Source organism: Myxocyprinus asiaticus, chromosome 43 (assembly GCF_019703515.2).
Source record: "Myxocyprinus asiaticus isolate MX2 ecotype Aquarium Trade chromosome 43, UBuf_Myxa_2, whole genome shotgun sequence".
NCBI classification, from domain to species: Eukaryota; Metazoa; Chordata; class Actinopteri; order Cypriniformes; family Catostomidae; genus Myxocyprinus; species Myxocyprinus asiaticus.
The window spans coordinates 6,360,158-6,504,336 of NC_059386.1; the positions used below are offsets into that span (position 1 = coordinate 6,360,158).

Genomic DNA, 144,179 nt, shown 5'->3' on the forward strand with positions numbered 1-144,179 from the left:
TTGTGCATGTATACTAAGTTTTGTTAAGTTTGAAAAATTGTGCTCACATGATGCGGGTCAATTAGTCATTATGGGCCACAGTCCAAAATGTATTTGCTTATATCTTTGGAATGATCTGACATATCAAAACTGTTTTGATACATTTTTGTCAGGAGGGTCGGTAGATGATGTATACCAAGTTTTGTGCGAATCGGACAAACGCCCTAGGATGAGTTCGTAAAAGTATGCTTTTTGAATAAATCGAAATTGTAAAAAAACGTTTCTGAACAAAAAGCACGCAGAACACCAGAACCCCCACCGCCCAAATAAACTGAAGTTTGTTGGAATAAAAAGGACCATCTATCACAGAGATCACAAATATAAATGTGTTTTGCTCCAAATTGCATTTAGACTGTGTATAATATGCGAATTTTACCATTTGCTATGTAGTAGATATTAAAATTAATCTTCAGTTATTTGTATTTTTTATGAGCATATGAATATAAAGCTAATTTCACCATATTATTTGATATCCTAAAAGTGTAGTAAAATATTTAATTTTGTAATACTTTTAATTTATTTACTTTTCTTTATTTTTAAAATGTAATTCATGTTCATATTAATTTACAAATTAGTTCATTCAATTTGGGACATTTATTTTGAAAAATTATGTTGACAACAGATGTCCAAATGTAGCCATTTGCTTTCTACTTTGGTTTTGCTTGTTGTCAGTCCGCACTGAACTTCAGACTGTTCACGGGACAATACAATCATAGAAACCCACACAGATCCGCAGCAGCCAATAAACAAGCCAAATTCTGCACACACTTAATGCAGATGTGCAGCACTGAACAGCACCAGCTACAGCAACATATCCACAAATGTGATATGCTCCATCATTTGAGTAAGAAGTAGATTTATGAGAAACACGATTATAGCTTCAGCTTTCAATTGATCACTTTTATCACCAAATTCAAACAATAAATGTTTTATTCATGCTCATTAATGCTGTGTGTGACAGACTGCAGTAAAATTTCAAATGGAGCAGGGCAAAATGCTCTTGCTCTCCAATGTCGAGCACGGAGCAAAAAAAGCAAATGGACATCAGAGGGTATGTTGAAAGAAACAAAGCCATATAGTTTCACTACTTACATAGTACATGGCACAGACTGCTGAACAACTTGATATACGTCGAGCCGCGTGCTGCTCCTCTTGATACGTGAGTCCCGCCTTCTTTGATTTGATTGGTCATTTCAAATGACATTGACGAGCGGTTTTAAATCACCGACCATGTTAAAATGAGCTGAATTAAGATGCACAGAATGTTTAACCATTATGTTATCCTTGCAACATATATATATATTAAAGATAGATAATAGGGGGGCCTGGGTAGCTCAGCAAGTAAAGACACTGACTACCACACCTGAAGTTGCAAGTTTGAATCCAGGGTGTGCTGAGTGACTCCAGTCAGGCTTCCTAAGCAACCAATTGGCCCAGTTGCTAGGGTGGGAAGAGTCACATTGGGTTAGCCTCCTCATGGTCACCATAATGTGGTTCTCGCTCTCGGTGGGACGCGTGGTGAAAAATAGCATGAAACCTCCACACGCGCTAGGTCTCCACGGTAATGCGCTCAACAAGCCACGTGATAAGATTCATGGATTGACGGTCTCAGATGCAGAGGCAACTGAGATAAGTCCTCCACCACCCGGATTGAGGTGAGTCACTTCACCACCACAAGGACTTAGAGCACATTGTGAAGAAAAGGGGAGAAAAGGAAAAAAAAAAAAAAAAAGATAGATTTTGTTTCTGCCTCCAGTGAAAGGTCCTGTAATATGAGCCGCATGATGTGATGAGGCAAAATCAGATCACCTCAGTATCACGCATAGCACTAGTGTGCTTCATTGTTCAAAAACAGGAGCGAAAGCTTGAGCATGTCGCTTGTTTGCAGAGATTGCTCTTTTTATATAGGTGTATCGACATTATTACAAATGAACAAGGTGAAGTTCATCAAAAATGTGGCAGCACGCTGCTCACTGCGCACTCACTCTAAACTCCACGTGTCCATTGAGCCACGGACTGCTGCGAGAGAAGCTGTAGCACTGATGATCTAAGGCTACATGCACACTGCAGCTGAATGTGATGCTGAAATGACTTTTTGCTCAAATCAGATTTTTTTGTTAGGTTGTTCACATGACATTTTAAATGTAGCCCATATCAGACACTGGTCTGAGCAGCCGACACACTTAAACTGACCCACATGTGTTTAACACTCCTTGAGCATGCGTATAACAAACTCCGGCATGTTCATCGTTATAGTAAGAATAATTAATTCAGTTATAATTAAAAATGTAATTATCCGTTTTTAATGCAGATAGGACACATGCCTATCTGATAATATATCCTTACAAAAAAAAAAAACTACAGGAATCCTGCAGGAATTTTATGCAGGTATCCTACAGGATTTTCGGCTCATTTTCCTGAAGCAATTCCTGCAGGAATTTTATTCATTTTCTGCAGGAATTGTGTCCTACATGTAATATTTATGGGATATTCCATTTCTATTATGGAAATTAACTAAGTTCAAGTTCACTGTTTGTGGAAGTGGATAGTTTGGAGTGTGCTGTTTAGAGAAGTGCTATTATCATCACCTGTCTTTCCAAGGGACTCACAATCTCCCATGAACCATCTTTCCATATTGGTTTGGTTCTCCAAAGTCCAATATCTAGTCAAAGACAAAAGAGATTAAAAACTGTACAGATCAGACTACAGAGCTTCTTTGACTATTTGTATATCATACTTACTGTGCAGTGGCAGTGTTGTGTGTCAAACAGTGGCTTTATAGTGTGAGAACATTTTCAATAACAAACTTTATTTTCATTCAAAGTCTAATATTTTTAGAATTTTTGGCAAAAAAGACAGATGACTGGAAGGAGAATACAGCGAACATGCAGAACAGTTTTCTTATTATGAAGAACATATTGTATAATGTATAACTACATCAAAAGTATGTTCTATACAGGTAGAATGTGTACTAATGAAAGATGCATTTTGATTAAAAAGAGAGGAAAATTATCTTATGTATGTGCATATGCAAAACAATGGCATGAATAAATGGCCTTTGGCAGTGTGTGTGTGTGTGTGTGAATGTGCTTAGAATGAAGCATAGAAGTAGGCAGGATCTACTCTATTTTCCTAGAGGGGGAAATGAAAACAAAAAGTTAGCTGTAATGTTTCATTACATTGTATGTGCTATTTGGTCAAAGATATCAATAATAGGGGCCTGGGTAGCTCAGCAAGTATTGACGCTGACTATCACCCCTGGAGTCGCGAGTTCGAATCCAGGATGTGTTGAGTGACTCCAGCCAGGTTTCCTAAGCAACCAAATTGGCCCGGTTGCTAGGGAGGGTAGAGTCACATGGAGTAACCTCCTCGTGGTGACGATTAGTGGTTCTCGCTCTCAATGGTGCACGTGGTAATTTGTGCGTGGATCACGGAGAGTAGCATGAGCCTCCACATGCTGTGAGTCTCCGTGGTGTCATGCACAATGAGCCACGTGATAAGATGCGCAGATTGACTGTCTCAGAAGCAGAGGCAACTGAGGCTTGTCTTGACCACCACGAGGACCTAGTAAGTAGTGGGAACTGGGCATGCCAAATTGGGGAGAATTTTTTTTTTTTTTTTTTAAGATATCAATAATAAATTATTACTTATTTAATTTTTCCCTGATAGCTGCCCTCATAAAGTTTCTTGGAACATCTGGGAACCTTTTCTGTACTGTTTCTGTAAATAAGATTCCAGTTATGGACCATTAACATTTTGCTTAAACATAGTTTTACTCACCCATGATCAAGAGCTGGCTTGTGCCTTTACTGGCATTATCAGCCCTTCCAGAGAGCCCACGAATAGCCAAAGTCTCCCTCCCAAACACAGCCACTGCCAAATCTTTTACCATAGAGGAACATGATGTGCCACCCCCGCCCACAAGATTCCAGTAAAGAAAAAAAAACAGGTTATGGCACTAAAATTAAATCCTGTATTTGTCAAGAAAAAAAAACAGAGTATAGGGTACTAAAATTGTTACTAAAACATGTTAGTAATGTGCTGTAACCTGTAACATTGGGTTATTATGGCTCGGATTGTCTTTAGGTTTAGGATTGTGAGTGTCTCAGTTCATGCTTTCAAGCCTTGGAAGAATTACTTGGTGAAAAATAAAACATTTAAAAATGTAAAAATTATTATAGGCTGATATTATTATACATTATAAATTGGCTGATAAATTGATATATATATATATATATATGGATAGACAGAGAGAGATAGATTAAAGCATACTTTGTTGCAGAGATATATTTAAAGCTCTTAGAGCCTCGTTTTCCTTCCGCAGAAGCGCAGTTTCTTTTTCGAGTGTCCCTCTGCTTGAGTGTTCTGTGGCATGACTGCCCTTGTTGTTTATATCTTCCAATAAGATATTTTTATTTTTGTCAATAACCTAAGGACAGACATACACTATTAGCATCCCTGTGTTATTTAACTTGGTATGCTTTTAATTGAATAATGAAGAGTAAAAGTATTATTTGACATTTCAGTGGAGACCCTTCATCTGATGTTGGGGACTGAGGTGGACTGTAAATTCTCTTTTCTTTTAATCACTCTTTTCTCAACAGTTGGCACACGTGGGTGTTCTTTTCCTTTCCCCTCCAGCCTTCACATCCTCCTTCTGATCCTGTCCTTGTTGTCTAAAGTGGAAAACATAAACATCAAAGTAGACGTTAAAATATGTGCCATATCTACAGACAAGATTACACTTTCTTACCGTTTATTTCAATAATTGTGGCTGATGAGCTTTCATCCTCATAGGCCACATCCACTACATCTTCAAGTTCCAAATTTTCTTTTAGTATGTCCTTTCTAGGAACAATGTCATAAGTGGGTGGCTCCTCTCTCCATTCAGTTAGAACCCACTTTCCCATTTTCTTAACAGAAAACATATTATATTAATATATATTATTACTCATATAATTATAAAGAATTATATATATGTATATACAATTTTTATATATTAATTTTTATTTATACTGTGTGTGTGTGTGTGTGTGTGTGTGTGTGTGTGTGTGTGTGTGTGTGTGTATACTAACATCAATATCCTAAATACATTTATTAATTTAATATATATATAAAAATGTCTACAAAACTGCACTGTGTCATTCTCATCTGTTGGCTACAGCTAATTGTATCCATGACAACAGTACCTTAACAACTTGCATTCCTGCCGTTGGAGACCAATATGCTTAGGTAACAAAAAAAATTACTCTTTCCACTTTTAAAAACACAAAAAACAAATTTAGCTGTATATCTTTGAAAACATTCAGGTATTGATGTTTCAGTGAACACAGTACTTAAAGGTGCAATATGTAATATATTTACTGTACTAAAGCATAAAATTATCATAATATGTTATCAGAGATTTAGGAAACATGGTAAGTTGAAATACTGGCTTCTCCGAAAACAATACTACAGCCAGTATATTCTACTTTGAAATGTCCGTTCCAGGCCGGAATTTCTGTTTGTGTTTTGGCCTGTGTGATCCTGCCCACTGCCCATTTCCCAATAGTATTTCGACACCCCGGGTTGCCAGATTTGAAACAAGTTAGCGGGCAAACACAGCGCGCTGCAGCCATGGAAGCCAGCAATACATCTAGCTAACATTGACAGAGTTATAAAAAATCCACATGAGCTGGTTTATAATTTGCAAATGTATACATTAGCTGATCAATTTACAATGTAAGGCTTGTCACTTGCCATTGTCAGTTTGCTCGTTCCTGTTGCGTGTCCTCAACCTGGCAACTTATGTGAGCTTGGAGTCTAGGGAGGAGGGGGCGGGGGGAGACAACTCTCTCCAATATTTCGAATTTGGACTGCAGTATCCATTTTAAACACTTGATGTCAATGTTACATATTGCTCCTTTAACAATAATTTTACAAAAATGGCAAAATCTCGACAAAATAGCTGTACCTAAATATTAGCAGTGTTACAAATACAGAATTGAACGGACAGTATTTCATTAAAATGAATAAATAAATAAAAATGTCTTACCTGTATGAAGACGTACGAACTCACGGCGGTTGGTGACGGTTAAATTCGGCTGCGCGCGGACGCCGTCAGAGCACAAGGGGTAGTTCACAGGACGCGTATTTGATTCCACGTGCGCTGTTATTTTTTCTATTTCAACAGGTGCTACATGGACGTTTTTGACCATTGCGACACATCTTGTTATTTTCTTCAGCTTTCCATGTCGCAGTAGGATGCCGAGTCCATTTTAAAAGTTTAAACGTTTTTTTTCCTCAAGACACGTTTCGCTGCGTCTTGCTGTTTTGAGTGTAGGACACGTCCTTTGTGATTACCCTATTATGGTCTGTATCACCCAGTGCATGCGCTTAACAGTAACTAAGCAGTTAATAATATTGTCAGAGAGTATTTTAGAAAGTTTTACAGCAAAACAATGTTAGAATATATGTAGCACAAGAGGCTATACATGGGAGAATTATTAAGTAAAATAGGCTATTCTTATTAAAAGTGAGGTCTCAGTCCACTATTGAAAATGTTTATCTTTAAAACAATATTTCAATTAAAATTTTTATTAGCAATTAAAGGTTTAACTTTCAGAATTTCTTAGTATTTGGTATGTGCCAAATACCCTCAAATTGGCATGCATGGACCCAAAAAGTAGTTTGAAGTTGTTCACACCTGATAATCAAGTTATTTCAGCATGGTTTGAGAATGTTCCAAAGAGCATATTGTGTGCCTCGATGGAAGGAAAGAAATCTGACATTTTGTACCAAAGAGTTAACATGGCCTTTGGTCAATGTCATTATCTTGCTTACATGTAGGCCTAATGGAATTATAGGTGTTCGTGTAAATCTCCCAAGGTGATAATACAATTTGTAATGAAAAAATTTGGATTAAATTATAAAAGAGTGCAAAATAGAAGCATTTTCACCAGTGAACTCAGAAGCTTTACTGATGATGAGGATGAGGCAGTTAGCACAGCTAATGAGACCTTTTCAGACACTCAAGTGAGAATACAGTTCAGAATTCCTCCCTAGTTTATCTTTCTAAAAACATGCATCCTTTTTTGAAGTACACACCACTAATGTGCCTGCATGGATGTAATTAATACAATATCTTTCTAGTTTCTCAGAAACAGGAGTGGGTGAAAAAATATACCCAAATTCCAAAATCACAAATGAGGAATCGTTACTCTGTATACTCGCCTATAGCCTCAGACATACAACATCCAAAGGAGCTTTGAGTGACTTGTTGGATCTTATCAACCTCCACTGTCCTGATTCAACCAATGGTGTTCCAGAGAGCTTAAACAAGTTCTTGAAATCGTTCCACTGTGACACATATGAAGTGCAGTATATTTGCCAATCATGCCAATTTTTCTTTGGGAATGAAATCCCCACCCATTGTGCTTCATGTTATTGTATACCCAGGGGACATATCAGACTTGATCAAATCTGGGTCTGTCTTTATCAAACTATCCATTGCAAAACAACTGCAAGGTAAACTTCAGGATGCAGATTTTTTTCACTCTTTAAATTACAAATGTTCAAGGATAAAGAGCAGCTCACAAAATGTTGAGGACATATTTGATGGTGCTATGTACAAATCTATCAGTGCACTCATTGATCCAGATATGTTGAACATCTCGGTTTCATGGAATGTTGATGTTGTTCCAGTTTTCAAATCTTCCCCTTTTCACATCTGGCCCCTTCATTTCACGATCAGTGAGCTCCCCCATAATCTGAGGGCAAAGCATGTCTAATGGTGTAAAAGGTCCATCTCCTCTAATGCTGCTGACATTTTTCAACATGGTTGCTGGTTTTGCATTTGAGTATATGCATGGCATATTACTAGGAGTTTGTCGCATAATGACTACACTATGGTTTGACTCCAAATATCACAAAGAGCCCTGGTACATTGGGAGAGAAACTGAGCAAATTGACAAAAGGTTCCTTACCATTCAACCACCCCGTTCAATTAGTTTGCGAAAATTTTGGAAAGCTTCCGAATACAGGCACGTCCTCCTATTTTACAGCCTCCCCTGTTTGTTTGGCATTTGACCTCGAAAATATGGTGAGCATTTATTACTTCTTTCTCAGGCCACATTCTTCCTCCTTCAACACTCAATTTCACCTCAAATCACTGACACAGCTGACAGTCTTTTAAAAGCATTTGTATGACGTTTTGAGTCTTTGTATGCTAAGTGCCATGTGTCTTATAATGTCCACAAACTTGTACATGCAGCAACTTCTGTAAAGAATTGGGGTCCTTTATAGAGCCAAAGTGCATTCTTATTTGAGACTCAGAATGAACAATTTCAAAAACTTTTTTATGGCACACAAGCTGTACCAGAGCAAATTGTGAATATGTTTAGCCTTTTCCAACATGTTTCACGGACTGGATGCCCATATGTAAGACAGCCAACACCAAGAGAGTCTTATCTCCTTTAAGAGTCCAGTTTTTGTACAGATAATGCTCTCAGTTTTTACTCTAGGGCTGTGGTTAATGGCAAGCTGGTTCATGCAAAAGGGGGAAAATCTCTGACTAAAAGAATTAATCATGCCGTTCATACCAAACATGGAACTGTAGGATTAATATGACCATTTGTAGCATTAGGAAATGGCAATAGAGAGGGGCATGTGTTCATTGAGGTAATGAAATCGACAAGTCATAACATCACCAAGGACAGGAAAACAGGAATAAAGGCATCAAGCATTTTAAAAGAAAGAGGCATAGGTTCAGTTGCCCTTATCAAATGCACAGAAATACATTCAACTTAAGGGACCTACCAGATCTTGCAGATATTTTTTTTTGTTTTTTTTTTTTGCATCCAGCCAAATAGATGGGAGTTGGATTGAAACATCTGATTGTTGGACTGAAGTTTTTAATGATACAAGTCAAAAGTACTGTACAGGGAGGGTTACTTTTAAAATGTATTCCGCTACAGATTACAGAATACATGCTGTAAAATGTAATTTGTAACATATTCCATTAGATTACTTAAGGTCAGTAACGTATTCTAAATACTTTGGATTACTTCTTCAGCACTGGTAGATTTTTTTGACTTGTTTTGACTATAAAAACTCTGCCAGTACAGTAAGACAAAATACACATTAAAAATACATTCTCTGAAAAACCTAAATATCTTATGCAGTGTTGCTTCTAAAGCAAGATAAATCAAACTGATCATGTTTTAAGGATTCTCATCAAGAATAAGATTTTTGTCCTAATGTGAAATGTCTTAATAGGGAGAAAAAAATATAATCAAATGTTTATTTTCTTGATAAAAAAATACCACCGTACTTGGAAACGAGTGCATGTAAAATGGCTAGAAAGAGCATTTTAGCTTAGCATAAAGATACATGTGCACATGACATACACAAGGTTTATTTCTATTTCTACTGCTCCAAACTTACTTCAAACTTACTCCTCTGTCTGTTCGTATGAATGTAACACATCATAAGAAAGTGTTTCACCGCTGTTCAAATGCACTTCATATCGCATCATTTATATGTATAAATGTTTTCCATCTGAAAGGACTAAATATTAAATGAAACAAATGACAATAAAATGCAAAGTAATCTCTTCAGTAATCAAAATACTTTTTGAATGTAACTGTATTCTGATTACCAACGATTTAAACTGTAACTGTAGTGGAATACTGTAAAAATAAGATGAAATTGATTTGAAATCAACAAAAGCAGGTAATTCTGGAATGGTTCAGTGTTATTTTTCACTTTTAGGATGTTTAATTTGAATGCTCTGTCCATATTCATAGTGTTTTATTTATTTACTTATGTACATAAATAGTTATCTTTTTCAAAAAAGCATTGTGTTTTAAAATATTTAAAACACTAGTATTATATTAAATGTTCTAGCAATTGTAACTCAGTTTAGGTCATACTGGAAATATTGATATATGTTTAAGATTTGGATCTTTTTTTTTTTTTTTTCACCCAATTTGGAATGCCCAATTCCCAATGCGCTTTTAAGTCCTCGTGGTCACATAGTGATTTGCCTCAATCCGGGTGGCGGAGGGTGAATCCCAGTTGCCTCCACGCCTGAGACCGCCAACCCACGCATCTTATCACGTGGCTTGTTGAGTGCGTCGCCACGGAGACATAGCGCGTGTGGAGGCTTAACACCATTCACCGCGGCATCCATGCTCAACTCACCACTCACCCCACCGAGAACGAACCACATTATAGCAACCACGAGGAGGTTACCCCACGTGACTCTACCCTCCCTAGCAAACGGGCCAATTTGGTTGCTTTGGAGACCTGGCTGGAGTCACTCAGCACACCCTGGGATTCAAACTAGCGACTCCAGGGTCAAACTGATTAAAAACCAATCTGCTTAACCTTGATACAGTTGTAATTACATACACTGGCAGCCAAAAGTTTGGAATAATGTACAGATTTTGCTGTTTCAGAGGAAATTGGTACTTTAATTCACCAAAGTGGCATTCAGCTGATCACAAAGTATAGTCAGGACATTACTGATGTAAAAAACAGAACCATCACTATTTGAAAAAAGTCATTTTTGATTAAATCTAGACAGCAGCCATCACTCCAACACCTTATCCTTGAGTAATCATGCTAAATTGCTAATTTGGTACTAGAAAATCACTTGTCATTATCTCAAAAACAGCTGAAAGCTATTTGGTTCATTAAATGAAGCTTAACATTGTCTTTGTGTTTGTTTTTGAGTTGCCACAATGTACAATAGACTAGCATGTCTTAAGGGCAATATTAGGTCAAAAATGGCAAAAAAGAAACTGAATTGGTGTGTGTGTGTGTGTGTGTGTGTGTGTGTGTGTGTGACAGACCTCTGACTGACAAGCACAACAGTTGGTAGATGTGACACCCTTGGCCAAAATCAAGTTGTTCTGGACTAGCTAGTGAGATGCCGGCTTTAATATACTGTTATGAGAAAGATTTTAGACCCATGAGAGTTCTTTTGTGGATGGAGCTGCCCAGCACAATGTCGCAGAAATAAAACCAAGTCAAAGATAGAAGTACCTGTCACTCATCGCATGTTGCATGTCGCTGGGTAGACCAAAAACTCTGATTAACATGAATAAGATACCTTTTGTCATGTGTTGAGCCATCTGATTGCCTCTGGTTAGGACACAGGGTTAGGAATGCACTGAAATTTCGGCCAAAAACCTGAACAGAAACCGCTACTTTCAAAGATCAGATAACAGAAACTTTGGCATGGATAAAGCTGAGTATTCATACGTTAAATGATCCAGGCTTATCAGATTTAATGTTACAGTTGATGAGACACATATTGAGTGAAAACTGGGATGTCTACTGATTCTGGTATCTGAATCTGGTCCGATACCACTTTTTATAGCAGATGACAGCAAGCAGAGTGCTAATTCACTTTGTAGCGTAAGGCACATACAGACTACATATTTATTTAATTAAATAGCAGTCTTTTGTGGTTTAATAATCGTATTGGGTCACGCAATGAACTGCTTTTCTGAAAGTGAGAAGCTAACGTCAAAAAAAATCATAACTTTTCCATTTAACTAGACTCTTCAACAATTACACCAACCAGGACAGCCAGAAATATCAGGGTTATGGTATGTTTGACGATCAGTTGAACTTCATAGACCACGTTGCAATAAAAGTCAAATCATGCAGATTTGCACTGTATAACATAAGGTGGATCAGACCCTTCCTATCTGAGCATGCTACTCTACTCCTTGTCCAGACTTTTGTTTTATCTAGACTGGACTACTGTAATGCTCTTCTGGCAGGACTTCCTGCATGCACAGTCAAACCTCTGCAACTGATTCAGAATGCACGATTGGACTTTAATGACCCCAACAGAGCTCATGTCACGCCTCTTTTCATCAAACTGCACTGGTTGCCAATGGTTGCTTGCATCAAATTCAAAGCATAAAGGCTTGCCTACAGAACAACCACTGGCTCCGCACTCCCCTATCTACTCTCGCTACTTCAAATCTATATGCTCTCCACAAGATTAAGATCAGTGGGTGAGCGGTGCCTCAAGGAACCGCCTCACAGAGGAATAAAATCATTTTCCCGGACCTTCACTTCATCCATTCCTCACTGGTGGAATGACCTTCCAAACCCCATCCGAGAAGCTGATTCTCTAGCCATCTACAAGAAAAGTCTAGAGACGCATCTCTTTCGCAAGCACTTAACTCAATCCCACTAATTCTCTTCTTTCTTCTCTACTAAAAAAAAATCTAAATTCTTTCTTCACTGTCCCTCACCTTCCTCTCTACTTGTGCTTCTCTAAGCAATTTGCAACTTTGTATTACAGAACTTCTCTTATTTCTGCCTCCTTAGGATGAATCGTTTCTATTGTACTCCTCATTTGTAAGTCACTTTGGATAAAAGCATCTGCTAAATGAATAAATGTAAATGTAAAAACACACCGAAATGCAAGGGCTTCACTCCAAAACAAAAGCTTCGGCAAAATAAAAGCTAAATTTAAATGGAAAAAAGTACGACAGAAATACATATATCACTACTGTATAGTTATGTCGTATTAAATAGTAAATAGTAACTGAAACTTGAAAGTTAAACTTTCACCTCTAGTACAAGGAGTACCAAGTTCTAATCTGCCCTAATATAACTTTTTATTTTAATAAACCAAGATTGCATCTGTACATCAGTGGATGTATATCATGAGTTGGGACGCATTTGTTTGCATTTTGCTTAACAATTTAACTAGACAGGAGCACAAACTGCAGAACAACGGACCGAGAAGATTACGCATCTGTGTGCACAAGACACCATTGTCGCAACGTCTCTTATAATAGCCGCAACAAAAACATATCATAACATTCAAAATAACACTTTCAGCGCCGGATTGCCACTCATTATAACACACATGAATCAAAATGAAATCTCCTACTCAAGAACTGGAGGTGTTTCTTCTGCATTAAACTCTTACCTGATCAAAGCTATTTCAATAAGTGGTGGGGACAAAACTGGCCAAGGCAAAAAGTGGTGGGGACATGACCCACCGGTCCCACCCATACATGACGCTAGTGCTGAGTGGGTCAGGTTGGGTCACATGGTCTCAGGTACAGACTGAGTTGTGCTTCAACTTAATGCCCATGCAGACCTCTAAAATCATATGGGTTTGGATGAAAGGACATGAGGGTGAGAAAATCATAACATGTTTTTTATTTTCGGGTTATCTATCCCTTTAAAATAAATTAATGTGACATGAACTGAGATTACTGGTTTCTCCTCTACTTGAACTCAGATGATGTAAGAGCAATCTGTACCATTTCCTTGAGTCTGTTTTTCTTGTTTGTCTGGTTCTCAAAAACCCAGGAGGAATTGCATCACCTGGACTTTCCCATGAATAGATCAACTTTCAGACATATATTCCAGCTGCCAAACTGCTGCTTTCACTTTATGCTAATATTTTATCACTTTATAGAACAAGTTTTTGCATTGTTATTGCCAAGTTGGTCTTGGCAGACACTGGCAGACACTTCTGGTTTGCAGTGAAATATTTTTGCCAAATTAGTTTACTTAGTTTACGTTTACTTTGGGGCTTTTTTCCAATTCTAAAAAAGTGTGTTCATTTTTAATTCTGAAAAGGTTTTCTTTTAGGGGTAGGGTTCGTGTTTGGCTTAGGGTAGCAATTACTTCGCTTTATATGAACAATGCAAGGCTACAGCATGTCCTCATTTAGAAAGCTAAGTAAACATGTGAGCATGTGTTTGGTGATGAATCATGACTAACCGCTGAAAGTATTTCAGAGTGCTACTTCCCCATAAGACAATGACGCCATGGACTTCACCCAGTGAGTTTAAGCTCCCTAAATGTTGGCGTATCGACGAAGATTAAAGACATTTTTGGACGTTTTCATTCGTTTTCAAGATTTTTTATAACTGTCATGATGTCCTGCCGTCAATACATTGCACCTATGGTCTTCTGCGCCCAAGTGGCCAGCTCGTTTTTTGACACTGCTCTCCAAATGGTCGTGAAAGAAAGATGCGCAAACGCCACCGATCCGGACAGCGAGCAGAAAGCCATCACCAACTTTAACATGATTTTCAATATGATATTCAAATTCATGCCCATTGTGCCTGCGATCCTCTTGGCAAAGGTTGGCGACAAAGGTTACAGGAAAGTGCCTATTTTTGTTCCTCTGATCGGTTACTTGGTGTCCAGAACTTTACTTTTGCTCGATATCGTTCTGGAATGGCCACTCCAGGTGTTGTACGCGGTACCGGTTATTCATGGACTGTGCGGAGGGTTCGCATCATATTGGGCCGGTGTGATGGCGCTTGTTTCGGTGTGCGCAACTGAGGATAAGCGCTCGTTGCGCATCATGAGGACCGAGCTGGTGTATGGAATCGCTGGTTTCATCGGCAGCTTGGCTTCTGGTCACCTGTTTAACCTATATACTGTAGATCTCAAGCATGGGGTCATTTTATCTGGATTGAGTGTGCTTTTCTATTTCTTCTGTCTGATTTATGCGGCGTTTATCTTGCGGGTGGATAATCTAGTGCTTGAAGACAGGCAGGAGAGACGCGAAATTATCGGGATCATAAACCAAGAAGCTCGTGATATGATGAATATCGTTTTGCTCTTCGCCAGTGGGATTTTGTATGATATAGCAGTGGCAGGAGGGATAGAGATGCTGGCGGCGTATGTGCTCAAAGACCCGCTGAATTGGGGCGCGACAGAGGTGGGTTATGGAAACGCGGCTGGATCTCTGCTCTTCATCACCAGTTTTGTGGGTGTGAAGTTCTTCACGAGGTGTTCTGTGAGAGATGAGAGTATGATCATGATCGGGATGGTGTCATTTGCCGCCGGGATTTACTTCATGGCATTTGTGACCACAACTCCACTTTACTTTTTGGGTAAGATCTAAAAGGCTACATTATTATTTGTTATTATCATTTACTTGATACTTTCTTGCTTTTAAGCACTTAAAAAAAAAAAAAAAAAAAAAAATAATAATAATAATAATAATAATATATATATATATATATATATATATATATATATATATATATATATATATATATATATATATATATATATAAAATCTAATTATTCATGTTAAGAGTTTATGTTAACCTTTATATGGTATTTCAATACCATATAAAGGTTAACATAAATTCTTAATATGAATAATGGCCCCTGCCTTTGGTATTCGCTGTCGGAAGGGTCAAAAGTCAAAAGTTGTTTTTTTTGTTTTTGTTTTTGATGATGATGATGATGATAATGATGATGATGATGATACAATTTCTTCTTTCCTGAAACAAGAACAATAAAATTATGCATTTCTTTTTGGGCTTTATGCTATTTTGAAATGTTACCATTAATTTGCATATACAGAAAAAAAACAGAAATGAACTGCAAAATTCAGAAAATTCAATTAGAGTTTAAAACAGAAGAATCAGAGTAAACATTTTGCAATTTCAAATTTCTATAGTAATAATTTATTTTGCAAACGTGTGTGTGTGTGTGTGTGTGTGTGTGTGTGTGTGTGTCAGATTACTGTAATCAGCTGGAAAACAACAGATGACTTGTAATGCCAACAATGATCAAAAGATGGCTGTAGAGCTGCATTTATTGATGCCCTGGTTCTGTGAGTGTGTTATCATCTCACCCCTTCATTTATAAGTGTGTGTGTTTAGCATTGTGACTGATTGGTTGGTTTTTCTGACAGTAGTCTCACCATTTATGTGTGTCTGTGTAAGTGTGTTTGTGTGTATGTTTTGCACTGAGGATGTTTTAGAGTCTCACCATGTAATTTCAGTCTGTTTTTTTTTCTGCATTGTGGCTGATTTATTGATTGTATTTGAAAGATTAAAAAAAAAAAAAAATGCTGTGTTTTTTGGTCTTTCCCATTAATTTTCAATGGTTGTTCAATTTTGACTTTTGAATGTTTTTTTTTTTTTTGTTGTTTTTTTTTGTATATTCATATATCAAATGCAAGAAAAGTCACCAAATCTTGTACTGCTCAGATAAAGGAAACCATTTTTATTAAATGAGAAAAATGTATTTATCAAAAATGACCGAATACCAAAGGAGGGTTAATTGATTGATTCAGTTTAAGTATTTGTACTCTATGCTCTCAAATGACCCTGAAACAACACTTGTTTTGTTTTTTTACCTTTGAGGTATACAGATAATTTCTGTTTCTTTGGGAAACTTGTGCTAAATGGCATCTTCGTATCCTGACTGAACGTTAGCATGGTCAGAATATACAACTTCAACAAAACCACATAAACTGGAATTAAATAACAGATCCTCAAATAAAGAACTAACGTGGAGACCAGTTTATCAAAAAGTGTAAACATTGCATAAAGCAGGAAATCTCTATCTATAAATCACTCCAATCCGCTTTTCTCCACTAATGTAAAATATTGTTCTGTCTTCTCTAGCTCGCGCTCTCACTCTGTTTGCTCTGATTCCAATGCCCACCATTCGCTCGCTGCTGTCCAAACAGGTCAAGGGAACCTCATATGGTAAGTCTTTCTACAGTATTCTATTCTAACAGCATACACCATGATCACAAATGAACCTAGAAGAGCATTTATCGTGTTATATATGAGATGTTGTTGATTATTTATTAATTGAATTGATTCAATTGAATAAACTGAAAAACAGTTATCCTAGAATTGAACCTTAAATTGAACTGAAAAATAATTCCAATCTAAATCATACAATCTAAAGCAGAGTGTATCTGTATATTGTAAGACTGTCACAAAAATTGTCTGCATCACTTCCGGGAAAGTCAAAGAACTCTGCGAGAACCACCGTCATAAAACTCTCACACAGAGGAGCATCTCCACCTGAGAAAACACACCCCACTGATTGGGGACCATAAAACGCAAATCACACTCACATCTGCTCTCTCTCTCTCTCCTCAGGTCACTTTAAGGACACTAAAAACTAAGTTATGACTTATCCTGTTTTGTAATGTAAAAGGTTTTCTGATCATACATGTTTGGTATCATTCAAGAGGTAACAGTGCAACTGGTAAAACGGTCTCATTCCCTTTCAGCAAAGTCAAATCATAAGTAAGATTTAAGAACTTAGTAAAATACAGTATTCTATCCAGGGCATGCCCCTCCCAAGTCTCACACAGAGACCAGATGCTGTATGCAGATTAGGTGTATTCTTTGTAAACATCAAACATCCTGCTTAATCAAAGGTCGACTTACAACTCCCTAAATTGTAAACCAAATCCTAAATAACATCAAACACACACATCTGAAATAACAATGGAATCATTTGGTACTTAAGGAAGGACGGCAGAGGAGCTCGGGGAATCTGTAAGTCAGATCTCCCATGCTTCGTCGAATGCATGTAGTTTTTCTCTACCAGGTATTTCTTATTATTGATAAATGTTTGAAGGAATCTGAAGGCAGATCTCCCATGCTGTACCGCTGCATGTAGTTTATATTTATCAAAGTCTCTCTGTAGCCAGATGATCCACACAGTAAACATTGTGTGTAGTTTTTTCTCTACCAGGTAATTGCAATTTGTATGACTTATGTTTGGTAAATGTTTGAATGGAATGCAACTTTAATTATATTATTATGCTTGGTTCACCAATAGCTTTGAGTTTGATTTATTATTCTAATTGGATTGTTTGAATGTATTACTATTACCTGGTAAATAAATTGTCATTATGATTCATTCTGAAGGACTGTTTTCTAGTATATTTCTTATTAACTACAAATCTATGGACAGAGTCAGCTTAATTAAGCTACTTCAGAAGTAACCCATTAGTTAAGTATGTACAAGGCTAAACGGTAAACCGAGAATCAATAATAGAACTTAGCCAAGTAGAATTAAATGGGAATACTAAGGGTAGGACCGAGAATCTGTAAAACAAAACTTAATTGACTGGGGCTAAACGGTAAACCGAGAATCTATATGAACTTAGTCTAAACCTTACTAATATCTGAAACTGATGAATTTGTAGTTAAAGGGCCTGTGTCCGGCCAGCACAGGACCCAAATAACATTGAAATAATAAATGCAGTCTAGAAGAGAGAATTACTAAAATTCAGAGCATAGATACATCAACGAGGTTTTTCATATTTGGAGTCAGATAAAATAAAGAAAAGAATTAATGATAAGATTAATAAAACATGGAACTCAAATCAAATAATCAAAGGATTATTTAATGTTGTGCACGATAAGACAGAACATGCAGGAGACCTTCAGCCATGCCACTGGATACCGTCCTTGGACCAGTGGGTGACTTCCACCTTACAATATGTTAGTAACAAGCCGAGCTGTTTGGAACACTAAACTGTTCTCCAAAGCTCCTCTGTTCATTTAGCTGTCCTGTTAAGCCTATCAGTATCTGGTGTTTGTGCTGAGGAAATGAAGTAAGTACAACACAAACAAAACAAGAGAAATTAAACTACATGTCAGTGCATTCAAGGGTGGATGCCATGAGAGTTTTGATGTTCCTTTGTGTAGGAACAAGAAGAAACTATGGGCAGGTGAGGAATTATTATTCTGTTTCTGACCTGGTATCTGTTTTCACTAGGGCTGTACCACTACACAGTCCAGCCTGATGTCATGAAAATTCTGTGAATGTGGCAACATTGTTACAAAATGACATTATGCGGTTCATTACACATATTGCGGTAGGTCCAAGGTTAAATATCCACTGTGTGGCACTATAAGTGAGTTAAATGTTCTCACAAACAAATTAGGTTTTTAACTGACCTCCCTACCGTAAACCTTAAACCTAAACCTAACAGATAGTGTCATAAGAGCAAATGTGGGATGAAAAACGCAAGTGCTTATGAACTGATAATCTCCTGTTTTACATGTGATTTGTGTAAAAGTGATTGTTGTTGTAGCACCTAGTGTTCATTTCACCAGAAAACTGCCGTGATAAATACAACGTAAAAATATGTAAACGTACAAATGTAAAAATAATTGTGCAAAAATGTAGGTATAGTACTGTGATTCTATGAGACCATGTTCTACAATTATATATCAATATGCAGCTATTCTCTTTCTGAAAATATTGTATCAATACTTTAGATCTTTTTAACAATTTTTTATTTATTTATGGGCATTCATATAGTTTCTTATACAGTTCATTTAATGAAGGAGCAGGTCGTCTAAATCGAAACTCTGAAACCAGCATTTCTATAATAACAACATTCTGGACATATTGAAGTGAACTACGGCAAAAAACAAAATTTATTGATCCCAAGATTCAGTCTCACTCATGGACACCACTAGGTCTCTTGTGTGCTTTTGCCGTAGTTTCAGTTATAATCCAAATATGATATCATGATGCCTTATATTGAACCATGACATGTGAATTGCCAGATGTACAATGAGTTAGTTGGTGATACACAGCCCTTAAAGGATGCAGATCCAGAGGCCCATCTAAACACAAGCATTAGAGCCTTACATTTGATGCAGCCACCTACAAGTAGCCAGTAGAGGGAAACCAAGAGGGGTGGGGCATGGGCCCTCTTTGGTTGGTTGAATACCAGAAGGGCACCAACATTCTGGATCATCTGTAGAAGCTTATTTGCGCTAGCCAGCTAATAAAACATTGCAGTAGTCCAGTCATGAGATGACAAGAGCCTGGTCCAGGAGCTGCACAGCCTGTTCAGACAGGTAGGGTCTGATTTTTCTGTTGTGTGTATTGAAATAAGGAGGGGACCAAGAACTGAACCCTGAAGTACCTTGGTGCCTAGATCATCTATAGAAGCATATCTGTGCTAACCAGCTAATAAAGCATTACAGTAGTCTAGTCTTGATAACAAGAACCTGGTCTTGGAGTTTAACATCCTATTCAGAGAAGTAGGGTCTCATTTTTATGTTGTGTATATCGAAAAAAGGAGAGGACCAAGCAATGATCCCTGTGATACCTCTGTGCCTGGATCATCTGTAGAAGCTTATTTGCAATAGCCAGCAAATAAAGCATTGCAGTAGTCCAGTCACGTGATGACAAGATCCTGGTCCAATAGCTGAACAGCTTATTCAGACAGGTAGAGACTGATTTCCATTGTGTATTGAGAAAACGAGAGGGCCAAGTACTGAACCTTGAGGTACCTTGCTGGTTAGTTGATGTGACTTAGATACTCTCCGCTCTAAGATACCATGAAGAATCTGCCAATTAGGTAGGATTTAAGTCAGTGAGGGGCAGAGTGGACAGGACTAGCAAAATGTGTATGAATTCTTCAGAGGTAGCTTTGGAGATGGCAATAAGGATATATAGAAGATGGATATTTTGCCCAATGCTAGTATTTTAGTGAAGCATGTCTGTTGGAATTTTCAGTTAGTTCCTTTTGTTCCTGTAGGCATTACCTTCGTACTACTCCAGTTGTCCTTTAAACTTGCAAGTTTGGTGACCACACCCATTTACACCAAAATCTACCAGGCCTACCTTGACACCTTCCCAGGGTTTGTCTTCATACTGTCCAGCATCTTCACTGTTCTTTCTATTATACCCATCAGGTAAGTGGAGATTCTTTGGCATCCTTTCATACATTTGTCAGAAATCAAATTTGCAAAATTGTACCTTTAGGGGTACAACATCTTGTCACTTGGGCAGTACTGTTAAAGGTACACCCACTGTACTTATAAAGCATTTGTACCTTATCTGTCCCTAAAGGGTACATTTTAGGACCTTAAGTGTCTTATCTGTCCCTGAAGGGTACATATTACCTTAAGGTTTAAAGAGGATACAGTGGGTGTACCTTTGAGGGTACTGACCAAGTGACAAGCCATTGCACCCCTGAAGGTAAAATTTTTTGCAGTTGTGTTTCTGACAGTGTAATATTTCTTTCATCATTAAATTCTGAAAAATAGTAATTAATGTTTATTGATTTTTACACAAAGTATTGTAGGATGTCGCTCTGCAAGACACAATGGATATGAGACAATTCAAGGGAACTGACAGCATCAGGAACCATTAACGGAAATACAAACATGACGCACCTCTCAGAAAAGTGTTTGAAATATGCGTCTTTGCACAATAAATGATTTGTAGAAACACACTGTTACATAATATAGCAAAAAAATAAAAAATATAATTTACTCAGGTGACTGGTAGGTAATGGTACATTTTGTTGCCTATAGTTACACTTTGCTTTACTGGTAATGTAATCTGTTTAGTGTCATATATGGCATGTGTATGGGTCTTAGTATAACAATGGACAGAAGGTGTGCAAAATACTGCTGACATTTGCTGATATTCTGTTAATAGATATTTCTGAGAACTGCACTGCTTATTTGACATTTATAATGGCATTTTTAATTAGAATTATTACATTGTACAGTTTTGTAATAAATTCAGTTATTTGTACATCTGCAGGAATCTTATTAATCACATTCATACTTTTGTTCATGGTTGAAGTTACTGGAAAATATAATAAAACTATACACATAATTACCGTAATTAGTTCATGTATCCAATGGAAGTTCAGTTTAGACTTTAGTTCTGCTTGTGCAAAGGCACAAAAGACAATGAATGAATGTTTTTTTTTTTTTGTATTGGTCAAATATTTAAAATCAGTTGAGGTAAAAGTAACAGCATCAAACAACAACATTGTTCCTCTTTTTGGAGACCCAATTTAAATTTTTTATCAATAAACGGTTTATGATAAGGGAAGCCAGAAGAGCTAGAAAACAAGCTGCATTTGATTTATAAAAATACAAATTGAATAACCTTTTCATAAACATACACCATCAGTACTTGCTTTAAAGTTAAGTTTAATTTAATTTACTGGAGGAGTTTAATTATACGCTTCTATACCCCATGGACTGATCTGTAAGTAAACAAATGACACTCATGCTACAATGATTAAATGTTATTTCACAGCAAGAAATGGTTTTAAACACAATCTTGAAGGATGTAAAATGTTAAAATCACACAACTGGACCACAGCTATTTTAGCTGTTCCAGTCGACAATTCATTTAATCACTCGACAGTGATTACACATTTACTTAAAATTAATCATTGCCAGTATAAACAGTATTTTACATCGTTATAAGCACAACATGCATCAAAGCAACACAAAGTCATATAGCTGCCTTTGTAACATAAATAGATCATCTGATCAAATCAAATGGAAACTTGAGATAAACGTAAGGCTTATTGGTTTTGACAGGTGAAACTTTAGGCCAAGCATCTTTGCTAAAATTACATGAATTAGATGACTATAAACAAAAAAATCATTCAGCCATACAGAAACAGCCTATATGCTTTTAAAAATTATCGTTTTATTTTACTTTGGGGATTTGCTCCTGTTTGGTGAAGGGATAAAGGAAAAGAAAGTCAAAAGCAATAACTGAAGATACCTGGAAACAGAAATGCTGCGGCAGTAACTGCACCTACCAGCAGGTGAAATGCTGGAGTGTTTCGTTTTCAATCTGTATGCTGCAGTTACTCTTGTGATACAAGTACAGAAACACCAGATAGCCAGTTCTGATTAACAGCTTGGTCTTTGATAAACCACAAATTGTCAACATTTAAAATTAGTAGATCTAACTTGACATTTTTAGTAAAGATCAAGAGTTCAGAGATCCTACTATGATTCCTGCTGCTGTGTTCTGACTTGAAGAAAACGACCTCAGAAACAGGCAAAACCTTATACAAACTGAACATTGAGCTTTATTGGAGTCACTGTTGTTTATATGATTCATATGAATAACATCTGAAAGCAAAGTAGTTAAGAACCTTCAGAATTGCTTCTATTGACTTTTTGACACTTGACATCAACAATAGTGTATAGGAAATTTGTGTGACTCCATTTTTGGTTTATGAAATGATTGAAAGTGTGTTCGCATACAAAATTCAAAACAGATTTGGAACAACATAAGGGTAAATAACCGATGACAGAATCATTTGGATCAACGCTGTATTAATGGTATCTGTACGCAATGTGCAAGTGATAGTAATGTCGAGGTTAACAGACATTTTATAGCTAACCCTTCGGTGTTACACTTGCCGCAAACATTTGTAACTATACATTTATGAAAAGCTTTTTCGAAATTGGTGTATTACAGTAGACCATTGGTGACAAACCACTCCATATTAACATCCCAGAGTTTCGTGAGTTATGTCTGTTGACACAAAAACATCACAGACTACTAAAAAAAAAGTATACTGGCCCTATTAAGACAGGTACAAATCATTATGACACACATTTTATCATAAATATTTAATGAGGTCAAGAATAGCAACCAAAAAAAAAAAAGACTTCATTTCAACTAATGACCAAATTGAGAGTATAATGAGGCAAGTGTTTTTTGTTTCTTTTTTTAAATGAGATATCAGACTTCAGTTCCACATCTTTGGCAATAGGAATGTTGGCAGACTCTTCATAGACTCAACAAAAAAACTAAGCCAAAACATACATCTTTGTTCCCTTGGATGGACATCTTCAAAAGACAAGCATTTACAAAAGGATTATTGGCAAACATTCGACTAAAACTACAAATTTGTTGACTTCAAGAAAACTTCCTTCCCTTTTGAATTCCCCTCCACGCCACAACCGTTTAAATGTTCCCAGATCCGTGGTTCTGCAGTTCTAGCTTCAGATAAGAGAAAATTACAGATTCTCCTTCAACAAACCGCCAGAGAAAGAGAGAGGGTTTGGCTGGGTGAGGTTTCACAAATAGAGACACTTTACAAAAATGTCATTCTTGCAGCTTGTCCATCCGGTAGCTTTCCTTTCCTGGCTGTCACGTGAAATCTTTGATCGTGTTGGACGGGTCCAAAGGCAGCTCACATGTTCATGACTTTTCAGCCTTAACAGTGACAGAGAGAGCAGGTGAAATACATGCTCAGTTCGTTTCACCTTTTGCTTCTTGTTTGTCTTGTAACAAAGGAATGAGGGACTCCCATGATGCAAGGCACTGTGAGGCAGAATACAAATCAGAGGTTGAAATTAAAGTCTGGTTCTTTTAAAACAACTGTGTGTAAACCAGACACATGTACGTTTATGGGTCATTTCCGTTTACAAAAATATTTTTCATATGGAAATGCTGCCCCATTACTTCAACAGATTTTTTTTTTCATCCAACAAGACATTTAACAACCCCGAGAATCGTGTTTTTTAAATGGGTGAATTTCACAGCAGAAATGTCTGGTTCAAATTTTGCTCCAGAAATTACATTTAAAGAAAATAAAAAACGTAATTTTTTGACCAGTAAGCTTTTTTGCATTGTGACGTTATTTTCATGACAATTAAGCACATTTCCCCTTTAAATTCTCATTAATGTAATACAAAATAAAACTTTTATTGTCATTACTATATGCAAAAAATCTCATTCTTGATCCCAAAATGTGAAAAAATAATATATTTGGAGGCCAACTACAATTACCGATACTTTCTTTTCAGTACTCGCCAATACGATGCCTGTTTTAGGATTTACTTTTTGGTAATATTTCAAGTATTTAAAAACAATACTGTGAGACTGATGATTTGAGGAAAGCATGTTAATTATGTTTCAGCAACTGTTACTCAAAAGATATCATAAAAAAAGTCATTTTTAGCTAGGGTTGGGACCAAGAATTAAAAAAAATAACAGAACCGTATGATTTTTATGACTTTCAGTTCCGTTAATGATTTCTGTATGTGAAAATATCCGCCAATGTGGACTGAAAACTGATCCTTTTTTACGATAAATCTCCACTTTCACATTCTTCTTGAATTTTTGGCAATTCACATTCTTTGTGCATATCGCCACCTAATGGGCAGGGAGGAGATTTATAGTAAAAAAAGTACATAAATATTGATCTGTTTCTTACCCACACGTATCATATCGCTTCTGAAGATATTAATTTAACTACTGGAGTCATATGGATTACTTCTGTGCTCCCTTTATTTACTTTTTTGACCTTCAAAGTTCTGGCCACCATTCACTTTCATTGTATGGACCTACAGAGCCGATATATTCTTCTAAAAATCTTTGTGTTCAGAAGAAGAAGAAAAAGTCACATCTGGGATGGCATGAGGGTGAGTAAATGATGAGAGAATTTTCATTTTTGGGTGAACTATCCCTTTAACATATAGAGCCCTATGAAATCGGTTAAATTTTTTTCCAAATTCATATTTTTTCCCCATAAATACTGTGTTTTCCATTTTATTTTTTCAGAACTCCATTTTTAAGTTTAATTCAATTTATCATCAAAAGGGTGTCTAAATAAATGAATTCATTAAAACTTTAGTCAAATGAAAATAGAACAAAATTGTCAACATAACACTGCATTATTTGTATCATATGAAGTACTCATACAGATCCTTACAGCACAATTCAAAATACAATATTGGAGTTATTTTTATCAAATGAAGTGCTGCACAACAAAGCATCACAGATGTAAGATATTGCTTAAATATAATACAATTATTATTGATTTTGTATTATTATTACATAACTATACACTTGTGATATATTTCTCTCGTATTTTTTTCTATTTAAATAGAGCTTTTATTTTGGCGTAAAAACTAGCGAAGCCCTTTCGGTTTGTATGCTTTTGACCATAACTTCACACCTCCAGAAAAGCAGATCGCTACATGACCCGGTGATATTATTAAACCCGCAACTGCAATTTTTATATTTCAATAAATATGTAGTCTGTATGTGCTGCACACTTCAAGGTGAATGTGCACATGTTGCTCATGATGTGTTTTTCAGTGTATGGGCAACTGGCACAATTACTTATTGGCAAGAGATGTTGTTGCTTAGACACAAAGACGCATGCTTGAAGGAACACATTTGATTATATTTTAGAGGACAGACTAAAGAAAAGCGACTGGTGCGTGTCGGATTCACGGTTTTTGATGAGATGTTCAATGGCGCTCATGAGCGCAGTGCTAGCGCTTATAACAGAAGTAACATATGAAGAGTTTTCTTTCTTCTGTATATCAGTGCTTTTTTTCTTCAATATGTGAGCGTTGCAAATGATCTCTGCCATCTCAGGAGGTGCTGTGAGTTTAAGTAACTTTAAATCCAGCAATTCGCATTTAACGGTACATGGATTGTGAATAGCCTATATATTGTTTATATCAATCGGATAAAGGTGGCTGTAAAAATCAGAGTGAATGGTAAGACTGGGTCAAAAAAGTTAGCTTCGTACCCTGCTCTCAAACAAGGGTTGGAAAATGCCAAACATCAGCAGTGAATTCAACGTGGACATCACATGCGATGGTGAGTTAGACTAACTATTTGTACTGCCTATAATCTGTGACACTTCCTGTGTATTTATGATACATGTGGCCTAAAATATGGGCTAAAGTAGTTCTATTAATTTGACTAATTACAGTTTCATGTTATGAATATTATACAACTATAGTAAGGGTAGCACAAAACACTTTTAAAGCAGAACGAAGAAAGGGCCAATAAAAGTAATATGCTAATTCTGGTACTTTATTAAGCTTTTCTTATCTTTATGGACCTTATTCTGTTTAGAATAGCACAAAATTATATTTTTTTCTGGAAATTTTATACAGTTTAGTACAAACTGTTACTAAATTTTGGTCAAGAGAAATTCTATTCAAAATGAACATGTTTAGCGATATGTATCCTATCGTGGACTCAGTTTCGTAATGTGTATCGTATCGTGATATTTTCGGTGAAACCCAGCCCTAGACATATTGCGATTTTAGTTTGTGCGCTTAATGTTTACACAATGACATTCACATGTCGGACGGTTCCGGTTTTTGGAATCGGAGCATTTTTACGAGTACAAGTACGTGAGGGCAGTATCGGACCCGATTCCAATACCGTCTCAGTATCGGAACATTCCTAATAATGTTCTCATCACCGTAATACAGAAGAAAAATAACACATCAACATAACACAAAAAAATATTATTTTTTTTATCACTGTAATGTGAAAAATAATCATTCTCATTTTGGTAATACAGAAAAAACAAACACTTACCATTATACAAAAAAAATTAAATAAAATTAATTAAAAACAAAATGCATTTTCATTACTATAATTTCATTTTCAGTAATAAAATCTCTCTCTATTTTTCTACAAAACAATTATTCTCATTACAATAATTAAAAAAAATGCATTTTTATTTCCATAATAAAAAAATATCTGATTCTCATGACTGAAAAAAATTAGTCTTATTACTCACATAACTAAAGTGAAAAATAATTCTATTCTCATTACAATAATAATAATAAAAAAATTAAAAACAAATTAAAAAAAATTGAAATATTGAAATGTGAATATTCAGTAAGTAAGAAAGGAAATAAATAAGGTCCTCTGATTCCCTCACAGCATTAACTAAAGCCGCTGCCTGGTTTTGTGTTTCCTGGGTTCTTCCCACTTGGCAGCAGTGTTTGGAATTTTGCAGCGCTGTGTCAGTGTTTGGCATTACAGCAGGACTAAAAGGCACGAGAATTCTCATTCTAGTTCCAACCACAGTTGAGCTTTTTCAGGACAACAGTCTCCCCAGTTAAATGCAGAACACTCAAAGTGCTCAATATACAAATCGTATTTCTTACACTTTTATATACAATAATGCATGCATACCAACGGATCTCCAAAGCAAGCTGGTTATTATCTCAGGCTTAAAGTCCACATGTTTGATAGACTTTATTTAGTTAGTTTTACCTCATTCTCTTACCTTCTCATAGTACTGGATGTTTTTGTCGGCCATTCCTGTGAGCAGCTGTCTGAAGTCCTGTCGTTTGTTGTTTTGCCAGCGGTCCCAGTCGGCCTTCAGGTCGGCATTGAAGCACTCCAAACGGTCCTGACATCTCTCCACATCAGTGGGCACCTGTAGGACAGAGATGTGATGATAAGCGCCACATTTAAGGGTATTTTACACTATGTAACACGCAAAAAGCTTGGCTTGCCTTTCTTTTGTACAGGCATTTTCCACGCACAGGAGGCAGGGCAAAACATAATTTAGCAAAGTACGCGATAATGTTTTCAGTGGAGGAAAACGGCATACTAGTTTGGATGAGAGGCGTAAATGTAGCCAAATCAACGTGTTTTCAAACGAAAATGTCTTTGTGTGAACGTGGCCAAAATATCGCAGATACTGTAAATATTGGATTACATGTTGCATGTAAGGCCACATCCACACTAATCTGTCTGAAAACTCTGTTTTCAGTTTCCTGAAGTCATGGTTTTCCAAAGTAGGCGGGAACTGAGAGTGTTTAAGAAATGCTCTATTTTCGGTGGAGAAAAACGCAGTGTGGATGAGAGACGAAAACGGAGCAAAATCAATGCACTTTCAAACAAAACTGTATTGGTTGTGGACGTGGCTTAAGTGATAACTAATAAAACTAACAAAAATAACTAAATAAAATTGCGTTTTATTTTTGCTTAAAATAATTTACCATGAATAGAACTTAGCCTAAGGAAATGTGATTGGCGGGCAGATGTCCAAAATCGCTTGCTCTTTAACTACTCCCAACATAGTAAATGCCACATATATAATGTAGAGAATAGGGTATAACTCTGATTTCAGACTGTTCTGAAGGGACCTTACCACATAATAGCTAAATGTCTTTTGATTTACGTCTGATTTGTCAATGACACGTGGGGAAAAGGTGTGGGCGATATGAGCAAAATCATGTTATGAGCATTTTTTTACAAACTAGATATTTTTGGAAGATTTAAGAAAGATGGTCGATATATAAGCAAGGTAAAGTGTGTAATTTTTTATATTAAAATCAGTGCTGTCAACCAATAAAAAATTTAATTAGTGATTAATCGCGATAAATCACAGTTTTTTAAAGTGTAAAAATTTGACTAAATATAATATTTTCCTGTTAAATTGCATTTATTTCCTTCTTAGGAAAGAAAACAAAACAATATGTAACAATATAATGCTTCATTAACATTTTCCAAACAAATCCTTCCACAGTATAAAGATAGAAATGCACTAAAATATCACCAATTAAAGTAACAGTAAACATTTCATAAAGTCTAAGTGGGAGTTTGACTAATTGAAAGTACTAGTCTCCCCAGAGATCCCATTTTCATTGCAATGCATATTAAATCTCTTAAACTCTCATCCTCCACAACATTAATCAGCCGGCAGACTGTGGCCATCCACTTTTTTTTAAAGCAATCATGAAGCTGCGTTACTGATTCTCGTTATTGTGGCAGCGTCAAGTTCCACTTTGAACTCCACATGAAAAGCACTCCTGGTTTATGCAGTATTAATGGTATATTAGTTAAATCGCAATTAAGAAAAATGTATGCCTAAAACTTTTTAAATTAAACACATGCGTTAACGTGTTAATTCTCACAGCTCTAATTAAAATAATTTATTCTATCCCTACGTAATATGCAAAGACAACTATAAGTAAGCATTTGTATGTTGATTTGCTGAAAAGTGTAAACACTGTGTCACTTTCAAATCATTGCTCTATTTGTTTGCGAATCCCAACCAGCCTGACACAGCAACATTGGCTAAACCATTTGTGATAACCAATTGTAATAAAACACTTTAAATCACTTAATATAAGACAGCCAATAAACAAATGTAACTCACCAGTGTCTTTTTGTCTTCTCTGAACACCACTGTTTCCAGTTTTGTTTCGTATTCTGCCTGGACTTGGTCTCTCTTCTTAAGTACATTCTGAATTATAAAAAAGGTATCATGTGAATTGCATGTGTTTGCAATAGAAGGCAACTACAGATTAGTCAAACATCTTTGCATTCTTTAATTTGACTTTTTCCTTTATACGACCAGTTGTGAGACCAAAACATTTGTTCACTACTTTATATTGTGCAGTGGAGCAATGGCATGAATATGGAAGCTATTAAAACTGCTTCTTGTTTCTTCTCATACATCTTCATCTCCAGTGTCTCTGTGGTAGAGAACTGAAACACTAAAAACATCCAGTCAGCACAGCAGAAATTCTGGAAATACCTTTTCATCTCCAATATAGAAATACATAGTCTTGGAAATGTAGTCATATATATTTTAAGGTGAACTAAAGCAAATCATAATATTTATTTAGGAGTACAACAGTTGTAGAAATATTAATAGTATGTTAAAACAAAACTCCGTCACTACTTCCTTTATTAAGAAATAATCATATAAATATATTTTTTCAACAATATCAGCCTTTGAGCCTTTTTCTTTGTTACGATCTCAGAATAATCAAACGACACATTTTTTACTTTGTCTCACGAAAATTTAAAAATATATTTTAATTCAGAAATTGACAATTTTTGTTCATCATAAAAGAGGTGCGTTCAAAATCCAGACATACTGTACATGAGCAAAAACATTACGACCACTCACAGGTGAAGCGAATAACGCTGATCATCTCCTAACAAGGCCACATGTCAAGGTCTGGGTAGATTAGATGGAAAGCAAACAATCAGTTCTCGTAGACAACGTGTTGCATGCAAGAGAAATGGGCAGGAGTAAAGACCTGAGTGACTTTGACAAGGGCCAAATTGTTATGGCCAGACGACTGGTTCAGAGCATCTGAAATGGCAAGGCTTGTTGGGTGCTCCCGGTCAGCAGTGGAGAGTACCTACCGACAGTGGTCCGAGGATGGACAAACCACAAACTGGCAACACGGTGTTGGGTGCCCAAGGCTCATCGATGCGTGAGGGCAAGGAAGGCTATCCCGTCTGGTCCGAACCTGCAGAAGGTCTACTGTGGCACAAGTCACAGAAAACTTTAATGATGGTTACGGGAGGAATGTGTCACAATACACAGTGCATTGCACCCTGCTGCGTATGGGGCTGTGTAGCCGCAGACCGGTCAGAATGGTCATGATGACCCCTGTCCACCATCAAAAGCGCCTACAATGGGCACGCGAGCGTCAGAACTGGACCTTCGAGCAGTGGAAGAAGGTCACCTGGTCCGATGAGTCACGTTTTCTTTTACATCACTTGGACGGCAGTGGGAAGTGATGGTACCAGGATGCACTGTGGGAAGACGACAAGCCGGTGGAGGGAGTTTGATGCTCTGGGCAATGTTCTGCTGGGAAACTCTGGGTCCAGCCATTAATGTGGATGTTAATTTGACACTTGCCACCTACCTAAACATTGTTGCAGACCAGGTACACTCCTTCATTGCAAGTGTATTCATTGATGGAAGTGAACTCTTTCAGCAGTATAATGCGCCCTGCCACACTGCACACATTTTTCGGGAATGGTTTGAGGAATATAATGAAGAGTTCAAGGTGTTGCCCTGGCCTCTAAATTCCCCAGATCTCAATCCGATTGACCATCTGTGGGATGTGCTGGACCAACAAGTTGAATCCACAATGGCTCCACTTTGCAACAGGATTTGAAGGATCTGCTGCTAATGTCTTGGTGCCAGATACCACAGGACACCTTCAGGGTTCTTGAAGAGTCCATGCCTCATGGGTCGGTGCTGTTTTGGCAGCATGTGGAGGACCAACAGCATATTAGGTAGGTGGTCATAATATTTTGGCTTACCAGTGTATACAACAGGAGGACTATAAATAATTTGACAATCATTTTGGAGAAGTAAAAAGTCTTTTTTTAGCACAGGTGTCCACCCGTCTCTATAAACCTGCTGATTATCTAGATATGACACAAAAAGGCTGTGAGGAAGAGACTTTATCTGTTAAGATTGAGTAAGACCATTTCCTTAAAATTGCACATTGGACAGAAAGAGAGAAAGAGTGAGAGAGAAACTTGCCATTTCATTTCGGTTATCATATCAGTACACCCCTAATAGTGAAGTACCAAGAATTTACTTAATCACTTAAATTACTTAAAGGCCCTTAAACATTAAACACTAATTTTTCTGCACAATTTAAAGCTGTGATGATGATGATTTTAAATAGAAACAATGGATTCCTATGGAGCCTTTCATACCGGGAGCAAGCATTCACACCCCAACAATGCAAAATGTTTTTTTTTTACGTTGAGTATCGATTCTTTTTCACTCTGTGATGAAATGCCCTGACTAAACAAATTGAGCTTTTTCTCACTGAGAGAGATGGCATGGAAAAAAGAAAATGGACAGAGTTTGGAAAGAAAGAGTGAAGAAAAAAGGTGTTAAAACAGACTGGCTCCATACAATCCCATTATTGAAATTTCTCATGGTTACGTTTGTATTCACAATTTTGTGGTCATGATCTTAGTTTGGTAATATTCGGCACGTCGCTATTAGAGGTTCACTGATTAGGAAATTTGAGGCCGATATGATAAACAATATTTGGTCACACTTTATATTAGGTGTCTTTAACTACTATGTACTAGCATTAAAATATATACAATACAATGTAATTAAGGGGTAAAAACATGTTGTTTTGCTAAATTCTCACAAGATTCACATTTGCTACTACAGAGGTTGAGGTACATGTAGGTTAAGGAGTAGGGTTAGGGTCTAGGGTAGGGTTGGGTTTAGAGTAAGAGGTAAGGTTAACCGTAGGGATGGGTGATATATCGAATATTAACGATATAATCGGGATAATTTAGCTGATTATGTAAAATTGACCAATATCGTGAATATCGCAATGATTTTAATGTGCTTTAATTCAGCCATTAAGTTTCATAAAGAGCGCATCAGTAGACTAATTTCACGATCCTTCAGGGGTGCACATTTAATCAAAATAACATAAAAATGGCGATTTGGTCATATGTGGTTATTAATCCACAAAAGGCTGTGATTTAAAGACAGATAAACATGGTCTGTGTGTGATTCAGAACAAAGCGCTGACGTGCTGAACTGTGTGCACGTGCATGGCGGTGCTTTCAGATCAGTTCACATGCATTGTGAAATTTAAAGTAATGCAGGATCAAGCATTTGCGCAATTCCTGGGGCATGGGTAGCTCAGTGGTAAAAGACTCTGGCTACCACCCCTGGAGTTCGCTAGTTCAAATCCCAGGGCGTGCTGAGTGACTCCAGCCAGGTCTCCTAAGCAACCAAATTGGCCCGGTTGCTAGGGAGGGTAGAGTCACATGGGCTAACCTCCTCGTGATCACTATAATGTGGTTCGTTCTTGGCCATTTCTTTTTACAATTCGAAAGCCGCGTAAACAAATGATACTGCTATCGCTGTTGCTAACTTTAAAACTAGTGGGTTGATGTCCCGTGTCGCAAATCCAGTGACGCTGGTAGTGACGATTCTCTCTGACCAATCAGTGATCTGCAGGGTTTTGACGTCACATTTAGTATCGGCTCGGCTCGCTTGGAACCTCGACCGAGGTGGTACTAAAAAAAGTACCAGGTACTATCCACAGTGGAAAACCCCCAAAAAGCGAGCAGAGTCGAGCCATACCGTGCTGTGGAAAGGCCCGATTAGTTTAAGGACCATCCATCGAAATGTATATGCTGTGTGCACAGCTACTAAAGAAAAATTGATGCGATGTAATATCAGGGTTTACATGATACATTCCTGATATTCAACAGGCTATTTTGATCAATCATCTAATCTAAAGCATTGCCATCACAACTGCATTATGTCCCGCATATTTGTCCAGCAACTTTTAACAACCAACTGAACTTGATTGTCATCTCAAATTAATTTTAGCGTCATAATGCAATTTACATTTTCTGAAGAAGCTCAGCAAATGTGATCCGAGGTAAAGAGGGTTAGATTTAAAATATTTAAAATGTTGGGCAAACAGTTCTGATAGTTTACAGTCTTGAAAAAGTGTAGAACATTCAGCCGACTTTTTTCCATCTACAGAACAGGGTAAAGCTAATTTAAATTTGTGTAAAGAAAAGGCATATATAGGTAATTATTTTATTTAATGCTTTATTCATTTGGTAATTGATTTAATTTAATACAGGGAATTTTGCCAGCATTTTTTCAAAAGTAAGCTAAACAATAATTTTATAGAATTGGGCTGTTAGTGTTCTCCTAGTATTGTGTATTTATTTTTAATTTAAGACATCTTTGTGCATAGAAATTATATGTTTTTTGTATTGTGGGCTCTTTCCATGACTGCTGTCTATTATTGTGAATGGTGTGGGAAAGCAACTTTAATAAATAAACAGATGGATTAACCGCAAACAGTGGTTATTGATTTGTTCTCCATGTACTTGTTGATGACAGGGACATGATACGAGATATTTGTGTTGGCACTCCTGGAAGTGTCATGTTTGCAGCATCAGATCTTTGCTATGCCGTTAAGATCAATCCATAATCACGCACAATAAATTGGCTTTCAAGGATGTATACCATTGTCATGATTCACACAGGTTAATGATTGGTGTAAATTCTGTCATGTGACACTATATTTTTTAATTAATGCCAATTTTCTCAACAAAAAGTGTTTTCAAACCAGTTTTTCATGACATCTGAAGTATCGACATAGAGTTTATGCGCTAGAGTTAAACGGAAAAATATAACGTTGACACTTGTGAAATTGTAGAGATAATTTGCGTTTCCATCAGCTTTATTTTGATGCGCTAAAACTTTTTTCGAAAAAAATCCTTGGAAGGAAACGTAGTCAATGACAGTTGCGTTCCCACTGTCACTTCTGGGGCTTCATCGTTCCTCTGGGCTTTGGCCTGCCGATTACCCTTGGGACAAACAAGGCCAACAGGGGATTTAGGTGGGTTTAATGTCAAAGGCGGAGTTTCGCCAAACTTGCCAGGCTGTGTATCCAGTGCACAACAGTACAGGTATGGGGTAAAAAATAAATTAAAAAAATGCGGGCTCAGTACAAATCTGTTAAAATGCACAATGGACTAAGTGGTGCCCAAAGAATTACTTTCCGAAGCTTTGTGAACTTTCATAGACAGTGTGCTGGGACATCATCCTGTTTTTAGTGGAGAGACCACTAAGGACATCAAATTCTGACTCTACCATCTGTGTACCTCAGCAAAAATTGAGATTCATCTGACCAGACTATGTTTTTCCAGTCTTCAACTGTCCAGTTTTGGTGAGCCTGTGCCCACTACAGCCCCAGCTTTCTGTTCTTGACTGACAGTAGTGGAACCCGATTTCTGCTGTTGTAGCCCATCCCTTTCAAGGTTTGATGTGTTGTTCATTCTGAGGTGTTATTCTGCTCACTACAATTGTACAGAGTGATTATCTGAGTTACCATAGCCTTTCTTTCAGCTTGAACCAATCTGGCCGCTCACTGGATGTTTTTTGTTTTTTGGCACCATTCTGAGTAAACTCTAGAGGCTGTTATGCGTGAAAATCCCAGGAGATCAGCAGTTACAGAAATACTCAAACAAGCCCGTCTGGCACCAACAATCATGTCATGGTCGAAATCACTGAGATCAAATTTTTTCCACATTCTGATGGTTGATGTGAACATTAACTGAAGCTCCTGACCCGTATCTGAATGATTTTATGCATTGCACTGCTGCCACACGATTGGCTGATTAGATAATCGCATGAATATGTAGGTGTACAGGTGTTCCTAATAAAGTGCTCAGTGATTAACTACAGATGTAATTAAATGCAGGTACTTTAAATGTAATTACAATGCAACAAAACATATGTACATAATAAGTACATTGTATCAAATGCCTTATTACAAAGTTGTTAAAGACATCTAATATAATGTGGGTCCCGATATTTTAACACTGATAAATGTTAAAATTTTAAATGTTATGTTTTATCCGATTTAACAGTTTGAAGTCATATGCTGCAGACACAATGCACAATTTATGTTTTGTGATTTTTTTGGTGATATATATTAGAATATACAGAAAACAGATATGAACAATGCAGTTGTCTCTGAGGGTTTAGCATCAAACATGGTGCGTTCAAAAACCAGATACTTTAAAATGCTCCCAATTTCCTTACCATCTTAAGGGTTTTCTTTGTATTATGTAATGCACATCATTAATAATTAAACATTTTAGAGACATCTCAGAGCCTTTATTGCAGGATAAATTCAAAAATATTTTTTTTTTACTTATAACTCATATTTCACATTTTTACTTTACACTCTCTCCAATAAAGATAGGTAATTTTGATGAAATAATAAATTGTTACTGAACATGAACCAATTAATTTTTCCCAATGGTAGTCGTGTTTTCTAGGTAGCTATGTGTAGCAACTGAAGTACTATTACAAGTTAGTACCAAGTACTATTTAGTTAGCTAACGTCAGCAAGCTAGCCTATTCGACAGGCTATTCGATATGTTTGTGTCTATCTAAAAAATATTTTTTAGGTCGAATTTAATTAAAACTATTTTAGGCCACAATTTTAGGATGCTGTATGACATCCGTGTCCGTTGCATGATCCCCTTTAGACATGAGATGATGCATGAATACATACCATGAACCGGAGGGAGTGAACAATACAGTTCTGTTTTTTAGAAAAATTGTTTCACTCCTATTATTCATATGCCCAGAAAACCTTAAACCATTGGAAAATCCAAATTTCACACGTAGTACATGGACATTGGCTTGGTTTTGGGAGAATGTGCTTTCATAAATATTTCAAAACCATTACATTCAATGTGCAATAAGGCATTAAGTAAAAAAGAACAGCCAGGTGTTCAAAAAAGTCCTGCTTACAGTCTGTTTCTAAATGGCATGCGTTATTTTCCAGTAGCTTTGGATGAAGAAACCAATGGTCCCGTCACATTAAAGCTGCACTATGTAAGATTTTTTGGTTAAAAATGAACAAAGTGCCATAATTTTTATTTAGTTTTCTCCCCAATTTGGAATGCCCAATTCCCAATGCGCTCTAAGTCCTCATGGTGGCGTAGTGACTCACCTCAATCCGGGTGGCGGAGGACGAGTCTCAGATGCCTCAGCGTCTGAGACCGTCAATCCGCGCATCTTATCACGTGGCTTGTCGAGCACATTACCACGGAGACATAGTGCGTGTGGAGGCTTCATGCTATTCTCCGCGACATCCACGCACAACTCACCACATGCCCCACCGAGAGCGAGAACCACATTATAGCGACCACGAGGAGGTTACCCCATGTGACTCTACCCTCTCTTGCAACCGGGCCAATTTGGTTGCTTAGGTGACCTGGCTGGAGTCACTCAGCACACCCTGGATTTGAACTCGCGACTCCAGGGGTGGTAGTCAGCGTCTTTAATTATTGATTGAGTACATAAACAATCAGTGTTCAAAACAATGTCTTTACCTTACCCCGATTCACTACGGTAAGCCTACAAAAATTATTTGTATTTTGAGCTGTCGGGTTCGATTTGACGTGAAATCACTGGCTTATGACGTTCATCCTAGCGTCATTACGTCATGTCCGCACACACAGGAAAGAAGTACCGGCTGTCTCATGTTCCGGCTGGAGAAACTAACTACACAGTTCAGCTCAGTTCAGTAAAACTCACACAGTTCAGGACAGCATCGCTGCAGTCTAGATGGATGATGATCTGTTATCTGATTGGCAAAGTTTGTTTACCTGCTGTAATACTTGGATATGTTGTCTGGTAGGGTTGTTGAAGCTTATATTGCTTGTCATTTATGAATTGAACATTACTCGTGTGTTAACCGATTACGATGTATCTACGTTGTCCGGTGAAGTTACTGTGACATGTTTAATATGTATGACTTCTGAAATTGACTTCCTGTAATTGTTATTTTTACGTTTAATAAAGTATATTTTATCCCCATCATTACTGAATCCTCGCTTTATGTTTTAGGTTTACAGTGTTATTGTGTGCATTGCATAGACATGATATTGTAGTAACTAAGGCTGGACAATATAGTATAAAAATAATAAAGTTTTCTATTGTACTCATATCAGCCATATCATGAGTTTAACCTCTTAAATTGAAAATTGTGGTACAATTCAAACATTAATAGTTGATCAAAGCAAGTAATATTTCCGTTTCAAATGTTTCATCGTATAACATAATATCAACATGAAAATAGCACGTTATGACTCCGGCTCCAATCATGATCACAAACAGGCGATGTCCAGTTAAGCTCAAATTGGGAGATTCATCTGCCAGGAGAGCATTGCCAGAACACGACTGACGTACTGCATTCTTCCGCAAATTGCTTGCAATTTTAAGTTTCAACCACAGATGTCGCTTGAGAGCACAAAGTTACGAAGTGCAGCTTTAATGTTAAATCATTTTAAATTTACACTAACAAGGGAAAATGTGACTTAAAGACTCACTTAAGAGCCACTCACCTTCATTGCTTCGATATAGAGGACGTATTCTCTGAGCACAGGCAGGAAGTCCTCGCTCATGTCCTCCGTGAGCTCCTCCAGAGCGCTGGAGCAGTTTGACACGTGTCCTGCCACACCCTCCAGAGGATCATGAAGATCTTCCTCAAAAGACGCCCAGGAAGAGTACACAGGCCCGTATTCCCTTAACTCTGCCAGGTATTCTGAGAAGATCAGGCAAAAGCTGTTATGGTTTATTATAAAGGGAATATATTCTACACTTCGGCTCTGTTCAAAAATGTAGTGAGCAGCAGTTCTGTCTACTGCCTACACAGACAGCATCCTAACTTATATGGAATGCTCTATATTGGCAGCAACTCTGTGCATCAAATAAATAGCGTTCCTCATAGGAAGTGCATGTGAGACTCAACTCTCAATTGATTACAAATGTTTGGCTTTAGCATGTTGCCAAGCAAACAACATGATTAACTGTAATGAACTTAAGTTTATTAGAGTCTAATAAGCATCAATACAAACCACACATACTAGAAAATGGATAAAATAGTCCAAATAGACTGAACTATTTTATCAGTGCTCTTGTGCAATTAAAATGTAATTCTCTAGCTTCGTCTGCCATCTTGGATTCATTTTTTGCATTATTTCTTAGTGGCTTGTCACCAAACGTATTTGCGCCTGTCTGCAGTGTTTTTCAGTTGTTATTCTAAACATAGTCTTTGACCGTTACACCATGTCTCGCTGTATTTGGATGGATGGATGGATGGATTGGATGGATTGGATTGAATGGATTGGATGGATGGATTACCCAATTGCTCTTTGATGATCCTCTGTGCTATCCTGTCTATGGTGCCCAGTTTCTGTGTGAACACCTCCAGGTAGTCACCCATGGCTGCAAACTCTATCGGCCGCCCCCTCAGTTTATAACCACCAGTGACATACTTCACAGATTCCCCCATTTTAGTGAGCAGAGCCAGACCCAGACGCTTATTCAAGTCCTGAAGAGACAAGCATACATCAGTCCTGTCTCACGGCCAAGAAAAAAAAAACAACAACAAAAAAACTGTAAAAACCAACAAAATCTCGCTGACTTACAAACATGCTTTCAATTTTGAAATATATACAGTCAACTTATTGCAAATGTTCATCGCTGTAAAGTCATTCCCAACAGTTTAGGTTTAAACCTGTGAGGTATTATTGGTCCTGTTGCATTTTGTACTATTTGTCAATGACAAAACATTGTATTGTAGAGCTTCTCAACTGGTGGCTCGGGACCCAAAAATGAGTCGCAGGTCTGTTCTGACAGTCGAGGACAGCTAGGAATAAAAAATCCTGAATGCATATAATAAAATGCAACACATAATTGTGCAGTTAGGATAGCTATAAATAAAATGGCAAATCAAGAAAACAAAAAATATATTTTTAAATCTTTTAATCATATCATAGCTTTTTTCCAATCAAACTCTAACAATATCTTGACGGAAATTAATCTGTCATTCGGTTGAAGTTTGCCAAATAAGGCAGATGTTAACTTTGACAGGTTGCTTGACATGCCCTCATCATCGAATGGTAATAGAAAATGTAAACCTGACTACATAATACAGGTTCATGGGTAAATCACCCTTCACCTGTTGTTCATGTATTTATAAAATTATTGATTTCCCCATTGATATTAATTGTAGGACTGGGTAAAAATATTGATTTTACAATGCATAACCATCTTCATTTGAACGATCTCGATATACAGTGCATCCGGAAAGTATTCACAGCGCTTCACTTTTTCCACATTTTGTTATGTTACAGCCTTATTCCAAAATTGATTAAATTCATTATTTTCCTCAAATTCTACAAACAATACCCCATAATGACAACATGAAAGAAGTTTGTTTGAAATCTTTGCAAATTTATTAAAAATAAAAAATGAAAAAAATCACATGTACATAAGTATTCACAGCCTTTGCCATGACACTCAAAATTGAGCTCAGGTGCATCCTGTTTCCACTGATCATCCTTGAGATGTTTCTACAACTTGATTGGAGTCCACCTGTGGTAAATTCAGTTGATTGGACATGATTTGGAAAGGCACACACCTGTCTATATAAGGTCCCACAGTTAACAGTGCATGTCAGAGCACAAACCAAGCCATGAAGTCCAAGGAATTGTCTGTAGAGCACCGAGACAGGATTGTATCGAGGCACAGATCTGGGGAAGGGTACAGAAAAATTTCTGCAGCATTGAAGGTCCCAATGAGCACAGTGGCCACCATCATCAGTAAATGGAAGAAGTTTGGAACCACCAGGACTCTTCCTAGAGCTGGCCGCCTGGCCAAACTGAGCGATCGGGGGAGAAGGGCCTTAGTCAGGGAGGTGACCAAGAACCCGATGGTCACTCTGACAGAGCTCCAGCATTTCTCTGTGGAGAGAGGAGAACCTTCCAGAAGAACAACCATCTCTGCAGCACTCCACCAATCAGGCCTGTATGGTAGAGTGGCCGGACGGAAGCCACTCCTCAGTAAAAGGCACATGACAGCCCGCCTGGAGTTTGCCAAAAGGCACCTGAAGGACTCTCAGACCATGAGAAACAAAGATTGAACTCTTTGGCCTGAATGGCAAGCGTCATGTGTGGAGGAAACCAGGCACTGCTCATCACCTGGCCAATACCATCCCTACAGTGAAGCATGGTGGTGGCAGCATCATGCTGTGGGGATGTTTTTCAGCGGCAGGAACTGGGAGACTAGTCAGCATCAAGGGAAAGATGAATGCAGCAATGTACAGAGACATCCTTGATGAAAACCTGCTCCAGAGCGCTCTGGACCTCAGACTGGGGCGAAGGTTCATCTTCCAACAGGACAAGGACCCTAAGCACACAGCCAAGATAACGAAGGAGTGGCTCCGGGACAACTCTGTGAATGTCCTTGAGTGGCCCAGCCAGAGCCCAGACTTGAACCCGATTGACCATCTCTGGAGAGATCTGAAAATGGCTGTGCACCGACGCTCCCCATCCAACCTGATGGAGCTTGAGAGGTCCTGCAAAGAAGAATGGGAAAAACTGCCCAAAAATAGGTGTGCCAAGCTTGTAGCATCATACTCAAAAAGACTTGAGGCTGTAATTGGTGCCAAAGGTGCTTCAACAAAGTATTGAGCAAAGGCTGTGAATACTTATGTACATGTGATTTTTTTCATTCTTTATTTTTAATAAATTTGCAAAGATTTCAAACAAACTTCTTTCACATTGTCATTATGGGGTATTGTTTGTAGAATGTTGAGGAAAATAATGAATTTAATCCATTTTGGAATAAGGCTGTAACATAACAAATTGTGGAAAAAGTGAAGCGCTGTGAATACTTTCCGGATGCACTGTAGATTCAAGTTGATAATCAAAACAACAAAAAAGAAACATGTAATTATAATAACATATAGCCTAAATGTGGAAAAGAAGCCATTCAACTCCAGTCTCGTTAATATGGGCTCAACTGACAATTTTCTGTGAGACAGTCACTGAACTGCCGCTATTCTTAAAGAGAAAGTACCATTTCAGCACTTGTTCTACAGATCACGGTAAATATTTGTTAACAGAGAATTTCTTTCGTATGGAAGCAAAATGGACATTATAACTGAAATATACCCAAATGAATTGGAATCAAATCAAATTGAGTGAAATGGAATCGAGAGCTTTTGAATCGAAGTGGGAAATCTGTATCAATACCCAGCTTTAATTAATTATGTTGCACATTGCTGGGCCTATGCAGTTTATGGTTATATTAATACATTTCAATGTTGATGTTTGGACAATTTTGTAACTTTTGGACATTTTCGTAACTTCCTTCTTATTAATGTAATTATCTAATCAGTCAATCATGTGGCAGCAGTGTAAGGCAAGAAATGCAGATACGGGTCAGGAGCTTCAGTTAATGTTCACATCAACCATCTGTATAGGGAAAAAATGTGACCTCAGTTATTTCGACTGTTGAATGATTGTTGGTGCCAGATGGGCTGGTTTGAGTATTTCTGTAACTGCTGATCTCCTGGGATTTTTACAAACAACAGTCTCTAGAATTTACTCCGGATGGTGCCAAAAACAAAAAATATCCAGTGAGCAACAGTTCTGTGGACGGAAACACCTTGTTGATGAGAGAGGTCAACAGAGAATGGCCAGACTGGTTCGAGCTGACAGAAAGACTACGGTAACTCAGATAACCACTCTGTACAATTATAGTGAGCAGAACAGCATCTCAGAATGCACAACACTTCGAACCTTGAGGTGAATGGGCTACAACAGCAGAAGACCACATCGGGCACTTTATTAGGACCATAGTGTTCCAAACAAGTGCTATTTGTTCAATGCTTGTCCACAAAGGTGGCTGGTATACCTTTAAAACTACCTTTATATTTATAATAATGGTGTTTAAAGCTGAGTAAATACACTGAAGTACTGACCTTCGCTGAGAGAAAGGCATTAAAGTGTTCGTTGAAAGAGAGGACCGGGTGGTCTGCTACACGTTTGAGGAACTTATCAAGTGCCTTCTTCCTGGTCTCCACAAACTCCTCTGAAAACCGATCCACCACTCCCTTCATCACAAACTTCTCAGGCAAGGGCTTCAGAGAAACAACCACAAATGCAAAGAGTCCATCACCTGACATAAAACATGACTGTCTTCAAAAGCCATCAGGTCATAATATTCGACAGGATTTACAGAGTTCTTAATTGCATGGATATACAGAACAATCTGCACAGGTAATAAATATACAGTAACATTTCATGTCAAAACGAATCTATTTAAATGTATTATTGGCACCTACTTTATTTTAGACTATTTTTGGTGTTGAAGTTCTATATTAAAGGCTTCAGTACAAAAATCCCATAATTAAGGACATTACTGATGAGAACTGTGAAATTCAATGTAAAGTGGCATTGAAAGCAGAAATGTATCAAAGCAAATAGTGTCACTGCAGCAACAGCTGTGTTTTTGAGAGCAGTGTTATAATGTGTCTTCCTCTACCTACTGGAATAAGGTGGGTGGGTTGACTCTCTTCTAATTTGTTCCTCAGCCAGTCAAAGTCTTGGTAGCGCCGTCTTACCGAGTACTCGGGCAGGTCAAACTCTGTTCTGGTGGTCTGTTGGTTGCACACAAGAAGAAACAGGTGAATAACTCGTGAATTTCTATTGTAACACTCAGTGTTTCATCACAGTCAAGTCATTTTTTATTTGTATAACACTTTTTCACAATACACATTGTTTCAAAGCAGCTGTAATGTCTTAAACAGACACTAAAAACGGTTCAATGAGCGAAAATGAAAACCGAAAACAAACTACATTTTCAGTAGAACGTAACCGAAAACCAGAACAAAGTGATTTTCAATTGTTCCAGAGTGAAAACGTTATTTTAAAATGTTGGAAACTGTTTATAACTGGTAAATTTTGTTCTGATCATTTTTGCATGAAACTAAATCACTCACTTTGGGGGGGGGGCGGCAAGTAGCTTATTTTGATCTTGTTTTTCCAGACAAGATTGCTTGCTTCTCTTGTGAGATCTGGCAATGCTGCAATTTGTATTTCACCCACCACTTAGCGCAGAGTCTGTTATTTTAAAAAGAACGTTATTAACCTTTCTTTTATTTTGTTCGAACCGGTAACCATTTAGAAAGGAGGCTGCAGAACGTTTGAAAAACATTTAGTTTTTACTCCTTGGTCTTAAAGGAATAGTTCACCTAAAACTGAACATTCTCTCATTATTTACTAACCCTCATGCCTTCCCAGAGATGTGTATAACTTTTTTCTTCTGCAGAACACAAAGTTTTTTTAGAAGAATATCTCAACTATGTAGGTCCATACAATGCAAGTGAATGGTGACCAAAACGGTCTTCTGAAGCAATCCGATCGGTTTTGGGTGAGAATAGACTGAAGTTTAACTTTTTTTCACTATAAATCTTGATATCTGCAGTCTCCTTGGCAATCATGATTTCAAGCTTGATTACACTTACTAGCATCATCTAGCGCTAGGACACTTGGAAGTATAATCGAGCTTGAAATCATGACCATGGATAGAGACTGCAATGGAAAGATGTACACTGAAAAATTAGTTACTATTTGGTCTGTTCTCACCCAAAACCTATTATATTTCTTCAAAAGACATGGATTAAACCACTGGAGTCTTTTGGATTACTTTTATCCTGCCTTTATGTGCTTTTTGGAGCTTCAAAAATGTGTTCACCATTCACTTGCATTGTATGGACCTACAGAGAGCAGAGATATTCTTTTAAAAATCTTTGTTTGTGTTCTGCAAAAGAATAAAGTGAGTAAATGATGAGAGAATTTTCATTTTTGGTTGAACTGTTCGTTTAATTCAACAGAGTCGCTAAACACAAACACCTCTAATTCTTTGTTTTCACCAAAGTTTACGAATCTCCTCTTAAAGTACTGTGGCGTATCACTGTTTTTTCAAAATACGCAAAAAAACAGCAATGACTTTACAAAGAGCTAATAGGCAATGCAGGTCACAGTGTTTTGTCTTCATGTGGTTTATGGCTGTTTTAATTAACACGTCTAAATGATGCAGAATCTGCCAACAACAGAGTCCGCAAACAACTGACATAAGAGCTACACAACAGCATTTAAAGACTGAGGCTCAGTAAAACTGATGTGATGACATTAGGGCCGTCACAACAACAAAAACTGAGCAGTTGACGGGACAGGGCTGGGCGATATATCAAATATTTGCCAAATATTCACGATGGTTTTGCTGCCGATATAAAATTAGGCACCATGATGAATATTGCTGTAATTACACTGCACTTTTTATTTGTTTCCTAAACAGCCCGTCATTAGACTAGTTTCACGATTACTCCTTGAGTAATGAGAGCGCTTTTAATAGCGTAGCATAAATGGTCTTCGAGTTGGCAATTAATTTCTATGAATCAGTTCAAACTGTCACCACCACTTTAATGAATCAAAACTCTGATTTAACAATTTGTTTACTACATCATTCAAAAATGTTCACACAATCCCCGTGTGACATTTTTCATGTATTGAAATCCCTGCATTCAGAACTGCACTCTATCCAGCTGTGTTTGAACGCAAGAATGCGTCTTCATCTGGTGCTGTCGCTGGGGTCATGCTAGTCTCATTGACCGGTCACAGTCCGTGCTCTAATGTCTGATGCGCATACCACACAAAACTGGAAAACGCTTTCTGAAGTTAATCAGACCTTATCTGATTGGCTGGTTTGATGGAACTTCTGAGAGTAGAAGCACACAGGACTTTTCATTAGTCCAATAGGTTCAATAGCCGCGTTTCCACTATCGGACCAAATGAGGGCGTGCTAGTGCGTGCCAGGGCCAGTTGTGTTCCCACTGTCACTTCCAGGGCTTCATCATGCCTCCTCTGGGCTTTCTCGGGGCCAGTGGCCAATGGCCCGCCAATTACCCTTGGGCCAAACAAGGCCAACTGGGGATTGAGGCAGGGTCAAAAGCGGAGTTTAGCTGAGTCAGGTCAGAGGGTCAGCACCAAGACCCCATACTTGGCTCCAGCGCTAACGGTACAGGTTCGGGAAAAATTAAAAATTGCGGGTACAGTACAAACCCGTTAAAATCCACAATGGACAAAGCGGTGCCCAAAGAAAGAAAGAAATTTCCATTGTTCGAGATCATGGACAGTGTGCTGGGACATCGTCCCGCTGGTAGTAAAGAGACCACTCGGGACACCATGGCAGTTACAGTCGGTGAACTGTCAACGCTAACTTATCTTACTAGCTAGCTAATGTTTACATTTGATATAAACTCGATATTCTAGATAATTAGATAACATGATACCACAGCTTGAGCTTCCCTCTTGCTTGTGAAATGGGCGGGGTGTGTGGCACCAGGGCAGCATTTTAAGGGTAGGTTTTAGGGCAACGCTGCGTGGCTATTGGCCAGATGGTGGGAATGTAGATCGCTTTTGGTTTCGCAGCTCAAGGTCTGAGGCTATTGGCCCCATCTGGCCAGTTGACAGCCCTGGCTCACACTGGTTCGATAGTGGAAAAGCAGCTACTGAGCGCTTTTGAGGATGAAATAATTACCAGATGTGCTCAAGTTTGCCAGGTTAGAGATATCAAATCTTTTAAAGCTATTCAGAGTTTTGTTTGAGGCACGTTGCAGAAAGTAAAGCAGAAATCCACAAGCATTACTGGATATTCGGTTTGTTTACGAAGTTATGTCTGTGGAATTCTTTGTGATGAGGTTTTCTGTGCAATCACTCGCAGAGATTGCCGTGCCATAATATAAATTATTTCTTTCCCCATATCGGCCTTTATTTCAATTCAATTTTTCATTTATTTCATTACAAAATTGAAATTTTATTTAAAAATTTTTTTTTTTTTAAATGGATGACTTGGACCGAATAATAAAGAAAAGCAGCCAATAAGTGCCCAGCATAGATGGGAACTCCTTCAATACTGTTTTAAAATCATTCCAGTGTGATACCTCAAGAAGTTGGTTGAGAAAATGTCAAGAGTACATTTCTACAAATTATAAGCAAAGGGTGACTACTTTGAAGATGCTAAAATTTAACGTATTTTGGATTTATTTTTGATTGTTTTAGTCACAACATAATTCCCATAATTCCATTTCTGTTATTCCATAGTTTTGATGACTTTACTATTATTCTAAAATGTGAAGAAAAAAATAATAAAGAATGAGTAAGAGACCCCAAACTTTTGAAAAGCAGTGTGTGTGTGTATATATATATATATATATATACATACATACATACATACACACACACACACACACATACAGAATCAACTTTAACCACCATTATTCCAGTCCAGTAGAAACTATGCAAAATCTTAAACTGAATAAGGCATATCCTTGCATCCCTAGACATGGATTAAACATATTCTTTCCCACTCCCCATCCTCCAATACCAAGTTCAAATCTCTTTCCCATAACCTCTTAAGAGCGGTTAAGACCCCATCACCCAGATTCTTAATCAAAAAGGAGTAATACACTGATGCTGCATGCCCCTTTACAAAGGCTGTGAGCACCATACAGAGAGTGTCTGCAGCTTTAGGGGGCTGTGTACTGCCACCAAAAATAGTACGAATTAAATGGCGCAACTGTAAATACCTGAAAAATTGAGACCTAGAAATCCCATATTGCTCTGTTGTATTTTCAAATAATCTCAAAGCTCCGTTTCATAAAGGTCACCAAGTGTAGCAACACCCCTCTCAATCCATTCTTTCCAGCAAAAGGGGGACTTGTTAATACACAATTTGGGGTCCAGCCATATGTTTGAGGAAACATTTAGGTAAATATAAAAATTGAACAAACAAGGAACCTTTGTCCATACTTTATGTATGTGTGAAATAATGGGATGCATTTTTACTTCTCCAGGCAGTTTGATAGAAAGACTTTGCAATGGCGAGATTGTGGCAAGGAATGTTTGTTCAATATAGTACCAGGGAGGGGCTCTCTCAGGTGGAAGAGACCAATGGGCCAAGTGTCTAAGATTAAAAGCATAGTAATAAAACAAAATTTTGGGGAGGCCTAAACCTCCTTTGTCAATTGGTCTATGTTACTTCCTGAAATGCAACCGAGGTCGTTTACCATTCCAAATAAAGGACTTAGATATTCTATCAATTTTTTAAATAAGAAAGAGGATCTTTCAGTAGATAGACTGTAGTAGAGAACTGAATTTTGGGATACAATTAATTTTTATAACATTGACCTTCCCAGCCATAGACCAATGTAGTTAAACCCCCCTATCCACATCACATGAGAACCTTTTCATTGATGGGTCAAAATGAACTCAATCTCTCAAATTTGCTGGAAATAAAATGCCTAAATACTTAATGCCTTGCTTGGGCCATTGAAAGGCACCAGGTTGGAAAGCCGTGGCAGGGCAATATGCTGTCAGAGCAAGAGCTTCCGATTAAGACCAATTCACCCTGTATCCTCAAAATTTGGAGAAGGAATTCATAATTTTATGGAGGATAGGCATAGATCTACTAAGGTCGGAGACAAATAATAATATATCATCTGCGTAGAGTAAAAGTTTATCACCACACCTCCTGCTACAATACCAGGAAAATCATCCTCTTTTCTTATTGCGGCTGCTAATGGTTCCTGGGCAAGACAGAACAATAAATGGGAGAGAGGACAGCCTTGCCAGGTTCCCCTACCAAGAGAAAAATAATCTGAAATGAATCCATTTGTTTGCACTGCTGTTAACAGTTGTTTATAAAGTAACTTAATCCACCCAATAAAAGTGTTCCCAAACCCGTAAATTTCCAAAATCTTTAAAGGTAGTCCCATTCCACCTTATCTAACACCTTCTCGGCGTCAACTGAGATGGCAGCAATCAGGGTCTGATCATTCGCTACTGGCCCCATAATATTTATAAAACATCTAATATTATCAGAAGAACTATGACCATGAATAAACCCCACTTGATCTATATGTATATGTAATTACTAATTACTTAATCGATTAGCCAGAATTTTAGACAATATTTTTTACATCTAACTGGATCAGGGAAATTTTACTTTTACATTAATTTGGGTCCTTAACTTTTTTTAAGAATGAGACTGATCAGGGCTTGCGTCATGGTTGGCGGTAGTTCACTTTTCTTTAATGACTCTGTGTAAACTTTCAACAGAAGTGGAGCCAGTTCTGTGACATAAGATATAAAAAAATTCTGCGGCAAAACCATCTGGCCCCGGTGACTTACCTGTTGGCAAGGCTTTAATTACCTCAACAAGCTGCTCCAAAGAAATATCTGAGTCAAGAGAGTTTTTTTGATCACTCGTCAATTTAGGAAGTTCTACTGGATCTACGAAGTTGCTAATATCCTTATCAGGAGACGAAGATGTGGAGCTATAAAGATTGAAATAGAATTCTTGAAAGGCTTTATTAATATCTGAAGGAATGGTGGAAAAAAGCTCTCTCTTTTTTATGTATCTGGCAAGCTGTTTCCCTGCTTTGTCCCCCGACTCAAAATATGTCTGTCTTGCCCTGAATAACACAACTCAACCTACTGTGACAGAATAGTATTGTACCTTTATTTTAGCTGGGTCAACTCTCTAAGACAACTGAATGACATTTGGCGCTGCAGCTCCTTTTCAGCACTTTTAATACTCATTTCTAATTCTATGAATTCTTGTGCTTTGATCTTTTTAATGAATGAGGCATATTGTATGATCCGCCCCCTAAGAACTGCCTTAAGCTCCTTCCATACCACACCCACAGAGGACACTAAGGACCAGTTGGTTTCTACATAAATATTGACTTCTGTCTTTAACATTTGTTGAAATTCAGGGTCTTGTAGCAGGAATGTATTAAAGTGCCATTTATATGATTTTCTTTTCTCTATATGCAGCAACATCTCTAAATACACCAAAGCATGACCTGAAACTAAAATGTTCCCAATTGAACAGTCAGTGGTAGATGGAATAAGTGACTTAGGAAATCTATTCTAGAGTCAATTTTATGAACTGATGAAAAAAACGTGTAGTCCCTCCCAGATGGATTCAGAAGTCTCCAAATGTCTGCAAGACCAAGATTTTTACACATCCTCTGAAGTGTCAACATTGCTCTAAAGCAGTGGTTCCCAACCCTGTTCCTGGAGACCCCCCAACATTACACATTTTGGATATCTCCCTAATCAAACACACCTGATTCAACTCATCAGCTCGTTAGTGGAGACTCCAAGACCTGAATTGGGTGTGTCAGAATAGGGAAATTTACTAAATGTGCAGTGTTGGGGGGCCTCCAGAAACAGGGTTGGGAACCACTGCAAGGGTCTACACACCTTTGCATCACTATGATCAAGGACTGGATCCATTAAAAGATTGAAGTCTCCACCCAAAACCATATCATGAAGGATCCCAGTGGCTTGTAGCTTCCCTTCAAGATCTATTCAAATGTTCTGATCATCAGTGTTGGGTGCATAAATATTAGCCAAAATAAGGTTTGCCCCTGTATTTCAGCCAAAACAATAATGGCTCTTCCTAAATTATCTTTGATCTGTTTCAGACATTTGAATTGTAATTGCTTACTTATCAATGTGATGACTCCCCTGCTCTTACTCGAACCAGCACTGCAAAACACATGCCCACCCCATGCCCTACCAAGTTTTTCAGCTACCTGTGAAGAAAGGTGCATTTCTTGAAGGAACACTATATCATATTTTTATGCTTAAGGAAAGATACAACCTTCCTTCTTTTTATAGGGTACCCCAGCCAATGTACCCCAGAGACATTTTACCTACATTAAAGTGAGACATATTGACATGTAAAGATAAATTGTATACCCAAGGCAAAATTATATACACCACTATCCAACATTGATTGTTGTAACAATCAAATCCTTAACCCACAGAACAGAAAAAAAAAAAATGTGCTTCAACCCCACGCACAACAGTCCCAACTAGTGTTGTCAAAACTACCGGTACTTCGGTAACAAGTCGATAATAAAATATAAAAAGATTTAATGATACCAGTGTTTCTGCAGTATCAGTAGTAACGAGCACCAACTCAATCCGATACCAGCGCGCAGTATGACTGACACACGACAGCTTTAAAACGCTCATAGGCTTGTTTTGAACGCGTGCTCTGTTACTCGTTGTACACTGAAATGGACAATAAATCAAATTAAAATCATGACGTCCTAATATGATTTATTAAACCGCTAAAAGCTGCAATCTTAGTGTGGACGAGCTGCGTACTTTAAATAAATCCGACCACTTATCCACTAGAAACTCTACAGACATTGAGAATCATTCACATTGTATGAGATGACAGAGCAGAGCACTAATCCACTGTGAACCATGCAACATATGTAAAATATATATTTATATAATTAAAATCACAGCATTTGCACTTTAATCTCAGCTCAGCTTTATTTATATCTCATTTAAAACAATAGAGTTGACCAAAGTGCTTCACAGTAATACAAATTAAAACATAATTCAAAATTACCACATACACAAACACCAGTAATCTAAAATACAAACACTCCAAAACTGTGTCCTACATTTAATTTGTCAGACTCAAAGGCAAGTGTAAAGAGATGAGATTTCAGACGTGACTTAAAAGTCTTTAATGATCACATTGGGCCATGTCGCAAACTGTTTATCAGGAAAAGTGAAGCTTCTGGCAAAAAACACGCATCATAATAAAAGCAGACGCCTGAAATTGAAGAAATGGAATAAAAATATACTACAACTATATAGTAAAATTTAATATTCACTGTAGTAGTAATAATAATAATAAATAATAATAATAACAATAATTAATAAAAATATCACAAGACAGCTGTTGCATCACAAAATGCAATGAGATGTTAAAAAGTTCTATTTTCACTTGTTAAATGTTTTAAGAATTTACTGATTAGACACCATTTTGATGATTAAATTAAAATTAAACTTTATTAAACTATAATTATTAAAATAATTAGTAAATTATAAAAAATAACTAAACTGGTGTGTTCAACAGCATATTATCATATTAGCATATTTTTGCTGTGGTTTCGAAATTGGTATCAATAACTGTGAAATTTCAGTGGTATCAATACCAACTACTGAAAATGTGGTACTGTGACAACACTAGTCCCAACTGGCATCCATCCCCCAGAAATCTGACGGTCCATGCATGCTCACAAGATTTTCTGCAACACTATTGCCACCGGATTGCTCAAGTCCGGTGTTTTTTATTTTTTCTCTCCTTGTTATGTTTTGTTTTTTGACATAAACCGTGCCATTAAATTGCACAAAAATGTAGCCCCAGTAAATAATCACATCGAACTCAAAAAATGAACAAATTAACTCAACAATAAGTCAATAAAGGGAGAAAGAGGAGAAAAAAACAAAACAAAACAAGTCAGTGGGCAGCCAACAGAATAACATACCCTCTCAGGCTGCATCAGTAAAATGCACGATGTGTAGTCTGTATTGTTGACAGAGTGTGGGCACACAGGCCCGACGATTTCGAATTTTTCAACATCCTGCCCTCCAAGCACAGTTAGCAAACAAAACTATTACAGTTCTCACCGGTTAATATTGCTTAAAGGACAATTGTAGCAAAGTTTAAACGGAGATCACCTTTAAGCGACCAATGTTTGCATAGCATCACGTGACTTTTTTTTATGTATCTCTGCAGTGTGTGATGTTTACTGTTTCAATGATTTTTGATAGTGAAAACAGAACTACAATATTCATAGCTGTTTTCTATTTGTTAATTTGTAAAATGGTGGCATTTCACAATTAATGTAAATTGAATGTAATTTTACATTGTGGGGCATAAACATATAACTGCAGCACATACCTTGTAAAACTGTAGCAAAGGGCACTTTAAAAAGAAAAATCAGTGACTGGATCAATATCGGCCAATCTTAGTGTTTTTTAAAAAAAAAAAACAGTTATTGTATCTGCCTAACATTTCCTAATTGTTGCACCACTCGTTTTTTTTCTGACTAAGTGTGCGTTTTTCAGCCAATCTAAGCTGCTATATGGTCTAGACCACTGCCATTTTAGTCAAAGGTCTGGCTACGCGAGACTAGTGTCAAGCAAGCCTGAGTGTGGTTGTTGTCTGTACAGCTGCACGTACAACGTAAGCAGTGTGACATGGCACATTATCCTGCTGAATACCATTGCCATGAAGGGGTTTACCTGGTCTGCAAGGATGTTTATGTAGGTGGCATGTGTCAAACTAACGTCCACATGAATGGCTGGATGCAGTTCTGATGCTCACATGCCCATTGTAGGCACTTTCGGAGATGGACAGGGGTCAGCATGCGCACGCTGACCGGTCTGTGGCTAAGCAGCCCCATATGCAGCAAGCTGCGATGCACTGTGTGTTCTGACAGCTTTCTATTATGGCCAGCATTAAGTTTTTCAGCAATTTGTGCTGCAGTAGCTCTTCTGTGGGATCGGACCAGACGGGCTAGCCTTTGCTCCCCACACGGATCAGTGAGCCTTGGGCACCCATGACCCTATCGCCGGTTCACCGGTTGTCCTTCCTTGGACCACTTTTGGTAGGTACTAACCACTGCATACTGGGAACACACCACAAGACCTGCCGTTTTGGAGATGCTCTGACCCAGTTGACTAGCCATCACAATTTGGCCCTTGTCAAAGTTGCTCAGATACTTACGCTTGCCCATTTTTCCTGCTTCCAACACATGAAATTCAAGAACTGACTGTTCACTTGCTGTCTAATACATCCCATCCCTATGGCACTTGGCCTACGGCCTCGTGCCTGCGGCTGAATCACAGCAGTGCTGATATAGGGCCATATCGCACTCTTGCTTGTGTGATATTGCTTAAAAAAAATTTAAAAATAAATACATTTTATATATATATATATATATATACACACATACATACATACACACACACACACACACACACACACATAACCATTCAAAAGTTTGGCGTCACTTGCCTGAAATGTTTCTCATGATCTTAAAAATCTTTTGATCTGAAGGCATATGCTTAAATGTTTGAAATTACTTTTGTAAACAAAAATATAATTGTGCCAACATATTAATTTATTTAATTACAAAACTAAAATTTTATTTAAAAAAATAACATTTTTGAAATGGATGACTTGGGCCGAATAATTAAGAAAAGCAGCCATTTCTGCTAAATCTAGGCAAAGTGTGGCCACTTTGAAGATGCTAAAATATAACATAGTTTTGATTTATTTTGGATTTTTTAGTCACAACATAATTCCCATAGTTCCATTTCTATTATTCCATAGTTGTGATGACTTTATTATTATTCTAAAATGTGAAAAAAATAAAACATAAACAATGAGTAAGTGACCCTAAACATTTGAACAGTAGTGTGTGTGTGTGTGTGTGTGTGTGTGTGTGTGTGTGTGTGTATTTTATATATATATATATTTATATTATATATACAATATACAGTTGAAGTCAGAAGTTTACTTACACCATAGCCAAATACATTTAAAATCAGTTTTTCACAGTTCCTGACATTTAATCGTAGAAAACATTCCCTGTCTTAGGTCAGTTAGGATCACTACTTTATTTTAAGAATGTGAAATGTCAGGATAATAGTAGAGAGAATGATTTATTTCAGCTTTTATTTCTTTCATCACATTCCCAGTGGATCAGATGTTTACATTCACTTTGTTAGTATTTGGTAGCATTGCCTTTAAATTGTTTAACTTGCGTCAAACATTTTGGGGAGCCTTCCACAAGCTTCTCACAATAAGTTGCTGGAATTTTGGTCCATTCCTCCAGACAGAGCTAGTGTAACTGAGTCAGGTTTGTAGGACTCCTTGATCGCACACGCTTTTTCAGTTCTGCCCACAAATTTTCTATCGGATTGAGGTCAGGCCTTTGTGATGGCCACTCCAAAACCTTGACTTTGTTGTCCTTAAACCATTTTGCCTCAACTTTGGAGGTATGCTAAGGGTCATTGTCCATTTGGAAGACCCATTTGCGACCGAGCTTTAACTTCCTGGCTGATGTCTTGAGATGTTGCTTCAATATATCCACATAATTTTCCTTCCTCATGATGCCATCTATTTTGTGAAGTGCACCAGTCCCTCCTGCAGCTGCAAAGCACCCCCACAACATGATGCTGCCACACCCATGCTTCACGGTTGGGATGGTGTTCTTCGGCTTGCAAGCCTCACCCTTTTTCCTCCAAACATAATGATGGTCATTATGGCCAAAAAGTTACATTTTTGTTTCATCAGACCAGAGGACATTTCTCCAAAAAGTAAGATCTTTGTCCCCATGTGGACTTGCAAACTGTAGTCTGGCTTTTTTATGGCAATTTTGAAACACTGGCTTCTTCCTTGCTGAGCAGCCTTAAAGGTTATGTTGATATAGGACTCATTTTACTGTGGATATAGATACTTGTCTACCTGTTTCCTCCAGTATCTTCACAAGTCCTTTGCTGTTGTTCTGGGATTGATTTGCACTTTTCGCACCAAACTACGTTCATCTCTAGGAGACAGAATGCGCCGTCTTCCTGAGCGGTATGATGGCTGTGTGGTCCCATGGTGTTTATACTTGCATACTATTGTTTGTAAAGATGAACGTGGTACCTTCAGGCATTTGGAAATTGCTTCCAAGGATGAACCAGACTTGTGGAGGTCCACAATATTTTTGGCTGATTTCTTTTGATTTTCCCATGATGTCAAGCAAAGAGGCACTGAGTTTGAAGGTATGCCTTAAAATTAATCCACAGGTACACCTCCAGTTCAGTACACCTCCTAATCAGAAGCTTATTGGCTAATTGTCTAAAGGATTGACATCATTTTCTGGAATTTTCCAAGCTGCTTAAAGGCACAGTTAACTTAGTGTATGTAAACTTCTGACCCACTGGAATTGTGATATAGTCAATTAAAAGTTGGAAAAATCACTCGTGTCATACACAAAGTAGATGTCCTAAACGACTTGCCAAAACTATAATTTGCTAATATTAAATCTGTGGAGTGGTTAAAAAATGAGTTTTAATGACTTCAACCTAAGTGTACGTAAACTTCTGACTTCAACTATATATATATATATATATATATATATATATATATATATATATATATATATATCACACACACACACACACACACACACACACACACACACACACACACACACACTACCGTTCAAATGTTTAGGATCACGTTCAAAAGTTTAGGGTCACTTACTCATTCTTTCTTTATTTCTTTATTTATTTTCACATTTTATAATAATAGTAAAGTCATAACAATTATGGAATAATAGAAATGGAAATATGGGAATTATGTTGTGACTATAAAATCCAAAATAAATCAAAACTGTTATATTTTAGCATTTTCAAATTAGACACACTTTCCCTAGATTTTGCAGAAATGTACTCTTGGCATTTTCTCAACCATCTTCTTGAGGTATCACCCTGGGATGCTTTTTAAACAGTATTGTATGTATCTATGGTGGGCACTTATTGGCTGCTTTTCTTAATTATTCAGTCCAAGTCATCCATTTCAAAAACTTTATTTTTTTTTTAAATACAATTTTTAGTTTTGTAATTAAATAAATTAATATGTTGGCATAATTATATTTTTGTCTACAAAACTAATTTCAAACATTTAAGCATATGCCTTCAGATCAAAAGGTTTTTAAGATCATGAGAAACATTTCAGGTAAGTGACCCCAAACTTTTGAACAGTAGTGTGTGTATATATATATATATATATATATATATATATATATATATATATATGTTTGGTTAAAATAATCGTTTCTTTGATTAAAAAAAAAAAAAAAAACACTTCTACGCCGAGTAAATACATAAATATTGAGATATTAACGTCGCCAAAATGCTGGACATTATTAAGATATAATTGGTCTAGTTTTATCGCCCAACCCTAACTTGGAATTACCCAATGTGGTGATGGGGGCGTGGCCGAGCGACATTTGCAGAGAGCGAGGCCGGGAGATACAGAACAGTAAGGACTGACACCTGTGGGAAATCACCTCTAACAGCTGTTTTGTGTTTGCAGTGAGAGTGGAGAGGGATAGAAAGGGCAATCCAGACCACTGAAGGGTAAGAGAGAGAGACACATGCAGCAGTGATCATGTGTGCATTGAGTGTTATGCTGAAAAGCAGATCTTTGTATGTGGAATAAAATTTATGTTGGATTGTTTATCCGGCTCCCGTTTCCTCCTTTGAATTAAGAAAGCTAGAGACTTGTCACACCCGAGTAAACCGTTTCTTGCTTAAGGGTCAATGGTTATAGTTCATGGATTAACCCTTGAAATTAAAACCCACAATCTTACAATTACCACACAGATTTACAACCACTAGGCCACAACACTCAATTTAATCTAACCTAAAAGACTTCTTATCTTGAGAACATTTGTATAAATCTCTCTGATATCACACTAATAGGACTGCACCAACAAAAGCAAATTTTTTTTTTATTTTTTTTTTTTATCCCCTTTTCTCCTAATTTGGAATGCCCAATTCCCACTACTTAGTAGGTCCTCATGGTGGCGTGGTTACTCACCTCAATCGGGTGGCGGAGGACAAGTCTCAGTTGTCTCCACTTCCGAGACGTCAATCCGTGCATCTTATCACGTGGCTCATCGTGCATGACACCGCAGAGACTCCGCATGTGGAGGCTCATGCTACTCTCCACGATCCACGCACAACTTACCACACGCACCATTGAGAGCGAGAACCACTAATCGCAACCATGAGGAGGTTACCCCATGTGACTACCCTCCCTAGCAACCAGGCCAATTTGGTTGCTTTGGAGACCTGGCTGGAGTCGCTCAGCACACCCTGGATTTGAACTCGCGACTCCAGGGGTGGTAGACAAAAGCACATAGTTAATAAAGTAATGTATTTCTCAATGGATTTGCTTTGAGCATTGCCCTCTGACCTTTGTGCACACTCTGTAGGTGATGTATGTCTCCATGGTGGATACGTGTTTCTTGGGGTCGTCTACAATCACAAACAGGTCACGTGTCTCTCCGTCCAAATCATCATCTAGCTGTAGTCGGTTTAGTAGAGAAGAGGAGGAGGCGGGACTTGATGTGTCTAACAGAGTCCCATTGGGCAGGATCAGGTCCTGGGGGCGGGGCAAAATAATCAATGAGTAAATATAATGAAACACTGATATTTCGTTCAAAGAGTAAAAGCGTTGACAAGAAATAGAGAAAGAAATTTATATGGCTTTGTAATTACATGAGGGTGAGTAAATCCTGACAGAATTTTCAGTTTAGGTGAACTATTCCATAAATAGTCGACAACTCAACCACCACTCGCATAATCACAATGCAGTGCCACATTTGAAACGACAGAAATATCAGATTCTTTAGCACATTCAACCACTTTCAACCCTTTATTTACAACAACATTGTAACAAAGCTATTTAACTCTCTGAAGGAGGTGGGAGCCGGGTAAACATCCAACATAAGACACTTTAATGTCAGCACTTTTCAGAGTAACAAAACATTCAACACCACTGCTTTTCAGCAGCACAAACACACAGCTTCCTTATGTGTCTCTCTCTCTCTCTTTATGTCTCTCTCGACTGCAGCTCTGGTTGCGGCTTTATCCCTCGCCCGCCAACACCTTAATCGCCATCAGCTGGGTGAGATAATTCGCTCCAGGTGTCCATCATGGTCTCGCCGCACCATCGTTGCCCGACTCAGGCCAGGGATCTCTCTGGCCTGTGCCTTACTCCCCCCATATATGGAGAGGAGCTGCTGCCCTTTCGGTCGACCCAGCGCCGGATGGTTTTCCCCGCCTCTGGGAAACAAAAACAGCTCTTGGGGAAGGAAAGGAGCGAGAGAAGGAGAGAGGGAGAGAGGGAGGTTGAGAGAGAGAGAGAGAGAGGAGAAAAAAAAAACTTGTCGACTCCCGAACACACCGCCCACCCAGTCCTCAGCCAGCTGGAAGACCTCCATCAGCGACGCTGGGCGATGGCACTGGACTCGCTCAGCCGTCCCTTTCGGTAGCCTGCTGACAATCCGCTCCAGTACCACCAGATCGTGTATCCTCAGCGTTGCGTTCTTGAGCCAGCAGCGAGGTCTCCAGGACAAAGTGGTCTTCCACCAAAGTCCCAGTTTCGGCACCAATGTAACAAGTAAAGGTGGGCAAGGAGGAGGCAGGAACTGTCTGAACAGTCAACATAAAGTTTAATGGTAAAACTCAACTTAAAACAACATAAAACAAAACACAAGCAGCATGGCCATGTGCATCTCTCTCTCTCAAACTGGCATCTCCGGCCCCCCTTTATCTTGCTCTCCTGCTGATCATCTGATTCAGCGCCGGCCGTGCACGCTCACGGCCCAGCCACCCCCTCCTCGTCACAAACATATTCCCAAAATAGCAACAAAATGAAGGCCACCTCATACACAATGTGTGTGACATGTAGCCTTGCAGAAACAATGACATTTCTTTGAGGTAACTGAAGCTCCGAAATACTATTGGTTAATTTTAAAATCAAACCTCAATTTAGTAACTCATATTAAACATGAAACTTTTCTGGCGAGTTAGTCAATTTTCAGAGAGCATACTAGCCTACATTAGTATGCTCGTTATTTGCGTTACTGTGGACGTAACAAAACAAATCTCAGAACTCAAGGTGGTGATAGAGTTATCTTCAAAAGTCAGTTTATCATTAAACTAGCTTAGATGCGTTATTCAGGTAAGGTGCTATACCAAACTGTTTCCTGACTCTTGAGATCTGGGCCAATAAACACAAAGTTTTTATAAGAGACAGGACATTGACGTACATGTTAGACGTTGTGAAAAGGAGGAGGGTGTGGCCGGGCCGTGAGGGTGCACAGCCGGCACTGAGTCACCTAATCAGTGGAAGACAGAGATAAAGGGGAGCCGGAGACGCCAGTTCGAGAGAGAGACACAAGCGGCCGCTGTGCATGTGTGTGCGTCTATGTGTTTTATGTGGTTTTAAGTTGAGTTTATGCCATTAAAGTTTATGTTGACTGTTCTGCCAGTTCCCAACTCCTCCTTGCCCATCCTTTACCCATTAAACTGAAACCCAGGAAGGAGGAGGGATGCGCAGTCGTGTAGTCCTCGCCGCTGCTCTCCACTAGGGGCGGAGCCGCAGCCGTCCGCCGGGGGATGGAGTCGCCGCTGCCAGCCGCCGGGAATCGGAGGAAAAGCTGCAATCCTCCAGGAAGGGGAGGAGCCGTTCCATCCATCAGGGGTCGAAGGACTTGCTGCCGTCTGCCTGGGGAGGAGCAGCTGTCGTCCACCAGAGGGTGGAGGAGTGGCTGAGGACCAGGCGACGGAGTGTCCGGGGACCGGCGAGCAAGTTTTTCCTCTCCCTCTCCTCTCTCTCTCTCTCTCTCTGTCCCCCTCCCGCTTGCCCTTTCCCTCTCCCCTCTCCCCTCTCCCCTCATCTCTCCCCAGGAGGCGGGGTGGACCATTGGCTGGCGAAACAGCCAGAAGTAGGCCAGTCTGGATGGCGCCCTGGCCTGAATCGGGCGGGGGAGGAGTGTGACGAGGAGGAGGGCATGGCCGGGCCATGAGGGTGCACGGCTGGCGCTGAGTCATCTAATCAGCAGGAGAGCGAGATAAAGGGGAGCCGGAGACGCCAGTTTGTGTGTGTGTGTGTGTGTGTGTTTGTGTGTGTGTGTGTGTGCGTGTCTATGTGTTTTATGTTGTGTTTTAAGTTGAGTTTATGTCATTAAAGTTTACATTGACTGTTCTGCCTGTTCCCGCCTCCTCCTTGCCCATCCTTTACCCGTTACAAATGTATTGACTTGAAATATAAGGTGTGACATAACATCATATCACATGTCACAATGCAATAAATCCGTCACACCATAGTACACAGATTGTGTTTATGATAAATAACATAGAAAACAACTGTATTTGTTTTATAACTTTATATTTGGATACCCACTAGTGCCGGGCGATAGGATATTTCATTTGGTTAGGGTTATATACGATTTTTTGAACACTTCGTTATTTTAACTGCTTTTTCGTTTCGTTTGAGGTGCAATTTGAATTTAGAAATATCTTTGGTTTACGATTTTCGTGTTCCAATATATATTTATATTTTTAATTTTTAAATCAAAATCAATACAGCTCAAATATTTTCCGATCACTCGGTTCTGGGGGCATAGTGGTTGATGATGTAATCGGTATTTTTAATAAAAATAGCGTGAAAATATTTTTTGCATATCGCTCAGCGCTAATACCCACATAATTATTTTGTATGATTTTAAATATATTAATATCTACAGTATTTACAGAACCATAAATGTTTGTTATTAAAGAAAGTGTTGGATGTAATCTGATTACAAAGTAATTCATTATTGTAATCTAAATTAATTTAGTACAAAAATATTGCAATGCATTACATTTTAAATTTCTGTAATCAGATTTTAGTAACTCACTTTTAATAAAGTGAATTACTTTTAAGCATAGTACTTGAGTTATACATATTTTCAAAATAAAAATACACGTAGAACGCACTTTTTTTTTGCACTTTTTTTTTAATTATGTTCATCTGCACATCTGTTTACATTTCTGTGACAGCTGAAGGGTGAGCACCCCCTATTAGACTTATGTAATTTTTAGGGCTGTAGATTTAATGTGTTAATTCAATGCGATTAATTATATAAAAAATAACGCATAAAAAAATTACTCAAGATTCCTACCAACAGAGCAATTCAAGCTTGAAGTACCACCTGTTTCCTCCAGGGGGCAGTAAGCAAAACTCCAGCTGTATAGGCAACGTGCAGCTTATTCAGAGAACAAACCACACTCACCAACAACATTTCTGTGCACAAGATAAGAATGTGTTCAATCCGTTTTTTAGAGCTCATTCGTTCAAACACAGCTTGATTGAACACAACTCCAAATGCAGGGATCTCAAGCCCTGTTTTTCTAAGTTTCAAACTATGTTTAACTTGACACAGCGACCTAAAAACAGTTTATGTTAAGTGAGACGCTTCAAAAGCATTCATCTGACGCAGGTGTACATTGACGCGTCCTTAGAAAAACCCTTATAATAAATCCATCTGGGACTGACGAATTCATTTGCAAAATGGATTGCTTTAGGCTGTATGCCAATGGTTGGCTTTTGTTCAATAAAATGGAAATACACAATATATTGGATTCTAAAGCCACTTTTCACATCTTATCAATGATTTACTCATCTGCCACAATAATGTAATGCATTTTAATTATCTGAATCATAATGTTTAATTATAAATAAAATATATGTAATAATTTAAATATAATCATTTATAATTACTTAATCATCATAGTGTATATTGAATTACTGTTATTTGAGGGGTATTCTCAGCAAATATATACAGTACATATGCGATTAATTCGATTAATTAATTGGCATACCATGTAATTGATTAAACATTTTAATCGATTGACAGCCCTAGTAATTTTACATAAGATACATTATTTTAATATCTCATTCCAAAGAAAGATTAAAAAAAAAAAAAATGTGTTTCAATGTTAACCAGCTATAAACAAGTTTGGACATAGAACAGGAAACTTGCATAATATGTTGGAATTACATATAACTAACATCCTTTTTTCAGATTCAGCACTGAGGAAACTGTGACGCTTTTTCCTGATCACATGCCCATTTTGAGTCCTGAAACAAGTTCTCAGACCTTCTTTTTGCTGAGCTGCAGAAATGAGGCACTGTAAAAGAAAATAGTGCACTGCCCCAACATAGAACCTGCCTCTTTGGTCAAAGTATTCACATGAATTGACAGCTCCTGCTGTTACATATAAACTTAATAAAATTGAAATATTGGTATATCTGTCACAGTTCATAAACTTTTTATATAAAAGGCAATATCCATTCTTGCTAGGAATAAAAGTCTCCAATCACATTTTGTCTTGTCAATTCTTAGCATGGACGGATCATCATAACGATCCCCAAAGACTTTGTGCTATCATGCAATTCATCAAAAACAAGCCTTCCCTATTCTGCTCCTAAAATCTTAAAGTATTCACATTTTAACAGGAGCATGACTTTTTCTGAGCAGGTTTTACACAACAGCATTCTCAGCATTTTAACTCTAATAATACATCTAATAAATAGGGAAGCCACAGAGCAACTCAAAATGAGTAGTGATAAATGGGTCTTCTGTTTCATGCATGCAACACACAATAGGCTTAAACCAGGGGTTTTAAAAGTCTTAAACAGTAATGTTTGTCCTTTTGACAATGGGATTTCTTAAAGGGATAGTTCACCTAAAAATAAAAATTCTCTAATCATTTACTCACCCTCATGCCATTCCAGATGTGTATGACTTATTTTTTCTGCTGAACAAAAATAAAGATTTTCAGAAGATTATCTCAGCTCTGTAGGTCCATACATTGCAAGTGAATGGTGACCAGACCTTTGAAGTGCCAAAAATCACATAAAGGCAACATGAAAGTAATATGACTCCAGTGGTTTAATCCCATGTCTTCTGAAGCGATATGATAGGTGTGGGTGAGAAACAGATCAATATTTCAATCCTTTTTTACAATAAATCTCCACTTTCACTTTTAGAATGTGAAAGAACATTAAAGTGGAGATTTATAGTAAAAAAGGACTAAAATATTGATCTGTCTGTCACCAAAAGTGATTGACTCGCTTCATAAGATATACAGTTGAAGTCAGAAGTTTACATACACCTTAAAATACATTTAAACTCAGTTTTTCACAATTCCTGACATTTAATTGTAGAAAACATTCCCTGTCTTACGTCAGTTAGGATCACTACTTTATTTTAAGAATGTGAAATGTCAGAATAATAGTAGAGAGAATTATTTATTTCAGCTTTTATTTCTTTCACCACATTCCCAGTGTGTCAGAGGTTTACATACACTTTGTTAGTATTTGGTAGCATTGCCTTTAAATTGTTTAACTTGGGTCAAACATTTTGGGGAGCCTTCCACAAGCTTCTTACAATAAGTTGTTGGAATTTTTGCCCATTCCTCCAGACAGAACTGGTGTATCTGAGTCAGGTTTGTAGGACTCCTTGCACGCACATGCTTTTTCAGTTCTGCTCACAAATTTTCTATCGGATTGAGGTCAGGGCTTTGTGATGGCCACTCCAATACCTTGACTTTGTTGTCCTTAAACCATTTTGCCACAACTTTGGAGGTATGCTAAGGGTCACTGTCCATTTGGAAGACCCATTTGCGACAGAGCTTTAACTTCATGGCTGATGTCTTGAGATGTTGCTTCAATATATCCACATAATTTTCCTTCCTCATGATGCCATCTATTTTGTGAAGTGCACCAGTCCCTCCTGCAGCTGCAAAGCACCCCCACAACTTGATGCTGCCATCCCCATGCTTCACGGTTGGGATGGTGTTCTTCAGCCTGCAAGCCTCAACCTTTTTCCTCCAAACATAACAAAAAAAAAAGATCTTTCTCCCCATTGTTTGCACTTGCAAACTGTAGTCTGGCTTTTTTATGGCAGTTTTGGAGCAATGGCTTCTTCCTTGCTGAGCAGCCTTTCAGGTTATGTCGATATAGGACTCGTCTTACTGTAGATATAGATACTTGTCTACCTGTTTCCTCCAGCATCTTCACAAGGTCCTTTGCTGTTGTGTTTGGGACTGATTTGCAATTTTCGCACCAAACTATGTTCATCTCTAGGAGACAGAATGCGTCTCCTTTTTGAGCGGTATGATGGCTGCATAGTCCCATGGTGTTTAAACTTGCGTACTATTGTTTGTACAGATGAACGTGGTACCTTCGGGCATTTGGAAATTTCTCCGAAGGATGAACCAGACTTGTGGAGGTCCACAAATTTTTTTCTGAGGTCTTGGCTGATTTCTTTTGATTTTCCCATGATGTCAAGCAAAGAGGCACTAAGTTTGAAGGTAGGCCTTAAAATACATCCACAGTTAGACCTTCAATTGACTCCAATTAGCCTATCAGAAGCTAATTGGCTAATTGCCTAAAATCTTGACATAATTTTCTGGAATTTTCCAAGTTGCATAAAGGCACAGTTAACTTTTTGTATGCAAACTTCTGACCCACTGAAATTGTGATATAGACAATTAAAAGTGAAACAATCTGTATGTATACAATTGTTGGAAAAATTACTCATGTCATGCACAAAGTAGATGTCCTAAACGACTTGCCAGAACTATAGTTTGCTAATATTAAATCTGTGGAGTGGTTAAAAAAATTTGTTTTAATGACTTCAACCTAAGTATATGTAAACTTCTGACTTCAACTGTATATTAAACCACTGGAGTCATATGGATTATTTGTATGCTGCCTTTATATGATTTTTGGAGCTTTTTTTTTTTTTGCCTATATTTGTGATAAAATCGCATCACATGAGCCAGTCTCTGTCTCTGTGAAACTGCACTTGTCACAAACATATGGACATGTCGACTCAATATCATGTTGAACTCATAATAATGGACATGTCGTGACATTGTTCCACATATTTTCATATTTTCTGCGTATGTGCCTGCCGACACATGAGTTCTGAGAAAATCCTAAATAAACTTGTGCAGCTATTCCAAAGAGGTGAAAGTTATAAGAAGGTGCAACAGATATTCTTAGTTGACTATTTATGTCATTTGACTTGCTCACGTCTCTTACATCATCAGCAAGCACGAGCATATCATTTTTACAATACAAATTGTATCACATATTATGCTGCAGTTCCTAAACAAAAAGTTGAGTGTACACACTCTCTGAGCAAGAGCAGCACGTCCAGGTTTGTGCGAGAGCAATGGAAATCTAGCTATGGTCTTTTAAGCTGGACTATGGTCCATTAATTTTATTTTATTTATTTTTTTATTTATTTATCTTTTAATTTTACTTGGTAAATCTGTTCTCCTTCTTAGCACCACTCCTGACATTTAAAAACTGTGGGCCTAAACAATACAGGACAGCATCTCAGTCAGTTGAACCAAACTGAACACAGCTCTACTGTCAGACTCTTGCAATGGTTCCTTAACGAATACTGTCATGATACATGTCGTGACATACACGTCACAATGCCATCTGATTTCATTTCAATATGCACTCTTTGCAGGTTCCATTGCAAAACAATCATTTTTAGTGTTACTACAATTTACTATAACATCAATTGTTCCATTAAATGTTAAACATTTATATTTTTTAATACTTGTGCTTTTATATATCTAAAATCTATATTGCTTCAAAATAACTATGTTTTTTAGGAATCATGTCCCAAAATCCACATATGTGGACATCTTGTTTATCAGCGCGCTGATGTGCGAAATATAAATGAATTTTTTAAAGTGGCATATCAAACTAAACTAGAGACGCTACTCTTTACACCCAAACAGGTTTCAATGAAAAAACTTAAAGATGTTTCTTACTGGGGGCCTGAGAAGCTCAGTGGTAAAAGACGCTGGCTACCACCCCTGGAGTTCGCTAGTTTGCTTGTTCGAATCCCAGGGCGTGCTGAGTGACTCCAGCCAGGTCTCCTAAGCAACCAAATTGACCCAGTTGCTAGGGAGGGTAGAGTCACATGGGGTAACACCCTCGTGGTCACTATAATGTGGTTCGTTCTCGGTGGAGCGCGTGGTGAGTTGAGCGTGGTTGCCGCGGTGGATGGCGTGAAGCCTCCACACGTGCTTTGTCTCCGTGGCAACATGCACAACAAGCCACATGATAAGATTTGCGGGTTGGCGGTCTCAGACGCGGTGGCAGTTGGGATTCGTCCTCCGCCACCCGGACTGAGGTGAATCACTACGTGACCACGAGGACTTAAAAGTGCATTGGGAATTGGGCATTCCAAATTGGGTGAAAAAGGGTAAAAATCCCCCCACCCAAAAAAAGAAGTTTTTTTTTTACCAGAGGCACTTTTGTTGGCTCTGCACCTGTAGAGGTGCTTTGCGAAATCAACGTCATGTAGTTGTGCCACGTGACTCGGTGTGACAGAAGTTTAACCCTTAAATGACATTCTAGAGTACTGTGAACAGTATTCTGTCAATTTAAATTAAAATATGCGTTGCGTATAGCAAAGCCAAAATACAACGTCCACGCATGTGGACGCTGGGTCGCATGAGGTTATAACTTATTTTAGTGATTTGAATTTTTTCTCAAGCCTGCATAACTAACATTTGTTTATTATTTTAAATAAAATATAAAGTGTTATATTCATTTACGAGTTCATATTCGTATATATTTTTTTCACTAAATGTACCTTAACTTTATACCTTATTTTGGGGATTTCTATTTTTTTCTATTAAGCCTGCATAACTAACCTTTGTGTATTTATTTTTTTTACATTTTAAATCAAATGTATTTTGTTATATTCATTTACAAGTTCATAATCATTTAGGAAGTTTATCTGATTGTTCCTTTTTTTTTTTCATTTTGCTAAAAGTACCTTACCCTTATAAGTTAATTTGGGGATTTCTATATTTCAGTTTCATAGCTAAGTGAGTTTTCAGACTTTTTCAGTATCTTACAAATAAATCTATATTGGTAAAATTGCATGCTGCCAATTTCAAAACCAAACAATAGTTGCAAATTCTCATTAATTCGAACATGAATATTAATAACAAGGCAGTATTGTATGCACCTCAACATCTGAAAAATTGCTCTTCGTTCCACCCTTACACAATAGTACTGCGGTGATACCATGGTATAGTGATGGTATGAGATGGTAAAACCATGGTCTTAATGATTAACATTTAATTACCATGGTGACATATTTACATGGTACCCCAAGGTACTTGGTCCAAGACAGCATGGGCGTCGGTCCATGGGTAACGATGGACCTGAGTAACAGGGGCCCTCACTGGAGGGGGGCCCACAGAAAGGCTTCATTGATATTCCATCAAATTATCATTTGTTTTATATATATATAGTAATAACATGCTATTGGTTGGAATAGAACATCGCAAGACTCTGTTTTCCACCTGTAAAAATGGGGAGTTCCGCTATAATCTGCCTTGTCTTCTCCCATGTTAGCAACCGAAAAACTGACAAAATATAATTTGTAAAATTAATATTTTTAAATTGTATCTAGAAGGGTTACCTGAAGATCCCTTCATAATTAACAGCATGAGCTAAGAAAGAATTTATTTTACATTTAAATTAAATGGACATTGCAACCAAAATCTCAGTTAGCAAGTTAAGACTTTTTAAAACTACCTGAGAGTAGGAATGGGCACGAGTACTCGGACGTGGCAACATTTGAGGGGTACACTGATTGTCAGAGACGTCTCATAGCAACCAAACTGATATACGACGCCGCAATGCTATCGTTATGATCATCAAAAGAGAGTGTAATTAACTGTGTTTTGAACACCTGTCTCTGCTAAACGTTTGCTAAACACGTTTTATTATCATTTAATGGAAGAACTTTGACTCGTTAATGGATATTGTTTAATAAATAATAAATAAAAGTGAAAGTTTGTTACCGACTCTAAACCTCCCTGCCCTGGGTGCCGACATGTTTGCGTGATGTAACACACACCTGCATCTCGACGAAATGGGAGTTGAAGATTTCCACACGAGTTTCCAAGTTAGAAGTCCAACATAAAGTGTCATTCCGTTTCACTTTCCCCAGTTGAAAGGTGGAAATTCCGACTCTCTGAGTTGAATGGAATGCTTCATGAATCATCACAGAAACAACAAGGAGCATCGCGCCTTTCCCCACAGGAGCGAACACTTGGGGAAACACACAAACACACACACACCAGGCGTGTGGCAGTGGACTTAACGCGCTGAAGCAGCACATATACAGCAGGTGAGTGTTTCAAACAGCCACACAGAGCACATCTAAATGGAACAGAATGCAGCGTCTTCAAAACTGAACTTCAACACGCATATCGAAAAAGCGATGGTTATGGCATCTCCTGTTAAGCCAACCCCGATTTGAAAATAGATGAAGATTACTATGGTAATCTGAAGGAAGAACAGACAGAGACGCATGTCGTGAACATTCTTTTATTGAGTTGGGCAGCAAATCTTCACATAATGACAAAATATGATGCATTATATTTTGATTATGCAATCTTTTGTACATTTTGTAACAGATTAGTTTATAACAGCCTATAATAATGAATAGACGATACACTGGAACAACAAGATGCAATGCAGCAGCCAAAGATGTTTGTCAGACATGCTATTATATATACAGTTATGTACATGTCAGTACTCGACAAGTAGGCTTAGTATATTTTTTTTATAATGTATTGCTTGACTCAAATAATATTTGTATTTCTACATAAAAAGTTATAAATTAGCACAGTTAAATATCCATCTAAAATGTTTTTACTAGAGGTCGACCGATAGTGGATATTACCGATACCGATAACTAAGTTGGGCAGTACCAGTCGATAACCGATTAATCAACCGATAGTTCATAAATATTAATATATATGAACTAATATTCAAATTCTAAAGTCAGCTGATTTTTTAATTGACGTTGTCCACAAGAGGGCACAATAAATACAAAAAACCATTCAGCACCATTATTTTATTGCATAAAACATTCCAATCCTGGCTGTTTAAAAAGAGCATTTCATTTTCACCTAATGTGCATAAAATAAATAAATAAAAAATTTTAGTCGGTCCATAGATACTGGAACCGGACCCACACACACTCTCAATCATATCTCTACAAACTTATAAGAAAGAAGGGGAAAGGATAAAAATATTTATATATTTGTGTTTTTATCCGTATATATGCATATACATGTTGATATTATGTATTGTTCATATTATTATTATTTATAACACTATTGTCATTATTACCATTATGATTGTTAATACAATTCCATTACCATCAATATTATTACCACTGTTGTCAGCATTGTCATCACCGTCATTATTATTAACACAATTATGGAAATACCTTTATATATACTTTATTTAATATGTGTTTTCTGATTACTATGACTGTATTATCATATCATAATTATATTCATAACCTATTAATATATAATAATAGATAATGTTTATTTCCTATTACTACACTTATTATATGTGATTATAAATATTAGATTCTGGAAACACATATCTATAAAACTACAGACTTACGTCCCGTCCCTTTTTTTTTTCGTCTTTTTCTTTCTTTCTTTCCTCCCCCCACCCCAGAGTACATTTTTTAAATAATTGAATAATTGTGGGATATGGATCCGGACTGCACCATGGGATTTTCGCGAGTGGTCAGTTTGGGCAGACTGAGCCAGAGGTCCCTGATGCACACGGCGAGACTCCCTGGTGGGCAGGCTCCCCCCGCGGGGTTTGGGAGGGGTCTTGGAGGGGATTGTGTGGTGGGTCGGTTCTCCTGCTTCGGACAGCAGGATATTGACTACACTGACTCCCTAGTGGGCTGGCTCCCCCCGTGGGGTTTGGGAGAGGTTTTTGAAAGAGATTGTCCAGTGGGTTGGCCCTCCCCTGTGGGGTTTGCAGGCGACCTGCAGGCCACATGCATGCTGGTCTCGGTCGTGAAGATGCATCAGAGTGCTGGGTCCTGGCTGGGGGTGCCCTACTGTCCTACTCTGATTCCCCCCGAATGGTGGCCCGTCCCTGTATCTCCTCGGTATGCCTCCTCCTATTTCGTAGTTTATTATATTATATATACTTTTTTTTTCCTCCCCTCTCTACTCTTTATTCCACAGCTTGCCTTACATATACATTTACATACATACTGAATAGAGATGTACACACGCACAACACAACCTCACACCTACACTTCACATAATCACAGGCAAAACCTGTTTTGTTTGTTTTTGGTTTATTGTTTTGTTTGTCCTGTATTTATATTGTTTTATTCCTATATTTTGTTTTAATAAAAATAATAAAAAAAAGACTGAATTGAAATCAGATGCGTTTCTGATTTGTTAATTCGTTTCTCTCGGCTGCATGAAGATATTAATATGCTTTCTCATGTCACTAGCTTTAAATATGCAACTTAGCTGGCTAACGAATGCGTAAACGTGACCAGCTAGATATACCACGGATGATAACAATTGTGACATTTAAACATTTGGGTAGGACTTGCATGTATTTTTGTCACAGCTAGCATCCTCTCAGGCTTGTCGGCAAACATACTGCTGTTCTCTACTAATGTAGCCTCTAGTCAACAAATTAATTACTTTATAATGATATGACAATGTGTACTGTAGTGTACTGTATACATACCTTTTCATTGTTGAAGTTTTAAATCTGCATCTGAAGTGTTCCACTCCATGCAGAGTGTAGTCTCACGTGTCGAAACAAACACCACAAGGCATCAGTGAAGTGATCGGGTTTTTTTCCACCTCTAGAGGCCGCTCTCATACTGTCTAACGAGAGCGGACCCTTCCCAGCCGCTCCAGCACTGGACGCAATGGGGGACAACTATCGATGTGGATTTTTGCCGATAACCGATAGTTCCAGAAATCTGTTATTGTGCCGATTAAATCGGCAAAAACGATATTTCAGCCGACCTCCAGTTTATACTGGATAATATCCCCAACACAAACCCAAATTGGTCAGGGGGCCCAAAATTTGGTGCTACGCCCCTGCATGTCAGTACTATGTTGCATGTCCAGTTAACAATAAACATGGTAGCTTTTTAACTTTTTTGTTAGAGCATCAATGAAATTGCATTCTACTTTGTTTTTACCCAGTAAAAACCCTGACCAGTTAAGCAATATAATGACATTCTTTCAGGCAGCACTAGGTAGCTGGACATCACTAGTGCTGGAGTTTATGAAACGCAATCTATCTAGACAGCACTTCTGAGCATCACAGGTGGGACGCAGCTATAATGCCCACAAATGCTGCACCCGCCAATGATGCTTTAAACATGTTTTCTGTGTAGTGGTGTCTGTATGTTTGGCGGCGCAGTCCTGATGAGCTCACCTTCGCTACGGTGCTGCTGTTGTGGAGACTCAGCGCGGACTCGTCCGCGGACAGCGGGTGACAGATGTCCTGCAGAGATTTCTGCCCGGAGGACGGCAGTGGTTTGGGGGTGCCGGTGCTCATCGCGCTGCTGATGTTTGATCGTGCAGGTGTTTGATTTCACTGCTGCACAAACACAAACACATCTGTCAGCTGACTGACACCGCGCAGCTGCGGAAGTACAACAGTCAGCTGACGCAACAGCTACACGCGCACTTCCGGAAAAACATCGACACTTTTCATGTTAAAAGTCACTCGTTAAAAACAAAACAAAATATCGATTTTATTTCATTTGTAGTGCTTTTGTAACTACACAAAAGTGTTAAGGTACGATGATAAATACGGATTTAGGGAGGTGTTAAACATACAAAATTACCAAAACATAAACAGCAAAAGAAAAGAGCACGGCATGAAATAAAAATAACAATAACAAAACAAGATAATATAAAGTTAAATAAAATAAACTTTCCAAAGACACTAAATGTTATATATATATATATATTTCACGCTATTCTCCACAGCACCCAAGCACAACTCACCACGCGCCCCACCGAGAGCGCGAGCCACGTTATAGCGACCATGAGGAGGTTATCCCATCTGGCTTTGTTGGTGAAGTTGTTGTTTTTCTTTTCTTTTTTCCCATCGAGAAAAATACAATTATAAATATGGGGTGAAGAAAAGACAGCGAGAAGTCAGTGTCAATGAGAAGACCTATAAAAATGTCCATTCAACAAAGAAGCTACTTTATTAGCATGATTGTTTTGTCATGTGTACACACACACCAACGTGTTACATGTTTCTCATTCCTAGCACTTTTAGAGAGTGATCTTTCACATTTTCACTTGTGTTTTCAAAGTTTATGCCCTAGAGTTGTTTATGTAATTAACAGTGCTACCAGAGGGCGCAGTAATGTGCTTACTGAGAGTCTAATCTGCTTGAGATAAATGCAGAAGAAGAACACTTCCGTCCATGTGCGAGCAATGTGGAGCTACACGCATGAATGAGGTACGTGACCAGCAGAAACATTTACACCTTTAACTGTGAAATGTGTTACAGCGATTGTAGGTTCATCTAGGTTGATTCTTCTTGTATTATTAAGTGTATCCGAATGATGCTTGTATTTAAAATTTGAATAGTTTAACTGACCCAATGATTTAACTCACTACCCATCTGACCCTGAACTCAGGGGAAAGATTATTTACTCTGATATGAGGGTCAATCTTATACATGTTCAATTGGATTTTGATTAACTTGTTGGTTGCTGTGTTAACATTTCCTTCACTTTTCTTTCTTTTCAGACCAATTCTAGTGACGTGATGCATCAATATGTGTGGAAGATTATCTCAATTTATTCTGAATATATGATTATTCACAAATTATTTTTTGTAAGTGTCTGTTATAGAGACAGATTTGTATAGTTTGTTTTGTGTGAGTCTGTAGAACACAATAAAATTTGTATTATTTAAAAAAATGAAAATGTGATTGATTTATTCAGATGTCCAGGGCCTAGGCCCAGGATGTTTCTATAGATTTAAAATCTTAAGGCAGTAAGGGTATATTAATGTTATAAATTAACCTTTTACTGTTTTACGGTGTGAAAACCCTTTCCAAACGATTTAATCTGCGAGGAAGGCGTCCGGATGATTCAGTGAAAACTCAACTGATTCAGACAGTTTTGCTAACCTGTTTGAGCAATGCATTGAAAAGAAAAAGAGGGGTCTGTCTTGTCCTGTAAGACTACTAAGGCCCACTACATGTTATGCCCTCTTAAAATAATAGGTGAAATAATGAAGTCTTGGAACAATTGGATGCGGCATACATTGTTGTGTTTATTTGGAGTCCAGCAGTAATCATAAAGCTACATTTACCCATAACTTTAAACCTAACCATAAAGATTTTAAAAATCATTAAATATACCACAGATTAAGAGTTCTTTTGAATTCAATCATACTGCCATATCACTAGTTAAGTACCAGTGAGGAGAAATGTAATGAAAGTGAAGAAGCTTGCTGTATGCTAAACTAATAGGCTAACCGATAATTAGCTTGTAAGCTAACTGGAGAAAACAGAACAGATGTTTATCTTACTATTTATATCTTTTTATTATTATTATTTAACAAGCAGAAATTGTACAAACATCCTGAGGAATAGAGTAAAAAGCACTTACACAATTTCATATTAAACAAGTAATTTGTTTACCATAATATCTTCAGTTTAATAATATATGACATATAATATAAAAGTTATTCTTTGTCATATTTAAGGAGTTAAGAGAAAATGAATCATAGGATTTTAAATGTTCTTGTAGCCAGTAGAATCACTTAACGATCCAATAGTTTCAATGGAAAGTAGCTAAAGCCTGCTCAAAAAGTCGCCAAATGTCGCTAGATGACGTCGTACGCTAACTAGCATATTCATGACGTCATCGCGTCTCATTTGCATTTTGCAGTGTCCGTCCTTTACATGTGTTTGCTTCTCTGTGCTTACCGTACATACTGTAATACCCTATTAATTCCCTATATCTATCAATCACTCAGAGAGAAAGTTAGAAGCGACAGAAACTTTCTTATCTTTTCTGTCACACAGTGCTCAGCCATAACAAACCACTATGTGCATATTTACAAAAAAAACTATGAGCATATTTAAAAAACAAAAAAACAAAAAAAAAACGATGTGCATGTTTACAAAAAAAAAAAAAAGTTAAGCACTAAGTTGGCAACACTGTCCAAGGGGGTGTTACATGTAGTGGGCGTGTCAACGCGTGGGTGTTCCTTGTAGTCCGAACCGACTCAAACGAGTGATTCATTTGTAAGCATTGATAGTTCTGATTCTAAACAGGCGACAGGAAGCATTTTAAAACATTTTTAACCAGTCAACAATCTTACTTTCTGAAATAAGGACTTAAGTAACAATAACCAACATTTACTTGATAACTCCCAAAAAACACTGGGTGGCTAGACTAAAATCATTTGGTGCTCAAGCCCCAAATGTTTTGCCCTAGCGACGCCCGTCCTGGAAAACCTGAAAATATAAGGCATTTTTTAAGTTGGAAAGGGTCTTCAACGGGGTCTGCGCCGAGCGGTAATCACTCGCAATTATTACTAGCAATAGCGAAAGAGGAGTATGTAAAGTTCCTCAACATGAAGTCCCTCACACCATATTTATTTGCTTTATAGCCTATTTGGTGTAAAAAAAAAAAAAAATACAAGCTTTTTAATTAATGAACATTATGTCATTAACTCATTGATTTATCATTTTGTTTTTATTTTGTTTGCCATGGGACACAAGGGAGTTCTCAGCAGCTCAAAAATAATCAAAAGTATCCACTCTATTCATGTGCAATATTCCAAGTCTTCAGAAGCCATGTGATAGCTTTGTGTGAGAGACAGATACAAGTTTAAGTCTTTATACAATAATCCTTATCCCCATGCACCATACCACTAAAATACTGAACTTATTAAAATAAAATAAAAATGTTGCCTCAAGTTGTTATGATAACTTAGTCTGCCAGCGGAAGGTCGTTAATCCCTTGACCGTAGGGACTTCCTGCTGAGTTAATGGACACTTGTGATTGCTGCTCTGTGTGTAAATGGTCAAAAAGCCTGTCTAGGTGAGATATTGAAAACTGCTGAGTTGGTCCGTCGGAATTATCATACCGCCCATTTCTGAAGTGGCTATTATGAGTACGTCGTTTTCAGTTGTTTTGTTGTCTGAAAGAACGGGAAACATGGACGATGCCAAGTTCATTCTTGCATATTTTTTGGAGTACTCTTATTTTGACACCGTAATACATGTTTGTCATCTTGCTGACGTTTATGGAATTTTGGTCACTTACTATTTATATTTAAAAAATTTACAATATGCATTAAATGGTTGTTGATATACACTGATGAGCTAAAACATTTTGACCACTCACAGGTGAAGCGAATAATGTTGATCATCTCCTTACAAGGCCACGTCAAGGTCTGGGTAGACTAGATGGTAAGCGAACAATCAGTTCTCGTAGTCAACATGTTGAATGCAGGAGAAATGGGCGAAATTGTTATGGCCAGACGACTGGGTCAGAGCATCTCTGAAATGGCAAGGCTTGTGTGGTGCTCCCAGTCAGCAGTGGCGAGTACCTACTGACAGTGGTCCGAGGAGGGACAAACCACAAACTGGTGACAGGGTGTTGGGCACCCAAGGCTCATCGATGCGCAAGGGCAACGAAGGCTATCCCGTCTGGTCCGAACTGACAGAAGAATTACTGTGGCACAAGTCACAGAAAATTTTAATGATGGTTACGTATGCATAGCCGCAGACTGGTCAGAGTGCCCATGATGACCCCTGTCCACCGTCGAAAGCGCCTACAATGGACACCCGAGTGTCGGAACTGGACCTTGGAGCAGTGGAAGAAGGTCGCCTGATCCGATGAGTCCCGTTTTCTTTTACAATCATGTGGACGGCCGTGTATGTGTGCGTTGTTTACCTGGGGAAGTGATAGTACCAGAATGCATTGTGGGAAGACGACAAGCCGGTGGAGGGAGTGTGATGCTCTGGGCAATGTTCTGCTGGGAAACCCTGGGTCCGGCCATCTACGTTGACGTCAATTTGACACGAGCCACCTACCTAAATATCGTTGCAGGCCAGGTACACCCTTTCATGGCAATGGTATTCCCTGATGATAGTGGCTTCTTTCAGCAGGATAATACCCCCTGCCAAACTGCACATATTGTTCGGGAATAGTTTGAGGAACATAAGGAAGAGTTCAAGGTGTTGCCCTGGCCACCAAATTCCCCAGATCTCAATCCGATCAAGCATCTGTGGGATGTGCTAGACCAACAAGTCTTCATTGCCTTCCAAAATGCTAAAGTATACTTGGGTTGTCTGCGTTGCTTATTGGAACGCACACAGTATGCATCACAAAAATTTTGTCATCGGCGCAGCACAGATTTTCGGTTGACCACAAGCAAATAGGAACGCGTTCAACGCATGCACACTATGACGGCTTTGTGATACTCCTTTATTACAGTCAACATCAGGCACATGCGCCAACGATGCGCACAGTTGAAGACTATCCACATGTCCAGAAAATCTGGGTGCCGTGCACAGTTCGCGCTTATGACAAAATTTCCATCCGTATACTGTGTGCGTGGATAACCAAAGTATACTTTGGCCTTAAAACTCAGGTATCAAAATTATCTTAGTTTCACAGTTGTAATTATGACTTGAGGGTCCGTTAATGTGCAATTTCAGAGTAGGAAACCGATAATTCTAATAACACATGAAGGCAGCATAAGTACCAATTATTTAGATATATAACCCTAAAACAAAGAATAATATATACAGATGTGCTCAAACAATTTGCAAACTTTAAGTCACGAGCTGAAATTTTTGCAAAACTCTTTTAAGACATGATGCCACGAACCTCGCAAAACAAAATAATAATAATTGGGTTAAAATATCCCAAGGAAGTCAGAGCTACATCAACCAACCACTGGGTTGCCTGTTGGGTTACCAGCTGTTTCAATTGAGTACGAGGTTGAAACAACAAGATGATAAGCGAATGATAACAGAACTTTCTCATTAAAAAAACATTCACTATAATAAAAAAAACTATGGACAATAGAGTGCAACACTCTGGTTCCTTAAAGCTGGCTCTACACTAGCTGATGTTTCCAATGATTTTCAGGTGTTTGCTTCATTAAACATAACCACTGGCCAGGCAGATGGAGGACAGAGCGCCCACTTGCACCTCTCAGTGGGAGGTGTTAATCACTTGACATTGGGACTCCCTGCTGAGTTAATGGCTTCAAGCACTGAAAAGACACAAATGTTTTGTTTGAAAAATCATTCTGTCACTGAGAAGAACTGACAAGATGACAAGCTGATCGGAACTTTAATTTTTCCCACTCAGCTGCATATCATCACAAACGCTGATTAAAATCCATATTGATTCTGTCATTCTGCAAAAATAATGCAATAGCATCTAATGACGGATAAAAATAACCTTGACGGACATTTTACAGTTTTGGTGCGTTTTAAAATATAACCTTGTGAAAGCCAACCGAACCATGAAAATGTAACATTGTAACTATTTTAGCCCCTTTCGGAACAATTAAGCAAGCTACAGGTCTGAAAACGCCCCAAATCACTCTATTGCGCTTTTACTCATAGTGTTATTTTGGCGAGCTACACGTGACAGGGATCAGAGAGAGATAGTTGCGGTGAGTCATTATGTATCACCCCTACACCATTTGTAATCGGCAAGTGTGTCATACCTCTGACTGAAGAGAGTGAGATCTCAGCAAAACAGTCTGCATGTGTGACACCCTTGGCCATAACGAGTTGTTTTGAGTCTGCTAGTGTAGAACCAGCTTTAGTAAAAACTCCATTCACTGTCTCCATAGAGAAATGTTTTATTAACAATAGCTTATAAAGCTTTAAAGACCTACCGTGATCTCCGAAGATGTTGATCAGTGTTAATATGCTTCTGTTGAAGCTATCCAACTGAATTAATTACTCTTCATTTAAAACAAATAAAAAAAAAATCTGCTTAATAGCGAAATATCTGGTGTACAAATAAGCATCGCCGCGACCGCCATCTCCCATCAACCACTCTGCATGACGCAATCCAGTCTCCCTACACTCTTAAACAACTTATATATTTACAAATGCCTGAATATTTAGCAATAATGATTGATTTTACATTTATATTTATATTTGATAATCTTTTATGAGTCGTTTATTAATGGTATGACGTTTATTAAACTTTATTCATCAGTAAGCCATTCAAACACTATTTACAATGAGGCTAGTTTCTTTTTCAGAGCAGAACACATGGCATTTAATTCAACACATTTGCATCACTGTAAAACCAACAGACATTATTCAACTTATAGCTGCTGTGTTTGCAGAGCCAAATTACTCCAAATTAAATAATTAAATAATTATTTAAATTAAATGATTGAATACATAATAAAATTGCTTAAAAAAAATTATCAATCAATTAAATCATTACAAAAATCAATATGTGTCCCTTATATTTCATTTTAGCATTTGTTTGCATCCATTTTCATTTTAGCATGAGCCTTCTGTTTTTTTATTTTTCATTTTCAGTAACTGTAAATCCTTCGGGTCATGTCTTTGTCCTGGGTGAATCACAGTAAGGTACATTTTCTAGTAGTAGACTCTTGCGGGGCCGCAACACTACAAATCAAAATATAAGCAACAATTATAAAGCAGAGATAATAATCATCTTTTAAAATGTACTGTATAATTACACATACAGTACATCACTTACACATTTTATTTTCCTCCACGTGCTCTGCCTGTATTACATTTTCACGAAGGATGGTCTCAACTGCTCGGGCCATTTTAAGCATCTGAAAAGAACGTGTATTACACAGAAAATATTGTGTCTTAGAACTCAAAAGGTATCCAGAACCCTGGTCATTTAATTTCTAGTTTAACAATATGCAGTCTGATAATGTCGCTCACCTCTTTAATATTTTCTTCTGAAGATTCATTCTTGTTAGTTTTGAATTCTTCATTTATTTTTAACCTGGTAGCTTCATGTCCAACAAAAGAAAAAAGAAAACATATTACATTTCATTTAACACACCCATGCAAACTTTATTTTATTAGTTTTTATTTATTTTATTGCATAATATGAAAGATTCACAAACATAAAGTGGGGTCCAAAAGTCTAAGACCACTAGTGAAAGTGCAAATGAAAAAATTGGCACTTTTTTAAATTAAAAAAATCATTACAAATTGTATTATCAGCATAATAAATTGAATGAGAAGCTGTACTGACAAATGAACACGAATTTCAGAGTTTCTTAGTATTTGGGATGTCAATACAATGAATGAAAAGTATGAAGAGGAAGACCTTTAACCCTTGTGCATCAACAACAAAAAAGTTACTCAGAGGTCCTTCGAGGACAAAAATGTCCACATCAAAAAACTGCCATAAAAATATTATATTTTAATATTATTTTCCACTTTCACTGACATAGATTTTTTTAACCAACATCAGTCCTGATCATAACTACCAAACATTTATTTTCAGGATTTTAACCCTTTAAATGCCAGTTTGTTTACATGCCATTGTTGTTTTTTACACACACACACACACACTTCTCAATACACGCATACAAAACACACTCTGACATCCTTACCAACACACCCACGCAATTTTAGCTGCATCATTTGTGCAGCAAACAGAAAATAGGAAAAAAGCATGTATTTGCTCCATAGGCTAAACATGAGAAAAATGGCGCCATCTGGTGGAAAATATTAAAAATTTACATTTTGAAGCCAGGGCTCCGAAATGAAAGCATAATATCATAGAATTCATGATTTTATGCTTTAATGGCACTGGGATCAAATATTGCAGTTTTAATGGGTTTCAATGGGGACATTTTTGTCCTGAAGGTCCTGAGTGTAACTATTTTGTGTACATAGATGTATTATAGGAACTGAGGTTGAAATATCAAAATTCCCCCCAAAATACACACCTTTGGCAAAAATGTGTACCATTGGCATTAACAGCCAAAATGACCAAAAAAACAAACATGAAAAAGACAAAAATGTCCCGAAGGTCGCACAAGGGTTAAATATTCTATGGGCTGCTTTTTGTCGTCTGTTGAGATGCTCAATATAAAGTGTTGTATCATAAATATAATGCATCACTATTGTTTCATATTGGTGGATGCAGGTTTACTGAAATACCTGTCAGAGCTCTGTCGTCATCTTTAAATACATTTATCCGTGTTTTGTGGAGATCTTTGAACACTCGAAGTACCTTTTGAATAAGAATATAAGGAAACTGCAAAGATGAATGACTATAAACAATTTGTTCATAATTAAATGATTATTTGCTCTTATAAAGCTACTGTTACGAATTTAATAAAACAAACGTCATTTATGGGGAAGCTGAGCTTTTAAATAAACATGCAAAACACACCGTGGTAACTAAATAAAACTACATTTAATAATGTCGTGTCAAAGTGTTGTTTCTCACCTTCATGCGTGTCCCCATCTTGTACAAGTCTCACTCTTCTGATAGTGTTTTTGATAAGAATGTTACACAGCGCCACCTGCTGTTCCGGAGAATGCAAAGGGCTCCATATCTTTGTTTATTTGACATTCAGGGGCTTTTAATGATTATGGGCTGTTCTCTTTTTGTAAATGCTAAAATAGTTCAGATATTTATTTAATTTCAAGATATAATACAGTTCTACGTTGAATATGAAACTTTGTTATCATTTCCAGTCTAACCGAAAAGAGACTATATCTTCAGTTGAATAAATAAAGATGTTTAATATAAATCTAACTGATTTCCCTACAATATAGAGGAATATTACAGCCAAAATTAACATTTACCCTTACAAAAAAATCTAGAGTTCTGACAAACTTGCTGCAAATTTCCCACACATTATTTTCACATGCAAACAAGCTTGCTATTCGACGCAAATGTTTGCTGGAAGTTTGTAGCTTTTCACCAGCAATGGTGAACCTGAAGCACTCTACATTTTTGTAAGGGCTGCCAAAATATTTTTTAAAAACTATCTGCATTCCCACCATTGAGCCAATAGCCGCACAGTGTTGCCCTAAAACTCACCCTTAATACATCGCCCTGGTGTCAACTTCACACACCCTGGCCATTTCGCAAGCAATTGGGAAGCTCAAGCTGAGGTATCAGACTCAGGAGACTAGCTATCCCTCGAAATGTACATGGTGGGGACTGAAGCTGCCGTTTTTGTTTTGCTTAGTTGGTCTTTGCTTGGTGGAAAGCGAGACAACAAAGAAAAGATGAGAAGCTGGAGGCTCAGCTAAACTCTGCCTTTGATATTGGCCCTGCCTAAATACCCAGTTGGCCTTCTTTGGCTCAAGGATAATCGGCAGGCCAATAGCCGCTTTTCCACTATCATGCCATTGCGAGCCAGGGCTATTAACTGGCCAGATGAGGCAATAGGACCTCGAGACCAAAATCGATCTGCATTCCCACCATCGGGCCAATAGTCCCGTGGCGCCCTTAACACGCTGCCCTGGTGCCCCTGCCCATTTCACAAACAAGAGGGAAGCTCAAGCTTTGGTATCATGTTATCTAGTTATCTAAAATATCGAGTTTATATCATTTGTAAACATTAGCTAGCTAGCAGGATAAGTTTGCGATGAGAACTCATCGACTGAAAGTGCCATGGTGTCCCAGTTGATCTCTCCACTAACAGCGGGACGATGTCCCAGTGCACAGTCCATGATCTCGAGCCATGGAAAGTCCTTACTTTGGGCACCGCTTTGTCCATTGTGTGTTTTAACAGATTTGTACTGTACCCACAATTTTCTTATTTTTCCCAAACCTGTACCGTTGTGCACTGGATACACAACCCGGCAACTTCTGCTAAACTCCGTCTTTGACAATGACCCCGCCTCACTCCCCAGTTGGCCTTGTTTGGCCAAAGGGTACTCGGCACGAGAAAGCCCTGGAAGTGACAGTGGGAACGCAACTGGCCCTAGCATGCACTAGCATGCCCTCATTTGACCTGACAGTGAAAACATGGCTAATGAAAGTGGGGACTGGGTCTGTCAAGCTCCTAAAAACGGTCCATACAATTTGCACGCTACATTCCAAGTCTTTTAAAGTCTTACGATGTGTGAGGAACATTTTCATTTCAATTGCATTTTGAATATTACATTTAACTATATTTGAGGGGACATTGGTGTTCATACTCACGATATAACGTTTTTAATTGGCAATTCAGATATTTATGTGTATATCAATACACATGCTTCATATATCATGTAATAATACTTACTTACCAGTTGAAAGAGTTTTGTCCCCTTCACAGTTTCCATTAACTATATGACCAAATATAACACTGAATGATAAAAAGTTAGATTACTTCACATATATCAATAACTAGAATGGCTGTCTATTCATTCATATAACAGATATTCTGTTCTAATTTAGTGTCTGAAAGAATATCAAAAGGTGTTATAGATTTTTCTCAAGGAAATTTATTTATAGTTTAAACAAATGTAGTAATTATGTAACCACGTGATTGTTTTAAGATGATCACAGTATATCGTTAATAAGATGCAGTAGCACAAATACAATCAATACATTTTTCCTCAGGAAAACATTAAATGGAATGTAAAGAAATTAAGTTGATCTTGATGCTCCATTGTAATTCATTGTTGTCAAAAAAGATCAAAAGATCAGTTTCTTTGGCTTTTCCCAAGGAAATTCCTCTCGTCCAAAGTGTCCATAACAAGCTGTTTTCTGGTAGATCGGTTTCTTCAGATCAAGCTCCCTGTAAAATGAAATTAAATACAGTATAATACTAGAAACAGCAAATTTATTCAAACAGTACACTAAATAGCCTAATGTTTTTCCTCAAGCGATACATTTAAAAAGAAACGTAATTTTTGATGAGGGTATTAACATATACTTAATTATATGTCATTTACACACGTAGACCTCATTTCCACAGACCTTATTTCATCATAAATCGAAAAGTGCTATTCAAAAACCCCATAGGAAATTCCTGAGGTAACCTATGGCTTGAAATGTTAATTCTCTTACAGGTTTTAGAACTACAAAATGAACAGCTCTATTAGGTTCCTCTAAATGTAACTTACTTGACAATGACCCCGGGCCTCAGGTCAAAATTATTCTTTACAATCTCTAAAAGCTCATCCTCATCTCTTGTCGATGTTCCGTAATGAAATATGGACACAGACAAAGGGTGACTAATACCAATAGCATAAGAGACCTGTAACAAAAAAATAAATATTAACAACTCAGTCATAGACAAAGCAAGCAAATCATTTTATCTCTCAGCCTGATTTAAAAATCTCTCGTAAATGCCAACAGTTAATGTAAGATCTGAGATACCAATCAATAACATTCTTACTTGAACCAAAACTCTGCGACACAGTTTGGCTTTGACGAGCGATTTGGCGACCCAGCGGGCAGCGTAAGCTCCAGAGCGATCCACTTTAGAGTAATCTTTACCAGAGAACGCTCCTCCACCGTGACCACCCCAACCACCATATGTGTCCACAATGATCTTCCTGCCAGTTAAACCAGCATCTCCCTGAAGAAGACAACAGCATTCATTCCACAAAAACACAGCTAATGCAGTCACACACAAATATGATTGTGTAAAGCTATAAACCCAACAAATTACTAGTAAGTGTTATTTCAGATTTTTACTAAGGCTGTCGATTTCATACATTTATTCAGTGGTGCCATGATGCTATGCGGTTTCTAAGGTGCTCAAAACTGCTCTTAGTGGCTGGATCTGAATATGCATACTTCCCTACTATAGTATGCCAAAAGGGGTATGCCAATGGACTAGGGTGTCCAAATCCTCAGTATTCATAAAAGAGCAGGCGAGAAATACTCGGATGTAGTAGAGATTCTAAAGGGTGCATCCACTGGACACGGTACTATCCCATAATGACACGGGGCTGAGGAGACATTATATTTAAAATGCAGAATTAAAAATAAAAATGGCGGAGAACCGTAAGTCAGGTGGCTCTTTTCAACTGTAAGTGCTATATACTTGGATGAGCCAAAACATTATGACCACCTGAGTAATATTTTGTTGGTCCTCTGCGTGCTGCCAAAACATCACCGACCCGCCGAGGCATGGACTCTACAAGACCCCTGAAGATTTCCTGTGGTATCTGGCACCAAGACATTAGCAGCAGATCCTTCAAGTCCTGTAAGTTGCAAGGTGGAGCCGCGTGGATCGGACTTGTTGGTCCAGCACATCCCACAGATGCTCAATCGGATTGCGATCTGGGGAATTTGGAGGCCAGGGCAACACCTTGAACTCTTCCTTATGTTCCTCAAACTATTCCCGAACAATATGCGCAGTTTGGCAGGGGGTATTATCCTGCTAAAAGAAGCCACTGTCATCAGGGAATACCATTGCCATGAAAGGGTGTACCTGGTCTGCAACGATGTTTAGGTAGGTGGCACTTATGAAACTGATGTCCACATGAATGGCCTGACCCAGGGTTTCCCAGCAGAACATTGCCCAGAGCATCACACTCCCTCCACCGGCTTGTCGTCTTGCCACAGTGCATCCTGGTGCCATCACTACCCCAGTTAAACAGCGAACACGTACAGGGCCATCCATGTGATGTAAAAGAAAACAGGACTCATCAGACCAGGCGACCTTCTTCCACTGCTCCAAGATCCAGTTCCGACACTCACATGCCCATTGTAGGCCTTCTGTTGGTTCAGACCAGACAGGATAGCCTTCGTTGCCCTTGCAAATCGATGAGCCTTGGGCACCCAACACCATGTCACTGGTTTGTGGTTTGTCCCTCCTCAGACCACTGTCGGTAGGTAATTACCACTGCTGACTGGGAGAATGCCACAAGCCTTGCCATTTCAGAGATGCTCTGACCCAGCTGTCTGGCCATAACAATTTGTCCCTTGTCAATGATGTTCAGGTCTTTACTCCTGCCCATTTCTCCTGCATTCAACACGTTGAGTACGAGAACTGAATGTTCGCTTACCATCTAATCTACCCAGACCTTGACATTTCGCCATGTTTGTAGATGATCAACGTTATTCGCTTCACCTGTGAGTGGTCATAAATTTTGGCTCATTGGTGTACACCACAAAAGTTGTTCCTTTTGGTTAAATAAATTTGTATAACAAAACCATTTTGTTTTGAGTTAATTCTTTTTTTCAGTTGTTGTTATTACATCATATATTTGGGTCACAGTACAATGCCCACGTTTCTGGATGAAGTGTCTCCGTGAATGTATTCATACAACTCACCTGCATACCTAAAGAACATACTTTTTTTAATGGCCGAAAAGTGTGTCCTTCATCAAATGTAGTACATATTCTGATGGTATGAGATTTCGGACGCAGCCAGTATGTTGTAAAAAAGTTGCTTAAGTGTTCTGGATGGTTTTTAGGGTGTTGCTAAGCCATCGTTAGGGTACACTAGGTGGTTACTAGGGTGTTCTAGGTGGTTGATAGGATGCTCTAGGTGGTCGCTAGGGTGTTGGTAAGTGGTTACCAAGGTGTTCTGGGTGGTTGCTATGAGGTTGCTTACTGACCCAAGTAAAAGAGCTCATACCCAATTCTGGTCCCCAGATATGGTTCGGGTCCCTCCTTCAATGTAACTCTGTTTTTCTGCATGTTTTATCGTCAAGTGGAAAGCACCACTAATAATTAGATAAAATCAATTAACCCAATAGTTTTCCCAAAAAAGAAGTTAAAAAATTATTTTGTCATAATTTTCCCATCTAAATGTAGCGTTGTCCAATTTGTAAACAAATCATTCTTTGTCAAGTCTCTGCTAGGGCAATATTTGCTAGGGAAATATTTTTATGATATTGTTATTGAAAAAATATTGTGTTATCCAATTACATCCCTTGGCAGTCAACACCACTGCCAAGGGATCTGTGATTATTTTTTCATGCACTTCACTTTCACTGGTCAATTTTGCTTTCAAAATTAAATACGTTTATTGAAACCCAAAAGTTTAAACAAAAGATATTTCTACATTAATTTGCATTTCAAACTAAATGAAAAAGCAATTAAAATAACGAAGTGGTCACAAAAAGGGTATATAACATCCTCCCCAAATCCAAACATTTAACGCCTCCAACTTCCTCCACCAGCACCTTTTGCCGTCACGCAATTATCCTCCAACGACAACAGGTGGAAAATTACCAATACAAATTTAGATCTAAAGACAATTATAAATGTAAACATAATAACATTGGCATAGAATTGTTTTTTGTTTGTTGGTTTGTTTTCCCTCATCGAGACATAAGCAATCACTGAAAGAGCCATATCTGGCTCGCAAGCCATAGGTTCCCGACCCCTGGTTTTAACAATTCATTTACAAATTTGACTGTTCATGTTCAACTCACTTGATAATCATGGTATTTTATAGCTCACTGGTGGGTTAGATTATCAGTGAAATATGACTTTCAGTCATTTACTGTCACGCATAGCTTCTTTTTACAAGAAGACTTGAAATATAGCACACAAGTCCACTTTTGGACCATTATACGATACGATACGAAACAACTTAAGTTGTTTTTTGTCATTTTGGAGTTTGACAAACCCCTTCCCCATTCACTTTCATTTAACTCTGAGACAACCTAGTATTTCAGTGGGGTGTTCAACTTTCTTACTTGTGGACCACCAAAGAGGAACTTCCCACTCGGCAGCAAATGATAAACTGTCTTGTCATCTAGGTATTCTGCAGGTATAACTGCCTTCACAACTTTCTCCATCAGACTCTGACGGATGTCCGCTAGGGTGATATCAGGCGTGTGCTGAACAGAGATGACCACGGTATGAACGCGGAGAGGCTCCATTGCACCCATATTATCTCGATATTCCACTGTCACCTGTGCAAGTGCATTACAGTTGCAGTTAATGATTGAAAACTTCAACATTATCTGCCATTTCCTGCTCAATTAGTTTACAGAGATAACAACATACAGGAGAATTATGTTGGGTGAGTCATTTACTTCTTTGAACACCTGTAGTTTGAAAGGAACCTTTCACCTGTGTTTTTGAATCTGGGAGAATCCAAGGACAAACTCCAGTCTTTGAAAGTTCCTTCATCTTGGCATTGAGTTTGTGAGCTAGAAGAATGGTGAGAGGCATACACTCTTCTGTTTCATCAGTGGCGTAACCAAACATTAAACCCTGTTGGAAAATTATATCCAGACAGAACATATATCACCTTTTGCACATTTTTAAAATACAATCTAACTTGTGTTGTTTAGAAAAATCCTAACCCAGACAATAAAGAGCAACAGAGTCAGTTCCAGAAGTAAAAATCTCATAAATTTTTTTCCATAGGCTAATTTTTAAAAGATTGCCTGTAAACCTTTAAAGACAGACCTACTAAGAGCTCCGAGGTTGTTAAATGATCTGTTCAAGCCATCAATCCATGTTATTTCAACTTCATTTAAAAAAAATCCTGTTTACTCCTGTTAAAAAACTACACCACCACATCCTGAAGAGAAAGATCCACCAATGAGAGAACTGCAGCCAGCAAAGCGTGCCAAAAAAGTTCTGCAGAGACCGCATACTTCCATGACACATCGTGAATGACCCAATCGAGTCTGGCTTCCTGCACTCTCAAACTACATATGTATTTCCAAATATTTTGCAATAAAATTAAAATATATTGATTCTACACTCATAATCAACAACTTTAAATGCATAGATTAATATTTGTCTATTTTTTTAATTCGATTACGTCATTCGAAATACCTCATGGGATTGTAGTTCATTCCCTTATTTAAGACGATAAGTACACAGTCTTGTACCTTTTTCTTTTTGTCAAATTTTCAAATACTTTTTTGCTTCAAATCAAAACTTTTATTGTTGTGATTTAGCTCGGAACTGGTTGGTTTGGTTCATGGCTTAGAACTCTTTTATGAAGGATTTTATGAAATCCCTATTTAAGAAATGAATGGGAAAATACTTAAGGAACCAAGACGGTTGAATAATTGGGCAGGCACTGTTGCACTCTACTGGCCTTGGCCAGTATGCGCCACATGTACTACCACCACTTTCTCAGCTGACGTCCTTCCTTTAAATATTCGATATAGACTGTAGCTTGACTACACAAAAGCCTGCAGTAGCTCGATTTTAACTACCAATATTAAGGTACCATTCGAGAGGGACACATACCTCCCCTATGTACCGATTATTGGATTATCAGTGTTTTATTAAATGGCAGATACTTACAATTGCGTCCACCTTATCCTTAACATTTGGTTACGTCCTTGTATAAACATGAACTAAAACATGAAAAATAATGTTGGGCAAATTATTTCCCCAGGGCAGTTTTTTCTGACCTGATCCCCTGCACCAATGTCCTCCATATCTCTGCCTTCAAACACACAGTCACTGATCTCAGCGCACTGAGGCTGCAGAGACACCAGCACATTACACGTCTTATAGTCAAAACCTGGAGGGATGTCATGAGAGAAACAGACTTTAAACTTTTGGATGGATGGATGGATGGATGGATAGATATATAGATAGATAGATAGATAGATTGATTGATTGATTGATTGATTGATTGTGGGTATGTCAATGTTACCCTTGGATGAGTTGTCATATCCGATACTCTTGATAGTCTCTCGAACCACTTTCTGAAGATCCACAACAGCTTTTGATGTCACTTCACCACACAGAAGGATCATACCAGTCTTTGACACACACTCTGTTCCAGAAATTATAAAGACATTGTGTAAAGATAGCATAAAATTAAACAGTAATATCAGCGCTATTGACAAATAAGGTTGTCCGAGGTGATAAAATGAGAAATCTAGTTTAAAACACGTGTGTCAGGTTTGTAGAAATGTAATCTTTGAGTCCATGTTGGTTAGACAAATTTTTTTAGATTTATATTTTCTAAAATAAAATAAAAAAAGACTTTAAAAATGTCCTGTGGTTTAACCATAAATTGAAAGGTATTAAAATACTTTTCTTGCACATTGAATACATGAGAGTGTAAAAAAATTCATTAATTCATTAATATCAAAAAAGCTTTCAAGAGTGTGTTTTCAAGGTAATATTTTTATGAATTTTTGAGTCAAGACTTTCAAAAAGATTTTTCAGGGTTACACCAAATTACCTGAACAAAATGTGCCTTTTATTTTATTTTTATAAAAATGTCAAAATACTGATATTTCATGATATGACAAAACTGCTCTTTTTTTACTATAAATATCCACTTTCAAACAGCCCTCCTAAACGCTCTACTCTCCTACGAGTTCTTCTTCTTTTGCTTTTTAGCATTTTCTGAGCATATCGCCACCTACTGGGCACTAAGGAGTATTTATAGTAAAAAAGGACTTAAAGGTGAAGTATGTATAACTTTTTTGAAGTCAAAATATGTTCTACTATTCCAGTTTATTGTTCTTTGACAACTATAAGTAAGTCATTTGTGGGTTTACCTCCATCAAATGTATAAACACTGAGCCTGCCAGGCACTATGAAAACAATGATGTTTATATTTTAAGCGGCCTGCTCAGCTCCACCCATCCCTTCTGGCTCAACTTATAGCATAAGTTTGGGCCGTGGCTACTTGTTCAGCCGGGGGAATATGAACATCCATGGCAGACGTGTCGCTAATACACTGCCGCCTCCTCCACGTCAACAACAGCGATCTCGTCTAGGGTGACAAAATGGTCAGAAACAGTGCTGTCATTACGCTAAGTTACCAGAAGAACCATATTACCCAATGTGCTGTAAACCTCGCACAGCACACCCAGCTGCCGTTCAATCAGGCCATGTTATCAGACAACCCGATTCCTCTGCCACGCTTTCTGTCCGGTGTGTACATTTTATAGTTTTTTTGTTCATTACGTCAATAAAGGTTTATCACCTTTTATTTGGTATGGCCTATTTGTTCATAGGGAATCAGAGACTACGAAAGGCCGTGACGAGTCTAAGGGGTGTTGGTAACGGTTGTTTGAAAACATACTTTATTTTTGTAATTTTGTTTGGTGCCACTTGTACTGCAGAAATTACACTCTTCACCTTTAAATATTGATCTGTCTCTCACCCACACCTATCCTATCGCTTCTGAAGACATGGATTTAACCACTGGAGTCTTTTATGCTGCCTTAATGTGCTTTTTTGTGCTTCAAAGTTTTGAACCCTGTTGACTTGCATTGTATGGACCTACAGAGCTAAGATATTCTTCTAAAAATCGTTGTTTTGTGTTCAGCTGAAGAAAGAAAGTCGTACACATCTGGGATGGCATGAGGGTGAGTAAATGATGAGAGAATTTGTTCAAATGTTCACAAGTTGTCATTAATTATCATGTTATTTCATACCACAGGCTACTTTGGAGTCAGGGTCCTGTGCAAGATAAGCATCCAGAACAGCATCACTGATCTGATCACACATTTTATCTGTCATGAATGAAGACATTATTATAGTTACATTATTATGAAGCGTATGAGGGCGTGATTACTTGATCTTAAATAACACTGACTATAGAGCTATGTCCAGACATGTATGGCAACATTAAGGGTGTTTATCACTAGATTACATGCATTTGCATACATAATCACATTAAAGACATTAATACAACATGAAACATAGTAACATATTGTTATCTGCTAATGTCAGCATGTATTCAATGAAACTGTGTCATACTGTATGGACTCACCTGAATGTCCTTCTCCGACAGATTCAGATGTGAAAAGGAAAGTCTTTCTTGGTTTGTTATTTCCAGATGGATTCATGATGAATGCACACTGCACCAAACTTCAACTTTACAACAAATGAAACTTAAACAAATTCGGCGTCTAGTGTGATTTTCACTGTAGGTCTAAAGTATACAGGAACTTTAGTGGGCGTATTTTCAGATCAAGTTTTCGCTTCAGCCAATCAGAAGCAAATCTTCTGTCAACCAAAGAGATAAACAGACGTGACCTGAAAACTGCACATCCATTGTTTTATAAAAACACTCTCATGCTAACTGTGTGAAATAAATAACTGTCGTTCATGTTGGAGTGTTGCAGTTCTTACAGTCGCCGCTAGAGGGACGCACAACACTAATTTCCCCACTGAATATCATTCGTAGAACTCTATCAGCGGGAATGGCCACGTAACATTTGTATTTATGTGGGTTAGCGGCCCGGAAGTTGTCTCTAATTGGTCAGATACGATGGGTTGAAATAATAATTGTCCTATTTTAAATCTCCACTGGGTGTTGAAGTTTGTCAGTGTTATAATTAAAGTATAAATTATTGTCCAGACCGCTGCTGAAGCGGCAAGTAGACGACGGTGTCATGTTGTAAACGTTACTTTTCTCAGCGCTGGACAGGATGGCCCAATCAGCTGTTTTAACATTTTTTTTAATCACTTTGTAGAGATTGTTGTGTGGATATATATACACACACACACACACACACACACACACACACACACACACACACACACACACACAATGTGCACTCAGCCATGTATGAATTTTCAAAGTGTAATATTGTCCCAAAAAATGGAACACTTAAAGGAATATTCCGGGTTCAATACAAGTGAAGATCAATTTACAGTATTTGTTGCATAATATTGATTACCACAAAAATTAATTAAGACTTGCCCCTCCTTTTCTTAAAATAAATAAATAAATAAAATCTAGGTTCCAGCTAGGCACTTACAATGGAAGTGAATGGGGTCAATCTGTAAATGTTAAAGGTGCACTCAGTAACTTTAGTGTCATCTTGGACTTACACTGACACCTAGCGGCTTGGATACAGTATAATTTAAAATCAGTAGTTTTCAGTTTCAGATGCCATTGTAGAAATTTAGTATTCGCAGTCAGACATGATTACTTTAATCAATGAGTGAAAGTGTCAAATAACAGGACGGTTACTGAGATTAAGCAAGTAGTATTCGGCTGGTCACGTGATTCTAACATGGCAGCCCCCATGTGCAGACCCTCTCCATGTAGAATAAAACAGTTTTTATAAGGTTACTGATAAGACTGGAGTCTTTTTGTGTGAGTGGTCATGATTTCCCACATATCCACAGTTTTCCTGAGCAACTGGGCAGCGCCATGATTATTCTAATTGCCTGTTTTTTGTTTCTTGTCTCGAGACGCAATGTAAAACTAACCGAAACGAGTGATCCAGACAGAGAACAATAACCATTTAAGTGTTATTTGTAGTAAAAATGAATTTCATGCTCAACTTGTGCTGTTGTTGGCTGTCATAACATAAAGTAGTTAATGAAATCAACATAACTAACCTTGGACCATCGCTTCATGTCATCTATCTACTCAGGTGAGGAACTGTCAATAAAAAACGGTTATCTCAACTCTGTGAAGAATTGGCGCTATAGAGCCACATTTTTTAATAATCATTAGTGCATGAAGTGTCTAACATTCCACACTCCGTTTTAACATTTGAAACGTGTCATCCATGTACCATTACGAAAATCAAGAGTTCATGTTAAATTTGCCACAATCTTGCCGCAAATTCGCCAGTGATAATTTTCACATGCAACTGAGCTTTGCGGCAAACTTGCGGCAAATTGTCCATTGTTAACAAAGGTTTGCCGAGGTTCACCACTACCGGCGAAGAGATGCAATCTTCTTGTTAAAAAATGAAAATTTCCAGGCTTGTATAGCTAATGCGCATGTGCGCTCTAGAGTTGATTGACAGGCGATGTCTGTATCTAAAAGGTGATTGGCTCTTTTAACTGTAAGGCGGGACTTCCTTTCTACATCCGTTGACTGTTGGGCGCTCAGAGCTCCTTGGTTGGGAGTTCCAATTTCTCCCATTCATTTTAATACAAGTGGCCCATCTCTGCTAAATAATCTCTGGCTGTACTCAATGTTTGCCAATATTCTTAAAAAATAATAATAATAATAACAATAACATTCAGTACAGTGCCTTTTATTTCAACTATTGAATTTTGTTTTCATTACAATGGTAATAGTTGTGGTATTGCACTATAATAACCAATCAGTAACCTATCACATAATGACATAGAGAGTATGTTATTTATGAGTCTGTCTGTAGATCCCAATTAAAAAATAAATAAACAAACAAACAAACAGAAATAAAAAATACAGATTTGCCATTTATCTAGCTAATGCTTTAATATAAAAAAATACAGTGAAATATGGAATGTATTATTAAACAGTTACACCTATAAAGCAGTTAGATTCATCTATTTTGAATTTCATTCCATTTTAATTCTACTTCCTTAAATTCAAGTTCTGTTTACATCTCACTTCAAAATCAGGAATTGGCATTATCAGTTTATTTCTGAATGGTGCACAACCCTAGAGCAACTGTCTACTAATTTACCGTTGTAAGTCCTCCAGAAAAGACACCAGTGAATACACTTTAGAATACTGAAACTGCTGAACTCAAACTCATGACCCAACCAAAATGTACTTATTACAAACAGCTAAACCCAGTCATTTGAACCACCGAAACAAAAACAAGTGCTTAGCGATTTTTATTAGCACTTTTTTATTTTATTTTACTACTTCCTAGCTCTGCTCTACGTTTGTTAACAACCCTAATCAAAAACGGTGCTCTTTGCCAATTCAGGGTCTTGCAAAGCAGCTAGTGGGCTGGGCCATGTGACAGGCTCATGAATAGACAATCGGAAGTCTTGTGTTGTCATTCTGTGGTTAATGTGCAATCTGACTGGGAGGGGAAGTTTTGTTTGCAAATGAGCTCTGTAACATTTCATCCTGTTCTCTTGAAGTCGAGTTGAAGCACATAGGAATGAGAAGTTGCCTCTATAAACTGTATTCTCTATAAGAAATGGTTACAATCTTGGGGTGAACTTTTGAAAAACACCAGCAATTACATTTGGGAATTTGAAGAAGTTACTAAAAAGTATCAGTATGGTAAGTACACCAGAGAGTCTGAGCTGTTTGTTAGTGAAATGTTTATTTAAATGGTAATTTGTTCAAGGGTTAGACCAACCTGTTGAGGTGATGTGAGTGTTTAAAGGTGTAGTGTTACATCAGCAATGACACAGCTAACACATTCAGTTCAGTTTAAGAGTTTTATAGTATCATGACATCGTCTTTTTTTTAACGCTGTACGGCTTCATCTAGATCTTTGGACTCAGCAACATATGACTTAGTCAGGAAGTCCATGGCCTGCAGTTGAAGGAAATGGTGGCGAAATGGCACAGAAAACTCAATAAAGAAATGCCACTGTATGCAGTGAAGTGTTTTGTGGTTATTCTGTCTAACCAAAAATATTATCCCAACTTCTTTGGTTTAACTTGATGAAAATGTATGCCTTTTACAAATAGGGACGTTCTGTCTGAACACTTTCAGATCTACTGTTGATAAAGCATTAGGCTAATTATCAGTAAACAGTATGAGTCATTGGTTTTAGATTAATTTGGAATATCCACCCTCTTAATTATTATAAATACTCTCTGTTCACTCTGTTTTCTTGTGTTGCCACCAAACTCTAAAGGAGTAGTTCACCCAAAAACATAAATTCTGTCATCATTTACTGACCTTCATGTAATTCAAAGGCTTTCATGACTTTCTTATTCTGCGAATCTGCGGAACACAAAATGAGATGATAGGTGGGATGTTGACGCTGCTCTTTTCCATACAATGAAAGTGAATGTTGACCAGGGGCTGTAAATGTCCAAAAATGACTAAAAGAGAAAAGAAAAATTTAATTTACGCACATTTATGTCGTTGTTAGTCTTTAGGGCTGGGTATCAATACAGATTTCCCGATCTGATTCCGATTCTCCTGATTTTTATTCAATTTCGATTCTGATTAATTTGGGTATATTCAAAGACTATTTAGCAGAGATGGGCCACTTCAATTAAAATTAATGGGAGAAATTGGAATGCCCAATGGCAGCCAACGGTCAGGGGATGTAGAAAGGAAGTCCTGACTTACAGGTAAAAGAGCCAATCACCTTTGAGATACAGACATCCTGTCAATCAACTGGAGAATGCGCATTAGCTATACAAGCCAAGAAAATTGTGTTTTATTTAGTGTATTCTGAGGTGAAGAAGCACAATTTATGATACTAGTGTTGTCAGATTTTACTGCTGATTTGAAATGTTCTTTGATCGTGATCTTGACCAACCGTTTTGGAGATTTCAGTCTTTCCTCATTCAAGTAGATAGGTGCTGTACTGGCATGAGTGGAAATAGTCTCCCGAGAGGGTTCCAAACATGGCTGGCAGTGGACTGACTTACTAGAAAGACTTTGGCATTTTTCAGGCCATGTCCACAATAATCTGTTTTTATTTGAAAACGCATTGATTTTGCAACGTTTACACCTCTCATCAACACTAGAATGCCGTTTTCCTCCACCGAAAACAGAAACTCTCGGAAATGCTCTCAACAACCACATACTTTGGAAAACAATGAAGTTAGAAAACTGAAATGTAAGTTTCAAACTTATACTTATTAGTGTGGACGCGGCCTCGGTTATAATGTCCATTTTGCTTACATATGAAAGCAATTTGACGATTCTCTATACCAATTTTGAACAAAATACTAACTAATTTCAGTAATTATTCAAGACAGGTGAACAGTCAGTAATAAAATAAGAACAAAGAAACAAAAGACAAGCAGTAGAACAAATAAAAACAATAGTGCAAATTAAGAAAACAGTGCTTTAAGTTTTTAATTCAAGTAAGCATTCAGAAATTGAAAAAAGTAATGAAATGTAACATAAACAGTGTTTGGTAAGTTACTTTGAAAAAAGTAATCCACTACAAATGGTCAATTACTTCTCTAAAATTGTAGTGAGATTACTTTATTGATTACTTAAGTGGGAAAAGGAACCACATTACTAATTAATTTACCTTTAAGTTACTTTCTAAAACATTTTCGATCAACTAATTCAAAATAACGTCTGTATTTCCTCCTTATTCACGGTCGCACATGGTTTGACTGTCACAGAAACACAAATAGACATACATATGAATATAATTCCTGTTTCAAATGTATTCTACATCAATATTATTATTTTAGAAATATGTGTAACCCTAGAAATGTACTTAAAACTAATTTAATAAATTGAAAGTGTAATCTGATTACAAGAATTTAAAATGAAATGCATTACACTACTTTGTTGGCTAAAACATAATTATAAACAGTGACTATTTACTTTACAATCAGATTACACCCAACACTGAACATAAGATAACTAGATAAATTACTGGTCTTTACTGTATGATTTTTACATTATTATGTTTGTCCTATTTGGAGCTTGACAGCTATGGCCACAATGAACTGATATTCCATTTGTTGAATGGGAAAAAGCTGTGTGAAATGTTTCTTTTGAGTTACACAACTTCTGGGTTAGGAAAGACATATGTAATGACTGAATTTTCATTTTTGGTGACATATTCCATTGTGGTGTATGGAAGCCAATTTCTGCCACACACACACACACACACACACACACAAATGTGCTTTGGTAAATAAAAATGATCAGATTTAAAGGTCATAATTTTATGATAAAAACTCATTATGTTGAAATAAAAAGTCAAAATTCTGAGATAAATTCATTATTTTTAGATAAAAAGTCATAACAACATTTGACTTTTTATCTCATAATTGTTTTTTTTTTCTATGTGGCAGAAATTGACTTTCTTACACAAAAATCAAAATGTTGAAATAAAAAGTCAAAATTACGAGATAAGTCATAATTATGTTTTTTTATCTTAGAATTTTGACTTTTATATACACATTTTGGCTTTTTATCTCATAATTTTGACTTATCTCATAATTTAGATTTTTATATCAAAATTATGACATAGTATCTCATATTATAATTTAGTATCTCATAATTATGTTTTTTTGCTATGTGGCAGAAATCGACTTCCATACACCCTTTGACACGAAAACCAAAAATGTTGAAATTAAAAGTCAAAATTATGGGTCATTAAGTCATTATTTTGAGATAAAAGTCATAATTGAGATGTCATAATTATGAAATAAGTCATAATTGACTTTTTATCTTAGAATTGTGACTTTTTATATACACATTTTGGCTTTTTATCTCATAATTTTGATTTTCGTTTAAAAATTATGATCTGGTATCTCATTATTATGTTTTTTTTTTTTCTATGTGGAAGAAATCAGCTTCCATACTTGACACAAAAGCATAAAAAGATTTGGCAACTTCACTTGCTTAACTTACATTTGATAAACATATTATTATGTTGTCCCTGACTCTTTACTCATCTGCTAATCATCATCATCATGTAGGCTAACCACAACACAGAAGCACAGGCGCCTACTAAACTGAGTCAAGTTCAGGATCAAGTCAATGATGTTCAAGTGATTCTCAAAGACAACATCAACAAAGTACTGGAAAGAGGAGAGAGGTTAGATGACCTAATCGGCAAAACAAACGACCTTCAGGCCACGGTGAGCCTTTGACACCTTTCCTAAAAGCAACACTAACATCAATTTTCTTGCTGATCTTTTATAATTGCTAGTAAATCTAACATGATGCCAGTTGATTATACATGTGACAAAACAAAAGATGTTCAATATATTGACGATAACAGTTGATTATTTCTGTAATTATGTGCCCTCGCACAGGCTGACTCGTTTCAAAAGACGTCCACACGTGTTGCCAGAAAGATGTGGTGGAAAAACACTAAGATGATGATTATAATCGGTGTGGTGGTGCTCGCCATTGTTGTGTTAATCATTCTGTTAGCAACAGGTGTTATTCCCACATAATATGAACCAGTGTTATTGTACAAATGATCCATTTCCTTATACAGTACATCCTTTAAAGAATAAATGGATGGCTTTTTTCCATATAAAGTAGCTTTTGATCTGGATGAAAGCATGTATAAAGTGCTATTCATTGGTGTCCAAAACATCTAACAGGATATAATATATAAATCTGTGAAGAATGTCAGTAGAGTTTATGTACATATGCTTGATCTGATATGTATTGTTCTGATTGGACAAAAGCAAAACTGCACAATTCATTGTAATTATAAAATAAATGTTTCACAATGTATTTATAGTTTTAGCTAGAGACTAACCACTGTGACAACACTTTCATCACAAGGGAATTATAACTATTTCAATCATTATATTTCATAAAATATATTAATGTCGAGGCGACATATAGGGAATTATAACATAGCTGCATACCTCCGGTAGACCTTTGAGTCCTCGGTATGGTTGAAAGGTTGTAAATTTTATGAAAATGTGATTTCAAGCTTTAAACTACTGTTAAAATCACTTTGTACTCATGACACACTGAATATAAACCTGATAAAGTATATGCTCTGGGTTTAATGTGGAATCTGCTTTTAAAGTTTAATTCAACCTCTTGAATGTAACGATATGCACCAATGTTTTCATCAAGATTATGTATATCCTAAGTAAATAACTATTCTGGAAATACTGACTGGCCTGTAATTATACTGTAAAACAGATTGTAAGTCAAGCATTTAAAGGAGTGTTCTGGGTTCAACCCAATCGACATCATTTGTGGCATAGTATTAGAATAACACACACAAAACATTCAGCTCCAAGCTAACTCGTTTACTGAAAAAAATTAAACCAAAGATCGCGTTACAGTACGCCACTTACATTAGAAGTGAATGGGGCCAGTCCATAAACATTCAAATACACATTGTTTCAAAAGTATAGCCACAAGATGTAAATAATATACATGTTGACATGACTTCAGTGTGATAAAATCACTTACTAACCTTATCGATTTAAAGTTATATCCAATATTACAACCTTGTTTTCAGATCTACACAACTGGTAAACCTGCAAATTTATCACACTGAAATCACGTCAGAGTCATGTTAACATGTATTATGTTTACGTCTTGTGGCTATACTTTTGAAACACTTGCATTCCTTGAATTCAAGCACGAATTCGCAAAGACTGGGAACAAGAAAATGCTGTGGTTCTTCCAAGAAACCCTTCCTTTACTCCTCGCTTCACGTAACACGAGATCTTTATCGGATGATCTCAGAAATTTGGGCAGAATTGATCTGAGCGCCTATCTCCCTCAGCGGATCGCCAAGCCGGAACCCTGTGAGCTCGCTCAATTTCCAGCTTATGGCCTGTTATGTCGAGCAGACTCAGAAAGAGCCCGTCCAGGAATTTCACCATATCCTGACCCTCTTCGGCCTCAGGAATTCCAACAATTCGGACGTTATTCCGCCGCCTACAGTTCTCCATGTCCTCCAACTTCTCCCAGACACACTCCAAATCCACCTTGGTCGCTAGCGGATTAGCAGCTAATTCCCTCTCCGATGACTCCAGATAATTGATCCGTTTCTCGACATCCCCCACTCTTGTAACCACCTCAGTGAATTTTGTCTCCATGGCCATGAGTGATCGACGTATTACAGCAAGATCCTCCAAGTCAGCAACGGCCTTCATCAGCATTGTCGACACGTTCAACATTTCTCACCGAATTTCCCTAATTTCTCTGACCAAATCGACTCCCGGGCTCGGGGCCTCCACGGGGGTGTTAGCTTGAGCACGTAAGTGTCTTTTAATGTCTCCAGAGCCTGAAGATTTTGAATTCTTTGACATATTGTCCTCCTAGAACAGTTATGGAACAGAGTGTATCGAATCTCACCGGTTTATGTCATTAATTGTTTTAAAACTAGCGAAGTATGCAGAGCTCGCCGTTCACACGTCCGAACCCCGCATGGCGTCACGCGGGACTCTACTTTTAAAAGACTGTATTTTAATGGTTATGGACTTGTTTATGTCCCTTGTGAACTAGGACGAGCTGAAATAATTATTTGTGCTAATCAACATGCTACAAGTGTCGACTGAGCTCGTTTGAACCCGGAACATTCCTTTAAATGGATAGTTGACCCAAAAGTTAAATTGACTTACCCTCATTTTGTTTCAAACCCATATAACTGTCTTTCTTCTGTAGAACCAAAAAGAGATATTTTGAAGAATGGTCACACTGCTCAAAAACACAATAAATGCAAAAGTAGTCAATACGACTTCATCATTATTTTAACTCTTAACCGTTATTCACTTAAGATCTTCCTCTTTTATGTAGTTCTCAAATCAAATATGGTGCCATTAGATGAGTTGCATAAGGTTTGACATCAGTGAGTACTGAGACAAACCTGAAACAACACATCAAATAGCATGTATTAATGATACTTTTTTGTTGACATTTTTGAGCTTGACAGCCCCAGTGCCCATTTCAATTTTAATATGTATATATATATAAAATAATAATAATAATAATAATAATATAAAGGCCAGAATATTGTTTAAAAGTTGCACTTTTATGAAAGGTATTCAGGTTTGGAACAAAATAAAGAGTAAATAATGACAGTTATCAATGTTGTGTTCACTATTCCTTTAATCAATGACGAAATGACAGACTTAAAGTTAATACACTTTATTTTTTATCCACTGTATTTTTCAATGGTTTAAATACTGCAATATGAAATAAATATGAAATGGCTTACACTCTGTTTGCATTGTAAGCAATAAATTAAAAGCTCTGTATACAAATAAATTCTAAATGATTTGGAGTTTCTATGGAGTATTTTACTCAAGGCAGACATGTATGAGAGCTACACATAAGGGAATTATACAACACAAGCATTATAAAAACAAATGGCAAACAAATTCAACACAAAAACAGTAGTTCAGGGAAAGTTCATCATCCAACACTTGAAATATTCTTTAGGGTGCACACTTCAATGAAATTTCTAGCTTTGAATGACATGGTGAATTAACTGGCGACCAAAGACGGCCAACTGCTTATGACTGTAAATGTGGTAAAAAGTAATGTCTTGATAAACTGACTCCATATTTAAAATATATCGCCTTCTTGGTTTCTCTTCTTTGCTTGACTTTCTCCGTCATTCCATCTGAAAAACAAAAAAGAAAATATTAATCATGTCTTAGAAGAAAAAAAAAAACACAAAAATGTAAAGGAATCCCAATTCTTTAAAATTTCAATAAACAGATAAGAAATGGCTTTCAAATAGAATTATAATATGCAATTAATTAAATTCCGTTAGATAATACACTTAAGTGCAATAGACATGTTTAAAAATTCATAACTCATAACATTAATGCAAAACCTTCAATTGGATGGAAATTAAAACACAAAAGGAAAGCATTACAAGCAACGTTCCCATATACAATATGTTCTTTCCCAGATTTCAAAGGTTAAAAAAAGAGAATTTGTTAGATGAAATTAACAATATTTACAGGTGAAGCTTTTTCCACCACTGTCAGTAGAAAATCACACAATACAAATATAAAAAAGCACTTCTCCAGCACAGCGGCATCCAAGTACAAACCGGCTTTAAGCTCATGGACTACAGGAAATTACAGCTACACGAGCTACAAATAAGAAAAAGCAAGCATTACAGGTAAGATTAGAAGTGCATATATTAACACTGGAGAAAGTCCAGAGAAAGCCGTATCCTTCAAAAAGTAAACAGTTAATTTTATTTTCCGGCTCTCGTCATATTTTACCATTACTTGGTGCCTGTAAAAAATGGCATTACATTAAAATATATTATTACATAAAACCAATCCCAAGAAGATTTAAGAGAAAGCTTAAAGGAATAGTTCACCCCAAAAAAGAAAATGTTGTCATCATTTACTCACCATCATGTCATTCCAAAGCCAGATGATTTACTTTCTTCCGTAGAACAGAAAAAGAGAAATTCTAAAGATTGTTTGTCCCTCTTTTTTTATGCAATTACAATAAACAGGTACTGAAGCTTTTAAGCGTCAAAAAGGATGCAAAAAGACCATAAAAGTGGTCGATGTGAATCATGCAGTAAGTAGATTGGTTCTTTTGATAGCTTTGTGAGATAAAGACATAAATTTAAGTCTTTATTCACTAATAATATTCCCCTCCTCTGAGCTGGTAACTTCTGCGAGTGAACGTGACAACCAAATTGGTTTGATCCGTAAACCAATAATTCAGACTAGGGTTGTCGATTTAATGCGTTAATGTAGTGCAATAATTATATAAATATCAACGCATTTAATAGGCATGTGATCAGCAAAGGACAAAAAAGCAGGAATATGTTCAGAGCAAAGACTGTGGCATAGCGAACAACCCCAACTTGCGACGGGAATTGTAATTTGATAAACGTTGGATCATCTCATATTAATGCGCTGTTCAGCATGTTCCGCACACAGCCGCTAGAGGGCGCCGCTAGCTCACGCATTGCAGACTGAAGCACATTTTGCGCTTTAATAATAGTCCAATGCGTGTGATTTCAATCTTAATTCAATCCATAATGCTTCCTTGATGGATATACCAATATCTTAGAGATCAAAGTCTGCAGGTTTCAAAGCATTTTGGATGGTTTTCCCCATGTTCTCTAAGTGCTGCTTTTACTACAGTCATGCTGGTTTTTCCACATCAGTGTGAAAATGACAATGAATAAAAAAATAAATATTACAAGTTCTTAGGAGTGCCAACCCTTCCACTTTATTTGGCAAGTATTATTTCTGGATTGTGCATTTAAATTCAGAGTTTTTACAAATTGTGTGGTCTCCCAAAAACTAATTTTTAAATTTTAAACCCATCTAAAACAGGAACAAAAACCTAGACTGGTCTAACGTCGTTTTCACTGCAAATATCACATCTGTAATGCTTGAATTGCCCCTTAAGAATAGTGATTTTTAACCTGTCAGCAACTGTAGCAATGGTTCAAACCCATTTTATATCCAACCATTTATAAGCTTTTATTTCTCTGGATTAATTAAAATAAACCTGACTTACTTGAATAAAAGTCTGACGGCGAAAATCAGTATCCTCCATCTCGCGCATTCTCAACTCTAAAATATGTGCATGACACAGCGGCTCCATCCGAGGGAAGGTTGAATGACACTCGTTTGGGTGAAAAGTGCTCACAGAGAATGCACATCTTACCGAGAATTCACGTGGGTCACATATTTAGGCCGGAAACAATTTTAGTCTGGATTAATCCAGAAAAATTACATACCTGAATTAATCATGCCCCCTGACCCGAACGTAAATTCTGTATGTATATATATATATATAAACTTATTTTATAGTGTTTGGTAAGTTACACAAAAACAGTAATTTGCTACAATTTACTACTCTAAAATTGTAATCAGATAACGGAATTTACTGATTATTTCACCAAAAAAGTAATTACATTTTAAATACTTTCAAATTACTTTCTAAAACACTTTTCACAGAAAACCTTTTGTTTTTCCGCTAAATCAACGCCCTTCAGCTGTCACAAATGACAGCAGTTGTAAATTCATATATATTATTTCAGAACTATATGTAAAACATTTAAAAGCAATGAACTTATTTATAAGTCAGTAACTATAATCTGATACAAGAATTTGAAATCTAATGCATTACACTACTTTTTGTACTAAAAAGTAATTAAATTACAGTAATGAAACACTTTGTTATTGGATTACACCCAACACTGAATTCAAGCATGAGGACCATGTGTTTTGAGAGCCGCGTCAGCAGGGGGCAGTCAGCGTGCCTCAATAATGAGAGGCGTCACACAGGAAAAGTTCTTGACAGCTGGACGAAGCACAACAGAACGCAGGGACCTCCAGACAAGATTTTCAAAGTTTCAACTACTTTTATCTTGACACAGCATCCTACAAACACGTTTTTTATGATGCTGAAAACCAGTTATACAGGTGCATCTCAATAAATTAGAATGTCGTGGAAAAGTTCATTTATTTCAGTAATTCAACTCAAATTGTGAAACTCGTGTATTAAATAAATTCAATGCACACAGACTGAAGTAGTTTAAGTCTTTGGTTCTTTTAATTGTGATGATTTTGGCTCACATTTAACAAAAACCCACCAATTCACTATCTCAAAAAATTAGAATACATCATAAGACCAATATAAAAAACATTTCTAGTGAATTGTTGGCCTTCTGGAAAGTATGTTAATTTACTGTATATGTACTCAATACTTGGTAGGGGCTCCTTTTGCTTTAATTACTGCCTCAATTCGGCGTGGCATGGAGGTGATCAGTTTGTGGCACTGCTGAGGTGGTATGGAAGCCCAGGTTTCTTTGACAGTGGCCTTCAGCTCATCTGCATTTGTTGGTCTCTTGTTTCTCATTTTCCTCTTGACAATACCCCATAGATTCTCTATGGGGTTCAGGTCTGGTGAGTTTGCTGGCCAGTCAAGCACACCAACACCATGGTCATTTAACCAACTTTTGGTGCTTTTGGCAGTGTGGGCAGGTGCCAAATCCTGCTGGAAAATGAAATCAGCATCTTTAAAAAGCTGGTCAGCAGAAGGAAGCATGAAGTGCTCCAAAATTTCTTGGTAAATGGGTGCAGTGACTTTGGTTTTCAAAAAACACAATGGACCAACACCAGCAGATGACAATGCAGCCCAAATCATCACAGACTGTGGAAACTTAACACTGGACTTCAAGCAACTTGGGCTATGAGCTTCTCCACCCTTCCTCCAGACTCTAGGACCTTGGTTTCCAAATGAAATACAAAACTTGCTCTCATCTGAAAAGAGGACTTTGGACCACTGGGCAACAGTCCAGTTCTTCTTCTCCTTAGCCCAGGTAAGACGCCTCTGAGGTTGTCTGTGGTTCAGGAGTGGCTTAACAAGAGGAATACGACAACTGTAGCCAAATTCCTTGACACGTCTGTGTGTGGTGGCTCTTGATGCCTTGACCCCAGCCTCAGTCCATTCCTTGTGAAGTTCACCCAAATTCTTGAATCAATTTTGCTTGACAATCCTCATAAGGCTGCCGTTCTCTCGGTTGGTTGTGCATCTTTTTCTTCTACACTTTTTCCTTCCACTCAACTTTCTGTTAACATGCTTGGATACAACACTCTGTGAACAGCCAGCTTCTTTGGCAATGAATGTTTGTGGCTTACATGATTGTCTTCTGGACAACTGTCAGATCAGCAGTCTTCCCCATGATTGTGTAGCCTAGTGAACCAAACTGAGAGACCATTTTGAAGGCTCAGGAAACCTTTGCAGGTGTTTTGAGTTGGTTAGCTGATTGGCATGTCACCATATTCTAATTTTTTGAGATAGTGAATTGGTGGGTTTTTGTTAAATGTGAGCCAAAATCATCACAACTAAAAGAACCAAAGACTTAAAGTACTTCAGTCTGTGTGCATTGAATTTATTTAATACACGAGTTTCACAATTTGAGTTGAATTACTGAAATAAATTAACTTTTCCACGACATTCTAATTTATTGAGATGCACCTGTATATGCTCCAAAAGTATCCCTCTGACTCATATGTATATAAATTGACAATTAAAATTAGCGCAGAGAACGGGACCTGTGAGAACAGGACAGACTACCGAACTCAAACGCAAACTGAATTGCTGTCGACTGTAGACTTGTTCAATGATATGGGAATAAAACTAATTATGTATTGACTTCTAAGGCCACATTTTGCATTGTCTAATGCAAATATATATGATTATTTAAATAATTCTGTATTTTTTTTTTTTTTTTTACAACTCTGTTTATCTTAAATATTGATTTATCTTTATTTGGGGGACTTTTTCAACAAACAATGATATGTGATTAATTACAATTAATCGGGATGTCATATTTTTAGTAAATAAGTGAATACATTTTGGTCTGCTCCTCACACAAAGCTATCGTATGGCTTCAGAATACTTGGAATACATCGCACGAGTCGTATGGACTTCTTTCAATTAGGGCTGTCGATTTAATTATATAAAAAAATAACAGGTTAAAACAACACAATTAATCATGTCCCCAGGCTGTAATAAGGAATATTCCTACCATCTGAGCAAATCAAGATTGTAGTACAACCTGTTTTCTCCAGGGGGCAGTAGGCGGAACTCCAGCAGCATAAGCAACACGCAGCTTACACAGAGAACAAACCACACTTACCAAGAGCAGACAATACAAGATAAGAACACATTCTTGCATTCAAACACAGCTTGGAGTGCAAATCCGAACACAGGGATCTCAAAACGTGTTCTTCTAAGTTTCAAACTTCATTTAGCTTGACACAACGACCTAAAAACCGAACGTTTATGATGCAACGCAACCAAAGCGAGACGCCCCAAAAGCTTCCGTCTGATGCAGGTGTACATTGCCGCGTTCTTAGACGAGCCCTTTTAATAAATCTCAGACTTGATGAATTCCGTTGCAAAATGGATTGCTGTGAACTGTAGGCCAGTGATTGGCAATAATATGGAAATAAACAATATATTGCATTCTAAAGCCACTTTTTGCATTGTATTTTTTTAATGCTTTACTTGTGTGCCAAAATAATGTAATCCTTTTTAATTATCCGCATTTTTCTTAATAATATATATTTGATTTCTAATTTAAATATAACAATTTGTAATTATTTATTATATTTGTATGCGATTAATTCGATTAATTAATTGGCATACCAAGTAATTAATTTGATTAAAAATGTTAATCGATTGACAGCCCTACTTTTAATATACGTTTGCATCCTTTTTGAATAGTTTTATGTGCCATGGAAGAAAACAAAGACAGTTTAGCAGAGACGGACCACTTGTATTAAAATGAACGGGAGGAATTGGAACACCCAATATGGTGGGTGTAGAAAAGGAAGTCCCGCCTTAAAGATAAAAGAGCCAATCACCTTTTAGATACAGACATCGCCTGTCAGTCAACTCGAGAACGCGCATGCGCATTAGCTGGACCAGCCTGAAAAACTGTTTTTTTAGCGTGAACTGAGCTAAAGCAGCACAATTTATTGTACTATTCTTGTCAGATTTAACTGCTGATTTGAAATATGTTCTTTGATCATAATTGTTTTGGAGATTTCTGTCTTTCCCCATTCAAGTAGATAGGAGCTGTACTTTTATGCCGCTTGTATGCATAGAAAATAGCTGCCCAGGAGCGTTCCAAAGATGGCCGCCGAGTGGACTGACTTGACTTGAAGGGGACTTTGAAGAAAGTCATACATGTTTGGAATGATATGAGAGTGAATAAATGATGAGAGAATTTTCATTTTTAGGTAAACTATTCCTTTAAAAATAAAAATCAAAGATTAAAGTTTGAGGTGTCCTTTTTATGGTTTTTGTTGCTGTAGTTGTTGTTGTACAATTCGTATACAGGATGTTGGAAGACCATACCAAATGGGAGAATTCGAGAGCGTACGCCTCTCGTACCCTGTCCGCAATGAGCGGGCGTGAGACAATCGGGAAGTCAGCTCATGGCCTGCAAGGAAGTCCCCGCTGGCAGGTACAAACAAGGTATATGTCAGAGTTAGGAGACAACATTCTTCGGTTTTCTTTGGTTGTAAATCCATATTTTCTGGTACCCATTTAGCAGTACTGTACCTGTTAATTTTTACAGTTACAAAATGGCAAGAAACCGCCAAAAGCCAGCTGTTACATTATTGCCAAAAGACCGAAGTCTCTATGTTACCACTACTGTAAAGCACATCAGGGTGCTGTGAAAAACAAAAATTAAGCAACGCACATAACAAAAAGATCAAATATTATTTGTTTTATAAACTATGGCTTGCTGCGGTAAGCAATGCAATGACGTACCTGCGTGTTTCTGGTAGCGTTTAAACGTTAGTATGGCTTGTAACTGTTTTGATGGCCACCGCGCCGTGGGGATTTGCCGTAACCGCTCTGCTGATCTGGAGATGGGGGCAGAAAACAGAAACAATGCAAACGACGACGGTTAAATATGTTGGCGTACGGTTGCTGGAGAATATGTCTGAGAAAGACTAATAAAAAGAAGTTCAGCTATGTATGATTACAGAATACACCCTCAGAATGGAATTAATGAGCCAATTTTTAAAGATAAATCTTAGTTTGACGTGATACTTGTAAGATACTTACGTTAATTGTATTCAAACATTTTGCAAAATACTGTATTCTGAAAATATGGTGAGAGACAAAAATTTGTGGAGTGAATGCGTGAATGTTTGAAAGTTGTTTATTATTTTCTAAAATCGGCCACTGGCCAGTGGTCATTTTTGCATGGCCTACACATTTACATATTCAGTTACTGTCCAATGGATTCAAAGGCACTTTGACAAATGTGTTTTCCAGACATCCCTTTCTATTTAGCACCATCGTTATTATAATACATATGTACAATATAGCTTTGTGCAAGCAAGCCTTCCCTGTAAGACATAAGCAATTGCAGCAATAATCTAGAGGTTGATCTCAAAGCGCAAGGCATATATGATACAAGCATGTGCATTCTGCTCTCATAATTTAGTGCACAATTGTCATAGTCCGGGTAGAGTACTGACAATCCACGATACAATACATCCTTAGTTTTTTTTTTCTCATCTGCGTTCACAAACAGTATTACATACTGCTGTAGTCACCATATCCGTAGTAGTTGTTGTAACCCGAGTAATCATAGCCCCCGTATCCACCATAGCCTTGATTGTTGTAGCCATAGTTTCCGTAATTTCCATAACCTTGATTCCAGTAATTTCCGTATCCCTGGTTCCAATTTTGATTTGGACCTGAAAATAAACACCAAATTAATTTGACAAAACAGAACAACAGTTGAGGTGACCACAAGTAAATATATAAAAAGATGTATGGAGTTAGAACAATTAAGTATTTGAATTCGAATTTTGTTCATTTGACTTCTAGACATGACAAATAACAAAACAGAAAGAAAAACTCTAAAAAAGAAAAGGTGCACCTTTTTTATTTTAATGTATCATATTTGATTCATTAGGCTTTAAAGGTCATTATCCTCCTGAGTTCAGCTATGACAACTTCCTCTATTTGTCTATAAATATGGATTGAAATGTATCACATCAAATATAATATGAATAAAATATTATTTTTCAATAAAAAATTGTATCATGTATTTTATGCACCAAACATTATATTGATATTTAAAAAAAGGGAAATTGTAAAACTTCTTTTGCTGGGTCTCAGGAACTTATGGAAAAAATGACATCATAATAGCTTGTAATGTAAAATAATGAGATCTTTATAATGACAGAGCAGGCTGCATATATGAAAATACACAGAAATATTAGTTCACGCTTTAAATATATCTGTATATGTCAGAATATTCAAAGCTCTGTAATTTTTTGTTTTTGTGGTGGGCATGAATGGAATGGTGATTGAGATATATGCCTCAAAAGCCTGTTGCATCATATTTGATACATGGATTTCAGGGGGGGGGTTTCAATAAAATAATATACAAAAGTTTAACCAAGCACAAGTTAGTTACACTCAGCATATACTCATTTTAAAATATCAATAACAATATAATAATTACTGTCACTTTTACTTTATTAAAATCAGCACAGATTTCACATCAAAATAAATAAATAAAATAAAAAACGAGTGCATGCAATACAAAAGCAGACATTTTTGGAAAATGTTTAAAAATATTTTTCCATCAAGAAATGGAAAGGTTGCCGCAGACATTTAGTAAATTACAGACAACAGGATTTTCGGCTTTAGAAAATGATGTATCAAATTTGATACAGGCGGCGTTATAGGGTTAATCTGAAAATGCAAACCTGTAATATTATAATCTGAATATTTAAAGCTGATTCCACCTAAAAAAAATAAAAAATCTAAACAAAAAACTCTGTTGTTTAAAAATACACATTTATAAAATAGGCCACAAAAATCTTCAAATGTCTAGAATTCAAATGAATAAAATTCTGATTCAAAAACTTTAGCCATTGTTCTAGCTCCATAAGGATGTTGACGAAATGAACAATATGCAGGTCTGTGCGCTATTCAAAACAGAATTCAGAGAAAATTCCAATTTAATCCTGAATTTTAATTGAGGTACCAACTGAGGTTTAAGTTTGATGAAAAGTAGAGTTAAAATTAAATTTGAAAAAAAAAAAAAAAATGAATTATATAACTGTACGTGTAATATTTACAGCACTAATAACTGTTTTCATTTTTTTATACACATTTATTAAATAACACACCGTTATTGCTCATTATTTAATATAATCAATAGATAATCAGATGTTGAATATCCATCAATATTTACTTTCTAAACTTATCTGAAAACAATGATGTACAATGTGGTTGCAGTATTGATTAGATGGCTGTGTTTAACAGTATTGAACTTAATCGAATCTGTTGAGAAAATGTATTCTACAGTGAATAAATGTGCATAATTAGTCAAAAATAATTATACATTTTTGATTATTGGAAATGTATAATGTAATTATAGATGTTTTGTCACAAAATTTGTGTTGGACTATTGAAGTTCCACTGTTGTATCTCTGTGTTACATTTCTTTGAATTGTAATTCAATAAATTGCTGTCACTCCAATTCCAATTCAACGTAAGGCGTTGTCAAGTCTATTCAATTCCAACTCATGAAATTAGTGAGCCAATTCTTAAATTCTGGCCAACCCTGATAGTAGGGAATGACGTGGTTTTACTTACTGGGTTGTATCTAATTCTATATTAATTTGGATTGTATACAGTTGAAGTCAGAAGTTTACATACACTTAGGATGAAGTCATTAAAACTCATTTTTTAACCATTCAACAGATTTAATATTAGCAAACTATAGTTTTGGCAAGTCGTTTAGGACATCTACTTTGTGCATGACACAAGTCATTTTTTCAACAATTGTTTACAGACAGATTGTTTCACTTTTAATTGAGTATATCACAATTCCAGTGGGTCAGAAGTTTACACACAAAGTTAACTGTGCCTTTAAGCAGCTTGGAAAATTCCAGAAAATGATGTCAAGCCATTAGACAATTAGCCAATTAGCTTCTGATAGGAGGTGTACTGAATTGAAGGTGTACCTGTGGATGTATTTTAATGCCTATTTTCAAATTCAGTGCCTCTTTGCTTGACATCATGGGGAATATCAAAAGAAATCAGCCAAGACCTCAGAAAAAAATTGTGGACCTCCACAGGTCTGGTTCATCATTGGGAGCAATTTCCAAATGCCTGAAGGTACCACGTTCATCTGTACAAACAACAGTATGCAAGTATAAACACCATGGGACTACGCAGCCATCATACCGCTCAGGAAAGAGATGCATTCTGTCTCCTAGAGATGAACATAGTTTCGTGCGAAAAGTGCAAATCCAGAACAACAGCAAAGGACCTTGTGAAGATGCTGGAGGAAACAGGTAGACAAGTATCTATATCCACAGTAAAACGAGTCCTATATCGACATAACCTGAAAGGCTGCTCAGCTAGTAAGAAGCCACTGCTCCAAAACCGCCATAAAAAAGCCAGACTACAGTTCACAGGTGCACATGGAGACAAAGATCTTACTTTTTGGAGAAATGTCCTCTGGTCTAATGAAACAAAAATGTAATTGTTTGGTCATAATGACCGTCGTTATGTTTGGAGGAAAAAGGGTGAGGCTTGCAAGCCGAAGAACACCATCCCAACCGTGAAGCATGGGGGTGGCAGCATCATGTTGTGGGGGTGCTTTGCTGCAGGAGGGACTGGTGCACTTCACAAAATAGATAGCATCATGAGGAAGGAAAATTATGTGGATATATTGAAGCAACATCTCAAGACATCAGCCATGAAGTTAAAGCTTGGTCGCAAATGGATCTTCCAAATGGACAATGACCCCAAGCATACCTCCAAAGTTGAGGTAAATGGCTTAAGGACAACAATGTCAAGGTATTGGAGTGGCCATCACAAAGGCCTGATGTCAATCTGATAGAAAATGTGTGGGCGGAACTGAAAAAGCATGTGCAAGGAGGCCTACAAACCTGACTCATTTACACCAGTTCTGTCTGGAGGAATGGGCCAAAATTCCAGCAACTTATTGTGAGAAGCTTGTGAAAGGCTCCCCAAAACTTTGACCCAGTTAAACAATTTAAAGGCAATGCTACCAAATACTAACAAAGTGGATGTAAACTTCTGACCCACTGGGAATGTGATGAAAGAAATAAAAGCTGAAATAAATCATTCTCTCTACTATTATTCTGACATTTCACATTCTTAAAATAGTGATCCTAACTGACCTAAGACAGGGAATGTTTTCTATAATTAATTGTCAGGACTTGTGAAAAACTGAGTATTTGTACTGTAAAATGTCAAATGTATTTGGCTAAGGTGTATGTAAACTTCTGACTTCAACTGTATATCGGGCCTTATTTGAAGACAGCTAGATATTTAAATGGAGTATAATCTTCATGTGGTACCTCCTCTCCCTCTGGATCTATAGGAGTATCCTCCTCTCCCACCCCACTGCTGCTGCTGTTGGTACTGCTCCTTTGACATGGCCACCTTGATCTCACACTGCACACATTACAAATACCAGTTACAAAACAATTACATTCACAGAAGCAAAGAGAAGCATTTTAGAATAAATCTCATGAACCTGCCAAGAATATGTACTGGTCACTCTAATATGAAAGACGATATTATAATTTGTATTGTGATAAATAATCATTGTAAAGTTGTAAAGTATTCATACTTCATAGTAGTATTAAACGTTAAACAAAAAAACTAAAACAAAAAAATTTGATGATTAAATTAATTTTATGATGAAATTAAGATTTTAGTGGTTTTGAAAATGGGCTTCGTACTCATTAAGAAAAATATAATTTTGTTTCTTTTCCTTTGAATTTGAGGTCAAATATGACCTGGACATGTTTTTGCAAAATTCACCCTTAAAAAGAAACAATAACAACATATCTCAAGAACACCACTCAAGGTCATCAAAATGTCCCTCCTTTACATTGAGCTAATGCAGTTGTTACTGTAGTTTTATATAAACACTTGTGGGTTTACTTGACTGTTTGCTTTGCATAGACAGATTAGGTGGGGAATTTCATTCAAGCCTTGGTGAAATGAATCATATGTCTGACAATGGCTCATTCAGAATCATCACTTTCAGCTTTTCCAGAATTTCCTATCACAAATCATTGAATTATGTCTGTCTGCACATCTTTCTATTTCATCAAATAGCAGTGAAACCTGACTTGGTTCTTTAAATGACCCTTACTGATTTACATTGCATTATACTGCATATACTAATGACAAAATATGCTTACCATAAAGTTCCACAGTCAAGATTCAAAACCCTTTTTCCCATGTGTTTACTTTACATTTCTCTACAATAACATGTTTAACAAGCCTTTAATTTCAACCAGTTCCCCTTGTTAAGAAAAGCGGTTACAGTAAGGCACTTATAATGGAAGTGAATGGGGTCAGTCCATAAACAATAAAATACACATATTTTAAAATGTATAGCTACAAGACATAAACGTAGTGTGATAAAATTGCTAACTAACTGTATTTGTGTAAAGTTAAAACCAAAACCAGGATTACAAGGTTTCGTTGTCATGGCAGTGAAGTTGTAATATTGGATATAACTATACCCAGATAAGGTAGTAATTGATTTTATCACACTAAAATCATGTTAACACGCAAAATGTTTACGTCTTGTAGTTATACTTTTGAAACAGTGAGTATTTAAACATTAATGGATCGGCCCCCATTCACTTTCATTGTAAGCGCCTCACTATAACTGCAATTTTCACTTTTTGTTTTTTTTTAAATAAAGACTGATGAGTCTGAATAATTATTTTGTAGAAATCAGCATTATGCCACAAATACTGTTCATTGAGCTTAACTTGTATTGAGCTCAAAACATGCCTTTAAAAGGATATTTCACCCAAAAATTAAAATTCTCTTATCATTACTCACCCTCATGCCATCGCAGATGTGTATGACTTTCTTTCTTCTGCTGAACACAAATGAAGATTGTTAGAAGAATATTTCAGCTCTGTAGGTCCATACAATGCAAGTGAATGGTGGCCAGAACTTTGAAGGTCCAAAAAGCATATAAAGGCAGCATAAAAGTAATCCATATGACTCTTGTGGTTTAATCCATGTCTTCAGAAGCGATATGATAAGTGTGGGTGAGAAACAGATCAATATTTACGTCCTTTTTTACTACAAATTCTCCTCCCTCCTCCCTGCCCAGTAGGTGGCGATATGCAGGAAGAATGCGAATCACCAAAAACAAAAGAAGAATGTGAAAGTGGAGATTGATTGTAAAAAAAAAAAAAGTACTTAAACATTGATCTGTTTCTCACCTACACCTATCATATCACTTCTGAAGACATGGATTTAACCACTGGAGTCATATGGATTACTTTTTTGCTGCCTTTATGTGCTTATTGGACCTTCAAATTTCTGGCCACCATTCACTTGCACTGTATGGACCAACAGAGCTGAAATATTCTTCTGAAAATCTCTGTGTTCTGCAGTAGACAGAAAGTCATTCACATCTGGAATGGCACGAGGGTGAATAAATGATGAGATAATTTTCATTTTTGGGAGAACTATCCCTTTAAGGAAAGAAGGATGCCTCAATATTTCTGCTGGCCTTTTCTCCTGCTTGGTGAATGCCATGTGCATTTGATAAGACCAAATTTTGTAAAAAAAAATATAAAATATTAAAACATGAACCTTGGACCGGAGAAAAGGGTTATTCTTAGGAAAATTAAGTATTGTTCAGATGATTGTGTTAACTGTTTTGATAATTATGGTCCTTAACTTGGTGAAATGAGTAAAATCAGTTGAGATATACTTGGCAAGTTAGGAATTACCACCTGTATTTTATTTGGTGGAAGAATTGTTTATTCCAATTTATTTTACTCCACATTACGTCATGACAAAGAATGCCTTTTCCCATGGTAAAATCATGGTAGCACACTGCCTCTCATTGCTTATTTCTTAGTAAATCTGATCTGAACATCCTGCATAAAGACTATTCTACCTATATTTGCCATGTCTCTGTCATTATGAGGTATTTAAAAAAATTGTCTATAAAGCAAAAAACACAAGTTCCAAAGTTCCAAATCCAATCCATCTCCATTATTGAGATTTTGCAGAAAGTTATTATTGTTTTATCGTTAAAGTGTCTAATGACCGGATGATCTGTTTAAGACCCTACCTTGCTTAGACCAATGTTATGGTACTTCTTCTCCATAATTTTCTTGACTGGTTCCTCCTCTTTAAACGTTATGAAACAGAAACCTCGCCTTTTATTTGTTTTATTCTCCATTGGCAGCTCAATGGATTCCACCTGGGCAAAATCCACAGAAGACAAGCAAATCTCAAAAAAACATTGTGTCATTTTAGCTTATAATACATAAAAATAATTATTGAATACCCTTTCTCCATACCTCTCCATAAGCATCAAAGTACTCTCTTATCTTCTCTTCTGGCGTATCTGGGGAAAGACCTCCAACAAATATCTTCCTCACAGGCTCTTTGGACTTCATGGCTTTTGCTTTCTTAGGGTCAATAACTTTTCCATTTAGTTTGTGATCTTTCTGGGTGATCACCTTTGAAAGGGAAAAAATGTATCAAGATTTAATCAGGCAATTGCTTTGTTGCATCTCTGGAGCATGTCTGTGATACCTTAAAATGCTGCCTGGGTAGGAAGCTCACTAGGTTTTATATTTTGCAATATTGCTCACTATAAAAAACAATCAGCACAGATACCTTTTCCACACTTTCGGCATCTTTAAACAGAATAAAGCCAAATCCTCTGGACCGGCCCGTCAAAGGATCCAGCTTTAAAGTGCAGTCAACCACCTCCCCAAATTTGGAGAAGTAATCCTTCAGGTCTTTTTTGGTTGTGTCCCAACTTAACCCACCGACAAACATTTTCCTGTAAACGAAAAGACTGACGTGAGAACGGACACTAGCAGGTGGTGTTGGTGATTCACAGAATATCTTGTGTGTGGGACAGCCCGGATCACAGGCTGATTTAGTTTCATATGTATAAAGCTTTTTGATTTCCCATAAACAGATGTTTATTTTTGAGACTAGAACATTCCAACATAAATATACAAATGTATAAAAAAAGTTTAGGCTTTTTTGATCAAATGTACCAGTCTAGGGAGGCATACCTGTTAATTGAAATAAAAAAATAAATAAAAAAAAGTTAGATTCTCTCATTAAGCAACCGGACTAAGGAACGCCTGTGATACAAACTGTACTAGTCAGGGAAGGGTCTATAGACACAAAGCCCTGTCTATAGACCCTATTCGTGCCAACATTCTTCTGCATAGGCATGGGTTCTGCAACCTACATGTGCCAGAGAAATATTAGTTGTGTTTTAGAAATAGCCTATTGATGTCTCTCGCATCTGCATGCAAAATTACTTAGCCTACTTCTTAGACACACAGCCTGTTTTATTTAACTGTCAGCTATCAAAATCACCATCAAAAGGTGTGCCGAAGCGGCGCACAGCGTGACCCCCTGTACCGTGCAGAGCGGATGCATTTACTTTGTAGTGAAGCGCAGACCAGTATGTGGAATGCATTGGCTTTTAACAAGGTTTATAAAAAGATTGCCAAAACATTATCCAGGTTATTACATAACTCATATATTTGAAGAGCTGATTGCTGTGTAGGTAGGGATTACATATAATGTAGTAGGGTGACCAGTCCCGAATTGGAAACTATTTTGTCTCATTTCATTTATATGTCCATGGCTGGGTTTTGAGGCACTAAGTAGGATGTTAGTATCACTAAAGTAGTACTTAACCTCTACTGCACGATTCTCAATAAGCATTTATCAAAGTAGTAAAGTAAAAACTTCATTAATTAACGAGGGCTTTGAACCGCTCTAAATTCATAAGTACAACTTAAATGTATCTTTCTCGCATTTTCAGTTTATCAGAGAATAAGGAACATTTAATAACTTGTATTGATATATGTGGATCATTGGAAAGCCATAGCCAGAAACAAGGCTTTAGGTGTGCCAAGGGAAAACTGTGTTCAAGAACTGAAGCACAAAAAAAAAGTGTCATTTTTTGTAACTTTAACAACAATTGCCATTCACAAATGTAACCTTTTTTTAGTGCTACATTTATTTTTTTCTTTCTCCCCTTTACTCCCCAATTTGGAATGCCCAATTCCCAATGTGCTCTAAGTTTATCTGTTATCTGTTGTCCAATGTCTGTGTTTCTTTGCCCACTCTAACCTTTTCTTTTTGTATTCTGTTTCAAAAGTGGCTTTTTCTTTGCATTTCTTCCCATAAGGTCTGCACCCCTGAGTCTTCTCTTTACTGTTGTACATGAAACTGGTGTTGAGCGGGTAGAATTCAATGAAGCTGTCAGCTGAGGACACGTGAGGCGTCTATTTCTCAAACTAGAGACTGATGTACTTATCCTCTTGTTTAGTTGTACCTAAATCTGGCCTTCCACATCTCTTTCTGTCCTTGTTAGAGCCAGTTGTCCTTTGTCTCTGAAGACTATAGTGTACACCTTTATATGAAATCTTCAGTTTTTTAGCAATTTCAAGCATTGTATGGCCTTCATTCCTCAAAACAATGATTGACTGACGAGTTTCTAGAGAAACTGTTTATTTTTTGCCATTTTTTACCTAATATTGATCTTATGACATGCCAGTCTATTGCATAATTTAGCAACTCAAAAACAAACACAAAGACAATGTTAAGCTTCATTTAATGAACCAAATATCTTTCAACTGTGTTTGATATAATGGCAAGTGATTTTTTAGTACCAAATTACCAATTTACCATGATTACTCAAGGATAAGGTGTTGGAGTGATGACTGCTGGAAATGGGGCCTGTCTAGATTTGATCAAAAATGACTTTTTTTCAAATAGTGATGGTGCTGTTTTTTACATCAGTAATGTCCTAACTATACATTGTGATCAGTTGAATGCCACTTTGGTGAAATTAAAGTAGCAATTTCCTTCCGAAACAACAAAATCTGTACATTATTCCAAACTTTTGGTCGCCAGTGTATCTTTAAACATTTCCAGGGAGGTAAATTATAAATATTTATAAAGTTATGCACAAATAAAATGATGTTACTATGACAAGCAGCACTGGTCCAACCAATCAAATCTGCCAGAATACACTAATATTTTGCAAATGAAAATAAACTGCATTTTGTCACACGCAAAATAGCTCACATGATAATCATCATATTCCTGTTAGAAAATGTAGCTAGAAAAAAGTTTTTATTTCAAATAAGAAAATTTATATGGTTTTGGTGAATTGAACTGGGTCGTGTCGCGATTCTCACCGAATCGGTTTGTCCTGCTCAGCAGATAATTGCTCACGTTTTGTCTCTATCGAAGTAGTTAACATCCAACACAAACAACAGCCACATATGAGCAGTAATAGGCTGACCATATTCTCTTTTACCCGTGCCTGTCCTTTTTTTTTTTTTGGACTTCTGGTCAATTGTCTGGCATAATCATTGTTGCTGTCTACACAGGAATGGTCAGTCCTTGTCTGTACCGGGTGCACAATGTGGCGCAACGGCTTGAGGCTGTCTACACTGGACGCGTAAAAGCGAACGTTCTAAAGGCCGTTACACACGGGACGCGGCAAGTGCGAGTATCTAGTTCATTTTCAATGAGAGGCACGCATGGAGGCAGCGTGCAAGTGGTGCTCATGCACCCAATATCCTGCCGCTTTCACGTGCACGGCTCTTCGCAACAGGCGCCGCGAGAGGTAAAAACATTTGATCTTTTTCTGAGCCTCTGCAGCAGTCATTGAAAGGCTTATTATACAACAATTTACTGAGCTCATATCAGATTGCTGAAAACATGGAAGAAAAGATCAAAGATCACAAATGTGATCGCCAGTTCTCATTCAAACCAATGAGACGTTACATTCACTTTAGACATTACTCTCCGTGTTTACATGAATGCCTCACCAAGACGGGCATTTTGGCGGAATTTTGAAATGTATTTGACCGTTCAGGTGCGCATTAGCGCATATTCAGCACACACACATACGGCACCTGTCAATCAAACAGGGCGCAGCCGTTACTAGATCACTAGCAAACATATATTATGATTCACTACGTCGCGAGCTATCGCGTTATAATCTAGCTGCAGCAAACGCGCACGAGTGACGAGAGTCCCCGTGCCAGAGTGTGCATCAGCCGGGAGAAGATTCAATCTCTTCCCTGGTCACTTCACGCAACTCATAGACGTGCCGCTGACCGCACAGGGTAATGCCAGTTTCAGAGTTTATTTTCATAACCCGCTTCCTTAGGGAGGGTTATGAAAATAAACCCTCTTAGGGAGCTTCCACAGACGTTCATGACATTAGACAAACTTGTATTTGACAGGCAAATATGTTTGGCAAACTACCAAGCAGCTGCATGAATATTCATAAGTCACTAACAAATATTCATTAATCAAGCCCTTCAATGCACCTTTAAATATACATTTGCACAATTTGCACAGTTTGTTTCCTAAGTAGTTTTATATTCCATTATAATGACAAACAGATTTAATAAACAGTTAAAGCAATGTTCTGGGATCAGTGCAATTTAAGCTCAATTGACAGCATTTGTGACATACTGCCGATTACAAAAAAAAATTACTTTGACTTTGTCCCTCGTTTATTTAAAAAAAGAATTTTGCAGTTACAGTTAGAAACTTACAATGGAAGTGTATGTTGCCAGTCCATAACAGTGGTGTAGCCACGGGTGTGCAAATGCCACCCAAAACGTAAGCTTGCACACCCAAATTAAATGACTGGTTCCTTTAAGCTTAATAATAGTATGTAGGGGTGTAAAATGCATCAATATTATAATGAAACTTTGATGCATCGATTATGGAATTTAATAATCGATTACACCTGACTATAATAAATCCCAAAGTGTGCTTCAGTTGTCACTCTGCGCACATTTTGCGTGATGCAAATTTTATCATCAGCACATTCTGCGTGGACAGTCCTGTTGTAGACAGCACGCTGCACGAGTGTTTGTAGCCTGCTAGCCTGCTTAGCATTGCTTATTCTTATTCTCATACATTCATCGTTTTATCCTTTGTCATTTTACCACGTTTCGGGTTTTTCCGCTTTTCTACCGTTTCATCTGTGTGTATTTTACTTGTCGCTGTTGGCGCCTAGATCGAGTCTGTGTTTGTAGACTGCTAGCTTTTTTTTTTTTTTTTTTTTTTAAGCGTGCACCCGTTTTTCTCCTCTGTGTTACATGGATTACTGCATCGATCTCAAAGCACCGCTTATCAAGAACAACCATAACAACAAACAATTGCGTGAGGGATTCACAATAGTCACAAACCCTCACCGCTCAGGAACAACCAACAACTAAAACAACAATTGCGGAAAGTCATGGCATCCGCTCATGTTATTTCTTCCTGCATGGCATGTCACATGTTTACAATAGCTTCTTCCGTCAGCAGTGAGGGATTCACATGTGATAAATTTAAGGAATTAGTCAGGCTGACGGAGAAAGTTAATGAGTTAGAGACACGCATCTGAACGCTGGTAGCTACTGTTTCGGATGTGGGCAGAACAGCGGACAAAACACACACTTTGGTTCCGGCTGTAGAGCCCCCACAGCAGGACGTCTGGGTGATGTCTCAGCGGCATTCTCGCTCAGCAAAGCGACACTACTCTCCCGTTCCTGTTAGGATTTCCAATAAATTCTCCCCACTCAGTGATGCACTGAGAATCATGTTTAAAGAGCCCTAATAATTGGTGATTCTATTGTAAGGAATGTGGAAATAGAGACTCCAGTCACTACTGTTAAATGCATTTCAGGTGCCAGAGCATCTGACATCAGATCAAATTTACAAGTGCTGGCTAACGCTAAATGTAGATTTTCTAAAATTGTTATTCATGTCGGCACTAATGATGTCTGGCTTTGCCAGTTGGAGATCACTAGAGATAATGTTAGAGGTGTGTGAACTTGCAAAAACAATGTCAGACATTGTAATATGCTCTGGCCCCCTCCCTGTTCATCGTAGTGACGAGGTTTATAATAGATTAGTGTCATTGAATGGCTGGATGTCTGAGTGGTGTCCAGAGAATAGCATAGGATTTATAGATAATTGGAAGAGTTTTTGGGGTAGACCTGACCTGCTGAAGAGAGACGGACTCCATCACTCCAGGGAAGATGCCGCTCTCCTCTAGTAATTTGGCACATAGTCTTAATAATGATAGTATTTGACTAACTGAGGCCCAGGTCAGGAAGCAGACAAACTGGTTAATCTGAACGTCTGCTAGCTGCATTGAGATGTCAAACAGGTCACATAAACTACAACACATAGAGACTGTATCACCTATATATCACATAGAGACTGTCTGTTCCCCGAATTACCAAACACAAAACTCTCAATAAATAATTTAGAAAAAATGTGATTGTGGTCAAATTTGAACAAAACAAAAAAATTAAAGATAAACATCATATGAAGGTAGGGCTGCTAAACATTAGATCTCTTTCTACCAAAGCACTAAATGTAAATTAAAATATTACAGATCATAGTTTGGATGCGCTCTGTTTGACTGAAACGTGGCTTAAACCGGATGAATAAGTTTAAATGAATCTATTCCCCCCGGTTATTGTTATAAACATGAGCCTTGTCTGAAGGGTCGAGGAGGAGGTGTTGCTACAATTTACAGTGAGGTTTTTGGTGTTACTCAGAGAACAGGATATAAGTTTAAGTCTTTTGAACTAATAACACTTAATGTGACACCGTCAGATATAAATAAAAAAAACTCTGTCGTCTTTTACTCTTGCTACAGTATATAGATCGCCCAGGCCTTCTTCTGATTTCCTTGGTGAATTTGCTATTTTTATCAGATCTTGTAGTTACTGTAGATAGAGCTTTAATTGTTGGTGACTTCAACATTCACATAGATAATGAAAATTGCACATTGGGATTGGCACACATCGATATTCTCAACTCTCTTGGAGTCAGACAAAATGTGACAGGACCAACTCATCGCCATAATCACATGCTAGATTTAATTTTGTCATATGGAGTTGATGTTGATACTACAGAAATTCTACCCCAGAGCGATGACATCTAAGATCATTACCTCGTCTCTTGCATGCTACGATAAGCTAATGTTTCTCAATCTACACCACACTATCGTTCAGGTAGAACTATTCTTGACCACTAAAGATAGCTTCACTAATAATCTTCCAGATCTATCTCATACACTCAGTAAGCCCCAAAGCCTAGAATAACTTGATGAAACAATAGAAAATATAAATACAGTCTTCTATAACACTCTTTTAATGTAATTTTTTATTTGAAAGAAAATTAAACAAAAAAGCCCTGCACCATGGTACAATGATCACACTCATGCTCACAAGAGAGCAGCTTGGAAAATGGAGCACAAGTGGAATACAAAATTAGAGGTATTTCGCGGTGCATGCAAGGATAGTGTCTTTAGCTACAGACAGGCAATAAAAGCTGCCAGGTCAGCATAATTTAGCAAACTCATAGAAAATAACCACAACAATCCTAGGTGTTTATTCAGTACTGTGGCTAATTGGTTAGGAATAAAGCCTCAGATGAATCAGATATTCAAATGTGCAAAGCAACAGCTTTTTATTGAGCGCTATGCGAGACGGCCAATTGGCCCTGTCAAAGAGAGTAAAGTGGATGAAGAGCTCATAAAAATGATTGCTCTTGATTTGCAACCCTTTTCCATTGTTGAGGACAAAGGATTTAGAGCTTACACACAGGCACTTGATCCATCTTACATTCTTCCAAACATAAAGACCATTTCAGCAACACTGTTGCCACAGATGTACAACTCAGTTAGAGCAGAGCTAATGGTCAAAGTGAGCAGTGCTTCTGCTGTGTGTCTGACAACAGACTGTTGGACATCTTTAACAACAACCAGTTTTATGGCTGTGACCTGCCATTACACTGATCAGGATTTTAAACTGTCATCCTCTCTACTGGATTGTTTTTCATTTACAGAAAGGCACACAGCTGACAACCTGGAAGCAGCTCACCAGAGAATTTGTGAAGAATGTGGCATTACAGATAAAATTGTTGCATGTGAATCTGATAATGCTAGCAACATTAAAGCTGCAATTCAAAAAGCTGGATGGAGGGACTTGCCTTGCTTTGCCCACACTATAAACTTGATAGTGAGGGAAGGTTTGAAACACATTCAGGGTGTTGTGGCATAGGTAAAATCTATTGTTGAGCACTTTCACAGGAGCACTACTGCATCGGAGTGTCTCAGAGCAACTCGGGTACAGATGGGCCTTGAAGAGTTAAAGCTCAAACAGGATGTAGTAACAAGGTGGAACTCCACTTTTTACATACTGCAAAGATTTTGGCAGCAAAAGGATGCTATTATTGACACACTTGCCCTTGTCAGCCCCAGCTTGCCAACACTGACGCCTGATGAGTGGGACATAGTGAACAATGCCTGCAAGATACTGAAGCCTTTCGAAGTAGTAACAGCTGAAATCAATGCAGAAAGGTTTGTATATTTTCCTATAATTTCAGCTTCATATTATAGATTTTTTAAACTCAGATTTATGAGTTTTTGTACATTGTCTGTCAAAGATGAAAATATCAGTTTTTCTAAATATAATTTGACTATGGTTTTCTTTTCTTTCACAGCATCTAAAGTTGTTCTAATTGTGAGGGGGCTGCAAAAAGTCAACCAGAAACAGCTGGAATGTTTGACCATGCATGACTGTTTCAGCAATGGTGACTTCATTGGCTGCTGACATGCAAAAACGATTCCACAGAATGGAATTCTTTAGCCTGTTGGCAGAGGCTTGACCCAAGATTTAAGCAGAAGGCCTTTCACAATCCAGCTGCAGCAGATGAGGCCTGCAAAAGTGCTACTGCAGCTTCAGCACTCAGGTCCAGCAGGCAGGTGAATGAACCACATGCTTAGAGTACTAGGCTTCCCACCCCCTCTTCTGAGCAACATTCAGTTTGGGGGGACTTTGACAAGAGGGTGGCTGATTCATTCACTGTCAGGAACCCCACATCAGAAGCAATGGCTGCAATGAGGTGTTACTTGGCAGAGACCCTGATTCCAAGGATTGAGGATCCACCCGCTTGGTGGAAAGCACGGCAAATGGTTTATGAAGATTTAACGGACATTTTGAAGAGGAGGCTTTGCATAGTTGCGACCTCGGTGCCTGCAGAGGGAATATTTTCAAAAAAATGGCCAAATCATTTCAGAGAGGAGGGACAGGCTGAAACCCAACAAAGTTAGACAGCTTGTTTTCCTAAACGCAAACCTCCCCTGAAATCAGGACAAAAATCATTGTCCATGTGTCCATTGTCTGAGCACCTTTTGTTTTTGCTTTTTGTTTATGCTGATTGTTTAGTAATGATAATCAATCTACATTTTATAGGCACTTGTAAATGCCAAGTCTCTTGGTTTTGACATTTTATATATACTGTTTTAATATTTTTCTTTGTTGTATTTAAAATATTAAAACTGAGTGTGTTTTTAATTCTGCTTTGTATGTGGCTATTTTGAGATACTTTATTTAAATGTCTGCAAATGTCTCCCAAACTACACAATAAGGGCTAAAAATACAAACACAAAATGGCTAAAATACTTGCTAATGAGGATTCTTTTTTATTTATTCTTTTTTTTTTTTTTTTTTACAAAATATTAAAAGTAAAAGGCTAGGGAGGCCTGGGTAGCTCAGCGAGTATTGACGCTGACTACCACCCCTGGAGTCGTGAGTTCGAATCCAGGGTGTGCTGAGTGAATCCAGCCAGGTCTCCTAAGCAACCAAATTGGCCCGGATGCTAGGGAGGGTAGAGTCACATGGGATAACCTCCTCGTGGTCACGATTAGTGGTTCTCACTCTCAATGGGTCATGTGGTAAGTTGTGCACGGATCGCAGAGAGTAGCATGAGCCTCCACATGCGGAGTCTCCGTGGCGTCATGCACAACAAGCCACGTGATAAGATGCGCAGATTGACTGTCTCAGAAGCAGAGGCAAATGAGACTTGTCCTCCACCACCCGGATTGAGGTGAGGACCTACTAAGTAGTGGGAATTGGGCATTCTAAAGTGGGAGAAAAGGGGAGAAAAAAATAAAATAAGTAAAAACTAAAAGGCTAAGTGAAGTCTTGGGACCTTCAAAATAATTCAAAAGTAACACAGAAACAAACCTCTGTAGGTATTTGTAAATGTTTTATTGACTGCTGTAATATCTCTACGCATCGCAAGTCCTCGGTCATCCTCAGAATAAACAATTATTAAACTCCATGATTTATCTTAAATTAAAATACAGTCTGCATGAACAAACTATAGTAAAATTAATTTACATTTCTCGACAATGTTTTTTGCATGTTTTAATAAACTGTTATTTAATAATACTAATCATAATAAGCATATTTCCAGTAGGCCTACGTGCCTCAGGCTCGCATGTATAATTGCGCATAGTATCGGCAACTCACTCGTCAGACTCCTCGGTAATCCTATGAATTCTTCGACAGTTAGTTAAACCGGCTCATTCGGTTCTTTTTGTGTCGGACACGACCGAAAAGCTGACTTTTAACTCTGCCTGTAAGTTAGATTAGTTCATTTCTAACTGGTTCTTTGGTTTAATAACCAGTCTAGTAACTCGTAAAAGCCGTAAGAGTAACTCGTAGCTTAGACTCCAGCTCGTTCATTTCGAACCGGTTCTTTGGTTCAGTAACCGGTCTAATAACTCGTAAAAGCCGTAAGAGTAACTCGTAGCATAGACTCCAGCTCGTTCATTTCGAACCGGTTCTTTGGTTCAATAACCGGTCTAGTAACTCGTAAAAGCCATAAGAGTAACTCGTAGTGTAGACTCCAACTCGTTCATTTCGAACCGGTTCTTTGGTTCAATAAATCTCGAACTGGATCTCAGGCTCGTGGCAGGCACTCAATGGCTCGTCGTTTCACTATGTAGTTGTTGATACATACATTGATGTAAATCAGATTTCTTCAAATGTCCATCAAAACAACCAAATTAAGTCTAATGAAAAAATACAATAACAACTGGAAAACGAATGTGTTATTAATATGTTGTATTAGTAACATCATCGAGTAAAATGCCGCCTTCTCATTCTAAGTCTCGAGACCTTCGCTTGCAATTACTTTCAAATAATTCAAAAATAACACAGAAACAAAGATCTGTAGGATTATAAATGTTTTATTCTGCTACTGCCACAACGTCACAACAGATAGCAAGTCCTCAGTAATCCTCGGCAAACTTCGACAATGAGTGGGACAGGCTCATTGGCTCATTCGGTGCTGCTCATGGAGCGTGCTACTTCGGCTGTGCGTCTTGCGTCATCAACCCGGAACTAAAGTTCGGTTTTGTGAACCGGCACGACCGGTTACTTGCTGGGAATCGGCTTAAAAGAACGATTCGTTCAAGAATCGGACATCACTAGCAGCTAGCAAACGGAGCGCCTGACGCGCTAAACCCCGTACCGATTTTTTTCCACGCTAAAATCGTGTAGAACAGAAATTTTACCACACTAAAATCATGTTAACACGTATAATGATTACGTCATCTGGATGCACTTTTGAAACCGTATTACAACATTAATGAACTGGCCACTTTCACTTCCATTGTAAGTGCCTTACTGTAACCGCGATTTTTAAATAAACGTGGTGCAAGTATTGATATATCACAGATCAATGGATACGAGTCTAAATTATATTTTGTGGTAATGAATATTATGCCACAAATGCTGTCGATTGAGGTCAACTGGTATTGACCATTCCTTTAATGAACAGAAAACACGCTTGCGGTCTTTATGTTTGAATGGACTCTAGAAATGCCAATGGCATTAAATGAACAATGAATTGAGTAATTAATGATGTTGTTAATTATGTATTGTTGTCACCATGTAAACAGCCGTGACTCACCCCTCATCTTCTTCATTTTTACTGGCATCTATCTTTGAGCCCTCCGTCTGTCCTTGCCCCCCATCATCAGACCCACCGACCCCCGGGATCTGCTCTTCACCCAGAGCCTCTCCATCATCTTCCTCCATCTTCATCATCGGATCTTCGCCCAGAGTCTGCTCCTCTGACATATTTGATCAACTACCAGTGAAAACACGCGCGAATATAAATGACTTCTTGCTGTGTAAACTTGTTGGGTTATAATGAATGATAAATAAGTATTAAATCGGGTTTATTACTGTCAGAATCGCGTTCCTTTCCGTTTGCTTAAAGCCTGACGACAGTAAAGGCGTCCATTCACAAAATGTCGGCGAGGGCGGAAGCTGGACGCGATGAGGTCATCAAGCGACGTTACGCTACTCGTACGCTCATTGGCTGCATTTCAAAACCTGCATTTTGGGTTATTTGGGTCGCTTTTTAACAACCATTAAAACGTAAACGTGTAAATACGAAAACACTTTCGTATGTACCTTTAAGCTATCTGTACAATTCAAATAATGTGCAGATATATTTATGATTTGAACACCTTCTCAACAGTTTGCACTTACTATTTGAAAGCAGAGGTGTAGGCCTATAAACCACAACCAAAGTCTTTTTATCACTGTCGGCCATGTTTGGAACGCTCCCGGGAGGCTATTTCCAGTCATGCCGGTGCAGCTCCTATCTACTTGAATGGGGGAACAACGAAATTTCAAAAACGGTTGGTCAAGATTACGATCAAATAGCACATTTTAAATCAGCAGTAAAACCTGACAAAACTTGTATCATTAATTGTTTCTTTACCTCATATTAAAAAAAAAGAAAAAAAAAAAAAAAAAAGCGGCTTTTATGGCTAATGCGCATGCGCGTTCTTGAGTTGATTGACAGGCGATGTCTATCTAAAAGGTGATTGGCTCTTTAACCACCTGTAAGGCGGGACTTCCTTTCTACATCCGTTGGGCGCTAGCGCTGCTTGGTTGAGCGTTCCAATTTCTCCCATTCATTCGTAATAGATGTTAAATATTCTCTGCCATAACTCATAGAAGTGAAAGAAAAACACGACAAACGATATATTGTCCCCATTTTTTTAATCCCATTATCCAAAACAACTGCAGGAAAATAACTAAAATACAAAATAAAGGACACTTTCCTAAACAAGACTTAAGAACACAGCACAAAACCTACAGGTTTGATCAGAATGAAGCACGGAATAAGCCAAACTTTGAAACAAAACGCCTCGCTATTTACAAGGTTAGACACAAAGTTTCTCCAGAGGACCAAATAACTTTTTTTAATAGTTGTTTAAGGACAGGATTCCACACGCTGCCTCCGAGGAACAATGTCAAACACTCAAGCCAGCCTGCCGACCTAAAAGAGAAGATACACAAGATGAATTATTCCGATTTATAGACCAAGAAAACAGCACGTCCATGTTTGTTTAACTTCTTGAGCTGTCGATTTTAAACTAGGAAAATCACCATTAAATATTAAAGATCATATGTTTAACTTTTTAAGAAATCACACAACAGCTCATAAGCCAACAAAAGCTACAGCTCCACGTGGTTAGTCGACAATCTGATCATTAAGGAGCGAATCCAAATGTGTTTTATACTGAAAATTGAGGTAATTAACACAGCCAATCAGTTAACCTGTCTAATCCAGATTTTCAACAGCTTTTAATGGCTTCATAAACCCGCTATACATATGATCTTTAAAAACTACGTTTTAGGGAAAGACTTGGTGTACCCATTTGAAGTTCTCTAGGGGCTCTAAAGAAAAAGCAAGCATTATGAGTTTATGCAATTTACAATGGAGGTGACTGTTTTAAGGACAAAACCCCAAAAATAATTTCACTGAAGCTCCACAACTGAAATACAAGAGCACTAAAATTGAAAAAGAGAATACAACAAAGCAGTTATCAATCACTTTTAGGTTACATTAATAAATACCTGTAAAAAACACATTTTAAACTGTTAAAAGAGCCGACAACTTAAGCAAAATGGGGGAAATCTCCTTTTGTCTTTTTTGTTTTGTTTGTTTGTTTTACGCTGGTACAGGAAGTTGGAAGAGACCATACCACTGGACAGTGCTTTCTTGTGCATGCCGTGCTCTCTGCCCGCTATGTGCGACGCCCAGAGAATGTCGTGCTCGGGTGACACACGGCCTGCAATGAAGTCCCCGCTGGCAGGTACAAACAAGGTACAATAATCAGAATTAGGGAAAGAAAGGAAAATTAAGGAGAGGCGCCCTTACTCTGTACCCCTTAGCAGTACTTTACCTGTTAGCATTGCTATCAAGTCTCTATTTTATTCCAATATGATCACCTGTTAAAAGCAGGAGGAGGAAAAGGAAAACCTACAGAAAAACGTTTACGTTTTTCTGCCGTGCTAAAAAGGCAAAATGGCTACACAAACATTAGCCATTAAAGATCTATAGACATGTCTTCAACTGATGTACATTTATATTTTAGTGTCTATTGATCTTTAACATTAAGGTGTCGAGCCATAGGGTAGAAAACAAGTATTCTTACCCATTAATATGAACATTTTTAGTCACTTCATCAATACGGCTGGTAGCTGTTCTGATGGTTTCCGCCCTCCCGTGAGGCCTTGCCGTAACTGCTTTGTTGACCTAAAAAAAAAAGGTGCAACAATAAGATCAACACTGCATTTCACCAAGTGTTAGGCCTGAAACATACGGTACATAACTCTAATCAAGTCAGAATCAATTAGATCGCTAAACAAACGCAATGGAAGTACAGATTGCATTATCAGCATTGCCACATGAACGCATGTTAAGAATGTTCAACAGCACGATACTGCAGATATTGTTGGCTTTTGTATGACGAATTGCTTTTGTTCCTCATTTTGTAAGTCGCTTTGGATAAGTGTCTGCTAAATGTCAACTGAAACCACGTGTTTGCAATGCGGTGGCCAAGTGCTCGCATCTGCCTTCACACACTTGTGCAGAGTATGTTTCGGCCTTAACCCGTCTACAGTCAATTTTAGTTTTCGGGTCAACAACAGTCATGGTGGAGCAACAGTATGAAGGGATTCTTGATAAGAAAGTTAAACTTTACAGTAAAAAAAACAACATTGGTTTTAGTGGCACACATTTAGATGTAACCATCGCTTTGTTTCCACCACAGTAATGCAAGAATGCATCAAAGCAAGCACGTACAACGGGACTATCTGCATTTGCGCAGATTACGATTTACCCTTGGCTATTTGCTATGGCAAAAGAACAAGTAGGTAATGAAAATGTGTCTAGACGTACCATTGAAATCATCATAGCCTTGGCCGTATCCATAATTTTGATAGTTGTATCCTGAATAGTCATAGCTAGGGTATCCATTATAGCCCTGGTTGTATTCACTGCCATAGCCTCCATAGTTCTGGCCGTAGTAGTTGTCGTACCCTTGATTATAACTCTGTCCTGCTCAGAAACAGTTAAAGAATCTTTATTAGTTTCAAAACAACTAGATGTAGTCGCTATCAAGAGAGAGCAGTAATCTAAATTTACCTCCTCTTCCACGGCCTCCTCTTCCTCTTCCTCCTCCAAAGCCCCTGTCCCCTCTGTTTTGCTGCTGTCTGTAAACTTCTTTAGGCTGGGCAACTTTGATTTCACACTGAAAACAGAGGCAAACAACAATACTTACATGCAGGTATGGTTGATACATAGAATATTCACAATGATTTTGTTAGTGACAAAATTAAGCAACATTGTGCAGGGCTCAACGGTAAAGATTTTCTCAGATTTGTGCACTTTCCTATGGTGGTCGGCAAATATCGCAGAGGCCGATGAATCCTCCGATATTAGGAATTTTTTTAATTAATTATCGCACAGGTCGATAAATTTCCCCTTTGGCCGATTTGTTTCTTGAGGGTGCCGAAAATCGCCTGCTTGCATGTGAAGCGACTGAGACATGTAAACGACCAGTAAAGGTTCGTTTTGTTGTTACGTGCCAAAGTGTTACTACAATAATAGACCGGTGTGCAACACAGTGTCATTTAAACGGTTCACATATCAGAGCTGTGGCAGATGCATTTCAGCTCATAATGTTAAAGTGCTCGCCTGTTTCATTCTCCCTCTCTCTCCTCAACAGTTCCCTGTAACTTATAACTGCCTTTTCTAATGATAAAAACGCAAATATCTATCAAATTAATATTTACCGTCTGCAAATATGCGCATATCTCGTTTAAACAGATGTAATAAACAAACCTCACACAACTTCAACAGATCCAGCATCCTGTGGAACGCTCATAAATCTTCCTCTGAAGCACATATTCTAACAGTCTCTCCTCAACAGTTCCCTGTAACTTTTCTAATGATAGAAATATCAATAAAACTTCTATAATATACTGTCTGCAAATATGCAGATATCTCATTTAAAAAGATGATATTCACGAACCTCATGAAAATCCAGCATTTTATTCCCGTCGAGCCAGTTGAGTTGTCTAGAGCATACGCAGGCATACACCTTATGCTCACCTATCTTTCTTAGGATTTTGCATATGCCCACCTAAAATAAGTGATGATACGTATGGCCGCCAGTACAACGAGTAGACTTTTGACCTGGAACCTTTTCAAATAACAAATATTACCTCTAATATTAACTTCATAAATTCAGAGTATGCCCACCTCTTCAGACACTACTACACAACTGCGTCGAGTGCTCATCTAATATCTTCCACAGAAGCGCGTATTCCATCAGCCACAATCAAAAACATCAGGATCAAAAGTTCCTCTGATTCACAAATCATGACGGTCAGTCCATGACAATGCAAGCAGGCAAACAGGCCGTTTAAACTGTCAGGAGATCTGCACGAGCGGATGAGTGCAACTTCAAAGTAAAAGCACTTCACATGCGCTAAAAGTAAATGTCTTACTATGTACTGTATGTGCATTTGGTTTGATTCTGTATTTTTTTAGAAAATGTGATTGCTAACGTGGACATGCCATCCATGGTTGCTGGACTACTGTGTGTACTGTTATTTCCTACTTCCTACTATATTAAAGGTGCAATATGTAACATTTTTCATATAATATTCACCTTTTTTGCCAATGTGTGAACGGCTTGTAACGCAACTTAAAATATTTGCCCTTCCCGGACTTCCTAGGTTGCCTATTAAAGCCTGTAGACTGATTTTCATGTGAAGGGAGCGGGTCACTTTTGCCGGGAAAATCCACAGGATGTGACGATTATGCGCACTCCCGAGAGCCTTGCCTCAGACAGTAATAGCTTCTCTTCCGCTATTCAACAGCGTCAACAAACTGCAACACTAGGTAACGTTATCTTAGAGATGGAATCCAACAAACGTTATAAATATATGTGAAATACAGTGCCACAAGGATTGATCTGTGTAATTTTAGCTAACGCTGATAAATTGCAAGCTACCTTGCTTCGTAACTTCAAATAATTTCAACGATCTTCTCTTTATACTAAAAGTCAGGTATGCTGATTCACAGTAACTGACAATGTTCATCTGTAATTATTCAGCAAGGTAAACTACAATATCACATGAAATGAATGCTAGACAATGTTCAAGATAATGCAAAAAGACCCATTCATTAGTGTAACTTGGTTATACAGAAAATATATACATTCTATTGTTATAAAACAATAGCGCATCGATATATCAAAATGACAGTTGTGCCGGAATCACATCAATACTGAATTGTGTCAACATATTTATAATGTACAGTCTATTTTATAAACAGCTACTGTCATCAGCTACCAAATTTAGCTAACAGCTATTGATAAAGATGGCTAGCTAGCTAACGCAGACATAAGCTATCATATAAATGCAGTCAATGTATCATGCAAAGAAAAGTGATTACTTCAAAATACAGTCTCGCATAGTCAGACCTATATCCTCACTTTGTTTTAGCCCAGTTCCAGCACTGGAGAGTCAAATATAATATACAGTCTGTGTAATTTTAATTATGCTACCTCATCTGTGATCATAATGCCAGTGAATCACGTTCAGTCTCACTTCCCCATGGAGTCATGCTCGCTCGCGTCCCTATACAGTATGTGCACGATCACGAGCAACAGGCTGCAGTTCACTTAACGGCCACAGGTGTCATTAATAACAAGGGTTTCTGAATCTTACATACTGCACCTTTAACAATTTCATCATATGCAAATAAATTACTAAAATTTGATGACTAAAAAAAATCTTAAAAAAAAACTGCTATCTACCATTTAAATTTTATTTTATAACAAAGTTAAAGATTAGTGTGAAACTGAGTAAATATAGTGCTAAATAAGAGTTTATTCATTTTTTTTTAGCAATTTTATGTTTATGTTATTTACTATATTAAATTATGTGATATATCGGCCACTCTGCTATCTAGATATCGGCAATTAAATAACCCATATCGGTCGATCACTACTTTTAAAGCCATGTATTTCTGAAATAATATAAATAACAATCTGTAAATAATAAAGTGAGCTAAATTTGTCTGTGAAACTATACTTATGTTGGCTTGACAGCCTAAACCAAGACCAAAATGATCAATTGTAACTCCTCCTACAACTTTAAGGCTACATCCACCAAACTTGGCACAGATCATTAGATTGTTTTGTTTCGCCTTGCTATATCTTATCTAACTGATTGCAATAATGCTTTTTGCGCAGCAGACGATCAAAAATCTGGAAAAAAAACCCATAAACTTACATTGACAGAATGTTTAAAAGGGTCAACGGAATGCTTGAAACGTAAACAAGGCCAAGCCATTTCATGGCATTAGTTTACAATACAAAATCTATGCATCTATCTATCCATCTTAAGATTTTATCTGAAGGTTATCTATCTTTTTAAAACTTTCAGACAAAGGCTTTCTCTAGCCAACATCAAAGTTTGGCTTGACAATCTTTACCTATATAGTTAGATATTATGATAACGTCAACATACCTTTCCTGATCCAATTTGATGATATCTGTTCTCTAGAAGTTTCTGAACTGGCTCCTCTAAAACATATGTTATAAAGCAGAATCCGCGCCTCTCGTTGGTTTTGGTGTCAATGGGTAGCTCAATGTTCTCAATCTTCGGAAAGGAAAAAGACACAAGTAAACAAATCTGTTTGTATGAACTGATTAGGTGGTCCTACTTTGCATAATACAACTTACAAACAAGATTAAATAAAAAAATCATTCCCATCAGGGAGATCAATTCTTCTCAAAGTTACTCACATCACCATAAGCTCCAAAGTATTCCCGGACCTGTTCCTCAGAAATGTCTGGACTTAGACCACCGACAAAAACCTTCTTAGGGGGTTCCTTGCCCTGCATGGCTTTGGCTCTCTTGGGATCAATCAGTTTGCCATCCAGCTTGTGTTCCTTCAGCTCCAAAACCTAAACACACAAAGAACATGCTTTAAACATGTAGTCAAAGGTATGACTGCACTTTAATATAACCGTGAGAGAACATCTACCCTATCAACACTCTCAGCATCTCTGAAGAGCACAAATCCAAAGCCTCTGGAGCGTCCAGTCATGGGGTCTGTTTTAATAGTGCAGTCCAGGACTTCTCCAAACTTGGACAGATAGTCCATAAGGTCTTTCTTGCTGGTTTCCCAACTGAGTCCACCAATAAACATTTTCCTACACAAAAACAAACAGAAAATAAATCAGTGATTAATCAAAGCATCAATATGAATAGTAATACTACACATCTGCTATTGGTACATGCAAAGTACTTGTTGTAGATGTGAGGGAATTACAACCAACACACTAAACTCACGAGACATGTATTAAAACTTATTTTTTTTAAATGTATTAAATAATTTTAACAATGACCTACATTTATCTTAAGGCCACAAGATTTCAAGCTGCTAACATGCATACACAATGCAGGCAGGTTTTTAATGATGTTAACCCTTGTGCGACCTTCGGGAAATTTTGTCTTTTTCATTTTTTCGATCATTTTGTCTGTGTTAATGCCAACGACATACATTTTGCCAAAGGTGTGCATTTTTGGAGGTATTTTGATTTTTCAACCTATAATCTATAATACACAGTGTACACAAAGTAGTTACACTCAGGACCTTCAGGACAAAAATGTCCCCATTGAATTCTATGATATTATGCTTTCATTTCGGAGCCCTGGCTTCAAAACTTACATTTCTAATATTTTCCACCAGATGGCGCCATTTTTCTCATGTTTAGCCTATGGAGGAAATACATGCTTTTTTCCTATTTTCTGTTTGCTGTATTACAGAGCGCTGCAGGCCAATTAAATAAATGATGCAGCTAAAATTGTGTGGACGTGTTGGTATGGATATCAGAGTGTGTTTTGTATGTGTGTACGTGTAAAAAAACAACAGTGACATTATATAAACAAACAAACTGGCATTTAAAGGGTTAAAATCATGAAAATTCATGAATATTTGGTAGTAATGATCAGGACTGATGTTGGTTAAAAAATTAACTCATTGAAAGTGGAAAACAATATTAATATAAATATTTTGATGGCAAATTTTTGACGTGGACATTTTTGTCCTCGAAGGACCTCCGAGTAACTTTTTATTGACGCACAAGGGTTAAATAGGTGTCTGTTAAAAATGTGTACTTTAAAAGTGGTTAATTGGTTTAGAGGAGCATTCTGAATTATAATATAAAGTGAAATAAAGTGTAATTGTGTACGCATTTTCGTACCTCTTACATTATTTTATCGCAGTATTGGTATCGAATACTTTTACGGTGCTTTTTTTTTTTTGGTCTTTCCTTTTTGCAGCTCGACTGCTTCACTCGAATTTCACTTGAGCACAACAACTCGGATACTCTGCCTAAGACCTCATTTTGTGTTTCACGGAAGAATGGGGATGAGTAAATAACGACAAACGTTTAGTGTGTTGTGAGAAACATTCCTTTAAAATCAATGAAGCCGTGTGTACTGCAATCGCTCCGTTGACTGTAATGCGAGGCTGTGAAGGCCTCCCTCCTCAACACTCACCCGTCATCCTGCTGGTTTTTACTCGCGTTTATTTTGGATCCCTCTGGAAACTCGTCGGTGCTGAAGTCAGTCTGCTCTTCTATCTGCATGTTGGAGAATATGGGGTTTGATCCGATGTTAAAGGGTTGAAATACTGTATGACACCGGTTATAAAAGGTCGAAGACTTCCACACAGGAAAACTGCCGCGTTGGGTAAAATGGCGGACGGAGAGATCAGTGACGCAATCTGTCGTCAGCATGCAGAAAAGGGGAAGGGGCGGGGCTTATTTAAACGAATTCAAAAACATGATTAGCAAGGGAATGAAAGAATCTGAAATAAAATATATATTATATGTCACATATATATATATATAATTATAATCCCAAACTAGAAACTACAATGGCACATCAAACTACAGTAAATATGTTATAATGCATAATATTGCAGTTTACTTTTGAGTTTTTTGGTAATTCCTATTTAGATTCTCAAAAATACTGTAAATCAGCAATTTAAATACATAAATCCTCCAGCACATGTACAGTCAGCACTGGTGCTCTCCCCACTACTCTTCTACCTATACACAAATGACTGCACTGCCAAGGACCCCTCTGTCAAGCTCCTGAAGTTCGCAGATGACACTGCTGTCATCGGCCTCATCCGAGATGATGATGAGTCTGCATACAGAAGGGAGGTTGAACGGCTGGCTCACTGGTGCAGTCAAAACAACCTGGAGCAGAACACGCAGTGGAGATGATTGTTGACTTTAGGAGGAACACCCCAACATTGACCCCGCTCACCATTCTAAACAACACTGTGGTAGCAGTTGAGTCATTCAGGTTCCTGGGCACTACCATCTCACAGGACCTGAAGTGGGAGACCCACATTGACACCATTTTGGAAAAGGCCCAGCGGAGGTTGTGCTTCCTTTGCCAGTTGAGGAAGCTCAACCTGCCACAGGCGCTGCTGATACAGTTCTACTCAGCAGTCATTGAGTCTGTCCTCTGCACTTCTATAACTGTCTGGTTTGGTTCAGCTACCAAGTCAGACATCAGAAGACTTCAAAGGAGAGTTCAGACTGCTGAGAGGATTATTGGTGCTCCGCTACCCACCCTGCTAGAACTGTACACATCCAGAGTGACAAAAAGGGCTGGTAAAATCACTCTTGTTCCCATACACCCAGCACGCTTCCTCTTCGAACTGTTGCCCTCTGGCCGGCGCTGTAGAGCACTGAGTACCAGAACAGCCAGGCACAGGAACGTTTTTTTCCCTCAGGCCATCCACCTCATGAACAGTTAAAACTGCCCTCAAATACTTTCCTTTGGTCAATACAACCATGTGCAATATTCAGTCCATCCATTCTTACTTATATCCATATTTCATTTATATTCTTTAACATATCCTACCTCTTCTTCAATACATTACATCACCTGCACATAACTGTATATCTGTATATAAAATATTCTAACAAACAATATTGTATATTTCTCTTTTTTAATCTGTTATATCGTATTTTTTATTATTTTATTTTTTTATGTCACTATATGTATATATGTTTAAATGTATATGTTTGTATGTATGTATATACGTTGCATTCTCTTGCACTGGAAGCTTCTGTCACCATGACAAATTCCTTGTGTGTGTAAGCGTACTTGGCAATAAAGCTCATTCTGATTCTGATAAATACAGTACAGCCAGAGATTGTTTAGCAGAGATGGGCCACTTCTATTAAAATAAATGGGAGAAATTGGAAGGCTCAACCAAGGAGCCTTCCAACGTGCATGTAAAATTGCTAGAAATAGTATTTTAGCTTAGCGTAAAGCTGTCAGTTTACACAAGGTTTATTTCTATTTCTTCTGCTCCAAACTTACTTCAAACGTACTCCTCTGTCTGCTCGTATGAATGTAACACATCATAAGAAAGTGTTTCACCACTGTTCAAATGCACTTTGGATCGAATCATTTATATGTATAAATGTTTTCCAACTGAAAGGACTAAATATTAAATGAAACAAATGACCATAAAATGCAAAATAATCTCTTCAGTAATCAAAATACTTTTTGAATGTAACTGTATTATAAATACCAATGATTAAGATTGTAACTGTAGTGGAATACAGTTACTTATATTTTGTATTTTAATCCTGTTACATGTATTTCGTTACTCCCCAACCCTGTGAATAGTATACATACTTTGCAGTTTAAATAATACATTTTCCACATTACAGGAGTGTTTTTCAGTAAGGTAATATAGAAATGCAGGGAGAAATGTGCTTAATTGGCATGAAAATAATGTTACAACACAACAACTTAAAAAAAAAAAGTCTTCATTATCAATATATATATTCCAATAAAGGAATATTCCGGGTTCAATACAAATTAAGCTCAATCGACAGCATTTGTGGCATATATATATATATATATATATATATATATATATATATATATATATATATATATATATATAGACTCATCCCTCCTTTTCTTTAAAAAAATAAAAATAATCGAGCTTACATGAAGGCACTTACAATGGAATTGAATGGGACCAATTTTTGGAGGGTTTAAAGGCAGAAATGTGAAGCTAAGAATTTTATAAAAGCACTTACATTAATTATTATTTAAAACTTGTGTATCAGCTGAGCTGTAAAGTTGTTTACAATCATAATTTTTATGTTTAGTGTTGCGTCGCCATGGCAACACGTGTAAAATTGGATATAATGTTAGGTTAGTATACGATTTTATCACACTAAAATGCTAACAACTAACAATGTTAGCATAGCAATGCATAACGCGGCGATCCCATAGACATTCTTTTGGCGGTACACTGGGGAGGAGACAATAGGACGTTATTTTAATGGATGTCTATGGAGGAGATGCTTCAGTGTGCTGAATAAACTGCTTTTGTGAGAAATCAGCTCATCGCTTAATGAATTAAACGCCTGCCCGCTAATCTTCGACATGCTTCGACATGTTTCGACATGTGTGATGTTTACTATGATAAAATGTATGTTTTATAAGAGAAGACACAGAAAACAAGTAGGTGTCAGTTTACGGCTCTCCCTTTTCATTTGTTTGGTATCCGCAAATGGTGACTTACTGTCGTAACACACTAGTTGACCTCTCTCTCTCTCTCTCTCTCTCTCTCTCTCTCTCTCTCTCTCTCTCTCTCTCTCTCTCTCTCTCGCACACATAAAAAATTGTCAAAGATTCTGACATTAAAATTGGTATGATTTAATGGATTTTATTGGTATGGATAAAACTGAATGCAGCCTCACATTCATTTCCTCTCTTAACAGCCCTTCCCAGCCAGTGTTGCCAGATGTAAAAAAACAAAACAAAGAAAACATTTTTTTGTTTTGTTGTTGTTGCACAGAACCTTTCCTGTATGAGATGCTTTAAAACTGAATATGTGTTTGTAAATTGATTATATCTGTTTCAGTCAAACATTAGAGCCTTATGTTGTCCATTAACTGTTTACACTATTTCATTTAAATTTAGAGCTGTTCCATATGGAGTGATATAGCAGACACATTTAAATAACTATTGAAGTTGTAAAATAAACATGTAAACAATGAAATAGCATTTTCTAAATATAAATACAATACAATTATGACAGTTAAAGAAGCGGGTGATTTGGATGAGTATGATCTGGCAACCCTCTAACCGCCCCATGTGTTAGCTCGCCACTAGCCCGAATGCTGTTATTGATTCATTTGTCAAAATCTGAGCTGCTCATCTGACATAATTAAATAAAACAAGATTTCAACAGACATATAGATCGTTTGCCATTGATGAAAATGACATCGATTGCGATACCAGAAAATACTAGAGTCTTTCTGCTGGATATCGAAGGAACCACGACGCCCATCACGTTTGTTAAGGTAAGAGCCCATCACTGAATCAAAAGGAATGACATTGAAAATCAGATTCATGATTTAAGTGTGAGCGGAAAGCAGTACAAGAATTTTGCTCTTGCTCGCAGGACATCTTATTTCCATACATCAGAGAGAATCTGGAGGAGTATCTGTCTGCTCACTGGGAAGAGGATGAATGTAAACAAGATGTACATCTGCTCAAAAAACAGGTCAACATCTATCAAAACAAAAAATTATGTGCCAGACAACTATGCTGACGTAATCATCCAATAATATATTTAAATGTCATATAAGCCTTGGGTGTTAGTGTAAAAATATATTGTTCTGAATCTTTTTATACATGTTTTACAATGGTGTTTATGGGATAAAGCCACATTACGTTTTAGTCCATCTCGAGATATCTTAGCAAAAGAAAAACATTTTTTCTTTAGGGATGTAAAAGTCACTAACTAAAATTACCAAGGTACTTATGTGTGTGTTTTTTTGGACATTTAACAATGATTTGTGGACATGTAATATGCTAGTACTATGCTATTTTAAAGTACCTTGGAGTGCCATAATGTACCATGTTACGTGAATAATCATCCAAGACTGTGGTGTATGGATAGGTGACATGAAATACTTTCGAAAAGTTGACATGTCCTACGGTGACAGGCTGTACTTCATCTAAATCTATTTTAAGCAGCCTTTTGCTAATTCTTTTATTTTGAACGTGCATGCAGGTTTTATGAACTTGTATCAATTAAGAGGCTAAATTGTACTTAAATTAATTTGTCACACCACAGGACCATTCAAAATAGAGGTTGACCGACAGTGGATTTTGCCGAAATGGCAGATATCAGATGAATCGGCTGATAGCTTTTAAAATCTATTTATTGAATGTTAAAAAAATGTCCTTCCTTACTGGGACAAGTGCAGACATAGAGGCTACAAGAGTCCAAAATGAATAAAATCCCAGATGCAGTTTAATTTGCTGCCAAAATCCTAATAATAGCCATAAAACAAAAACAAAAATAAGATTTGGTCCACAATGCAGGAGAGTAAAGAAGCCCCAGGACTCTTATTTTGAAATGTCTGTGCTCCGAGCTCTCTCAAACAAATAAGGGAAACAAAATAGGCACTTTTACAATTATCTACAATGTATTACAATATAAACACTTTAAAGTAATCATTGTCATATAGGCTAATAAAAACTGTATGAGCAGTAATTCATCAATAGGTGATCAACAGTGATCCGATAATAAAAACAGACTTTTTCCGTTTTCTCTAGGCACATTGTCAGTTTAAACTTATGATTAACATTATTTACTTACCAACAACACCTCTTTGGAGTGCTTATTTTTATTACCTTATAATAAGGAATTATAAAAATAAAAAAAATCTGTAACTATTCGCTTTGATTTTTGCAGATAAACGATAGTTCCATAAAGCAACTATCGGCGCCGATATATCGGTAAAACCGATATATAGAAGAATGGTTAAGATAATTACCCAACCACAATATTACTTTATTATTATGCAAAATCAGATCTATTAAAGTCAACATGAAATGCCTATCGCCTATAATGCCTATATATTTTACTTCTGTAATCTGACATTCCAGTGAACAGGTATTTGATAAGAAAAATGCAGTGCGGGACTTTTTATCAGGACTATATTTTATGTATTTAGCGGGAATTGATTGGATTATGAAAAGTTGCCGTTTCATACCGGAATGGAGCTAGGTGGGGTTTTGGGAGGAAAAAAAGCAGAGCAAGTTATTACATTTTGATTAGGGATGTCCTGATGACAATTTTTAGAGAACAAGTACAAGTACAGATACTTCTTTTTCAGGACTCGCCGATACCGATACCCGTTTTATTTTTGTTTGTTGTTTTTTCTGAATTCCATATCAAAAGTTTATTTCAACTTTATCATCAAAATTGTGTCTAAATAAACCAATTAAATCTTTAATCAAATGAAAATAGAACAATAAATTTTTTACATATTATTGTATTATTTTTATCAAATGAAGTGTTTTTATACAGAATCTCACAGCACAATCCACAATACAACATTGGAGTTGTTTTTGTGAAATAAAGTGTTGCATAACAGAGCATCACAGATGTGTAATATTGCTTACATATAATACAATTACTATTTATTAGTAGTAGTAGTAGTAGAAGTATTACATAACTACACAGTAGTGACATATTTCTGTCATACTTTTTTCCATTTTAATTTAGTTTTTATTTTGGCGGAAACTTTTATTTTGGAGTGAAGTCTTTCAGTTTCTGTGTTTTTAACAGTAGCTTCTCACCACTGGAAAAGCAGGTCGCTACGTGAGATACCCTGTGTTCCAACTGGGAAAAATCAGCCTCCAAAGGGCACTTTTAAGGCAGAACAATCATGATAGTATTGCTATAAGTTCGCTTCAAACAGAATTTCCAATAAAAGTGATTTAAAGGAATATTTCACCCAAAAATGTAAATCTTCTCATGATTTACTTACATTTAAGCCATCCCAGATGTGTATGAATTTTCCTCTTCAGCAGAACCGAAGTGAAGATTTTTATAAGCACATTTCAGCTCTGTAGGGCCATACAGTGCAAGTAAACAGGTGCCATTAGACTGTTGGCTGTTTGACGGTTCAAAGGTCATATTTAGGCAGCATAAAAGTAATCCACATGACTCCATTCGATCAATTAATGTCTTCTGAAGCAAATCAATAGGTTTGATAAAAAATAAATTGATAATTAAAACTTTATTAACTTTAAAAAATCGCTTCCTGCCAGCAGTCGACACATCAGTGATGTAAGCACAATGGCGCATTCATGCGAAAAGTCGGAAGCGCACACTTTGTATACAACAGAGGAACGAATGTCACACGAGAGTTAGTTCATTTCAAACAGATATACAGCACTGAGGGGGAAGCAATGATTTAAAATTAAAAACGTTTTAATTATTGATTTGTTTCTTACACCAACCTATCGATTTGCTTCAGAAGACATGACTGGAGTCGTGTGGATTACTTTTATGCTGCCTAAATATGCCTTTTGGACTGTCAAATAGCCAGCAGTCTAATGGCACCTGTTTACTTGCATTGTATGGACAAAAAGAGCAGAAATGTGTTTATAAAAATCTTCACTTCAGTTCTGCTGAAGAAGGAAAGTCATACACATCTGGGATGGCTTAAAGGTTAATCAATCATGAGAGAATTTTCATTTTTGGGTGAACTATTCCTTTAAAATGTGAGCTCCAAATTAACTTTATTTTAGAGGCCCACACCTTTCAGCCCTCCAAAGCTTTCACAGTGGATGGTAAAGTCTTCGAAGAGAATAGTGCCTATGGAGGATCACTTCTGAATGGATTGTCCACCAAATGTATTATTAAACCGCACAAGGCTGCTATTTAATTAAATAAAGATGTAGTCTGTATGTGTTGCGTGCTCCAAAGTGAATTAGCACTCTGTTCGCTGTCATCTGATACAAACAGAGCACGCAATGCTCATGATTGTGTTTTCCGTGTATGAGCAGTTGGTGTCGGCACAACAATGGCTCCAAACATTCACTTTGAAGCGCGCAGCACATGCAAACTCTATATGTATCTCATTAAATTGCAGCCTTTGTGGTTTAATAGTCACACTAGGACATAACGTAATTTTAATTTGCGTGCTGAATGTCAACAGAATGACATTTGTATGTCAGAGGGTATCGGCTTTTGGTATCTGAGCATTTTTACAAATCGGAGCATTCCGATACCAGTATCGGTAATGGGACATCCCTTATTTTAAAAATAATTGTTTTTTCTTTGGAATAACACAAATCAATGAATTTCCCACAACAAGACAGCAAGAAAGTAATTTCACGAAATGGTTTCCCCACAACGAAAATACACCTGCAGTGACAGAACTGGAATCTTCAAACTGAAAGAAGTGTCTCTATTTTTAGGCTGAAGAAGACGTGAGGCAACATAAAGCATGTGCGGTCCATGCAGTTGATCAGACAGTACACACAGATGAGGAGAAGGCCATTCGTGAGGTTGTGGAGAATGTGCTCTGGCAGATGGATGCGGACCGGAAATCCACTGCACTTAAGCAGCTGCAGGGCCACATGTGGAGAGCCGCCTATCTGACAGGCAGAATCAAAGGCGAGTAAGTAACCACATCTATTCTAATGCATACCCCCTCATGTGTCTGACTGAATAATGAGGGAATCTTGACAATGGATTAATGACTGCTGATTGAATGTGGCACTAATCATGCAGTTTGAGCATTATTCAGTGGCTAGGTTATGATGATTATTGGTTTGCTTTTATTTTTTTCTAACAGGGTGTACCAGGATGTGGCTCCAGCCATCAGAAGTTGGAGACATCATGGTCTGAAGGTCTACATCTATTCCTCAGGAAGTGTGGAAGCACAGAAACTGCTGTTTGGCTATTCTGTTGAAGGTGATCTGTTAGATGTAAGAAAAACATTTGCTTGATAAAGATTTATAACATTTATGTGTTGATGAAGTTTGGTAAGTGTTGAACTTCTATTTAAATGTCTCTCTCAGCTGTTTAATGGTCACTTTGATACCAACATTGGTGCAAAAGTAGAAAGTAAAAGCTATGAGCGCATCGCAGAGAGGATCGGCTGCCAACCAGAAGAAATCATGTTCTTAACCGATGTCACACGAGGTGGGTACACACTAATTCCTTGAATATGATTAGAATTATTTACATACTATTTTAAAGGTAATGTGTGAAATTAATATAGTTAGCGTCTCCTTTACAGAGGCGAAGGCAGCAGAGGATGCTGGGGTAAATGTGGCCATTGTAGTAAGACCTGGTAACATGGAGTTAACTGA

The 144,179-nt window shown here is 37.5% G+C and overlaps 7 protein-coding genes and 1 long non-coding RNA gene across 19 annotated transcripts in view; 3 read left to right on the forward strand and 5 right to left on the reverse strand.

Moving 5' to 3' along the window:
* Positions 1-13,753: 13,753 nt before the first annotated feature.
* On the forward strand, positions 13,754-22,877 carry LOC127433511 (thymic stromal cotransporter homolog). Its single transcript, XM_051685481.1, has 4 exons — positions 13,754-14,915; positions 16,449-16,532; positions 20,357-20,513; positions 20,898-22,877. Exons 1-4 carry the CDS (start codon positions 13,943-13,945, stop codon positions 20,953-20,955), a joined length of 1,272 nt encoding a protein of 423 aa, XP_051541441.1. The 5' UTR covers positions 13,754-13,942; the 3' UTR covers positions 20,956-22,877.
* A 140-nt stretch (positions 22,878-23,017) lies between these two features.
* LOC127433509 (sorting nexin-30-like) lies at positions 23,018-72,076 on the reverse strand. 3 transcript variants are annotated; one of them, XM_051685478.1, is made up of 10 exons: positions 71,944-72,076; positions 71,366-71,530; positions 57,437-57,625; positions 43,062-43,172; positions 42,495-42,653; positions 38,867-39,056; positions 38,068-38,267; positions 29,534-29,620; positions 27,650-27,802; positions 23,018-23,919 (listed from the first exon to the last, which is right to left on the reverse strand). In XM_051685478.1, the coding sequence occupies exons 2-10, from the start codon at positions 71,486-71,488 to the stop codon at positions 23,848-23,850; spliced, it is 1,284 nt and encodes a 427-aa protein (XP_051541438.1). In that variant the 5' UTR covers positions 71,489-71,530; positions 71,944-72,076; the 3' UTR covers positions 23,018-23,847. The 3 variants fall into 3 exon arrangements, with proteins under 3 accessions (XP_051541438.1, XP_051541440.1, XP_051541439.1); XM_051685480.1 differs by lacking the exons at positions 57,437-57,625; positions 71,944-72,076 and having other exon boundaries at positions 71,366-71,582; XM_051685479.1 differs by lacking the exons at positions 57,437-57,625; positions 71,366-71,530; positions 71,944-72,076 and adding an exon at positions 57,059-57,323.
* A 5,813-nt stretch (positions 72,077-77,889) lies between these two features.
* LOC127433603 (complex III assembly factor LYRM7-like) lies at positions 77,890-80,454 on the reverse strand. Of its 2 annotated transcripts, none has more exons than XM_051685635.1 (5): positions 80,412-80,434; positions 80,120-80,216; positions 78,884-78,954; positions 78,687-78,768; positions 77,890-78,592 (listed from the first exon to the last, which is right to left on the reverse strand). In XM_051685635.1, the coding sequence occupies exons 1-5, from the start codon at positions 80,427-80,429 to the stop codon at positions 78,522-78,524; spliced, it is 339 nt and encodes a 112-aa protein (XP_051541595.1). In that variant the 5' UTR covers positions 80,430-80,434; the 3' UTR covers positions 77,890-78,521. The 2 variants fall into 2 exon arrangements, with proteins under 2 accessions (XP_051541595.1, XP_051541596.1); XM_051685636.1 differs by having other exon boundaries at positions 77,896-78,592; positions 80,120-80,192; positions 80,412-80,454.
* A 1,931-nt stretch (positions 80,455-82,385) lies between these two features.
* On the reverse strand, positions 82,386-90,900 carry mat2al (methionine adenosyltransferase II, alpha-like). 2 transcript variants are annotated; one of them, XM_051686425.1, is made up of 9 exons: positions 90,589-90,900; positions 90,251-90,328; positions 88,507-88,629; positions 88,259-88,371; positions 86,952-87,095; positions 86,573-86,791; positions 83,308-83,490; positions 83,033-83,166; positions 82,386-82,704 (listed from the first exon to the last, which is right to left on the reverse strand). In XM_051686425.1, exons 1-9 carry the CDS (start codon positions 90,662-90,664, stop codon positions 82,602-82,604), a joined length of 1,173 nt encoding a protein of 390 aa, XP_051542385.1. In that variant the 5' UTR covers positions 90,665-90,900; the 3' UTR covers positions 82,386-82,601. The 2 variants fall into 2 exon arrangements, with proteins under 2 accessions (XP_051542385.1, XP_051542386.1); XM_051686426.1 differs by lacking the exon at positions 90,251-90,328 and having other exon boundaries at positions 90,589-90,898.
* Positions 90,901-100,251: 9,351 nt separating this feature from the next.
* hnrnpd (heterogeneous nuclear ribonucleoprotein D) lies at positions 100,252-126,892 on the reverse strand. Of its 5 annotated transcripts, XR_007895974.1 has the most exons (10): positions 126,801-126,887; positions 126,523-126,702; positions 115,366-115,534; positions 115,044-115,205; positions 114,812-114,943; positions 112,047-112,143; positions 108,234-108,389; positions 107,449-107,543; positions 107,029-107,130; positions 100,252-100,786 (listed from the first exon to the last, which is right to left on the reverse strand). XR_007895974.1 is itself a non-coding variant. In XM_051686501.1 (8 exons), the coding sequence occupies exons 1-7, from the start codon at positions 126,690-126,692 to the stop codon at positions 107,476-107,478; spliced, it is 942 nt and encodes a 313-aa protein (XP_051542461.1). In that variant the 5' UTR covers positions 126,693-126,892; the 3' UTR covers positions 100,252-100,786; positions 107,449-107,475. The 5 variants fall into 5 exon arrangements, 2 of the variants coding, with proteins under 2 accessions (XP_051542461.1, XP_051542460.1); XR_007895975.1 differs by having other exon boundaries at positions 108,246-108,389; positions 126,523-126,892; XR_007895973.1 differs by having other exon boundaries at positions 126,523-126,892.
* LOC127434058 (uncharacterized) lies at positions 105,072-124,676 on the forward strand. Its single transcript, XR_007895976.1, has 4 exons — positions 105,072-106,910; positions 107,011-107,148; positions 122,605-123,118; positions 123,262-124,676. It is a non-coding gene; the product is annotated as an uncharacterized LOC127434058 (long non-coding RNA).
* A 719-nt stretch (positions 126,893-127,611) lies between the features above and the next one.
* On the reverse strand, positions 127,612-135,720 carry LOC127434050 (heterogeneous nuclear ribonucleoprotein D-like). 3 transcript variants are annotated; one of them, XR_007895972.1, is made up of 9 exons: positions 135,501-135,720; positions 133,981-134,149; positions 133,739-133,900; positions 133,461-133,592; positions 130,063-130,168; positions 129,817-129,975; positions 129,071-129,171; positions 128,618-128,721; positions 127,612-127,908 (listed from the first exon to the last, which is right to left on the reverse strand). XR_007895972.1 is itself a non-coding variant. In XM_051686499.1 (8 exons), exons 1-7 carry the CDS (start codon positions 135,587-135,589, stop codon positions 129,101-129,103), a joined length of 888 nt encoding a protein of 295 aa, XP_051542459.1. In that variant the 5' UTR covers positions 135,590-135,720; the 3' UTR covers positions 127,612-128,721; positions 129,071-129,100. The 3 variants fall into 3 exon arrangements, 2 of the variants coding, with proteins under 2 accessions (XP_051542459.1, XP_051542458.1); XM_051686499.1 differs by having other exon boundaries at positions 127,612-128,721; XM_051686498.1 differs by lacking the exon at positions 128,618-128,721 and having other exon boundaries at positions 135,501-135,719.
* The window catches only part of LOC127434054 (enolase-phosphatase E1-like), a 17,608-nt gene continuing 2,069 nt past the window's right edge, over positions 128,641-144,179 (forward strand). Inside the window, exons 1-6 of one of the 2 annotated variants that reach the window (XM_051686504.1) lie at positions 128,641-128,739; positions 139,459-139,560; positions 143,280-143,482; positions 143,660-143,792; positions 143,886-144,009; positions 144,107-144,179. The exon at positions 144,107-144,179 is cut by the window's right edge and continues 785 nt beyond it. In XM_051686504.1, coding sequence (XP_051542464.1) covers positions 128,641-128,739; positions 139,459-139,560; positions 143,280-143,482; positions 143,660-143,792; positions 143,886-144,009; positions 144,107-144,179 — 734 coding nt within the window. Of the gene's footprint in view, positions 128,740-139,108; positions 139,358-139,458; positions 139,561-143,279; positions 143,483-143,659; positions 143,793-143,885; positions 144,010-144,106 lie in introns of those variants that run through there. The other variant, XM_051686503.1, reaches the window with a different exon arrangement.

Coding starts and splice junctions, on each gene's coding strand:
- mat2al (XM_051686425.1), bottom strand. CDS start 90,664: ATGAATCCATCTGGAAATAACAAACCAAGAAAGACTTTCCTTTTCACA. Junction 88,630..90,250: donor TGACTCCAAAGTAGCCTGTG/GTATGAAATAAC, acceptor TTTCTGGAACAG/AGTGTGTGTCAAAGACTGGT. Junction 87,096..88,258: donor ACATTGGTGCAGGGGATCAG/GTCAGAAAAAAC, acceptor ATTTTCCAACAG/GGTTTAATGTTTGGTTACGC.
- LOC127434050 (XM_051686499.1), bottom strand. CDS start 135,589: ATGCAGATAGAAGAGCAGACTGACTTCAGCACCGACGAGTTTCCAGAG. Junction 134,150..135,500: donor AAAAACCAGCAGGATGACGG/GTGAGTGTTGAG, acceptor GTTTTTGTGTAG/GAAAATGTTTATTGGTGGAC. Junction 133,593..133,738: donor ACTTTGGAGCTTATGGTGAT/GTGAGTAACTTT, acceptor TCCTTTCCGAAG/ATTGAGAACATTGAGCTACC.
- LOC127433603 (XM_051685635.1), bottom strand. Junction 78,955..80,119: donor TGACGACAGAGCTCTGACAG/GTATTTCAGTAA, acceptor TTGGACATGAAG/CTACCAGGTTAAAAATAAAT. Junction 78,769..78,883: donor CAGAAGAAAATATTAAAGAG/GTGAGCGACATT, acceptor CGTTCTTTTCAG/ATGCTTAAAATGGCCCGAGC.
- LOC127433509 (XM_051685478.1), bottom strand. CDS start 71,488: ATGAGCACCGGCACCCCCAAACCACTGCCGTCCTCCGGGCAGAAATCT. Junction 57,626..71,365: donor ACAGCAGCACCGTAGCGAAG/GTGAGCTCATCA, acceptor CCCCGCCCCCAG/GACCTGATCCTGCCCAATGG. Junction 27,803..29,533: donor GAGAAGACAAAAAGACACTG/GTGAGTTACATT, acceptor TCTGTCCTACAG/GTGCCCACTGATGTGGAGAG.
- LOC127433511 (XM_051685481.1), top strand. CDS start 13,943: ATGATGTCCTGCCGTCAATACATTGCACCTATGGTCTTCTGCGCCCAA. Junction 14,916..16,448: donor AACTCCACTTTACTTTTTGG/GTAAGATCTAAA, acceptor TGTCTTCTCTAG/CTCGCGCTCTCACTCTGTTT. Junction 16,533..20,356: donor GGTCAAGGGAACCTCATATG/GTAAGTCTTTCT, acceptor TTGTTCCTGTAG/GCATTACCTTCGTACTACTC.
- hnrnpd (XM_051686500.1), bottom strand. CDS start 126,692: ATGTCAGAGGAGCAGACTCTGGGCGAAGATCCGATGATGAAGATGGAG. Junction 115,535..126,522: donor AAAAATGAAGAAGATGAGGG/GTGAGTCACGGC, acceptor TTTCGTTTACAG/GAAAATGTTTGTCGGTGGGT. Junction 112,144..114,811: donor ATAACATTGGTCTAAGCAAG/GTAGGGTCTTAA, acceptor TAATGTGTGCAG/TGTGAGATCAAGGTGGCCAT.